General features: G+C 36.6%; 2 protein-coding genes and 1 long non-coding RNA gene across 4 annotated transcripts; 1 reads left to right on the forward strand and 2 right to left on the reverse strand.

The window, feature by feature from the left end:
• Positions 1–14154: 14154 nt before the first annotated feature.
• On the reverse strand, positions 14155–87140 carry insrb (insulin receptor b). Its single transcript, XM_065244542.2, has 21 exons — positions 85955–87140; positions 68478–69026; positions 31238–31559; positions 29118–29257; positions 26399–26543; positions 26037–26251; positions 25828–25954; positions 25428–25678; positions 24822–24983; positions 24553–24751; positions 22644–22909; positions 22386–22534; positions 21395–21551; positions 21225–21318; positions 21069–21136; positions 20659–20888; positions 20462–20572; positions 20221–20380; positions 19905–20034; positions 19562–19696; positions 14155–18713 (listed from the first exon to the last, which is right to left on the reverse strand). Exons 1-21 carry the CDS (start codon positions 86031–86033, stop codon positions 18359–18361), a joined length of 4044 nt encoding a protein of 1347 aa, XP_065100614.1. The 5' UTR covers positions 86034–87140; the 3' UTR covers positions 14155–18358.
• A 7254-nt stretch (positions 87141–94394) lies between these two features.
• On the reverse strand, positions 94395–97891 carry use1 (unconventional SNARE in the ER 1 homolog (S. cerevisiae)). 2 transcript variants are annotated; one of them, XM_065244545.2, is made up of 8 exons: positions 97771–97891; positions 97443–97492; positions 97145–97223; positions 96873–97025; positions 96649–96664; positions 96219–96249; positions 95959–96121; positions 94395–95615 (listed from the first exon to the last, which is right to left on the reverse strand). In XM_065244545.2, exons 1-8 carry the CDS (start codon positions 97870–97872, stop codon positions 95433–95435), a joined length of 777 nt encoding a protein of 258 aa, XP_065100617.1. In that variant the 5' UTR covers positions 97873–97891; the 3' UTR covers positions 94395–95432. The 2 variants fall into 2 exon arrangements, with proteins under 2 accessions (XP_065100617.1, XP_065100615.1); XM_065244543.2 differs by having other exon boundaries at positions 95959–96124.
• A 27766-nt stretch (positions 97892–125657) lies between these two features.
• LOC135721433 (uncharacterized) lies at positions 125658–128079 on the forward strand. Its single transcript, XR_010521488.2, has 3 exons — positions 125658–125769; positions 126790–126837; positions 127219–128079. It is a non-coding gene; the product is annotated as an uncharacterized lncRNA (long non-coding RNA).
• Positions 128080–130339: the final 2260 nt, after the last annotated feature.

Here is a 130339-nt window from a genome sequence, read left to right on the forward strand (position 1 = left end):
ATTAACATACCAGGATTGTGACAGAGCACAACCGATATATGGTTCTGATCTCATGAGTCTAAACCTTCTGACAGTACGCTGGATCATTCACTATCATTATTGCATTTAATTACATCAACACACGGCTGAGGAATGAAGCTGCATTCACTTCCTATCAGCAAGAATCGTAAACAAAAGATGTTCATTAGTTGTATAATGGAAGCAGTGGTTTATAAAAGCAAACCTCTTCAGTTGATCTGTGTTTAAACATGAAGATAAAAATCTCCTTAAATCTAAAACAGCATTAAATGACTACAATTAAACTAACTAAAGAAACTAAGTTGCGTGTTAGTGTAAATATTAGAGATAGAGATGCACCAATGTATCGGTTCCCAATATTTATCGCTCTGCTATTTTTACCAGGTTATCGCAGATATAACAAAACAATAAAAGGCACAACCAACAGTTTGTTGTATGATGACTGTTTCATAATCCATTTTTTGCCGGGTAAAATAATTAGGCTATTACACTAAGTGAAAATAGTGTATTTTCTTAGCGATAGATGCTAATTACATTATTACACTACGTGCAAACAGGATTCAATAATAACATTGAGTGTAAATGATTATATTTATTTAGATGTTTAAATGGATGCTGCATTAATTGGAGAATAAAAGCCCTCTCTACACCGACCCCTAACCCAACCCTATAAATATTTTAATATGAATAATTCTTAATAGGCACTTTATTTCCACTTTTCAAAATTTTCGTCATTTTAATTTAAAATAAATGCCTTTTCAATGTGATATGTTGTAGGAAAAGGGAAAAGAGTGAGGTCGTCAAAAGGCAGATTCGTTGTAGGAAAATGGAGAAGAACGAGGTCGCCAAAAGGCGGATTCGTTGTAGGAAAATGGATAAAAAGGAAGTCTGCAAAAGGCGGATTCTTTGAAGAAAAATGGAGAAGAGCGGGGTCGGCAATAGGCGGATTCGTTGTAGGAAAATGGAGAAGAGAGAGGTTGGCAATAGGCGGATTCGTTGTAGGAAAATGGAGAAGATCGAGGATGGCAATAGGCGGATTCGTTGTAGGAAAATGGAGAAGAGTGAGGTCGTCAAAAGGAAGATTCGTTGTAGGAAAATGGAGAAGAACGAGGTCACCAAAAGGCGGATTCGTTGTAGGAAAATGGAGAAAAAGGTGGTCGGCAAAAGGCAGATTCTTTGTAGAAAAATGGAGAAGAACGGGGTTGGCAATAGGCGGATTCGTTGTAGGAAAATGGAGAAGAGCGCGGTCGGCAAAAGGCGGATTCGTTGTAGGAAAATGGAGAAGAGTGAGGTAGGCAAAAGGCGGATTCGTTGCAGGAAAATTGAGATGAATGAGGTCGGCAAATGGCGAAATTTTTTTTAGGAAAAGGGAGAAGAATGAGGTCGTCAAAACGCGCATTTGTTTTAGGAAAAGAGAGTAGAGCGAGGTCTGCAAAAGGCATATTTGTTGTAGGAAAAGGGAGAAGAGCAAGTCGGCAAAAGGCGGTTCATTGTAGGAAAATGGAGAAGAATAAGGTCGGCAAAAGGTGGATTAATTGTAGGAAAATGTAAAAGAGTGAGGTCGGCAAAAGCCAAATTGGTTGTAGGAAAATGGAGAAGAACAAGGGTCGGCAAAAGGCGGATTTGTTGTAGGAAAAGGGAGAAGAACAAGGGTCGGCAAAAGGCGGATTCGTTGTAGGAAAACGGAGAAGAGCGAGGTAGGCAAAAGGCAGATTCGTTGTAGGACAATGGAGAAGAATAAGGTAGGCAAAAGACGGATTTGTTGTAGGAAAAGGGAGAAGAGCGAGGTCGGCAAAAGGCGGATTCTTTGTAGGAAAATGGAGAAGAGCGAGGTCAGCAAAAGGCGGATTCATTGTAGGAAAATTGAGAAGAAGAAGGGCGGCAAAAGGCAGATTCGTTGTAGGAAAATGGAGAAGAGTGAGGTAGGCAAAAGGCGGATTCGTTGCAGGAAAATTGAGATGAATGAGGTCGGCAAATGGCGAAATTTTTTTTAGGAAAAGGGAGAAGAATGAGGTCGTCAAAACGCGCATTTGTTTTAGGAAAAGAGAGTAGAGCGAGGTCTGCAAAAGGCATATTTGTTGTAGGAAAAGGGAGAAGAGCAAGTCGGCAAAAGGCGGTTCATTGTAGGAAAATGGAGAAGAATAAGGTCGGCAAAAGGTGGATTAATTGTAGGAAAATGTAAAAGAGTGAGGTCGGCAAAAGCCAAATTGGTTGTAGGAAAATGGAGAAGAACAAGGGTCGGCAAAAGGCGGATTTGTTGTAGGAAAAGGGAGAAGAACAAGGGTCGGCAAAAGGCGGATTCGTTGTAGGAAAACGGAGAAGAGCGAGGTAGGCAAAAGGCAGATTCGTTGTAGGACAATGGAGAAGAATAAGGTAGGCAAAAGACGGATTTGTTGTAGGAAAAGGGAGAAGAGCGAGGTCGGCAAAAGGCGGATTCTTTGTAGGAAAATGGAGAAGAACAAGGGTCGGCAAAACGCGGATTCGTTGTAGGAAAAGGGAGAAGAGCGAGGTCAGCAAAAGGCGGATTCATTGTAGGAAAATTGAGAAGAAGAAGGGCGGCAAAAGGCAGATTCGTTGTAGGAAAATGGAGAAGAATAAGGTCGGCAAAAGGTGGATTCGTTGTAGGAAAATGTAGAAGAGCGAGGTCGGCAAAAGGCGGATTCTTTGTAGGAAAATGGAGAAGAACAAGGGTCGGCAAAAGGCGGATTCGTTGTAGGAAAAGGGAGAAGAGCGAGGTCGGCAAAAGGCGGATTCTTTGTAGGAAAATGGAGAAGAACAAGGGTCGGCAAAAGGCGGATTCGTTGTAGGAAAAGGGAGAAGAGCGAGGTCAGCAAAAGGCGGATTCGTTGTAGGAAAATTGAGAAGAAGAAGGGCGGCAAAAGGCAGATTCGTTGTAGGAAAAGGGAGAAGAGCGAGGTCAGCAAAAGGCGGATTCGTTGTAGTACAATGAGGAAGAAAAAGGTCGGCAAAAGACGGATTTGTTGTAGTAAAATGGAGAACGATGTCAGCAAAATGCGGATGCTTGTAGGAACATGGATAAGAGCAAGGTTGACAAAAGGATGATGCATTGTAGGAAAATGGAGAAGAATGAGGTCGGCAGAAGGCGGATTTGTTGTAGGAAGATGGAGAACGAGGTCAGCAAAAGCCTGATCTGTTGTAGGAAAATGGAGAAGAGCAAGGCCGTCAAAAGGCGATTTCGAACCAGTGACATTGTGTCAAAAGTCAGTCCCACAAGCCATACGTTATACAGCCTGCACTATTAAAGCCACTGATCTCAGCACGTTTTTTTTTAAACTTTAGTGCTCCAACTAGACATTGGTGGGCGGAGCTACTGTAATGGAAATGGCGTTTGCCAACAAGTGACACTATTTACACTCAGTGTGATCTGAATAATTAACGAATAAACTAATAAAATATAACCAATAAGAGCCCAGAATAGATTAATAATAAAATTTAATAAAAAACAGTAATTTTTGCAAAATTTAAGCAGTGGCTGACTAGTCTGAAAATGCCAAAATATAATGATTTTTTTTTTGTTTATTTTTCAATTTTTAGATTTTACAATTATTTCGGTTTTCTGATTATTTTTATTTATTTATTTATTTATTTTATCACAATTTACTGTAATTCCCAAAATATATTTCATAGTTTGTTGTTATTATTCTAAAACATGGAAAAAATACACATCAAGTACAGCAAGTGACCTGATGTATGGCATTGCTGCATTTCTGCCCAATTTACAGTTATCTATTACCTATAATGATGATGCTGTGGACTAAAACATTATCCATACACCCTGATCCTTCCTAATCACGTTGCCAGATCTGCCTGTATTGAACTGTACAGTATTTCAGTCATAAATCAAAACAGCACTCGACGGATGACAGTGTCCGAACACATAGCGGTTGTTTGTATCCGCATTAGACGCGTGATATGTAAACTATACCAGCAGCACGACACTCATCATGTTCAAATATCCTTTTATGGCTGCCCCGTCTTACTGTACGCTCTAATGTGAATACTTAAACAATGAGGCCTCGCTGCTTTTCCAGGAGGAGATCTACCTCAGAAAAAAACACTGGTTATCATTATGTTTTCTTTATATAAGACTTCTTTTATCTCCTAGGGAGATCAATCTAGATTTCAGTCTGTGAAAACCCAGCTAAAGTGTTTTTTGTAATTTTACTGTTATCTACATAAAACTGTCCTACATAATGAAAATGTAGCCTTGATATCTTTAATTTTGAAGGAGTAAGATTAAAATCAAACTTTCATGCTCCAAATCTCATCATTAGACAATTTTACAACTTTCAAAGCTTTATCACAACTTTGGCTCAAGATGACAAAGAAATCCCCTGTGATGCATGTACGTACTGTATGCACCATTGGACATTTTAGTAATAAATTAAACTAGTTGAAGGTGTGTTTTTAGGGCAATTTATTCCTGTTTATCACCCAATTTGTCACCGTGCCCAATGTGCTTAAGGTTAAATAAACACCATATTAAAGGTGCAAAGCTTGATTTCGCTTGAATCGCAGTAAAGTGTCTGTTACATGCTCAGCTGTGCCGTGTACGCGAGTAGCTGATCCGCTGGAGACAACCAAACGTTTGCCAACTGTAAATTGTAAAATTATGATGTCATGCGAGTCTTATCCAAGAGGATTAGGAAAGCTGGAGCGATCGTTCTGTGTGATAGTTTTTGAAGTAATGCTGAGATCCGTGAAATTACCCTTAGAAAAAAATGTAAGCAATAGTAGCAGATGTTTTCCCTTAAAAGCTAGTTGGAGTACAAGAACTGCATCACTATTATATTTTTGTGTCTTTACAGTTGGACTTACAGTAGGATTTGTTATATATAAAAATATCTATCTATCTATATATATACAGTATATATACTGTATATTACTAGTCATTTGATTTACATAATGGCCTTCATTTAAAGGGACACTCCACTTTTTTGGCAAATTTGCTCATTTTCCACAACCCTAGAGATAAACATTTGATTTTTACCATTTTGGGATCCATTCAGCCAATCTCCGGGTTTGGCGCTACCACTTTTAGCATAGCTTAGCATAATCAATTGAATCTGTTTAGACCATTAGCATGGCGCTAAATGATATTACGCAGCAGCCGAAATAATCCCATGCTATTGAAAGAAACGTAGGGGACTATTTTCGGCTGCTGCGTAATATCATTGCGCCTCCTGCAGCCATGTTACGGCAGCAAACTCCTTGATTATTACGGCAGAATGAGAGTATAGTTCCTAGCCATATCTGCCTAGAAAATAGCTAATTTTAATTTTCCATCGGTCTTGGTACACGATGTAACTACAAAAGAGTCAAGTTTTAAATAGGAAAAATATGGAAACTCTTTGGTTATTTTTTTAGCACGATGCTAATGGTCTAATCAGATTCAATGGATTATGCTAAGCTATGCTAAAAGTGGTACCGCCAGACCTAAGGATGCAAGCATACAGAATCGGCAAAGGACATTTCGATCGGATTCGAACTCAGGTGCGTCTGCACCATATGCGGGGGGCTGCCCGCTACACCATTTGCTCCAACGGACTTGCAATGTCCTCCCATAAAGCTCTTAGCATTAGCAACAAGCTAGTACACTTAGTACAAATACAGGTTCCTAAAGGTCCTTTTTATGGACAACAGAAGCTTTACAAAGGTTCTTTGTAGTAGAAAAAGATTTCACAGACTATAAAAATATAATAAAATCATATATTTAGTAACCTTTGACTGCCCTACTGAAAAAAAACAGTCTAATCTGGTCTCCCGGCCTGGTTTTAGTTGGGTAAGCCGCTGTAGCAGGCTGGTTTAGAGTGGTTTTGGCCCACCAGCTTGACCAGGCTGGAAGACCAGCTTGACGAGGCTGGAAGACCAGCTTAGACCAACCTGGTCAAGCTGGTTTAAGCTAGTGGTCTTACAGCCTGACCAGCTAAAAAGTGTCCAAAACCCCTCTTAAACCAGCCTGCTACACCAAGCAGACCAACTAAAACCAGCAAACAAGCTTTGGGTGGTTTTTGCTGGTCTTTAAGAGAGAACTCTTTCTAGCACCTTTATTATAAGAGTGTATTTGTGTGCTCTTATGTTTTTGTGGTATGGATTATTCCCAATTCAGTTCCCTTTCTTGAAAATCAGCAATGACATAACCACGCATGTAACGTCAGGTCTCGCATGCAAGCACACGGTCATGAGCGCGGCGCATCACGTATGCAATGTGACCACGTCTCTTGATCGTCCGTCAGCAGCAGAGCCTGTCACACCACAGTGTCAGTACGTACTTAAACCACAAGTGTTTGCTCGGAGACCCAAACACAACACAGTACACCTTCATCTATTTATAGTTCGTGACACAAAAAGCGTCCAACCGCCCATCCTCACTTCTGCAGAATACGTGTGTTATTGTGTAAACAACACCTTCGGTGTCCAAAAATGGCATTTATACAAACAGCTTATCTGAAAGTATCACATAACCATGATGACATTACAAAGTACTTGTTTAGTATGGAAATAGACTAGTAAAATTCAAAGAAGATACAAGATATCAGATCATCTACCTCTTTTAAAGGACCAACGTTTCATCCAGGAGAACGAAGGCCAGGAGTTGTTGAGAGGTGGATCAGCCATGTGGATGGTACGGGACGAGCGAGAGATCAAGACTGCTGGGGCTCCACAGGCAAATAGAGAACCGACGGGGATTAACTAACATATGATTCAAAGTCAAGAGGCTCTGGAGCGGGTTACAGCACGGGGCGGGCGGATAGAAGGGGGGGCAGAAGTAACACTGGATAGGAACGGGGAGGTCTTTTGGATAATATTACACTCTTAAAAAGGTGCCCAAAAGAACTCATTTTTTTGTATTATTTTTAGTTTGTTGAATCTTCTCCCACTACAATGAACTTGAAAATAAATGTTCTGTAGATGTTAAAGTTTCTGTATGCCAAAGAACACTTTAGGAACCCTTTATGTGAAGTGACATTGCGCACACATACCCGGAGCAGTGGACAGTTAGGTGCCTTCCTCACATGAAACTTGTTAACCGAATGTTAACTGATAAGATATTATTATTAAATTGTCAATGAGTAAAAATACAGTTGACGGTTGTCTGTTACTCTGTAAAAACAATACAAACATTTTATTTAATTTGAACGTGCAAACATCACCAACAGAACCAGGATTCATACATTATCAAATTTCACGCAACATTACATTATTATCAAAGGGCACGCGATCAATCCAGAGGATTAGCCTAATATCCAAAAGGGCGAATTGTCTCTTTTTTTATCTACCACAATGCCCAAAAGCAGGACACATTTCAAAAAGTTTTGCTAGTTTCACTGTTTGTGAAAAAAATATGTTTATGGGGGCTAGGGAAGGTCTGTCCCGTCACGCGAGTCTTCGTGCTGCTTCCAAAACATACTCAAGCACGGACACATATGCAGTACAAATGATTTCTCATACAAATGTTTACGTCAGGGCAGCAATAATTCACATTATTTGCCATTCACAATTAAGGGTAAAAGAGCCGAGATGTCTGTATGCACATATTTTTACATACAACAAATATTTTTTCTTTAACTGATAATATTATTTGATCATAAATTTCGAAAGCCGATCGTTAACTGGTCAATAGGCCTATACATAGGCTACCTATAGTAGTGTCCATAAAATAGCATTTAAAATATTTATAGTAATTTATTTTGTAAGTGCTAGAGAGAAAAAAAAAAGATTTGTCTTGTGTCAAATTGAAAAGTGTCAAAAAATGGTCCCTAGCTGTCACCGGGCCGTACCCTTTCAAAAAGTACACATTTGCACCTAAAGAGTGCTCATATATTAGTAACTAATATATACATATTAGTACATCAAAGGTACATACACTCACCTAAAGGATTATTAGAAACACCATACTAATTCTGTGTTTTACCCCCTTTCGCCCTCAGAACTGCCTTAATTCTGTGGCATTGATTCAACAGGTTGCTGAAAGCATTCTTTAGAAATGTTGGCCCATATTGACAGGATAGCATCTTGCAGTTGATGGAGATTTGTGGGATGCACATCCAGGCCATGACACTCCTGTTCCACCACATCCCAAAGATGCTCTAATGGGTTGAGATCTGGTGACTGTGGGGGCCATTTTAGTACAGTGAACTCATTGTCATGAAACCAATTTGAAATGATTTGAGCTTTGTGATATGGTGCAATATCTATTCAACTAATTCTGATGTAAACCAGTTGTTTATGTTGGTTATTTTGGAAATGTTATTCACTTTGTACTGCAAAGTGCAAATTCTCACTGGTGAATGAGACATGAGATGTGACCGTCTGATCTGTGCGTGTTTATGTGTTTTGAAAGAGGCGTGACTTTGGACGGAGATTTGACTTGAGGGTGGGATCATGATTTCATTGCTAGGCGGCTACCGTTAGCATTTTTCAAAATGTGAAACCCTACTTTTAATGAGAAATTGAACAGGTGTTCCTAATAATCCTTTAGGTGAGTGTATTAGTACCAAATGTATGCACTTTCAGAAAAATCTTCAGTTTTGTACCTTTATGGGTATACAACACATTGAAATGTTGTACCTTTTGGGGTACAATATTGTACCCTATATAAGGACCATATGTGTACCCTAAAGGGGCCCTAGCGTGAACCTCTGACTTTTTCTATGTGCTATAATTGGGTCCCCAGTGCTTCTATCAACAAAAAGATCAAACTGGTAACTTAGTTTTGGTGAACCATTCTTTGCAAGCATGTGAACAATTCTGTAATTCAGATTTCGCCTGTTTTGTGACATAGGTAATGAGTCTTATTACAATAATATCGCCCTTTAATCTGCACTATCCAACCACGACACTGCCATATTGTGCGTAGAGATACCATCATTATGGTGATCAGTAAGAAATTTTCCGGTTCCGATTCCATATAATAAAAGAAATATGTTAAATAATGCCCAATTACTTAAACAATTCCATTTGTGTTTATTACGCCACTTTCAAAATATTTTAAATGTAAAGTGAATTAATATTTTCAGTCATTATATCATTTATTCCTGTTAAAGTAGTCCTCTCAAGATCCTACCTTGTGAAGTGTTACCAGCATTAGTTCTTAAACATATGATTTGAGATTTATATGCTGAAGCAAATGTTTTGTCATATTACTTGTACAGCAGCCTTTGCAGGATATAATTTTTGTATGTGATGCATATATGCTTATATATAATGCATACGTTTTGAAATATAAAAATGTAAACGAGGATCAGATATATACTGGCTGATTTTTTTTCCCGCCGGTGGGTGCCCGTCACAACGTCAAGCAATGCTTAGGTTACTTAGCAATGACAGACGCTCTGGAGCGCCCAAACGCTTTGAAGAGGAGGAAAGCGGCACGATCACATTTTCCGCGTGGAAACGTGAAGCAAATGTTAAAGAGTAACTAAACCCTAAACCAACTTTTTTTAGTTAATGATCTGTAAGAATGATGCTTTATTAGTGCTGTTCATTGATTTTACTAAGTTTTTTGACATTTGGATATAAAGTGTTTCAATACTACAATATATGGTGTAAAAACGTCTGAGTGCTGCCCTCTTCAGGTTAAACGGTGGCTACTGCAGTTGAATTTTCCTATTGGATGTTGGGTCCAAAAAATAACTTGTGATGTAAGCAGGTTCAAGCTCACCACGCCCTTTTTACGATCTCGCCACACACTTATGCTGCGTTCCAGGCAGGTTTTTAAACCCGTGACTTACGACTTCAAAACCACGACTCACGACTCACGACTCTATGCGTTCCAGGCAGCCTGTAACTTGTGTTTTTACAACCTTCTACCTGTGAAAGTGCACTGAAACGGCAGTCAAACTCGTGACTTTCCACACGTGAACTCGTACTAGATCGATGTACTCCCAGTTCAGAGTCGTGAGTCGTGCTTTTGAAGTCGTGATTCATGGGTTACAGGTTGCCTGGAACCCAGCATTCGTTCGTCCCCTCCACCTCCGTTGGGGTCTGCCCACTTTTCTTGCATTTTTTTAATTTTGCAGTGGGTGGAGTCAGGCTCTGACCAGGGGTTTAGTTATAGAAATTGGGCATGAGCTTGGCCATTTCAGTGGGTGCTCGAGTCGAGCACCGGAGCACCCACGGGATCCGCACCTATGTGCATGTTTATTGTATTACTTTCATCTGTGAAACAACACAGGGTTCAAGTGAGGAACCTTTTTGGGGTTATAATGTTTCCAGAACGTGCTGTACTGGTAGTGAATATTGATACTTTTCACAACCTTGACCAAGAGAGAACATCTTACCTCATTCATTGTTCGGCCCCCGAGTCAGCGGGGCATCGGGATATCTGTTTATAGCGCACTAATAACAGTGGGCTGTCCGTTTGCGTTCATAAGAACTTGAAGACTCTCGCTGGGCGATCCTGTACTTTATATTTTTCATAGTTTGTGACGTGCACACCCTAAAATCCACACTTTTACAAAGCTTACCTGAGCATCGCGAGTGTTTTCTGTGGTAAGCTGCGTTAATTTGGTTGCGTGACTGACTTTACACACAGTGGCTCAACGTAATTAATATTCATGAGGTAAGACGTGGCTATTTAAAGTGACCGCTTCCAGCGTAATACATTAGAACAGCTTTTATAACCGAAACTTAAGAATTACGTGCGGTTCCGGTTCCTTTTAAAAACAGGTTCCCAACCCTAGCGATAAGTGTTTGCGTTTCATCAGGTCATTTGCATTTAAAAGGACGCACCCAAAAAGGGCACATTTTTGCTCGCAATTAGTCGTAATTATTAAAGTATTTGGTATTTCAGTTAAAACTTCACATACGTACTCTGGGGACACCAACGATTTATTTTACGTCATAATTTTACCACAAAAAATATGTTCACACAAGATGTTTACGGTACAGTACCCAAAAATGACACAGTGCAGAATGTGTTGCCAGCACAATGCTCTAACAAGGTTTGTATGAGCACATGAGTTTTGCTTTACTTTCACTATAGACGGGTTGCACGGCGACGTCACTAACTGGTTGCGCGCGCAACCGAGGGGCAGAAAGAAGAGACGTGCATTGTGTTGTATGCTAGTAGCGGTGTCTGTAAGTCAAAATGCCAAGGAATTTTTGCGTGGAAAATAGTACCAACAGAGTCAGTGCTGGGTGCCTGATGTTAACATACCAGTAGATGCGACTATTACGTTACTAGCATTATAATTATAAAATTATAATTCATACATGTATCACAGTAACACTGCAAAAATAAAGACAGAAAAACAGATACAACTAAAATCAAGTCTTATTTATGTACAAACATTAAAGAACGCTTCAATAATTAAGGTTGTTGCAGTAGCAGATCAGCTCACCAATCGGTCTTTCTGCCCCTTGGTTGCGCGCGCACCCTGCAATGTTTGTAAACTTGCAACCCCTCTATACTATGAAGACACTACATCCTCAAAGACGATCAGTTCTCGAACACTATCACCTCAAAAATTTACATGTTCGACTTTATCAGTTGGAGCAAAGTAACTATGCAACCATGCATGACCTTGTTTACAAGAGTGAAAGTGACAGCACCTGCTATGCACCACAAAAAGGCACAAATAAGCGTCACATTGGTTCCTCTTTAAAAAACAACGGGCTCGTTTCAAAAACAAAACCCCAAACTGCAGGTTTTCTACTTTTTATCATGCAGTTGCAAAACACGTCGCAATACCACAGTATTTCTGCTTACACGGTTCCTTAAATGAAACTGACGAGGAGTAAAGCAATTATAATGGACCATCAACCAACAAAACGACAACAAATAAAGTGCATGCATGAACTGGAGGTAATACATGAAATGTTAAAAAAAAACATTATTGAAAAGATTACATGCTTGATGACAATGCAAGACAAAAACGTTTGAGCCATTCTACACAAACACAATTCTATTAAAACCGGTTTTATGTTAATCAAGTATAAAAAAGATTATATAAAAAACAAACAAAACTCACCTAATACAAAAAGTTGACATGCAAAGGATTGAAAAACATCTTCACTGAGACAAAGACGAAACGCTCTGCTATCTAAAACAGACGAAATGAAGAGAGCGCAGTGTTAACCACAGCTGAAAACTAACCGAAAACTTCCTCTTCAGACTGAAATACACTGCAGACGGACGCACAAGTTAATACAAAAACACAGCACATGTGAAAAACTTACGAAGGTGAGATGCCGGACATTAGAAATGAAAGTGTAGGAAAACCAATCTCGAAACCTCGGAAATGTTTTGCAAGTGTACAAAAGGATCAGATGATGATGTTCACACACGAGCCCTCACAGTTTTGATGGCACAAGACGAGGCGCTAAGCGGAACTCATAAGCTTGTGGTTGACGTGGTGAACGAAAACCCTTCCAAAGTTTGCATCTTAAGCTAGCAGAAGCACAAGTATCTCGGGTTCTAACAGGCTGAAATGAAAAATGAATTTATTGACCCTTATTTTGCTACAAACCCACAACCCCAAATGCTTGGTTATTTTTAAACGTAGATGGGTCAAAATAGGGGCGAACCTAACCCACGCCGTAAAAAAAAAATTCTGCAGAAATTACAGTAATACTAGCAGCTGTTTGCCAGTAACTTACTGTACATTTAAATTGATGTTATTTATTGGCAACAGTTTGCTCAAAAAATAATAAGTCTTTATCTTTACAGAATAAAACTAAAATAACACACTTTAAAAATTGCTTGTTTTTTTGTTGCCATAATGGGTAAATATTAGACTGCATGCTGGGTTAAAAAATAACCACTGTTGGGTTGTTGTTATGCAACCACAGAGTATTATAACCCAGCAGTTTGGTTAAAACAACCCAGCATTTGGTAATTTTTAACCTAGCGCTGTGTTATGTGCAATATTTACTCATTATGGGTCAAAAATATCCCTGCTATTTTTAGGCCGCGCCTTCATTGAAAGCATTCTGGGAACCAAAATCTGAAGGAAAAAAATGAAAAAGGTTGATGAGGATTTCTGGATCCCAGAATGATTTGCGCGAGGCTGTTATTTTAGTTTTATTCTGTAAAGGCAAAGACTTGTTAATGTTTAACGTTCATTTAACTGTTGCCAGTAAATAACATACATTTAAATCTACAGTAAGTTACTGTAAAACTGCATAACTACAGCGACTTTTTACAGTACATTGTTGGGTTAAATATAAAAATGTTGTCCTTTTTGACCACAACCCAGAGTGCATTACTCGCAAAAAGACAATGTACTTGCCTCTCTATTCATAAAATAAGCAAAAATATGAACCAGATCATAATAAATATTTGCTAAAAATACCCCCATCCGTTAGATTTTAAGGAAGATCTCAACTGCAAAATATTTTCTTCTTAACAATTTTTTAATTCGTAAATTTCATATAAACAGGTCATCCTTGAATAATTTACACACAGCAACATTTACTGTAAACGTCACCGAACTGTCAATCGGTACGAGTTTACTATGGCACAGTTTGATCTCGGTAGGACTGTGGTGTTCATACGATCAATGGCACAAATGCGACCAGCGTTTTTATGGGAAGGCGTGGTTTATATGTTTATACCTGCATGAATGATTAAACATAATGTACATCAGTATGTCTATTACAATAAAGATGAAGTACAGGAGATAACAGATTTGGGGATTGCCTATGCGCATAGAGGAAAATTAAAACACAAAAACGTGCAGTAGGGTTCAAACATTTAAAATAAAAAGCTAAATTTTTAATTTCACAGAATATCAACTAATAAAATACGTAGCTTAAACCCAAAGCCACCAAGATTAAGAACCCCTAAAGTTATAGCCAAGGTATAGCCAAGGTAACACTTTATTTCACAGTGTCTTTGTAACATGTTACATATGTAATTGATTTTACTATTAACAGTTTTTTATGCATAATTACATGCAGCTAAACCCAACCCCACCCCTAAACCTAATCCCAACCTTAAACCCAACCCTATAGTAAGTACATGTTGTTATTCATTAATATTTAATACTTTAATTACACTACAAACAAGGACACTGTAAAATAAAATACACCTGACTTTTTAATCAAATCTGTGGCAAATTTAAGATGTAGATTATATTTACGCAAAAAACACCTGTAAGGACACTACAGTGGTTTTCACATTGAAAAACAATTGTTTATTTGAACGGTCACCTTTATGAATTTGCCAATTTTCCGCATTATACAAAGCAAAGACAATTTACAGATACAAAATGCAGACAAATGATATGCAATCATTTCTTGGATGGCAAACAAGTAGTTGTACATGAAAAAAATAAACGAACAAATAAAACAACAATGCAAAAGTTCGTACAAAGAACGTTTGAGGTCAAACGCCGAACGGTTCTCATCCGATAAACTCATTGTCATTTATATCTCTAAATCACAGCGTAACGTCGTGAACAAAAGACATTACACTTTCATTGAAAAGAAAACTATATACATTGATAACGTTAAATCCGTAATGTACATGAATAGTAAAAGTTTACAGTCAAAAAAAGTAATTAAATTTGCCCTCCCTATTTCGACTAAAAAAATAGAAATTAATATCTCTAAGTGTAATACTTTTTCCTTTTAAAAACAATAAAATACATACAATGCCTTGTGCTCAACCTGCCGTTTTCTAGCTCGCTGATTTCGTTTTTACGTCACTTGGGTTTATGCGAAAGCATAACAGTATTTATCAAAATTATATTTTTTATATATTTTTTTTTACATTGGGAGCTGCCAAAATTGTTTTGGATTTGAATCTATCCTAGGCGATTTGTTGAGCGCACACAAGCCGGAGCAAAAAGTAGAGGCAGGTTCAGCTTAATTGAAAATGGAAACAAACAAATGAACAAGAAAATCATTCACATACACCAATACAGTAATAACTGAGCAAAAGATGTGTTAACCTTTAAGGTTTGCTTTATCTGTATCTATATTGAAAAACACATTTGTACAACAGGTTGGTTTATAACTCTGAAAATGGGGAAAGTTTGTTGGCTTGGAGGATACTAAGGTTTGTGCAAGGCACTATGGATCAAAGCCATAGACACGCATTGGTTGTCCACCAGGGGGCATTCGATCTATTCCCCGAAAAGAAAGATTCAACATGCTTTAAAACGCACAGCTTGCATCCAAATGTGTTTCAGCAGTTTCTGTTTGGTTTTGTAGACGCTAGCGGTGGAAATTGATGTTCCTCCAAAAAAAAAATTAAACCCTAAACTTTACCCCCCTGAGGAAATAACTTTCTTCTATGGCACATTGGATTGTCCAGAAATCTATGAAGAAGATGCATTTGAAAGACGAGGCAGATAAAGTCTGTGTGTACTATAACTATGGCATTGATAGAAAAATTCACAGTAGAAACACAGATGCACATGGGAAATAAAAGACACAACATTGACAAAAATCACATTTGGAACAAACAAACAAACACAAAGGAACAGTGAATAGATTTTCTGCAGTTGAGCCTTGAACTTGGGGCAACAGAGATCAGACCTTTTTCCTGTAAGATATCCACAAAGCAAATCAGAAAAAAATGTTTAACGTCCACTACGGCTATATAGCCGATAAAAGGAGGTTTTGTGGGAGCTTTCGAGTCATAAACTGATTCAGTGGCGATTTAAAACATTCGTTTCCCAACAATACAAAAATTTGTTTCGGCATAAATGAGAAAACATCAAGGACGTGAGTGTTACCGACAACAGTGGCTTTAATAAAGATAAATTTTATAATTTAAATAAGTGCTTTTGTAAAGTCGAGGAAATAATACCTCATAATACCTGATCAGTGAGCACATCCTATGCAATAAATATTGGCATATTTAGAAATACTACGGGATAATCTTAAAATTATATTTAAACAAATAACCTGGCTCTGACTCGAAAAAGGACCTGTCAAAGTGAATCTTTGGGTTCAAAGCTTCCCAAAGCAAAGGGAAAATTAAAATAATAAAAATATTCGTCATTTTTTGAAATCGTGAGAATTTTAAACTAGTGGACGAATTGGGAATTGCAGGTGTGTTTTTTTCGCTGTTCAGCTTGCCCCGAAACGAACCAAATCGGTCCGAGAAACTGTAATAACTACAAAGAGATGCAACACGGCTCTTATACATTTCTAACATATTGAGGTAGACTGTGTCCAAAAACCAACAGAAAGATATTAGCACTAATAAACATGCCGCATGTTCGACCTATCCAGCTGTCTCAAAGAATAAACACCTAAAATGACGAACGTTTTACCCGCCTTAAAGTATTGTAATAAAAGCTAGCTGGGATTTACATAATTACGAGGATCATAAAATAAATAAAATATCAATATCTGCCTTTTTGAACGTTACGTAGGAAAAACTGTAAAGATGTCTGTTAAATGCTACAGCAAAATAAAAAACCCACTTGGTAGTGGTGTACTGTACGTAGTACTAGTTTTATAATCTTTCTGATATGTACACACCCAAAGCAAATCTGGTAAGACAGAGAAAAGGAACATTTTTACCATGTTACCGCAATAACGTCTTGAGAGCATTTCAAGTCGAGAAACAAAAAGTGAAAATGGCGAAAACGTCCAAAATCCGAAAAGCAGAGATTTTATCCTTGTTTCGTCTCGTTTCCCTCGCAACCACCACAAATAAATATACATACATACCTACATACATGAACACAAACACGCACATACATGAAATGTGCACATTTTTGGATGACGATCAAGAGAGTCCAGTAAAAACGTAATCCATATTTTGCCATCAGAGAAGGCACGAAGTGGATAAATTAGAAATCAGCTGTGAAGATTAACAGTGCTTCCTCCGTTTAGTGAAGGGGATTTAGAGGAAAAGTTGAAAATATAGTTTACGTCCTGGTCTTCTTTTATGATTTCCCTTATTCAGAACTAAAGCATAGTAAGGCCATTTGCAATAGAGGCGAAAATAACCGACAATAAACAATGCAAACTACACTTAACAAGTACTCGAGACTAGATGTTTAAGCTATTGAGTGATTTGTTTAAAATGTCATCCAATATTTAAAAGTAAACGCACATTCCATTTGTTTTCTCCGTTATAGGTGCAACTAAAGAATGCGAATTTACTTTCTGTTAACAACTAACAAATTAGCATTCCTCAGAGGCGAACTTTAATTTTTACGCCTAAAAATCCAGGTTAACCGCCAAATGGGGCCAAGATTAACTTTTTTGTCCCACTAACTTCATTCCCAAAACTTTCGCTACTACACCAGACAGAATTCTAAGGATAAAATTCCGGGCTAACCTGAATTTTAATCGGAAAAAACTAATTAGCGTAAATTTTATATTTATTTTTGTTAAATTTCAAATTTTGAATTTAAACGTTCCCACCAAAACCAAACCAAAAATGCTCCCCCTATGTATGTCGGAATATCGCCGCAAGTCGACTTGCGCGATAATGCACTTTTCTTTTTGGTTAGACATAAAAAAACAACGCATTTTCAAAAAAGAGACACAATTTGCAAAAAATATCATATAATCAAAGCCTCTGATGAAAAACATTAGAAAAAGACAATAGAATTATGTACAAAAGTTCAGATGTCGTGAACGTTTAAAATACTGATAATACCAATCAATATTTTATATAGATATATATATATATAAATTTGTGTGTGTATATATTTAATACCCACTATATATGCAGCAGCAGCAGCTATTGGTCAGTCTGAAGAAATCCCGTCCGATTCGTAACTGTTAAATATCCTTCAGCCGGCATAAAGGACACAGGAGTAAAAAGCTCAAAGAAAAGTTAAAATCAAACATAACGCAAATAAATTAAACCTCTTTCACCAGTACGCAAATAACATCCGGGTGAAGTCAGGACAAAATAATTCCCCAATGAAAACAAATGTTTGTTCTAAAAGAATATATGCCATCGTACAGTTCCACAATGAAGTCATTGTTCTTGTGAAATGATCACGCATTAATAGACTCCTTTATGTGTTCATAGGCCACGTAACAAAAGGCCACTATTTTAAAAGATTTCCATCAAAAAAACAGGAACAGGAAATAAGCATCCAAGGGAAAAGGAAGTTGATTGAGGTGATGTAGCCGAAGCAGCTTTCTGGTTGATTTAGTCACGTTCACAGTTTCAATTTCCCCCCACACCAAGCCGTCTTGGAAACTTGGCGTAAAAGTGTTAAGTCGGAAAGCGTTTCTGACGGGGGAAAAGTCTGCATCCTCGTAACCATGCAAGTGTACTGACGAGAAGGTAACGACAACAAAAAAGACCTGAGATTCGTATCGTTTATTTCTTTGAGGGCCTCTGCAAAAATAAATCGTCCTTTTTAAAAACGAAAGAAAAGGCTAAACGTTAGGACGGACTCGATCGGGGCAAAGACAATATTCGCCCGTTTTTTCCACCGTTCATATGCGTATAGGGCACATGCTCCTCGTAATTGCCCCGTAGGCCCACGGATGGCCCGTTGTCTCTACTGCTAAGGCTTTCCTCTCTTTGGGAGCACGATGAAGGGTCCAGTGGAATGCTCTCCATGTTCTCGAAGTCCATGTCGAAATCCTCGCTCTCCGGCGGTTTGTTCTCCTCGCTGTAGAAGAAGGAGACCTCTTGGAAGCTCGGATGCAGGTCGTCCTTCATCATCTCGATGATTTCTTGGAAGGTGGGCCGCATCTTGGGGTTGTACTGCCAACACATCTGCATGAGGTTGTGCCTGGAGAGAGAAAACAAACCAGACAAACCATCAACAAAGGCTGCGTCCGAAATCGCAGATGAAGTACCTGCTAAGCGACCGTTAAAACACTAGGTACGATACAGTGTTAATATGGATAGTATGAATTTGGACGTACTACATCCGCCATGTTGGACACATCACGGGACATACATCGTCTTAACAACAAGTTAGTCGTTAACTGGACTTTTGGTCATTTTTAAATAAAACAAAGCCTCTCTTTCCTCTTCGGATAACTCCTCTCCCGGGGGCTTATGGGATAGTAAAGGGTCATTCGAATGAACACTTCGGGATCTTGCCGGAAGTAGTAGGTCATCCGGGTATTGGGTATTCGGACACACTACTCGCCTACTGCTTTTTGCCTACTATATACTAGTGTAGGCGGTTTCGGATGCAGCCAAAGTCTTTTTGGATAGTGCATAGTGTTTTGGATGGTGGACCATGGCATAGGATCTACTGTCCTCTTTAGGATTCTTAACTAGCTAATCCAGGACTTAACCAACCTACACATAGAGTTGCAAACCATGTTTAAGTTTCTTGTTATAGGCAACTCCCATCTATTACCATATATTCCCATTAATTTCCATATATTCCTGTTAATTCCATATATATTCCCGTTTATTCCCATTAATTCCCATATACCCCCAGTTTATTCCCATTAATTCCCGTTTATTCCCATATATTCCTGTTAATTCCCATATATTCCCGTTAATTCCCATATATTCCCGTTAATTCCCATGGAAAGTTTCCAGCCTTGAAAATTCCCAGAATTTTGAAACCCTACCTTCACCTACTTGGAAGTTCATGACAAGAAATTCTCTCATACTTACATCCTCTCTGGGCAGTTGTCCGGCCTGTCCAAGTATCCTCCGTCCATGACGAATTTAAGGACCTGCTCGTTGGACAGTCCCTGGTAAGGCTGCTCGGCAAGCGTGTTGATTTCCCATAATACCACTCCAAAAGACCTGAAGTCAACACATGAAGGGAATATTACAGTATTGACAGATGGACTGAACGTTTAATGAATCCTGGGAGATGCATTCAGTCTTTTGGTTTCTTCAAATATTTCTGGCTTTTTAGCAATGCACACTTCTGCTAGTTTCTCTCCCGTGAAGAAACCTGGTTAGAAAGAAATATTGCAGATATAATAGTAAACAAGAGTCTAATACACACCAGCAGTCTGAGTGTGCGGTGAAAACGCCGTCTTTAAGCGACTCTGGCGCCATCCATCTGACGGGTAGAAGCCCCTTGCCACCCTTACGATAGTAATCGGTCTCGTAGATGTCTCGGGTCATACCAAAATCTGCAATGAGCCAACATTAGAGGGTGTTACCATCTTTTAAAATGTAGTTTATAGCTCATGCAATCTTTTTTGACACGTGAGCCATGTCCCAATATTCATCAGTCACTTTTATTTTCGTTCCATCACGCTTGGTTCTTCAACTTAAAACATCACAGGTCCAAAAACTAGAAATGTATTTTTCTATACCTCCTATTTTCACCGTGTAATCTTCGGCCACCATGCAGTTTCTGGCTGCCAGGTCTCTGTGCACAAACTTTTTAGCGTTGAGGTAAGCCATGCCATCTGCTATCTCCGCTGACATCTGAAACATCTCCTTCAAGGTAGGTGGTGGACGACCTGGGTTATTCTTATGAAAAAAACAAAACAAATTAATGACTGCATATAATTTAATAGACACATATGTAAGATAAGTGGATGGACAACTTACCTCAGCATCAGGTCTGAGGTTGCGCAAGTAGCTCTTCAGATCTCCGTGGGTCATCAGTTCCATCACAACCAATGTCGGCTGTCCTTTAGAAACCACGCCTAACAAACGAACCTAGATGAAGATAAAACAAGCAATTTTAGCGTCTAAAATGCTAACGAACATTTACAGTCGTGATGGTTGGCGTATGAAGTGCTCACCACATGATGACAACTAAAAGCTTTCATGACAGACGCTTCGTTGAGGAACTCGATCCTCTCGCGCAGGCTCGCCGACTCGTTGACGGTTTTCACGGCCACTCGCGTCTCGGATTCGCCCTTTATGATGTCCTTGGCGATGCCTTCGTAAACCATCCCGAAAGATCCTTGACCGAGTTCTCGAAGAACGTTGATCATCTCCCGGGGCACCTCCCATTCGTCTGGAATATAAACTGAGCACAGAGAAAAACTTAATACTACGTTTCAGTCAAGTGCTGCCACTTACAACAACTAAGTCAACAATTAATGGTAATGTTTTTAATAAAACTAATTATGTGACCAAATTTTACTGCCAGCGTTTAAAACTAAACCTAATATCAAGTGTTGACGTAGCCTACATAATTTTGACTTACCATCATTTGCACTTAAGTACTCTGGATTCGAGGATGCAATCAAAGGTCCAGTCGGTCCTTCAGTTTGCCTGAAGAAAAAGACATGAATATTTCAGACCATTATCTCTGCTAAATAGCGGCATTAAATCACATGCAATAAGATATGTTTCTACATACTTCTTCCTAAGAACAAAGACGACTGTTAAGGCCAGAATCAGCAGTACGAGGATACAGATGACAGGACCGATGATGATTTTCATGTTCATTTCCCCTGCAAAACGCATATCGAATTAGAGACTGAAATGTAACAAGCACAAAAGATGAAACAGTGAAACGGTCAAGCTTACTGTCTGGAATGAAGAAGTATGTTGGTTCGGTCCAGGAGCCGTTGCCGGCCAGCGAGGTAGCGCGGATTCTTACACTATAATTCCCAGGATACCCCACTCTTAATCGACATCCCTGGTGCTTCTCATAATTGATTCTCGACACGCATATTTGATCCTCCTAGGACATTGAAAATAAGTAGGAAAAGTCAACAATAAATAATACTTGACGATAAGTAGGGCTTCCTACTAAAAGACTTGCACACATAGGATCAGCTACTTCATTGATGTCTTTCTAGTTTCTAGTATAAGTTCATGCTGTTGCCATAGCAACAAAAGTCCTACTACCATTCATTCTGGTTCCTAAAACACATCTTTGCCAAAAGTGTAGACCACCCAAAGAATCATAAGTAGAACATTTTAAAGCAACACTAAGTAGTTTTTTTACCTTTAAATAATGTCTCTAAAATTATTTCAGTGATAGAACAACTTTTAACTGGACAAATTGTACTGTTGCTGCAACCTGAGCAGCCTCCTAGCTGCTACAAGCACACTCTGAAAGTGGAGGTGGAGGGTAGGAAACACAGCCCCGCCCCTCCCCCTGCCTGCAGAAGAGTGTCTGATACCAGGCACTGTTGCGCTTTTCAACCACATGGGGGAGCTGTAAGTCATTTTTACATGGAAACTACATAGTGTTGCTTTAATAAAACAAAAAATGTATTAAAATATTCAAAGAACTCGTACAAAACAAATGAAACAAATAAAAACGAATTTGGCGAATAGCATTATTGTTAATAATTTGAAAATTTAATAGATATTATAATAGTATCGCTATCAATAACCTCTTGGGCAAGATAAGGGTGTAGTGAAAATTTTATATTCTGACCTTGACACAATTATCAATTCCAGTACTTGATCACAGCATAACCAATCAGAATCAAGAATTCTAGAGCAACCCGTAATACCAAGTTTCCACTGTTGCGTTAATTTCAGACGAACAATAAAAAACACCTACGTAGTTATCGGACATCCTGAGATACTTGACTTCGTACAGTATGATCATTCCATTGGGCGCTTTCGGTTCCTGCCATTTGATATGCACAAACTCCGGTTCATCTGGAAGCATTTCGTGTGTCACCGGTTCAACGATGTCATCTGCTTTTGCTAGGGACACAATTGATAAAAAGAAGCTGACTCACAAGAACATGAATTCAAATCTTTGCTACACAGCACCTTTAAATCGTGTTAATGGTAACCGTTTAGTATATACTACCTTCAGGCAAAGTGTGAGCGCTGACGTATGTAGCCGAGCTACAGCGGCTCTGATCCGTGGGATGGTTGCAAGCTTGGATCTCAATGTTGTAGTTGGTAAAGTGAAGCAGGTTGGAGATGACGGTGGCCTCTTTGGCACTGACCAACCTCCTGATTTTGCCTCCCGTGGTCGGAGTAGGGGTAATGTCGAAAAGGCTGGTAGGCGTTATCTGAAAGTTCGGTACGGTGGCATTGGCCACGCCCACCGAGCGACGTCGCCGGCTGGGTCTGTGGGTTGAGGTAAAAGAAAATGTGAGTATCAGAGCAGAGGGAATCGATTTCTGGAGATACCTCGAAAATCAATGCTAAATGATTTTAAGGTCATGACTTGGCGCACCATACAAAAAATGACCAGATAATAACGAAGCTGGTTGTCTGGTTTAACTGGTCTCCCAGCCTGGTTTTAGCTGGTGTAGTGGGTGAACATTTTTAGCTGGTCAGGCAGGGACACCAGCTGACCCACCAGCTTGACCAGGCTGGAAGCTTGTTTTAGCTGGTTTAAGATGGAAGTAGCTGGATTAAGCTGGTTCTCACAGCCTGGCAAAGCTGGACTTCCAGCCTGGTCAAGCTAGCGGGTCAGTTGGTCTCCAAGCCTGACCAGCTTAAAACTAGCTTGCTATACCAGCTTTACCAGCTAAAACCAGGATGGGAGCTTTTCAGTAGAGCAAAGAACAATAGTTAGCAAACTACCCTACTGAAAAATCCAGCTAAGACCAGCATAAGCTGGTTTTAGTTGGTCTCCCAGCTTGGTTTTAGATGGTATTGCTGGTGTAGCAACCTGGTCTAGCCGTGTTTTGGTCACTTTTTAAGCTGGTCTAGCTGGACTTAGCTGGTCAGGCTGGAAGACAAGCGGACCCACCAGCTTGACCAGCTTTGCCAGGCTGGGAGGACCAGCTTAGACCAGCTAATGGAACCTTAAACCAGCTACCAGCTTATGCTGGTCTTTGCTGGATTTTTCAGTAGGGTATGATCTTAAAAAACATGCTTTGAAATCTCAGAAAGCCAGTTCACTGTTTAAAACAAATACACTTAAAAAACAGTAGATGGAGCCATAGATCTTTGAGAGGCTCAGTATCGCAATAGGGCACATTTGATACTACACCATTCTCTTCGTTCAACCCAAAACAAAATGAAACCAAGGGAGAAACGTTACTGAGGAGATATTAGCCCACATGGCTGCGCTCCAGACCAGCACATCTGATGATAATATCGGGACTGGACTGTTTCTATGATGGGTTTCACAGGAGGAAACCATTAAACCAAACTGCATGCTTCAAAAAGGAAATGCACAAGGTGTACCACATCCAGCGGCTTGCAAACAGAAAAAAAAACATGTTGGGGTCAAAAACATCTGTGACTTTGCTTAGTAAAGCCACCGTGAAAATGAGGGACTTGTTGGGACTTCTTGGTGGACATCATGTGGCTGCAATTTCTTGAAAATACACATCTACTCTTTTCCTTAACCCTGGAGAACCCACTGGCCAAATTTGGCTAATGTTGAATTGAGTTGCTATGATGAAGGGTTCTTGGGTTCTCCAGGGTTAAACACCATGGTTGGAAGTGCTAAAAAAGTTTTAAAGTTTTGAAGAAGAAGAAAAATGCTAGGCTGGACTTCTATCTATTGTAAACTTATTGAATAGTGATCTTTGAAGGCCTGCAAACATAAAGAACACAAGACAGCAATTATCCGAATCAATGAGATCGTGTTTCTGGACATAGGGGTTTCATGTCACCCAGATAAGGGAATTTTTGAAATGCCCCGGAATTCAATATTCCTATGGGAATTCTAAGCAACGACTTCACAACATAACACATGATTTTGACCAGGTCCCAACATATGACAAAACAGGAGCAATTGTATTGCATCATACTTGGGTTCAAAGACTTCATTGTGGAGGTAGTTCTCGAACGTCTTGCGAAATTCTGACTCCTCAGCTTCTTTCTTCAGCTGGGTCTCCGTTTTGGGGCAGGTACAGCATGGACCAGTCTGGCCGGGCATGTCGGTTTTATTCCACTTTTCTTCCTCCTCACTGCCGTAGCGGGTTGGCGTGCGGGATGGAACTTTCATCCCTGTACAAAGATAGAGGACACTTGACATCAAAGTCTCAAGGAGCTCATCTTTAAAAATTTGCAGACGTACCTTTTTGGCAGTAGTCCAGGAGCTCGGTGTTTTCTTCCTTTTTCTGGCAGGAGACCAGGTAGTGGGAGATGTTTCCGTTGGGATCGGAGGGCGGCTTCCACTTGAGAATGATCTGCGTGGAGGAGTTGGAGAAGGAGTTGGGGTCCAGAGGTATCGAGGGTTCTGTTACAGTGGAAACAGAGCGGGACAACGTCAAGCCATGCGGGAAAACTAGCGTTCTCGGATGACAAGCTTTCACGAGTCATTGAATTCCCACAACGCACCAAACCCCCCAAATAAAATGCTAATCAACGGTGAGAAAAGCAAGCGAACACCTCTTGGCCACAAAAGCATCAAGGATGTCAGCATTTATTACAGGACCAATCCTTTGCTTAGGTCAGCGTTTCCCAATCCTGGTCCTCACTTACCCCCTCCCAGAAAGTTGTAGATGTCTGCTTATCTAACACACCTGATTTAATTCATCAGCTTGTTAGGGAGACATGTGAACCATTATGGAAGAAGGCTGATGAGTTGAATCAGGTGTTTTAAAAAAGGAGACATCCTGGGAGGGGTACTCGAGGACCAGAATTGGAAAACACTCGCTTAGGTCATGGTTATGAATCTTACTGGTTGCATTGGTGCGGACGTAGATGATGTTGCTCTTGGCCCCGCGGACCTGGTGGTCGTCGGAGGCGGCGAGCTGCGTTTTGACCATGATGGCATACTGGGTCCAGGGTTTGAGGGGCATGATGAGATAGGCCGGCTCTCTCATGCCGTTGCTCTCAGCGCCGCGTAGAGGAGGCTCCACATCGGCAATTGCCCAGCTGTTAGATCCACAAGCATCCTGTCCGTCATATTCGGTCACGTTCCTAAAAGGCCTGAAAGGAAGAGAAATATAAAACTTTATTATTAACTAGTAAGTGACCTAATGGTTGATATAGTGGTCAGTAAACCTAATATATCATTGGCGACCCGAAAAATTTATAAGGAACAGCTAAAGTTCAATTCTGTTGCTGTAAACACTTACGCTTCCTTATAAAAGACCATGAATCCCAGCAGATCTCTGAAATCTGGTGGCCAGAATGCCTCCCACCTTATGTAGATCATGTTGTGAGTTGTGCGGATCTGACTAAACCGGAGGACTTGATTTTCACCTGTAAAAGACGATCGGTATTATGTTTGGTTTGACATGAAGGTCGTACTGCAAAATGATATGATAGATAACGTGAGCCTTACAAAATGCCTGGTCTCCATTAGTAGGGATGTTGATATCGTTTTTGGGTCTCCTGTCCTTGGTCCCGGTGACCTCTTCCATTCTGAGGATCTCAGATTTGCAGAGCTTAGAGTTGTGGAGGAAAAACATCCGGCCATGAGTGATGGTCAGGTTGTGTTTGGACCAGTCCCAAAGTTGTCTCAGGTTCGGGTTGTCCAGGGCGTAGAAGGAAAAGTTCCTGTAAGAACATATAATGCACTTATAAATCAAGACCAAAATATCATCTGGATTGATAAATCATTTGATATCCGTTTACTCGATTAACGAAAGTGTGCCGTATCGTCTCATGTCAATAGATAATAAATACGATTTCTACTGGTCTTACCCAAGTTCCAGGGTTTCGCCGCGAATAACGCGAAGCTTGCGGAGAAAGGAAAGCGAGACGAGGGCATGCGCCCTGCGGATACTCAGGTAGCCCGTGATCTCCTCCAGTTGACCCAAACTGGACTCCAGCTCGGAAGCAATATTATCTGAGGAACAGAACAAAAACGTTCAACCCAATAGGCATGTACCCAATGCTTATTCAAAGTAAAATATATGTATTAAAGTGCCCATCTTATGACTGCTTTTCCCCAAGTTATATCGGTGTATGAGTTCCATCAAGCATGTTTCAAAAGTTGTTTGCTCGAAAAAGCTTGTAGGAAAAGATTGTTACCCATCTCTAGTAGCCTCTTTTTCAGGGCAGTTTAGATTGTGCCGTTTTGAGCTAGTCTTACATATTTATGAGCTACTGCTCCTTTGATCACGCCCCACTACTAACGTCATGTGATCGTGCGCATGCTCAGTGGTATCGTGAGCAGTACAGACCATACTGTGTTATTATTTTATATATTATTATTATTAACGGTTTATGTTGCCAACAGACAAATCATGCAGAAAAGTATCACTAATAAGTACACTACAGGAGAAGAAACTCATGACACACAATGATTCCAGAGTAAATTGTGATGTTACGTTAGCAGTCACAACAATAAACTCGTTTTCCCTGGACAATGCTAACATATTCCCATTATAAAACATTTTCAAACGCATTATTTTCGCAAATTACAGAAATTAAGACCCGGCGGGGGATGTATACTGCTTGTGGACCGCGTGCTAATTGCTAGAAGCTAGCGGGAGGTCCGGACCGTGTAAATATCTATGCGGACCTTAAAGTTATTAGAGGCTCGCCTCGTCAGAAAAGCCGGGGCGTACGGTCTCGGTTAGTTTGGCAAAAAGCTTTTAGCTCTAGCATCATAAATGTAGTATTTTGTGACAGAAGATGACAACATGCAAAATACAACGTGACTTCTTACCTTTTTTTGTTGATATACAAAGATCGCGAATCGAATCCAGTCTGTTTCAGATGTGCGAATGATCCATGAAAGTCCAATCAAATACATCCAATTACCAATTTTGTCCACAAATGCTTATACTCCGTGAAATATAGATACATAGTCTGTTGTTTACATCAGATTTCGCATGAAGGTCTTATCGCCTACAATCTGAGGACTGTTTGCGTCGTAACACACTGTATATAAGATTACTCCGGGTTCCAATAACCACGAGTTAAAACTTTGTTTTTAAAAGTAGGCGGGAGTATAATCCATAATATCCAAATAGCGCTGTTATTTCCGTGAGACATGATAACAGCACAGAGGGTCTCATTCAAGTGACTGCTCTATGCTCTCTAGCTACCTGGTGGGTGGAGACCTGCGAGTGGGGTGGTGGGCGGGAAAATTCAAACTGAATGTGACGAAACTTTTTGTTACGTCACAACGGAGCTGAGTTTGAACTCCCGCAATCTGAGACTCAAGGCAGAGGACATTCAGAAACCTGTATCTCACTCAAAACAGCATGGATGGATTTTTTTCCAAGTTTGTATGCGTGTGGGAGCATCAGAGACACAAAATAACACCCCAAGACCCAGAAAAAGTGAGTTTTTCATAATATGGGCACTTTAAACAAGGACTGTCAAAAGATTAATCGTGATTAATCATAAACAAAATAAAAGTTTGTGTTTGCGTAATATGTGTTTGTGCTTTGTGTATATAATATGTATATATAAATACACACATGCATGTATAAATTTAGGAAAAAATTTATTTTGGTATATTTTTATTTATATTTATATTATAAAATATATCAAAATATATATAAATATTAGTGCTGGGCATAGATTAATCTAGATTAAACTCATACAAAATAAAAGTATTTTTTTGCATAACATTATGTTTGTGCTGTGTGGAATTATTATGTATAAAAAATATGCACACATTCATGTATGTATTTAAGAAACATTTATATATATATTTGTTTATATTTTTATATATTCTATATAAATAGAAAACAATATATAAATAAAACATTTCTTAAATTTATATGTGTGTGTGTGTGTGTTTAAATAATTCATGTGTTTATACAATTCAATAAATAAACAAATAAATATATTTAAAAAATGTAATTTTTTTTTTTATTAAATATATATTAAATATAAAAACTAAATAAAAATATAAAAACTAAATAAAAATTTATATTTATATATATATATATATATATATATATATATATATATATATATATATATATATATATATATATATATATATATATATATATATATAATTTTTTTTTTATATTTTCTATTTAAATTTTTATATATATATAAATAAAATTACACAGTGTGCACACATAAATTATGCAAAAAACTTTTATTTTGTATGCGATTAATCAATTAATAATTAACAATTAATCTTTTGAGAGCCCTATATTAAACATATGCAATTAAAATGTATAAAAGGCTTATAATTTGTCACACATATTTTTTAAAAACGTTTCTAACGTTTGTTGGGAACTATAGTACTATAGTATAGTATTTTAATACAAGTATTAAAATGTCTGCACAACTTAATAAAATTTGTTAGGCTTAACAATTTGGGTTAAAAGTTGAACTGGACATGAGTCCGTAACAGGGAAAATCTGTGTAAAATCTGAAATATGATATATTTGCAATAAATGTCATGAGGGAGTTTTGAAGAATATAAATGGACAACATCGATACTCACTTCCTCCACGGATTTTGATGATCAGACTCCCATTGAGCACCGTGCACCCACGCAGAGCTTGCGCAGCGGTGACTGAGTCCACCGTCTTCAATCCTGTGCACAGTTTGGGACAGCGTCCTGCACACGGCCTACAATTCAGCCTAAAAAAATCCAAGACAGCAGTGTTTATATGAACAAAAACAAAGCTTACAATGTTAAATAAGTAAACATGCCTCACTGGTGCACTCCATATATGCATTTATTGTAATCTCATAACACATCAGTTTTGCAATTTCTTGTGATTGCCTCTAGGCAAACACATTGTTGCCCGCATACCAAATTATGTCACCTGCAAGGTTATTTCCATGTTTGTAACAACCTCCCCAATATGGCGCAACTTGTTGCATTTACGTTTACGCGTGTACGTTTTTGAACAACAGAGCAACAATTGTAAAAGTCACACAGACGATCCGTAGGGGTCATCAAGGACAAAGACGAAAACACAATTCCACTGAGACAAAACAAAATACCAAGGATAGTTGTGTTGGCATAAACTCAGAAGAATGCATTGCCTTCAGTGGTTGAATATTCAGGCACCTTTCCAGATACGGAATTTTACAGGAGCGCCTTGCAGTACGCAACCGCCATGCTGTGGCAAACAACCAACTTGGTTTTTCAGCGTTTTGCGTAGTGGAGCCAAGTGACGAGACGAGCGGGCCAAAACAAGGCCGTCTGACGCAACTTTAACGGTTTCGTTCCAAACTGCATGGAATGAAACAAGATACGGTGGAAAGTCAACATAAGTAGTCCCTGTGGCGTAGAGGATTTGTATAATTCTGTTGCTTAATTTGATCTTTTTTTTTTTAAGAAAAGGTTTTTGAGTGCACAACTAAAGCCCAAGATAATAACGTTATGTAATCTCGCTCAAATGTTGCTAAAATGCAGCAAGGGTTGCAGGTGAATCAACCGCTGTTTTTCCAAATTTATTTTGCCCTACAACACACTTTTAAAAATCCCAAACTGGGAATTCATCTACCACCACAATATTCTCTTCGTTATATCTGACTTTTCTCAATTAAAGAAGAAATTGAAATGCTCAGGAAAGGGGCAATACGTCATTACGAATCTGAATTGATTCTTTCTTTCCAACATAATTCCGCATTTTAATTCCACTTCCAGTTTTGGAAATACACACCACCCACATTAAGGTGATCCAAATCGACTGTACATTCCCAATTTTACATCTCAACCCAAGTGCCACTGAATGTTTCCCAGCTGTGCCATCTTTTTGGAAAACAATGGGGAGGAAAACAGTGGGAGCAGTATGAAAGGATGGGGCACGCTGTCACAGACCGACACTTAATACAACATGACTGCCGTTCAGAGGGACGAAAGGTGGCCGGACGGAAAAATCAAGTGAGTTACGTCATTCAAAACAAAATTCCTGGAAAAGCGTCATCCTAAACCGTGATCCCTAAAACGCAGAGACAAAGGAATTCCCAAAACGGCCACCTTCACAAAGCAGCCCGAGACCCGGTTGCAAGCAAACAAAGGCCGCTATTGTTGCCGCGAGGCTGCAGTTTACCAGCGCAGGCCTCAGTTTGCAGCGCTAATTCTCTGTTTATTCGTCCGTTAGTAACAGCCACACATGAAGCTGGACATGCAAGCCGACATGAGCTCAAGCTTTTGGAATAAAAAAGGGCTTCTGACACGCAAGTTTGTTTTGTAAATCGCCTCTCTTGTCCAAAGTGGCTCATTACGATTCTGCTCGGCGCAGACGAAATAATCAGGGTGGCATTTTATGCCGCTCTTAACCTGACACAAGTCATTATAATCTGCTTATGTTCATTTGCCATGACTGTCAAGATGAAAAGCTGTTGCATTTATACTTTGTCAGGTTGAGCGTAGCGGCTGGTTTGCTAATTCGCAAGACAATCAAAACGAATAACAGCTCAAGCTAGAAATAATTTGTGCCTACTGAGCAAGATTCACAAAGACTGAACATCACAAAGACTGGTAAAGAAATTTAAACCCTTAAAAACAAAAGAAGTTTCATCATTTACGAAGCTGAACAAGAAAAGCATTTAGAAAGTAATCGAGTTTCATGCTAAATTTATTAAAATCACAATACTAGTACATACGTGGTAGAATTCATGGTGGTGTATCCAGACGGGCATTCTGGCAAACAGGCTCCGTTGTGAATGACATACTCATGGCAATCGCCACTCTTGGCCTTGCACTGATTGTGAAGGTCCTGGCAGAATTTAAAGGACACGCAGCGCCATCCCTTGAAGGTGTAGTAGCCTAGCGGACAGTGCTCAACGCAAGTGTCTCCCAACAGGAATTTTCGACAGGCCACGCATTTGGTTGCGTTCCCTGGAGCGGAGCAGCCGCCCAAACACTGTTCGTGACAGCACTCCTTGTGGGGTGTACAGGCGCCGTGCTTGCATTCGGAAGGGCACACTGTGAGAAAAACAAAAAACGGACGTTACAAACACAACCATTACATTCGTTCAGTGATTTAGAGATTCATAGAGGCCTTTAAGTAATACAGAATAACTCAATACAAAAAAAGTGACATATTATATATCATAGGGGTCTCCAAACGTGATTCTCAATTGTGATATTTATTTATTACATTATTTATATTAGCTTGGCTTGGTTTATGTATGTTAACATTTTAAACAATACTAAAACATATCAACAAGTCAAATAAAATAAAATCAAGGAAAACAAAAAAGTTTTGAGTAGACTATATCAAAAAGTAGCCCTCCCGATTGTTTTATCCATTGTGGTAGCCCTTGCTCACAAAAAGGTTGGTGATCCGTACAGCACATATAACATTTTTAAGCAAAACTTTAAAATTTAAACGTCTTTTAAAAGGGAAAAAGAGTTCTTGGATGAGCTTTTACAGATTCCACATCCTTTTTGCTTATAACAAACTAAGTGGCTCTAAAAAAAACTCATATTTTAAATTTGATAAATGATCATAATACAAATTGTACACAAAACAAACAGACAAAAAAATCCCCCAAAATTACATGGAAAACATTCATAACTTAAATTATAATATTTTTACAATTTAAAAAATGACTAGAAATATTTTGTACAACAAATGCTATTATAAAATGTTCGGAATTTTTTTATGATAAAATAGACTGGGCAATGTATTGAATATTATTGCGATATTTGTGCCGAAGATGAAATAAATTACAGTTAATGTCAAAACGCGCATAGATTTTGTGGCTGGATAACGATTAATCGCAACTAATCGTTTGCAGAATTAAAGTTTTTGTTTACATCATATATGTGTTTATGTGTGTTTAATAATTTAATTTTAAAAATGTAATATGTAAATAAAAATACAAATATATGAATACACACAGATACATGTATATTATTAAGAAAAAAACTATATGTATATTTTAAGTATTCATATTTACATATAATATAAATTATTTATAAATATAAAATATATATACATATATTACGCACATAATTTTTATACACAATGAACAGAAACAATAAACAAATAAACAAAAACTTTTATTCTGCAAACGATTAGTTGCGATTAATCGTTATGCAGCTCTAATACAAGTATTCATTTAATAAAAAGTGTCGTCACTAGGCCTTATTTTTTGTTCTGTATAAATCGTGTGTTTTTTAAAAATGTGGCAAAATAAAGTCACCTTTCAATCAATCAAGAGGTGGAAATTATATTTAGATATATCGTTACTTGGAAAATTTTCATTCCTAAAATGGCATCATTGGTTTCGGGCCGAACCCCCCCACACACCGCCGAAAATGCAAGCTAAAAAATATCTCCCCGCCCTTTTATCCCGTCACATCCAAGTGAGGATGCGTACACCCCCTTACTTTCTCAAATATTTCACAAAATTATACAGGATCTCGTGTTCTTTCCAGCCAAAAAGCTGAGAACGTTTGGCCTTATAGATAAAATATAGTTATGTAATATAGCACTGCCTAACATAGTTATATAATATAGCACTGCCTAACGATTAGTCGCGACTAATCGTTTGCAGAATAAAAGTTTTTGTTTACATATTAAATGTTTGTGTAATGTGTATAATAATTATGTATATATAAATGCACACACATGCATGTATATTAGGGCTGGAACGACGCGTCGACGTAGTCGATTACGTCGATTACGTAATTACGTCGATTTGCCGGAAATGCGTCGATGCGTCGCACTGTTTACATTTTGAAATGAAGGCGGCTTCAGCTCTGACCGGGTGATACAAGTGTTATACCAAACAGACAGAACGCGATCAAAAGTGTGGGAATACTTTAAGCAGAGACCAAATAAAACACATACTGTGTAAAACTGAAATGGCATACCACAGCAGCGCAACACCTGTGTATGATCATCTTAAAAGAAGAAAACCTGGGGCTCTCCGACCTCAAAATGACGAGACGTCAGCGTAAGAATTTGAACTATTACAGTATGTTTTTATACAACAATAGAATCAATACATATTGTGCTTAATACAGCTGCGTTTACATCTTCGTTTAATACGAGCTGCGAGACGCCTGACAGACGCGACATTGCATCGCTTCTGGGCAGTATGTTGAAACAGTAAATAAAGAGCAGGACTGTTTTTATATTAAGAAGTTATGAAATAATAAGTTACTGTCACATTGAGAACTGATAGGCATGTGCCCGCGTGCACTGAAAGCCAGCTGGCAGTGCGGAGTTCCCAATGAACGTCTTTTTTGCGAATATGTGCGCAGATATTACAGAAGCTCGTCTTGTAAGGTATTCCTGACATGCGTTTATTTAAAGTAACAGCGGCGTAAACGCTGTTTATAAAATATTAGAAGATCATACTAACTGAACTTGTTTTTTACCCGGAACTTAAGAAAAGTTAAATGTTAAAGTTAAATGAGAATGCAGTACTACTAATAGTAATAATATTAACAGTAATAATATAACCATTACATTTTATATAAGGGTTCATGAATCACAATGAACTTATTTTTACTTCAGTCTGAACTAATGCTGAGTTAATGCATGTACTAATAATAAACTAATGTTTAAAATATTAATATATGCCTATTTTATTGTTTAAAGTGAATAATGCCTCTTTTAAAGTGGCACTGCCACTTTATTTTTCATGTTGAAAATTTTGGTTTGTGTGTTTGTTTAATTAAGAAAATGCTTAAATAAAACGTTGGCGTTAATGGCAGATGTTACATTTATTATTTGTTGGGGAATTATATGTATAAAAAAATCATTAGACTATTCGATTAATCGAAAAAATAATCGATAGATTAATCGGTTGAAAAAATAGTCGATAGTTGCAGCTCTAATGTATATATTAAAAAGAAAATATTTGCATGTGTATAAACATTTTTATATTTACATATAACTTATATCATATATAAATTTAACTATTTATTGAATCAATTTATTTTTTCCTTAAAATTATACATACATGTGTTTGTATTTATATATACATAATATTTGGTGATGTACTGTGTATAATAATTATGTAAACAAAACTTTTATTCTGCAAACGAATAGTCGTGACTAATCATTAGGCAGCCCTAATAATATATATTTATTTATTATACAAATATACAGAAAACTGTTCAAAAATATTAAGTTTTTAAAAATAAACCATTTTCGTGCATCATTATTTTTCGTTTTCGGTCCAAATGCATCACTAGGCTAAACCTTCACAGTAAATGAGAATTCGGATAACTATCGTTGTAATAATGGCACAGTGCAACAAAACCACACGATGATCTGCAAATGAACGTCATCATTAAAATCAGCACGTTTGATAAAAGCCAGGATGAGCTGCACGGAGAGGCAATGTGAGGTCATCATCATCACTGGCAGTTCTTTGCCTTTCATCATTGCAGAAAGGAACTGATTCAGAGTTTTGCTTGGCCGCAGGGCCATCTGGAAGTGAAGCTTGTGCTTCGTAGGGTGTGAAAATAAATGAATACAGCCGGCTGTAAGTCATCTTCCCTTTCAAACAGCAAACACTCACACAAGCTGCCTGATAGACCACACCAAAGACTCGACACTGGGGCAAACCACAGCGTTCCAGAAACATGTTTGGAATAGCGTACTACTGTTTTTTTCAGTATGCATTGTCAACTTCACGCAATCCAGATTTTCAGTCCAGATGACCTGGTACCTTTGGCAAATGTACTGAAGCACACTGCACGAGACACCGTATCCCACCATGCAATGCACTCGAATTGACCTTTCATTGTTAAATATAACTAGCAATCACAAATTTCATTAACTTTCTCATAACTCAGAAAACAAAAGTTTAGATTTAAAACATAATAAAAAAAAAAAAAAGAAACAACAAACATAGTTTTTGTATTATAATTTTGCCCATAACTGAGCAGCCCTAATGCAGGTACAGAGTATAGGAAAAATTAAGAATAACCGCAGTTAAATTATTTTTTATTTATTTTTTATAAAAATGCATAACATGAGGAATTCAATAGTAGGCCAGCCTCTACTCATCAGCAACAATGCTATCAAAAACAGACTCCCGATCCGGTCCGGATTTTCGCTCCAGCCTCAGACCCACCCTCACCCTTAACCAATGTTTTTGCTGTCCGTGGAAGGCAGCCATTCAATGGCCTCTTCCAACAGACTGAAAGATCCGCCCCTGGTTAACCCCCGACGCGCCGGCAGACGGATGCAGAGCAACACGCTGGAATAATACACAAGGGCAGGCAGGAGCGAGCATGCACGCAGACGGGCGCAGTCTCTTAGCATTCCACGCATACACAAACGCAGTCGCTGCGTCGTCTCCCCGAGGATGAGCCCTGTGTAAACACACACATCTTCTCTCTACGGCTTACGAGCTCCCTCCTAGTTTTCATTCATAAGCATTGTTTGTGTTTTATGGAGGGGGGAGGTATTGGAGGTCCTATTTCTGCTTTTTAACAGGTAGTGATGTATAGATATTTGTGATAAGTTGCTTCACTATAAAAATTAATTGTTCAAATTAGACGTCGACGATATGGTTTTTTTATGGCTGAGGCCAATATTAAGAAAGCTGTAAATAATAGACGAACAGAAAATTGTTGAAATTAAAAAATAAAAAACATTAGATATGCATAACATCTATAAATACACCATTGTAAAGTACATATTTACAAGACATACTTAATGTGAATCTTATGGTACTGTTTAAATAAGTGTGTTGAACTAGTGTGGTGTTGTGTCATGTAAAAAAGTGAATAATGATAATTTTACTGTCTGTCAGACTTTGGCTTTACATTAAATGACACTGAGTGTCTTTTTTATTATAAACATCAAATTTAAATAATAGCGTTGGCCGAATAGAAAAATGTATCGGACGATGGCAAAAAAAATAATATAAATATTGGCCGATATATCGGCATCGGCAATATATTGTCCCATCACTAGTTAAAATAACTTAAGCTATTATTTTTTATAATTTATAGCACTCGTCACTAGTCAAGAAAGTTGAAATGAAATGTAAATTCAAATTAATTAAGTTAATACAATTTTTACAGTGTAGCTATAGACCGATTCATGAGACACACGTGCGCTGACACGATACACGCACTGTAAAAAATACTTTGCTGCCTTAAAATTCTTTGTTGAATCAACTCCGATTTACAAGTCATTTCAACTTACTATTATTTATCTTAATTACAGGTGAGTTGTTATAACTTAAAAATTTAAGTTGACTCTCAACTATATTTTATAAGTTGTGACAACTAATTTCTGTTGACATGACTTGTAAATCTGAGTTGATTTAACAAAAAAAAGTTTTTTACATTCTGGATCCGAACTTTACTTCTGGTTTTGTTTTTTTTAATGGTCTGACTAGTTGCTAAACTGATCTCTTGAACAAATGCTTCGTCGTTGATGTTTTGGTTTCCTTTGTAATCTATGTGTTGTTGTTTTTTTTGCTTGTTATATAAAAAAAGTATGTTTAAAGAACTTTGTTGTTATTTATTAATATAGCAGAGTTTGGGGGGACCATGACAGCCGTTTGTTTATGTTGTTCCTGATGAAACTGTCTATATAAAACAAAGCGACATTGGGAAGGTCATTTTTGTGTGTCCATTATGTTTTCCGAAAAAAGAGAAGTACACAGGTGCAGGATAAAAACAAATCAAGTATAAATATACATAGGGGAAAACCGCATACTGTTTATCTACTTCCCTTTATTTTGTAAAAAAAAAATGCAAGGGTGAAAAAGACCTTTATGTTGCTTTTTTTAAAGAAAGTAAAGTGAACTATTATACAACTATTGTGTATTATTTTTACATATTAAGAAAACAATTTAGTTTTCTTACAATGAACTTTTATTGTATTTAAAACAAATATAAACAAACAGGCATCGTAAACATGCAGCTACGAGAGCGGAGGCAGAACAAGGAAGTTGGATGAGGGAAGGCGTAAAAATGTAAACAAAACAAACCCATAAATACCAAAAGAAACAGAGTCACGTGGCTAAAAAAAACGAAAAAAAAAAATCTTGTTGCGTAGCTTGAAGTGTGAATGTTACTCACTGAGTGGATGACAGACATAAACGTGACCCATCAGTTTAAAATGATGAATGTCATCCTCTTTATGAATTGGTGGTACATGCTTGCGAGAGTTCTTTTAGTTTAAGATTAATACAACCAAGGTGTTGTAAGGACTGTTATAGGAGGTATTTTTCACCAGCTGACATTAGATTTTAATAAACAAATGATATACAAGATGATTGTTGTAGAAATCTGATTGTATTTTGGTAAAAAAAATTTAACTTATACTTCATGCTCGAAACTGAAGGCCATTGCGGACAAACAAAAATATTTTGTATTTCTTATACTATTTATTATTGTGTGTGGTGAGCTTGCTGTGGCATGTGAATTTCCCTTCGGGGATTAATAAAGTTAATCAAATCAAAATCAAAAACAAGCTTAAGGCGTCAACCTGGACGGAAGGCAAAATTCCACAAATGTGTGACCCTGTCTGTGAAATCCAGGCTGAATTCTTATCAAGGTTTAACTTCAATCTTTGACGCAGTCAGTTTTGAAGATATCAAGGTTACATTGTCAGTTTTTTACATTGCGTACGATAATTTTATAAAGAAAAAATATATTTATTGTGGACGTCTGTTACACGAAGGTTAATGACTGTCAAACAAGAACATTTACGAATATAATATCGCCTCTGGTTATCGTAAAAATTTGCCTATTGACCAAACACATAACAAATCTTCGATCTCTCATAAACAGGAATTCTAACGGTTACCTTGACATTGAACGTTATTATTATGACGTATTAGTACAGGTACGAACGTATGCGAGTTTTACGATGGCAGGTCTTTGTTTTTCGTGCATTGCGGGGTGTACGTGTGTGCACACCTTGCCTCGGGAGCGAGCGATGGACCTGCTTGGACAAGTTGTGGAGCTTGTGTCATCAAACACACACACATCATTCAAACGCACACAACCAGACCTCAAATCTCTTTAGTGGCCTTCAAAACCTAAATATTTGATCGGACAATGGATGGCTCACCCTCTTCGTCCAGCACTATACCTTATGTTACAAACCCTCTAGATCCTAAAATGTTTGGTTGATCGAAGCACTGTGATTAAAACGTACACTTGCTGAGGTAAATTGATCAAAAACTGAGTCACACCCTTGGTACAAGGAAGTGGAAGAAAAACACTTTTCCAGGAATTACAATTGGGTTTCCCCACTATATTTGGAATAATAAAACGCCAACGGGTTAACTGACTGTATCCAAATGAGTAAGGATAAACTTAATTAACGCATAAGCAGGAAGTCGGATCCAGAATGCATGTATATATCTCTACCCAACAGGTTATCTGTACCCAACCAAAGTGATGAAATTAGTTGGTAATGGCGAGGTTGTTTCCCGGCAAATCAAAAACCAGACTGAAGGCAAATCGACACCTGCCCTACACTATCGATGGTTATTCTTCAATCTAAGCTTCCGGTCAATGACAAAACTCAATTATTGGAACATAAGCAGGGGACAAACAGACCATCAAGGCCGTCCAGAATGTTCCTTGACCCAGACGGTGATTCAATAAAGGCCTCCTGCAAAAGAACACCGAGTCACCTGTTATCTAGATGGTTCTTCAATGAGCGCATCTGTCTGAAAGAGTTACTCATAGCAGCTGTTCTGACGATCTACGCCTCTGCCTGCCCTTCTAGATGTACTTTTTTAGGTAGTTTGCACCTGCATAGCACCACTAATCTATCCAAATTACATTTCGGAAATAAGGGGTTATAAAAGTGCAGCTTTGTGGTAAAACCGGATAAACTGAGCATTATTGCATTTGCCTTTTTCATTAAGAAGTCTGAGAAAACATTCAAATCTCGACGAGAACGGCCTCCAGTCGAGCTCCAAAAGATATTCAACACAACGTAGCAAAATTTTTTTGATTTTATATAAAGTTGTATATAAAGACTAGAAAGTTAGCAAGTCAGCCTTCGAAAAATCTGCAAAGACATACGAAAGTCAAACTCGACATTTTACTCGAAATTATAGGCAAGAAACAAGCGGCTTTGGTCAAACAAACGCAAATTCCAGTTAACTTCGCAAATAATGAATAACAACAATTTTGATAAGCAAAATAAACAAACTTAGTTCAAATCATAGCTAAAGCGAATCGAAAACTACACCGAGTTAACGTTACTGTATGAAATGTATACTAGAGATGCACAACGATCAATCGCGATTAATCTATCTCAGAATAAAAGTTTTTGTTTACATCATATATGTGTGTGTAAACTGTGTATAATAATTATGTATTTATAAATATGCACACATGCGTGTATAATTTTAAGAAAAAAAAAATTTTTATATATTAAGTATTTATATTTCTATATTATATAAATTATACATAAATATGCAAATGTATATACACATCTAAACATTTCTTAAATATATACATGCATGTGTGTGTATTTATCTATAGAAAGATATTATAGACGGTTTCAGCAGTAACAACATAAACAAGCGGCTGTCGTGGTCTGCACGTAACTTCCGGTAAACTCAAACAAAATAACAACCAAGTTCTTTAAACTTAAGTTTATTTATATAACACGCAAAAAAAACAACACATAGATTACATAGGAAACCAAAACAATTGTTATTTTCGAGAGGCATTTGTTCAAGAGATCAGTTTAGCAACTACCCAGACAATTAAAAAACGAAACCGGAAGTAAAGTTCGGATCCAGACGTGTATCGTGTCAGCGCACGTGCATCCGATGAAACCGTCTATACACAGTTTACACACATATATGATGTAAACAAAAACTTTTATTCTGCTATAGATTAATTGTGATTAATCGTTATGCATACGTGTGCATGCTAATGTATACTATATTAGGGCTGTAACGATTTATGGTGCAAATGCGCGTTTTCTAAATTAATGAATTACGGTGATATCCCGGCAGATCCCAAAGCCAGGGGGCGCTCTCGTGTAGAAACTCCCTTTGTGCCACAGAAGTAGCAGCATTACAAACGCTATTCCGGGAAATGTCTACAGGAATATTTATATTGCTGTTCTTCAGATTGTTTCAGGTATTTTCATGATAATAAAGAATATTTTGAATTATTTTATTTAACGAGTGTTGCTTTTTTAAATGCACTTTATAAATGACTCCGACTCATAATGATTTTAGATTGATAAAGACTTCTTACTGACCAAAACGCTATAGTACACGCACAAGCTGCGCATAAAACACAGAATCGCAGCCTTGCGATGCAGAATCCATTTTAGACAGGTCTTTTTCATGGGACATGCGATATATCGTTACAACCCTATACTATATAATGTTTACAATGTTAACTACAAACTTTTATTCACATAGTGGTTATCCATGATCGCCATCTCCCCTCGTCTTTAGAAAAAACAACATTTGTTATTTTCAACAAGGTATTTGTTCAGTTTAGCTACTAGCCAGACCCTTAAATAAACAGAGATCGGAAGTTACGTTCCGTCCAGACGCGTAAACGCGTGTGCATCTGATGAAACAGTCTATTGAAGACATTTCTTTGACAAAAACCAATGGCTGTAGCCGAGGTGGGCACAAAATCAATGTCCATCAGGACTGATGCTCGCCTTCGTCACCAATGATCAAAACCCGTTCACCACTTCTCCCTTAGGTCCAGAACGAAGCAGACAAGTGTGTTGACTGGACACTTTGGTGACAGCTAGAGCCGGCATGCAAATAACTTTTAGGGCGTTTAGCTGAAGGGAAGGTGGAGAATGATTACAATTAAACCTGCATGGAAAGGTCACAGCACGTTTGCGATATTGTGAACGTTATAACAGATGGAAAAGCAAGAATCCGAGTCTTTTCCGAAACAATAACTGTTGTCAAGTTCAAGAACTGTGCAGTTCAATCAGTTCAGGTTGAAAAAGCTGTAAGGACCTTGATGTTGTGGACACTGCTAGCTTAGCTTCTGCCATAATACCGTATAAACTGGACTTTGGTGAAAAAAGTATTTGCTTAATCCATGTAACTAGATCACCTCGGTTTAAAAGAGCTCGGGCATATTTTTCAGCCTTAAAGCTAAATGAATAGGCCACTATCTTTTAACTCAAGCAACGTCTGATTCAGGGTGGCCCTCTTTGCAGGTGGAATTGTTGCGTTTCAAGACATTGTGCCGAATGAGGACAGCAAGGAAAAACATGAGCTTTCGTCTGACCAGGTCTCGTGGACGTTACGAAGTGGTCGGATGTACATGCGAGGACTCGGGCTGGGCCGAACGTGCTCTAGAAACCTGCGGCGTCATTGAAACGGGTGCAGTGCAGACTGCTTCATATTCATGACGCAGCATGGTGATCTCTCAGTCTGGGCTTACTCGCCTTTCTCTCATACAGCCGATACATAACTGCTTGCACCGTCTGACTCACAGTAAAAGAGAGCTAGATTGTTTCCCGGGTTACAGCGATATCCGAATAACTTTCCGTAATCTGGTTCTCCCGTCAGAGGACTCAGGGTGAGCTGGGGATTGAGCTGGGGATTTGATAGCACAGGTGCCCATATATTCAGACTAATGTAGAAATATAACACAGAGGAGAGCATTGCATTTTTCCTCTAAGATATTATTTTCACTGATTAACTTTTAAAACAACCATAAATACAACAAGATAAGTCACGTGTAATGCATTAGCAAAATGAAAAACACTATTAATACATTAAAGGGGACATTTCACAAGACTTAAAAAAAAAAAAAAGTAAAATAAATCATGGGTGTCCACAGAGTACGTATGTAGAGCTTAAGCTCAACATACAATATAATTTTTTTAATAAGATGTTAAAATTTAAAAACCCAAATTGTAGGTATGAGCAAAAATTTGTTACTCGAATTAAATATTTTCAACTTGCGCGAAGATGCGTTTGAGGCGAATAACGCGCATTTTAACCCAATTTGCGTCATTCGCATTGCCCTGCGTGAGTATGCGTTTTTTTTACATCTTAACATTTGTATGTAATTTGTATCTACTCACGCAAATCATTGAATTCGCGTTTGGTGTGTACGCCCCATTACTATTAGACCTAACCCATAATCATAACAGCATAACGAGAAATACTGATGCTATTTTATCAATGTAAAAATAACAAGTAATTATTTGGATTAGCAAATCTTATTAAAGGATTAGTCAATTTTCTATAAAAAAAATCCAGATAATTTACTCACCCCCATCTCATCCAAAATGTTGATGTCTTTTTTGTTCGGTCGAGAAGAAATTATGTTTTTTGAGGAAAACATTTCAGGATTTTTCTCATTTTAATGGACTTTCATGGACCCCAACACTTAACAGTTTTAATGCAGTTTAATATTGCAGTTTCAAAGGACTCTAAACGATTTGAAACGAGGCATAAGGGTCTTATCTAGCGAAACGATTTACATTTTTGGCAAGAAAAATAAAAAATATGCACTTTTAAACCACAACTTCTCGTCTTCCTCTGGCTGTGTGACGAGCCAGCGCAACCTTACGTATTTGCATGATGACGTCGAAAGGTTACGTGTTACACATGAAACGCACATTTGCGAACCATTTTAAACAATAAACTGACACAAAGACTTTAATTAGTATCATTCAACATACAACAACGTTGGAACGGTCCTCTTTCTCCACAATTGTAAACACTGGGGCGTAGTTTCGATACATCATCCGTGACCTCTTGCGCGTCACAGGACCGGGGGAAAATGAGAAGTTGTGGTTTAAAAGTGCTTATTTTTCTTGCCAAAAATGACAATCGTTTCGCTAGATAAGACCCTTATGCCTCATTTGAGATCATTTAGAGTCCTTTGAAACTGTAATTTTAAACTGCATTAAAACTGTTATGTATTGGGGTCCATTAAAGTCCATTAAAATGAGAAAAATCCAGGAATGTTTTCCTCAAAAAACATAATTTCTTCTCGACTGAACAAAAAAAGACATCAACATTTTGGATGACATGGTGGTGAGTAAATTATTTGGATTTTTTAAGAAAGTGGACTAATCCTTTAACATACTAACAGAAAGAGCCATGTCAATATTCAGCAAAACACATTAATGACTTCTCCCACAACATCCTACATTTAAAACACTTTATCCTTTAATGTGACTGTACAATTATTGAAATATTTATTAATGAGATCTTCTTCAATATTGGCAAATAAGGAAAGTATCTCAATTCAAATTAAGACTCAATTCAAACAATAGGAAGGCAAATACAGGGAGACAATAACAAACACTTAAGATTCCAGTTCAAGGAGGATAAAGGCGGGGCTTTTCCACTTTTTCCCAGAAGTACCTGCTTTTTATCATTTTGTTGTCTGGATTTTTCTGTATCGTGGAAAATAGTATTGGGGAATATTCAGTTCTCAGAAAAGCGTCTCAGTACTCGTTCCTGTGAATTAGGACCAGCACTAAGTGGTCTGAAAGCAACTAAAGTGGAAAATAAACAACGTCCTTGTAAATTCTTGAACTTTCCATTTTTCAAAGCATGACTATCTGTGGCAAAGTCAACTTAAGATCAAGACAACTGTATATATTATGTAGTATAGGCCTACTTACGGCTTATAAAACAGGTGCTGAATAAAAAATAGCTCAAGTAGGAAATAACAAACAGATTTTATGGGCCATACACACACTGTGCATTCCCAAACAGATGGAATTCTGGGAAATGAAACACTTCTTAAAGGGGAAATGGTCATAACAAAATACCATGACATGCAACAAAGGCCACAGACAGCAACAGTATTGAAAAATAGCATTATTCCCAAAGCCGTGTCCCAGTCAAATATTCCATAATAAAAACAATATCCATAGAGTCTGGCTGTATGGACCATTAGGCTGTAAGACGCTAGACACTTTTTGGTCTCGCGCAGGTAGGGCACAGCTGGTTAAAATGATGAGAAAATAACAAACAGCGTTGTCTGCGCTCCTTTCAGACGTGTCGCTCATAAAATGGTCATTTTAGGGTGAATGCAAAATACAGGCAGGTCATTTCACCTCAAAATCAAAAGACAGATTTATGAAATCAAATCTTGTGTTTTAGCATGATTAAAATTGATTTTCATAATCCAAAATCCGACGATTTATCACCCCCATTTTTTCTACTCGTATTTCAGTCAAATGATTAATGCCATGCGAAATAAACACGGATATATTCATGCATTGCCTTGCAAAAATATTCAACCCCCTGGCCAATTCACTAAAAAAAACTTAAAATTATTAATTTTCAGCTTCAATATGTTCAAATAAAATATCAATCAGAATGAAATTTCAGTGTGCAATTTTTATTTGGTTTTCTGAGTGAATTAGCCAGGGGTTTGAATACTTTTGCAAGGCACTTTAAATTAGATAGTATTTGTTGTACTTCGTAAGATGTATGCAAATTTTAATGCAAAAAATTTATAATGTGTACAGTTTTTTTTGTTTTGAGAATTTTCATTTTGGTGTTAATGACGTAACAAAATAATTTGCATTTATGTGATGTCATTGCGTTGTGATAGCATTTAATCTAATGTTGGCACACGAATAGTGCATTTTAACACAACTGAATGCTTTTTTTATTTATATTATTTGTTCCTGGCAATATTGTTTAAACGCCGTTCCTTTAATTGTTGTAAAATCATAATTTATAATTTTATGTTTATGTTTGAAACATAGAACTGCAGGTAACGTCACATACGCACCTTTAGGCAGAAATCAAATGATGTCAAACATGGATGATGACAACTTTACCACAAATCATCCCCAACAGCTCAAATTATAATTATTACAAGTTTATCATTGTGAATAAAAAATAAAATAAAATAAAATATAATATAATAATATAATAATATAATAATAATAATAATAATAATATAATAATAATAATATAATAATATAATAATAATAATAATAATATAATAATAAATATATATATATATATATATATATATATATATATATATATATATATATATATTTATATTATTATTATTATTATTATTGTTATTATTATAATTATTATTATTTAGGTTTTGAGGTGAAATGCACTCATGCAACATGTTTTTGTAAAACTTACTCAGTAAAAGTCGCTCTAGCCGGAAAAACAAAAGATTGCTAATCACCTGAACGAAACGTTAAATTCGGTCTGGGGGCGACGTCTGCCCGTTGGTCAACATTTAGACAGAGGGCAGCACTGAATGTTAAAGATTAACAGCCGCCCTGGCGACCTACAGCACAGTGATAAACAAGAGCTCAATTCGGTCAGCTGACTCGCCCCGGCCCTGCCCTTCCTTAGAAAGAGGGCGAATGTGGGTGTGGGGGGGAGTTTGTGTCACAATGCAAGCTCAAAAGAGGCCAGGAACGGGGGGTGTTTGTACGCAGAAGACTACAGCATGGTAGGCGTGATAAAGCTATAAACAGCCGTACCGTTGGGGAGGAAAAAAGAGACGAGATCAAAACGAGAACGACGAGAGCACGTGGCATCCGACAATGTGTTTAATAAACACCAAACTTATAAAAAAAACAAAAACAAGAAATGACTCCCAAATGTTCAGCATTCAAACTGTGTGTCAACAACTAACCTTGATATCAAAACGACTTCCTCCAAAACACTGTAGTAAAATTATTTTGGTCAAGTCTGTGCCTGGCGATAACAGCCGGTAGTTCCTGCCATGCTTGGCATTGCTTGATCCCTACTTAGAGCAATTAGTCGACTGGCAGGACAGCTTATTGTGTCACCCTGGCAGGACTTTAATGAAAACACACTATTTTCCAATTAAGAAATGCCCGTGTTTTATTTCTGGGACCGGATGAAGCAGGTCATTGCGGGGCAAAGCAAACCATCTTCCTTAAATGCTGAAAAATAGAATTTTTTTATATGGCCGGTCAGAACGGTTCACGCCTGGGGTGTTCAAGATACTTAGGATGGTGTAACCACATCGACATTGGTTATTATTTCAATAAACTCTAATATATTGCGCAACATGCAATGGAGGCTAAACGAACGTAATGTGTGCCACACCAAATTCCTCTTGAGTTTACAATCAGAGCAGATAGTCTAAACAAAGGATGAAACTCTCTTGGCAAAGTCTCCACCGTGGCCATGGAAAAATAATGCTGGTCTGAAATTTATTGATTTCTTTTTCTCCTGCCAGATTTGCGCAAGATTACCAATGCCTACATCAGACCCACCGTACAGCGGATTTTCTTTTGCAAGAAATGGGTCGAATATAACCTTAGCATATATCACAATTCATACTGCTAAATTTCAAAACAATTTAGAAACAAGAATGCCATAAAGATTGACCTTAAAAACTGGTCACGGCTGAAATCTGCTGAACGTCCAGCTTGAATCAGACACACTGAATCAATGCAGTTTTTCGCACACTTGATAAACCCCAAATCATAATTGTTTTACATTAAAAACAAACTCTGAGTTAACATTAAAGGGGGGGGGGTTGCACACCGGACGCGCAGCGCCGTTCTAAAAAAACAGAACACATTGTTTTCTAAGAGTGTGTACACGCCTGGAGGCGTCTGTCCGCTGTGACTCAGGACACTTCTCTAATCCCTGTTGTGCCACAGAGCGCCACTCGCATAGTTTAAAGGAACAGTATGTAAGAAATTTATATCAATGAATCATAAAATGGTCCTGATATGTCACTAGACATTAAGAAATCATGTTCATTTCAAATACTTATATCACTAACAACAGTGGTCTGGCCAGGATATTGTCATTTAAAAAGTGGAGTTGCAGCCCTCGACTGATGTTTATGTTGTCATTTTGTGTATTGGCCACCAGTTGTGTGATTGCAGTACCAGTTTTAGCCACAAGTTTTGTGATTGCAGTACCAGTTTTGGCCACAATCCTACATACTGTTCCTTTAACATTAAATAACATCATATTTGTCCAAATTATTGGCGATTAACATTTGCGGCCAACGTTTATTTTGCATTTTGAAGTAGATGCTATCTGACTAAGCTTGCGCTATTTAATGTGCACTTCAGGTGTACGATACCTCCGAGTTGTCCTAGACGTGACTCGACGCGGTGCGTCCGGTGTGCGATCCCCTTAACGCTTCTTATTTACTTTGAATGGGTGACGTCATGTGTTGCCGAACTGAATTGTTGAACCGTCTGCGTCACGTCGCTGCCATTGCTCGCGGTAGAAGTTGAACATTTCTTAACTTTTAAGCGTCAACGCGTGTGTCAGCCAATCAGATTGTCTTATCAGGGTTTCCCGCAGCACTTTTCAGTTCGGGCGGCCCACCTAAGCTGGGATACCCTACCACCTTAACTATGTCGTCCAAAAAAAAATTCCACCAAATGCCACATGGCCGAAATGAGAGAAAGTCATGGTCCGTCACTGTCTGGAGGATAACTAGCCTGTTGATAAAACATTTAATTCATTACTAATCTAGTATGTGTTTATTTTCTGTCATAGTTTCTTCAAAATTGAGTTTTATTTGAGTTTTTTAATTAAAATATTTTCATCATGACGTGTATGCCCCGCCTCATTGATTGCCACGCCCCCGGCCCGCCCACCTGCACAACCCTACCACCTTAACTAACAAATTTTCTGCGGGAAAACCTGCTTATGCAAATAACCAAGTGCAGAGCAAGCCAATTACGTTTATGCAAGTGTTCGGCCACTGTGATTGGCTGTTGGCCGCGCTTCAGACACGCCTTTCGTAAAACGTTAACGCTGGCACCCCGTGTGAATGTACCGTTATGGTTTACTTACAATAGTTTCATTGAAAAGTGATTGGTCACATGATAAATCGTTAGACTATTCAAGCCTCATCCAAGAGAATTTGTACATATTTTACAAGTTGGGTAATTCGTATAGATTCAAAGTTAATCATGCAAAAACATATGATTGTCATAAAAACAATTACGAAACCCCATACCTAAAGGGCTTGTTATAGTTGTGCGTAGGTCCTACGGCGTACCCGCGACGGCGTAGGTTCCGCGTCGACGTTCAAACACACGCGCAGACCGCTGGTAGGCAGTATCCACGCGTGTAACCACAGTAGCAGGGTGACCGTCAAAGAAGAAGAAGCTTGGCAAGTTAACCCACAAACGAAGAAGAAACAGCAACTTGTGTATGATTGCAGAAGGCCAGCAATGATGGAAGTAAATAAACAGCGACTTTTGTTGTAGTTTGAGAAATCACTCCTCAACTTGGCTCTTCTTTGTTTTCACCGTCGCAAACGGAAATACCTATGACATAGGTTTTTTTTACCTGATGGGAGGGTTCTGTTGGACCAATCACAGCGCTTGCGGTCCGTGTAGAACTGACGCGCTGTTAAAAATATTACGAGGTGCACGTCAGGCTACGCAGAGCTACGCACAGGCTACGAATGCGTAGCTACGGCGTAGAGTTTATGCACGACTATAAATCAGGCGTAACCCTAACATCACAGGGGTCAAGGCAAATTGTACGAAAATGTCTAAATGTGATCGTACTAATTAATACAAATTAGCCACCACGTAAAATACGTAGGAATTGCCATAACAAAGCATTGATGATTCCTATTCTTGTGAAAAAAAAATATTTATTTAAAATATAATTACTAAAAACAAAACCATAATCATTAAAAATAAAACCAAGAAAAAGTGAAATATATAATTGTACAAAAAAATGTGTTGTTGTAGTTGTTGTTAACTTTTTAGAAACCATTTATTCAGTGTCAATTTTTTATTTTTATACTACTAATAATAGTTAGTATTAATAATTAGTAATAAATTAGTAATAAATAAAGTACAATACTATTTTCTACTTTTTTATTATTTTATTACTACTAATAATAATTTAAAATTAATTATTAATCATGTAATATTAGCACAGTTGTTTGTTAGCAATTAGCAAGCACCCTACTTACATTTGCCAATTCTAAGAATGGTAGAACACTTCAAAAAAGAGAAAGAAATGTACAAATAAAGTCCATTTGGGAGCAAACCACCAAACAAAGAAATTGTTCCTAAAACTACAAGTTCAATCTGACAGCTTGTTTAGCACAAAAGCTGATGGCACACGATGCTCCAACGCGTCTCATTTACATAAACTTCATTAACACCACGTTAAGGGAATCCTATGCTACGCGCACCACATGGCGCCGGTAATCATAGTCGAAGTGTTAATTTTTTTAATGAGACATGATAACCCAAAAATACTCCGCTGTGAACCGCATGGCCCTCGTTTCGAGCGAGCTAAAAATACGTTCCCTACGAGCCTCGCCAAGCGTTTCTGTACTTCTCCCCCGCCTATAGTGCGAACGATCGGGTTGTTTACATGTTTTCTTGGAAGCACTGTGAACTGGCAGGGTTCTGGAAGCTTAAATTGGATCAGGGGAGCGTGTTTTTTTGGGTCTGACTCCGAGTATGGCGTGGTGACAGAATCCAGAGCTTTGCTTTTCCAAACTTGGCTGATTTAAAAGGGAATTCCCCCAAACTTACTGCGAGGTAATGCACGGCTGTACACACACCGGGCTAAGCTCACGTATGGACCGGGTCTTCAAGCCTGGCGTACTGAAGAAAAACTCAACACGTTCATATGGGAAATTTGCATAAGACGTACTTGCATGCAAAAACAGCTAGACGGAACGCAATGCATGCTTTTGTTTTTACAACGCAACACAGCATGAGACATAACGCAACGAGCAAAACTTTCCTCCACATGTGTTTGGCTACAGAATCTGTTTTTTAAGGAGATGATTTAAGGACGCAACTTTGTAGTTTTGTTTCTGAAAAACGTCAACTACGAACAGCTGAAGTAGACAATTATGATAGAATTAAAGCATTAAAAATATAAAATCTGGGCAAATAGTCGACAATCATGACCTATTAATAATTACATATAATGTATCTACATATATGCAAAGCTCATATTTGATGCATTACCCAAACTATCCAATCATTGAAAACAAAGCAACATCTTGATAAGCTAAAAATTACGACTGTCATTTTATGGGATGCCGAACATTGGAAAGTATGTGGCGGGGCGGGTTAGGATGCGACTCTGAGTCACTGCTCCGTATGGGGGAGTCCACAGCTGGTTCCTGCTCCGAAGAAAACCTCACGCTTTGATCAAAGCCCGTAATCAAAAACTGCCCATCATCTGTGTCCCAACATCTCATTAGACACAATGCGAAGTACGAACGGACGAGCGATTGAAGAAGCTAGAGGTCCTCCCTTTCGTCACTCACCAGCTGTGGGGTTTTACAGCCGAGGCACCGGGCGCCCAGATGTACTGCGAAATGAAGACGAATGCAACAGCTTGAGAAAAACAAGCTGGAGAGGAATATCAGTGATGTGTTGTATTTATTTAATATGGCCTAATTACGTGCGGACGGCAATATATTCACTCTGGCAAGCAAACATATCAGTTCACGTGGTGGAGCCACGGAGTTGGTAAATAAGAAAACGCCCTTGTATATCAAGGTTAAAGGACAGGTATGTTTTGACAAATCACGTGACTTTCTGTTGGATTGCACGGGCTGTCAATAAAACTTGGGTCATGACATCAACACAGTTTGCAACGGGCTGCGTCATTTACTTTAAAGAAACGTTTCGGACTCATTAGTTAAACTGAGACCAAAGTGTGGTGGCAACAAAAGGAAGTGTATCAGACAAAACCCATTTGTTAACCGCCACCTGTTAACTTGACATAGAAGTACAGTGCAGGTGCAACGGTGTGTCTGATGGAAACACAGAGAAGAAGGGCAACTGCGGTTATGTGACACATCCATGACTTGAAAACAATCCTCTACCATTACCCGCAAGGAGGGAGGGCTTGTTTTGCTCACAAACAAGTTATGCAATGCCTTCTGCACTACTTAATTCATTAAATTTGTCCCTTTGGAAAGCTCAAAGATATGCGTCATGCTGTTTGTTATTTATATGTTAACTCTCGCTCATTAGTAATTAGCGATGCCTTGATACGCTCAATAAATTTCTTATTTTCAGCTAATGGATGATTGATATGGTTTCTTTAATAGTCGTTATCTAGAGAGCAGAGTCGCCTAGGACAAATATAACGCTGATATAAACATAATAAAATTTAGACAGAGCAAGTAAGATGCACAAAATGGCAAAAAATTGCAAAAAAAAAAAAAAAAAAATGCAAAAAACGTAAAATTTTATGGAATAAAAAAACTTCACTAAATGAGTAAAAACATGTTCAAAAAAGCTCAGTACATTGTTAAAAGTTACTTGGTCAAAAAATATTGTTTATTTATTTGTAAGTTTAATAATAACAAAGACCATAAAAATCTCTTGAATTCTGCAAAAAAAAAAAAGGTTTTGCGTCACAAAATATAATATAATAAACGGAACATACCAGCGCTACACTTTTATTTGTAGATAAAAAATTATGAACGAACTAGCAAATATATTTAAATTAACTATTTCCTCGCCATTAACAAATTAGCTCGTCACTTAAGAGAAAACATTTTCCTGCCAATGACGCTTTCATGACGAGTTTTTACAGTAATCCCGCTATTATTCTCTAGATGGCGCTCTTACCCAATGTATAAAAAACTGAAGCAAAAATGAATTTTATTCATTTTAAACTCTTGTGTATGTTTTGATAATCGTTTTGATTCTGATCTCTAACAAAATTCCTTTTTGCTCAAAATTTGGTATTTTTAAAAGAAACCTACCCATATTTAAGATGTTCTAAAAAGAGAACAAATGAAGATAGAAAAGTTTTTCCCAGTCTTGTTTGTTTGTTTGAAAGCAGAGGGTATGTTCTTTAACTTGATATATTTGTATGTTTATATTAGGGCTGGGTATCGATTCAGATGTTCCAGATTGATTCAATTTCCAGTCACAAGCTATCAAATCGATTTGATTTCGATTCTCGGTTCGATTTTCGATTCCGATTCTCGGGAAGGTTTTTATCTAAAATGAAATCTAAAATGCTTCCATACCTCTGACTTTTTATGTGAAGGTGGCATCAACGTCGACTAAGCACCTGAAACCGGCATTTTAAGCACTCAATGAATGAATGACAGGCTTGCCTCTCGCTCCTTGGTAATATTGTGCAATGCAAAAAAAAGACGGTGACATCTAGTGGAGAGGACTAGTAATTAGATTAACGTTAATCTTACGTTCAATGTTTGCGAAAATAAATATGAAAAAAAAAAAACGATTAATCAAAAATAAAAATAAATGCCCAGCCCTAGTTTATATATTTATAAAAGAAAATTTTCCTCGAAGGCATTTTGTGAAACTTGTGAAAATCACAAAAATGATGGCAGGCAACTTTTTTAAAAAAGGCTGGCGGGGAAGGAGTTAATGAACTTAAAGTACTGAAAATAATGCATTTGTTTCTACAAAACGGACTAAATCTAAACCTTTCTCAACTTCTAATCAAAGTTATTCACTTTTAGGGCTCCCATGAGACCTCTGATATCTGTAAAAAGGGGAAGAGCTGCACAAAGACAGGAAATAAAGTATTATCTGTGAAATTCAGAAAGATGCAAGAATCCTTGTCAGTGTGGACTTGGATGGTTTTCCATCACGCAAACTTCAGACAGACACCCATCTGAACAAACAACAAATCTCACAAGCTATTCATCACAACAACTACTTTACTGTTGCCCAGCAACCCGAAAACAGGAGTAAGCCCACGTGTCATCAACCCCTCCTCAGATATTAATTCAGTGATGGGAGCTGATGTCCAGAGCTTCACTAGTTTTGTACAAGCGAGCGAATCGATGCATTCGAGAGGAATCTTGGATTCACTTGATGCTATTCAACTTTCTCACATTCTCAGATGTTTACAGAAACTTTTAATATTTGAGTGAATTGTTAAACATAAATTTGTATATAATTATAATATAAAATGATTTGTTTGGGTTTAACGTTAAGTTCAGGCTATGCACCTGGTATGGCACAGGGAGAATAAAATAAGTGAATATTTTTATATTTGGGTGAACTATTTCTTTAACACACAACTTTTTATAGTTATTATTACTTATTTACACTGCAAAAAATATTTTAGAGATATTTTTACTGGAAAAGACGATAAAAATATTAGGAGTCCTTAAATTGAAATACATTTATCTAATGAAGCAAAGTGGCATAAGATTTTAAGTCTTGTTTACTGAAATAAATTATGAAATTTCAGAGGTTAAGGCTTAAAACAAGTAACAATATCTGACTGCCAGTGGGGTAAGAAAAATAAACTTAAATTGAGTTTATTGAATTAAGTTGAAACTGGAATTAAACTGATTTTTCTTACCCCACTGGCAGATATTTTTACTTGTTTTAAATATAAACATTGATTTCAATAAACAAGATTTAAAATCTTAAGCCACATAGGGGCGGTTTCCCGGACCAGGATTAGCTTAATCCAGGACTAGGCCTTAGTTTAATTAGGAAATATAACTAGTTTTAACAAACATGCCTTACTAAAAACATTACCTGTGTGCATTTTGAGGTAAAACAAAGGGCATTGATGTATTTTAAGATATGTCAGTGCAAGTTATTTTCAGTTTGGAGAGCTCTTAAAAGTGTTTAAGTCTAGGACTAGTCTAATCCCTGTCCGGGAAACCGCCCCTTAATGTATAATGGTAATTTATCTCAATTGAAGAATTTTCAGATAGTTATAACAAGACAAAAATACTATGTAAGACATTCATTGTTTGCAGTTAAGACAAATTTTCAAAAAGTTCAAAAATCTTTCGGTATATTATAAATATAACACAAAACATATAAAACGCGCATATTAATACACTGAACTGATATTCATACAAAAAGGAAGAGACTAATATTCAACCGTTTCAATTACTTTCTGATTTAAAACTCTTCCATTACAAACATTCTTATCAGTGAAACAATTTATAAAATAAATTTAAAGAAGCGATTGCATTGACGTCATATCTTGTGACCTTGTTTACAAAGAAGCTAACCTGGTAAAAGTCATACATTTGCCTAAATTTGATTATTACAGCACAGAATCGTAAACATTTCTTGTTTCTCTTGAAAGCCCTAAACCTTTCTTTTTTTTTAGGTCTAAATAAAATGAAAACTTAACTATTATTATATAAATGCAATAGCATTTAAATACATTTCCTAACATTTAAGCCATCTTGGCTTTTTTAGTCATTTTAATTAAAACAAACCAAAAGCAACACCTGCACTGCAAAAAAATGACTTACTTTCTTTGTATTTTGGCTTGTTTTCAGTACAGATATCTAATAATTCTTAAATTAAGATGACCTAAGAAAATAAGTCTAGTTTTTAGGCAAAAAAGATACAATTTACGTGAATTTGTGATTTAAAAAAGCAAATATAATGTCACTGGGGAATGAAAATTGTTCTTGAATTAAGTGTTTATACGGCAAAAAATGACTTTCATAGTTAGTATTTTTGTCTTGTTTTAAGCACAAATATCTAAAAATGATCAAGTCTAGTTTTAAGACCAAAAATATCAAATTTTTTAGACATAATCTCCTAAATAATCTGCCAATGGGTTAAGCAAATTTTTCTTGAATTAAGTGTTTAAGAAAAACGTTCAAGATTTTTTTGCTTACCCTATTGGCAGATTTTCTTGCTTGTTTAATCCACAAATTAACTTAAATTTGATATTTTTGGTCTTAAAACTAGACTTATTTTCTTGGGTCGTTTTGCTCATAAAAAAAGCATCTTAATTTAAGAAATTCATTGCAAAAAATTAATTTCTTACTTAGTATTTTTGTCTTGTTTTCAGTAGAAATATCAAAAAATTGATAATTGACTTAATAATTTTTAGATACTTAAAACAAGACAAAAATACTAACTATGAAAGTGATTTTTTGCAGTGTAAACACTTAATTCAAGAACAATTTTCTTTCCCCAGTGACATTTTATTAGCTTTTTTAAATCACAAATTCACTTAAATTGTATATTATTTTGTCTAAAACCTAGACTTATTTTTTTAGGTCATTTTACTCATCAAGAAAATACATCTTAATATAAATATTTTTAGATATTAGTACTGAAAACAAGACAAAAATACTAAGTAAGAAAGTAATTTTTGCAGTGCTATACCCAATAACGTCTAATCATAATCTAATCTTAACTACACTAGCCAATACGAAACAAAAACAAAGCTACAACTACGTCTCCAGAAACGCATTTCACACTAGTGATGATTCATTTGTTCACATTTAACAGTCCACAGCCGCATGCAAATGTTTTCCTCTGTTTACACCCTTGTGTTTACATGCATGATATTTGTAAACTGCCTCCTTTCCCCTTTCCAAGGACACAGAACAGCTGAAGGAATGAACGAGAGCCAGGTTTGTCGAAGCAGCGTGTCAGTAATGCGATGCAAATGCAGGGCGTAAAAACGCTGCCATTGATAAGGTGGAAGAGAGAGCTCACTTTATCTCCCTCAGGGCTTCCTGTTTAGTCAATGAATGGAGGTTGGCGTAGTCGTGTGCAGCCACACACACACACTCACACACACACATACACACAGAAGGAAGTACAGCTGCTAAAACTATTCCTCCGAAACGGCTAATCCAATACAATCTGCGCTTCCTATTCCAAACACGAGCCACCGGAAAACGTAACGTGAAATGTACGCGTTCTGCTTTGAACAAAACACATGGCAGTCATTCACAAAAACGGCACGTGGACGACAATCTCGGCCCAAACAGATGGCACACGCTGCCGTTTGGTGCTACTGATACGCATTTCAGGAATTGACGTGTTGACTAATAAATACAAACATGACTAATGAATAATTCGGTTGGTTTATCTGACCCTGATTGGACACATTTTGTAAATGATATTTATGTCCAGTAGGACATTCAAAAATAGCTTTTTTATAAACTAAAAAGCAACAAAAAGAAAAATCCATGGATTATCTTTTCTTCTTTGGCCATTTCAAGGTGATGTCCAATTAAACTACACTGTAAAAAGGATGCCTTAGTAGCTTTAACAAAAGAAAATAAGTAACCTCTATTAAAAAAGAAAAAAATGTACCAAAATTGAAATTAAAAACAGCAAAATGTGAGTAATTTAAGTAATTTTATTGAAAAAATTATTGAGTAAATTCAACTTAATTTTATCATGTATAATCCACTTCAATTTGTAAGAACAAAATAATAATTTTGTTTTGAAACTAAAATTATTTTGATAGACATGTGACTGCATTTGGAGAGTAAACTTTGTAATTAAATGCAATTTTATGTGTTTTAACTAAAAGAAAGACTTGTTAGTGTTTAATGTTTATATATCTTTCAGATTTAGAAGTATTTCCGTTTCTTCTTTTAACTTTAATTTTTTTGAGAATTAATTACCATTTATAAAACCATGGGTTACTATAGAAAAACCATTGTAATCATGGATTATTATTAATAGTAACCATGTTTTAAAATCACGATTAAACCTTTTTTGCGCATTTCTACCCCATGCAGCACAACACGTTGCTTCTCTATCTGTAAAAATCAATTGCGGGCAGCTGCCAGGGTGCCTCACACTTCCTGTGCGGACACATCATTCCCCCACAACATACATACGTTTACGTTGAGACATACACGTTTAGAAATGACACATCTACCAATAACATTCACTTCTCTTTTTCTTAAATGTTCAACGGTTTTGTGTGAATGGTCGCATGAAATGCACTTTGCTCCGTTGGTGCAGACGGTGCCGAACAAAGCAATACAGGCTGTGTCAGACAGTATGTGTGTCAGAGTTCAAGCAGTGGGGTAACTGAAAACCTCTCGCTCACGTAAAAAAGCGATCTTTGACGAAATACTTTGAGATGCTATAAGCGGTGGGCTCATGAAACGCCTCCTCTGATCCTCAATCAAGAGAGCTTTGTGTAAGAATCACAGAGTTTTCCCGCATAAGCTTTCGTAAGACAGAACATCTAAAAGGGAAGTTTAAATGGCAAAAACTAGGGCTGTCAATAGATTAATCGAGATTAATCGCATACAAAATTAAGTTTGTTTTTGCATAATATATGTGTGTGCACTGTGTGTAATTATTTTGTATATATATAATAGGGCTGTCAAAAGTTTAATCGCGATTAATCGCATACAAAATAAAAGTTTGTATATATAATATAAAATATATCAAAATCTAAATAAATAAAAATACACATGTAAATGTTTCTTAAATACATGGATGCGTGTGTATTTACATATACATAATTACACACAGTGCACACACATATATTATGCAAAAACAAACTTTTATTTTGTATGAGATTAATCGCGATTAATCTTGACAGCCCTAATATATAAATACACACGCATGTATTTATTTATTTAGATTGAGATATATTTATATATAGATATAAAATATTTCTTAAATGTATACATTGCACACAACAATGCATGCAATATCATACAAACTTTATTTTGTATCCGATTAATCGCGATTAATCTTTTGACAGCCCTATCAAAAATATATAACTAATATTAATAAAACATTAATAATATATTCTATGCTATATGTGTGTGTACCCAGATGAAAAAAAGTGTGGTATACTTCAGGATTTACTTCAATAAACTGTAAATTGCAGTATATTACAGTATATTAGAGTTAATACTACACTATTTTGTAGTTTTACTTATAATAAGTTGATAAAGTGTAGAAAATACTTAAAAGGTATACGTACCACAGGTAGAAATTTTACTATAGGTTAATATAATAAAAACTGTAGTATACTGTACTACAATTCTCAATCCTATATTTTTTATTAAATGCGTTGTTGTGTGTTGTATAAAAATACATCTTTTAAGAAATAAGCGCAGTCATAATTATTATTTTACCATAAAACAAAACAAAACAATTGCTTGACTGAGTGTTCACTTTAAAGGGGACATATCATGAAAATTTGACTTTTTCCATTTTTAACTTCCATAATGGGGCCCCCAGTGCTTCTATTAACCTTAAAAATGTGAAAAAGATCAACCTAGTAGCTTAGTTTTGATAAACCATTCTCTGCAAGCATATGGAAAAAATAGGTAATAGAAATTTGGCCCCCCTTGTGATGTCAGAAGGGGATAACACCACCCCTTAATCTGCACTATCCAACCACGGCACTGCCATTTAGTGCAGATATCAGCTTATTTGCATTTAAAAGAACACACCCAAAAACACCAAACCTACAAAGTGGCAATTTTAACGTGCTATAATAAATTATCTATATGATATTTTGAGCTTAAACATCACATACGTACTCTGGAGACACCAAAGATTTGTTTGACTTCTTAAAAAGTCTTGTGAAATGTCCTCTTTAATGACTTTGATAATACAAACCTGAAAAAAACTGCCATTCCCAAAGCAGATATCACTCTGTCTGTTAAGAGAGGGACCTTTTTACGCGCCCCTTTCTTTTTTCCAAAATTCTGAGAAACGCTACAAAAGAGAAAGCCGTTTGTTGCTCAAGCGGTGCAGACGAACCTCCAGCTGTTTCGCTGTGAAATGAGCGTCTGGGCAAAAGAGCAGCGAAGTGGTGAAGAAAGAACACTCGTGGAGTGCTTATCTGTCACGCTGAGGGTCTCTTTACTCTGTGGTGGGAACTGAACGACCTGCTCCGAGGGTTTGGAAAAGCACACTTAGCCTCTGATGTTTCCGAGGTGCTGATACTTGAAAAGCCAATAGCAGAGGCCTCCACCTGCCTGTAGATATCACACAACACTGTAAAGTTGCCCTTCATGCTTTTTCCTCATTCTGTCATCGCAGTTATGAATTCGGGTGATCTTGAAACGATTAAATGTTGTCGAAAGTCATTGTGAAAATCTTTAAAACATAAGATGTGCTCATATCTACACCAGATAGCCTTAGATTTGAAATTGGTTATGATGGAGCTAAAATGTGTAGCCGCTAATATGAAGCTAAACCAAACGTGCATGTGCCGACCCGGAAACGACACTCAATATCATCATTAATTCCATCCATGTATCCTGACACCATTTCCATAGCAATGCTACGGCACTCCGACAGCCAATGTTGGGATTTATGAGAGATGCCACTGTCATGGGCATACACGAATAAACACCCCTACATACTGTACATAAGAGATTTTACAACCGACACGCTACACCTTTTACATATTATATCTCTCAGACTACAACCCTAGCACACTACGGCCTACATACCAATCCATCCAGCCTACGTACTAATCCATGCTGCCTAGCCTATATAGTAATCCATGCATCTTACATACTGATCCATGCCCTCTATATACTAATCAATGCACACTACAACTAATCCATGCACACTACAGACTGATCCATGCACACTACAGACTGATCCATGCACACTAAAGACTGATCCATGCACACTACAACTAATCCATGCACACTACAACTAATCCATGCACACTACAACTAATCCATGCACACTACAGACTGATCCATGCACACTACAGACTGATCCATGCACACTACAGACTGATCCATGCACACTACAGACTGATCCATGCACACTAAAGACTGATCCATGCACACTAAAGACTGATCCATGCACACTAAAGACTGATCCATGCATACTACAACTAATCCATGCACACTACAGACTGATCCATGCACACTAAAGACTGATCCATGCACACTAAAGACTGATCCATGCACACTACAACTAATCCATGCACACTACAGACTGATCCATGCATCCTATATACAAATCAGTTCACCCTATAGACTGATCAGTGCACACTACAACTAATCCATGCATCCTATTATGCAGACTACAACTAATCCATGCACACTACAGACTGATCCATGCATCCTATATACAAATCAGTTCACCCTATAGACTGATCAGTGCACACTACAACTAATCCATGCATCCTATTATGCACACTACAACTAATCCATGCACACTACAACTAATCCATGCACACTACAAACTGATCCATGCATCCTATATACTAATCAGTTCACCCTACAAACTGATCAATACACACTACAACTAATCCATGCATCCTATTATGCACACTGCAGCCTAATCCATGCACACTACAACTACTATGTGCATCCTATATACTGATTCATGCACTCTATATATCAATCAATGCACACTACAGACTGATCTATTCACACTACAACTAACCCATGCATTTTATATACTGATCCATGCACCCTATATACTAATCAATGCAAACTACAGTACAGACTTATCCATGCGCACTACAACTAATCCATGCCCCACATATATACTGATCTATGGACTATACTGATCCATACACTCCATATACTTTTCAATGCACACTACATTTAATCCATGCATCTTATATACTGATCCATGCACTCTATATACTAATCAATGCACACTACAGACTGATCCATGCACAATACAACTAATCCATGCATCCTATATACTGATTTATGCACTCTACATAACAAACAATGCACATTACAGACTGATCCATTAACACTACAACTAATACATGCATTCTATATACTGATCTATACACCCTATACACTAACCCATGCATCCTTTAACTAATCTATGCATCCTATATATTAATTCATGCACTCTATATATACAGACTGATCCATGCACAATTCAACTAATCCATGCATCCTACATACTGATCCATGCACACTACAACTAACTCATGCATTCTATATAATAATCCATGTACCCTATACACTAATCCATGCATCCTATATATTAATTCATGCAATCAATGCACATTGCAAACTGATCCATGTACACTACAGACTGATCCATGCGCACTATATACTAATCAATGCACAATACAGACTGATCCATCCATGCAAACTACAACTAACTCATGCATTCTATATAATAATCCATGCACCCTATACACTAATCCATGCATCCTACAACTAATCCATGCATCCTGTATATTAATTCATGCACTCTATATACTAATCAATGCACACTACAGACTGATCCATGCGCACTATATACTAATCAAAGCACACTACAGACTGATCCATGCACACTATATACTAATCAAAGCACACTACAGACTGATCCATGCAAACTACAACTAACTCATGCATTCTATATTATAATCCATGCACCCTATACACTAATCCATGCATCCTGTATATTAATTAATGCACTCTATTTACTAATCAATGCACACTACAGACTGATCCATGCGCACTATATACTAATCAAAGCACACTACAGACTGATCCATGCACACTATAGACTAATCAAAGCACATTACAGACTGATCCATGCAAACTACAACTAACTCATTCATTCTATATTATAATCCATGCACCCTATACACTAATCCATGCATCCTACAACTAATCCATGCATCCTGTATATTAATTAATGCACTCTATTTACTAATCAATGCACACTACAGACTGATCCATGCGCACTATATACTAATCAAAGCACACTACAGACTGATCCATGCACACTATATACTAATCAAAGCACACTACAGACTGATCCATGCAAACTACAACTAACTCATGCATTCTATATTATAATCCATGCACCCTATACACTAATCCATGCATCCTGTATATTAATTAATGCACTCTATATACTAATCAATGCACACTACAGACTGATCCATGCGCACTATATACTAATCAAAGCACACTACAGACTGATCCATGCACACTATAGACTAATCAAAGCACATTACAGACTGATCCATGCAAACTACAACTAACTCATTCATTCTATATTATAATCCATGCACCCTATACACTAATCCATGCATCCTACAACTAATCCATGCATCCTGTATATTAATTCATGCACTCTATATACTAATCAATGCACACTACAGACTGATCCATACACACTATATACTTATCAAAGCACACTACAGACTGATCCATGCGCACTGTATACTAATCGATGCACACTACAGACTGATCCATGCGCACTATATACTAATCGATGAACACTATAGACTGATCCATGCACACTACAGACTGATCCATGTGCACTATATACTAATCAATGCACACTACAGACTGATCCATGTGCACTATATACTAATCAATGCACACTACAGACTGATCCATGCACTCTATATACTAATCAATGCACACTACAGGATGATCCATGCAGTCTATATACTAACCAATGCACACTAGACTGATCCATTTATGCTTTCTACATATGGAACCATGCAGCCTACAACTAATCCATGTGCTATATACTGACATTTACCAACCACTAAACCCTAAACACACTTTACCAAACATTTTATATATTATTTTTTGAAGTTGTTTTATCTGTGAACTAACTGTCGGCTTTTGAACGCAATGCTTAGTAAAACCCAACCAAAGTTGTGTTACATAAAGAACGCAGAGCTCCATCAACTACTGGCACCTATTTTTGACCCTCAAAAAGGCAAAGCAGTCCTTCAAATATGTAGCTTTTACTCTGAGAGACGCTGAATGTGATGCATGAGACAAAACAAACAACAAGTACACAAACAGACCACCGTCCTTCCATAAAGGTTAGATTTCTGCAGTTACACTGAGCCAGTCTTATCTGTAAGTGAAGGACAGCATGAACATCAGGGAAACATCAGGCGCTTTCCAGAGACTTCTAGTCGAACCATGACAACAGGACAATCAGCTTCCGGAAACTCAATGAACCCATGCTATCATCACCGCAGAGAGGCCGTGAAGATTTATTACTGGATGTCTGGCCTTGCACAGCTACACATTTCCCTGCATCTCTCCTGCTTTAATCCAGAGCTAGCAGAACAACTCCAGCTCATTTCTAGCTCATTACTATGGAAATATATTTCATTGGTTTTGTTAAATTACACATTGTAATGCATATAATCCCAGTAAACGCAACCCTTAAACAGCAAAATCGAGTTCAGGTGACCCAAATCAAAATGAATCCTTTGCTACCGAACCAAAAAGACATTTATCTTTCTTACGCTTGCTCAGGTTAAAGTCAGGTTAAATCACTGTGATTGATCCAGAGAAAAGCCGACCTAAAGTTCACCATGTGCAATGACATCATTTGAAGGGGGAAAAATGCTATGATGACAAAAAAACACAAACACGCCACTGAACTTTGACCTAAAAATCTCTAGGTTGCGCAAGAGCCGCTGTCGACGAAAGGGATCAACACAATAACAGAACACGGTGTGCCAGAGGAAGAGACGTCACTTATCTAAAGAACTGATCTGATGTTTGTACTCGCCGCCTTTTAGCCAGGCCCCCGTCTACCTTTGTTTAAGCGCACATTTCTATAGAAAAAGCAGCTATTGTAGGGGCGTTGCTATACCTTTAAACGTCACAATGATTGTTTATGTGATAATTAATGACACGGTTTTCATCATGTCATAATTTTAACACGCTTTATTCATTAAGAGGAAAAATATAACAAAATTTTAACAAATCTGAAAATTGTTTACTAAAAAATACAAATTTGTACATCTGGGGCACCACTGACTTCCATTGTAGGAAAAAAATAATACTATAGAAGGGAATGGTGCCCCTGATCTGTATGGTTGCAAACATTTAGATTCTGCAGAATACAAAGGAAGATATTTTAAAGAATGTTTGTAACACAGCAGATTTGGGGCACCAGTGACTTCCATAGTAGGAAAAATAATACTATGGAAGTGAATGGTGCCTCTGATCTGTTTGGTTGCAAACATTGTTCTGCAGAATACAAAAAAAGATATTTTAAAGAATGTTTGTAACAAAGCAGATCTGGGGCACCATTGACTTCCATAGTATAAAAAATTATACTATGTAAGTAAATGGTACCCCTGATCTGTTAGGTTGCAAACATTGTTCTGCAGAATACAAAGAAAGATATTTTAAATAATGTTTGTAAAAAAGCAGATCTGGGGCACCATTGACTTTCATAGTAGGACAAAATGATACTATGAAAGTGAATGGTGCCCCTGATCTGTTTGGTGGCAAACATTGTTTTGCAGAATACAAAGGAAGATATTTAAAAAAAAATTCTAACAAATCAGATCTGGGGCACCATTGACTTCTATAGTAGGACAAAATAATACTATGGAAGTGAATAGTGCCCCTGATTTTGCAAACAAAGCAGAAAACATGTGGATTCTGCAGAATACAAAAGAAGATATTTTAAAGCACGTTTGTAACAAAGCAGATCTGGGGCACCATTGACTTCAATTTTAGGAAAAACATAATACTATGGAAGTGAATGATGCCCCTGGATCTGTTAGGTTGCAAACATTGTTCTGCAGAATAAAAAGGAAGATATTTTAAAGAATGTTTGTAACAAAGCAGATCTGGGGCACCATTGACTTCCATACAAGGACAAAATAATACTGTGGAAGTGAATGGTGCCCCTGATCTGTTAGGTTGCAAACATTGTTCTGCAGAATACAAAGGAAGATATTTTAAAGAATGTTTGTAACACAGTAGATCTGGGACACCATTGACTTCCATAGTAGGAAAAAATAATAGTATGGAAGAGAATGGTGCCCCTCATTTATTTACTTGCAAACATTTGGATTCTGCAGAATACAAAAGGAAGATATATTAAATAATGTTTGTAACAAAGCAGATCTGGGGCACCATTGACTTCCATACTAGGACAAAATAATACCATAGAAGAGAATGGTGCCCCTGATTTGTTTACTTGCAAACATTTGGATTCTGCAGAATACAAAAGGAAGATATATTTAATAATTTTTGTAACAAAGCAGACCTGGGGCACCATTGACTTTCATAGTAGGACAAAATAATACTGTGGAAGTGAATGGTGCCCCTGATCTGTTAGGCTGCAAACATTGATCTTCAAAATAAAAAGGAAGATATTTTAAAGAATGTTTGTAACAAAGCAGATCTGGGGCACCATAGCCCTTTAAAAATGCATATTTAGCTTCAAAATCATTCTAGACCAGGGTTTCTCAAAGTCCGGACTCCGGTCCGGATCCGGACCCGACGGGAACTTGATCCGGACCCGCGTCCACTTCATATTACAAGTGCATTAATTTCTATGTGATTAATTAAATGTGTGCATTTGCTACTTTACAGATGCACATTAAACTTGTAAACTATTCGTTTAGTTTTTTATTCTTTTTAGATTTAAGAGTATTCCTGGTCCGAAAATAAAACGAATTATTTAAAATTTTTCTGTGTGACGCTGTAGCCATCACACCCAGATATTATGCACAGCTACTTCATGTACTACGGCTTTTGATCAGTAAGTCCTTATCAATCTGAAATCACTGTTGGTTTGAGTCGTTTAAAACATGCATTTGAAAAAGCAACACTCGTCAAACATAATCTTTATACATATTCTTTATTATCATGAAAATACCTGAAAAGGTTTGAAGAACAGGAATATAAATATATCCTTAAGACATTTCCTGGAGCTGCGTGTGTCTAGTTCTTCGTCTGCAGTGCATATTAAGTTTCTGCCCGAGAGCGCCCCCTGGCTTTTGGATGTAGCGGCATTTCACAGTAATTCATTGAGAAGCATAGCAAGAATCATAAGCCAATTTATAGGCGCACCCCTAATTTTGGTCAGTGTCTCTGCCTACCAACCACAATTTTTTTGCCGTGGTTTATGCATCTGATGGAGAACAAACTGTGCCATTTCTCTAATTAGGTTGCTCTGTATTTTGCACCTGGTTACTTTTGGCATATTTCTTGTGTTTATGTTAAATTTTTTTTACTTTAAATGCAAAATACACTTATTTTTTCCCAAACTATTTGTGTTGATTTGTTATATAAACAAATGATTTACATAAAGTTTTTCCGGACCTATGAAAATTATGAGAATTCAGATTTGGACCTTTGAATGTAAACTTTGAGAACCCCTGTTCTAGACCAACATTAATCACCCATAAATGTTACGCAGGCAATAGGACGTTAAAGGAGAGACGCTTTGTTTGTTGTTTCGCCATCAACTTTAGAAATTAGAGTCGGCACATAACACCAATTCAAGCGAACACCTGCAGCTCTGCTTCAAGCAGTGTTTATTGTTTAGCTAAGAATGGAAAACGACGCTCACAAAAGCACCTGCACAGATTTTATCTTCCCACGTCTGCGTTTCACCATCTAAACTTGAAACGGTTACTATAATGACACTGAATGCCTGCCTGCACAGAATACTGTTTATTATGTTTGTGAATGGATCAAGGATTTGCATCCTCAAAAATTAAATCCTTGTTATTCACATGATGGATGCAGAAATAGTGCATACAGAAGTTAAGATAACCCAAGGGTTGGTCTAGCACAAGCAGCTTGTGTTAGTCTGGCAGAAGAGCGTGAGTTTCTTTTGGGCTATGGAAAGTCCATGTAGCGCTACACACTCTCACCCTCAGCTCCTGCCCATATTAAGCAACATTGCATCATGGTACAAGAACGGGGTCTGCTTTGACATTACGCCCGACTAAACTTTCACCTATCACATGACAAAAAACGGCTCGAGTCAAGCATGCCCGCTGCCCTTTGAAGACCAGGGGACACCTCGTGGTCGCCAGCGCGTACCTTTATTTGGGATGAAGCGAAATTGTCACCACGCCGGTGGCCTTAGTGAAGAACGTGACCTCATCAGCACGGATTCGGCAGGGTTGATATCACTACACAAACATGTCGATTGGGAATATACATGTGATGTCACTATGAAATGTTTTGAAATCGACAGTCTGTGGATTTTGTCAACAACTTCTCTACTATTCATCTCAAAGAAGCCCTGAACTTTTTGAGGGTCCTGCTCACCCGATTAGATGCATTTCTTGTATTCTTGAGATCAAAACGAGTTGGATTGCACAACAGAATGGAAAACAACAGATGCATACTAACACGGAGTACGCTAAAGAAAAGAGCAACGCAACCAAAAACAAGCAAATTCCTTTAAGACAAATATCAAACTCGGGTCATCGTGAGCACAATGACTAACCACAGGGCTATCGGCGCAGACAACTAACATCATTAACAACCAGTGTTGGGAAAAGTTACTTTTAAAAGTAATGCATTACAATATTAAGTTACTCCCAATAAAGTAACTAATTGCGTTACTTAGGTTACATTTCATGGAAAGTAATACTTACATTTTACTTAAAAGTTACTTGTGTGTTACTTTTACTTACTTAGTTACTTTTCATTGAAAGTAATACATGCATTACTTTTACTTTTTCTTACTTGGCTGAGGCTTGATCTCTTTCAGGCCTCGCAGGTGTTTTTTATGACTGAGAAGTTCTGCATTCAGTAACTGTACTAAAGTTCACAATATTGAGAAAAATCCTGGAATGTTTTTGTAAAAAAAAACTTTATTTCTTCTCCATTGAACAAAGAAAGACAAACATCTTGGATAACATATGGGTGAGAGTAAATTATTAAATTTTTAAATGAAATTGAAGTAATCCTTTATCTCGTAATTGATTATCAATTCACTATCAAGTGTTTAAGTCCAGACAGACATATCAAGCTCGTCTATCGCTTTGAAACAAATAATGCGAGAGGTGAAAGTATAGAACGTGCTTGAGCGGATTCAGGATGTTAGGTGTGATGTGAATGCAAAACTTGTGAGGAACACGCTGAACCCACGACCATCAGGACCACACGAGAGGATCAGTATAGTATTAGTATAGGCACAGTGCGTCCAGTGCTATCAAAGCAGCTTCATCCAGCCAAACCTTTAACTCTCATACGCACGAATCAAGGACCTCAGCTATTGAAAGAAGTTTTGACTTGCAAATCAGTCAGGACATCTGTTTACTATGCAGCTCGCAGCAAGGTCATGTTGCTATTAGGACTCCGACATGTGTTAATATATTGCAAATAAATTGCAAAATGCATAATTTTTAAATATTTCAGCTGCCTTGAATTTTGAAGTCTAATCAAACTGGCTGTGCAAGTCGTTTCAACTTATTATTTTACATTTTGTTGTAATAACTTAAACACAACATAGACGCGAAAAACAAATCAATAAAATAAATATCAACTCACTTTTCTGGCAATAATCCTGGTTCCAGCAGCGATCGCCGAAATTCCCGTTAATGGTGGTCTGCATACAGGTTGTCATGCCGGTGACGGTACCAGGACAAACATCTCCGCACTCGCGATCGTCCTTGTTGGCCACGATGTAGTTGTCCTCCACCGAGTCCAAAATTTTCGACCAGTCGAGGGTGGCAAGGTAACAGAGGTCCGGGTTCTTCTCGATGCGCACGGCCCCCCGCGTGATGTTGGTCAGGCTGTGAAGGCCGATCTCTTTCAGCTGGAGCATTTCGAACATGACGAGGCCGTAGTTAAAGAAGAGGTTGTTGCCGCGGATGACGGTGAGGTTGGGGAAGAGGTCGGAGAGACTTTCCAGGCCATAGACGCGGAATAGGAGCAGGTAGTCCGTGATCATGACGAGTTTCGGGAAGCTCAGGCCACGGAAGTCCTCCAGTCTGGTCTTGAACATGAGCAGGATTTTCAGGTGGCCCTCGATAACCGTGCAGTTCTCGAGAACACGCAGGTTGCTTGCGCTGTTGCGGATGTCCGTGCTGGGGCAAACTGCAACCAGAAAGATGTAAACAATCAGCATTTAATGATGGTAAATATTCGCAAGCTTTAACATACAAATATATTCTACTAAATTATAGTAGAATTAAAATTTTTATTTCAAACAATAACAAAAACAAGATTGAGGTAAAACAATTATTGTGCAAATAAAATATAAATTGCTTTGGGCTGAAAAATTGGTGTTTTTCAAAAATCATGCACCCCACCTTTAATAAAAAAGTTAAATAAATGCATGTTTCCAAAGTCACTGAGTGAGTAATCGTGTTAAATAATCGCGATTATGAGTTAAAAAAATAAATAAATAATAATAATAATGAATATGATTTCGCCCGTTATCAAGCAGCCCTACTAAATTATATTAAGTATTATATTTAATTCTAATAAGTATTAATAAATTAGAATATTATGTAATAATTATAGAACTATAATTATGTGCATTATAGACACATATACAGTAATATTTAAAAAAATAAAAATAATATTACAATACACAAATTGTGTTTTACAAAAAACAGTGTAAATGAAAAACAATCAAGACTTAAGTAAATAAAAAATAGGAAATACTGTAAACACTTAGGGATGCATAACGATTAATCGTGATATAGCAGAATTAAAGTTTTTTTTAAATCATATATTTGTGAGAACTGTGTATAATAATTATGTATATATAAATGTGCACAAATGCATTTATAATTTTAAGAAAAAATATACATTTATATATTAAGTATTTATATTTATATATAATATAAATTATACATAAATATACAAATTATGTTTCTTAAATATATACATGTATGCGTGTGCATTTATCTATACAAGATTATTATTCACAGTTCACACACACACATATGTAAACAAAATCTTTTTTCTGCTATAGATTAATTGCGATTAATTGTTATGCATCCCTATAACAAATATTAATCAGTACACTAAACAAAACCAAAAACGTTTATTCTGACAAAACAGAACAAAAACTTTTGACAAAAACTTTTTCTGCTAAAGATTAATCGCGAATAATCGTTATGCATCCCTATAACAACTATTAATCATTACACTAAACAAAACAAAAAACTTTTATTCTGACAAAACAGAACCAAAACTTGTGACAGAAACTTTTTTCTGCTATAGATTAATCGCGAATAATCGTTATGCATTCCTATAACAACTATTAATCAGTACACTAAACAAAACCAAAAACGTTTATTCTGACAAAACAGAACCAAAACTTGTGACAGAAACTTTTTTCTGCTATAGATTAATCGCGAATAATCGTTATGCATCCCTATAACAACTATTAATCAGTACACTAAACAAAACCAAAAACTTTTATTCTGACAAAACAGAACCAAAACTTGTGACAAAAACTTTTTCTGCTATAGATTAATCGCGAATAATCGTTATGCATCCCTATAACAACTATTAATCAGTACACTAAACAAAACCAAAAACTTTTATTCTGACAAAACAGAACCAAAACTTGTGACAAAAACTTTTTTCTGCTACAGATTAATCGCGAACAATCGTTATGCATCCCTATAACAATTATTAATCAGTACACTAAACAAAACCAAAAACTTTTATTCTGACAAAACAGAACCAAAACTTGTGACAAAAACTTTTTTCTGCTATAGATTAATCGCGAATAATCGTTATGCATCCCTATAACAACTATTAATCAGTACACTAAACAAAACAAAAAACTTTTATTCTGACAAAACAGAACAAAAACTTATGACAAAAACTTTTTTCTGCTATAGATTAATCGCGAATAATTCTTATGCATCCCTATAACAACTATTAATCAGTACACTAAACAAAACCAAAAACTTTTATGCTGACAAAACAGAACCAAAACTTGTGACAAAAACTTTTTTCTGCTATAGATTAATCGCGAATAATCGTTATGCATCCCTATAATAACTATTAATCAGTACACTAAACGAAACAAAAAACTTTTATTCTGACAAAACAGAACAAAACTTGTGACAAAAACTTTTTTTCTGCTATAGATTAATTGCAAATAATCGTTATGCATCCCTATAACAACTATTAATCAGTACACTAAACAAAACCAAAAACTTTTATTCTGACAAAATAGAACCAAAACTTGTGACAAAAACTTTTTCTGCTATAGATTAATCGCATCCCAATAACAACTATTAATCAGTACACTAATATATATCTAATATACATATAATTATTTATAATATAAATGACAATTGTTTTAGATTTTTTATGTTTTTTTTGGCCTCAAAACTAGAAAAAATTATCTTGCGTACATAAACGTAGTACCATAGTAAAAGTGAAGTAACCATGGTCTTACTACAACACCTATGGTTAAACTATAGTAACTGAAGCAAAACCATGTGGTAACTGTTAGCTTAACTACATTTTATTTGTAGTAAAACCATGGATAATTTTCGTAAGGGAAGGAAGAGGAATCAGGAACTCAGGTTTACCCAAAGCGATATTACACAAAACGTCAACGTGTAGCCTCATTGACAACTTGATATAAATAAAAACTATTTGTATGACAATCAACTTTCCAATTAACACCCAAAACAGTGAAATCATATCTAAACAACACACAAAATCACAACTGAACGACATCCAAACAGAAATACGAGAGATTTTCAGGGCAGAGCGATACTTAAAGCGTGTGTCTGTTTCTCTCACTTCATTCATAATCCAACCGTTCACACTGAGAATTCATTAGCAAAGCGACAAGACAGCAGATGCTAATAGATAACACCATGCACAGCTCCATTCAGAGCCTCTCCATTCATTCAAATTCAAAAGAACACTCACAGGGCTTTCTCGAGGTGCGAGGGGGTTTCACTGTATTTCATTGCGAAAATCAGTTTAAAAAAAAAATCACAGCAGCCTATTTTGTGGTAAGTCGCACTACAAGCGCCCATTATAAATCAAGTGTGATAAATAAGTGTGAATCAAGCAATTTAGCGACAGAATCACAATTGAAAGGGCACGCCTGGAAAACAAAGAAAGCAGCGTGTTTCTTGTAAAGACAAACGGCATATGTGGTCTGCAGGTGCGAGGGTTTTTCGGACCTGCAGAACAAAACAAATTGAGTTTTTGTGATGTTCGGTTATTGGGGTGAATTGCTTTCCTATCGCAGCCTGAAATGTCAGTTTTACCACAAAAAAAAAAGGTAAACCCACAAACTGGTAGAGGTAGAAAAATGAGATTCACAGTAAAATAAAAGTTGGATGTGCGCAGGTGCATCCATCACATTGAGATATAAACAAGTACTTTGCAGCTGTTTGGGTTGTGCATAACTAAACTGTAAAAAAAACTATGCAGCATTTGTGTCAAATCAACATATATCTTTATGTTACTTTAAACAATTTCAACTTAATTTTATAAGTTATGTCAACTTTTCACAAGCCAAAACATAAAATAGTAGGTTGAATTGGCTTGCAAAACCAAGTTGTTTAAACTTCATGCTGCATTTAATGTATATATTTATTGTATGTAAACATGGGTATTGTCTGTGTAATGTTATGCTAGTGTTGACCTGTCTGCGGGACTGTTGAAAATTAGCCTTTGGCTAAATCCGGTACAAAACATGGAATGGAATTTTATGTTAAAAATTGTGCATGGTCCCATTATAAATAAATAAAACAACACAACAATTTATTTCCAGTGTACATACTCAAAATCGATAATTCGCTGGGTCGTCTAAACAATTGAACCATCTTACGCAGTAACCGTGTATAAACCCACTGATAGTGATTGGACGAGTTTCTGCTAAACATCTTTAAAAAAAAAAAAAAAAAACGTAAAATGGGTTTGATAAGGAATGACGAAACTAGTAACAGGACAGAAAGCAAAAACGTAATATTACCGGATCAAGAAACATGAGAAATGGTTACATCATCAGGTACCAAAGATAATTAAAAGTTATACAACGACAAAATGTCCTAGCATGCACAAACACGGGCAGTCTGCTCACCTCGCAGAAAACAAAAACAGAAGTATAAATATAAATAAAAACACAGGGTTTCACAAACATTTCACAGCGCTTCGACTGCCAACAAATGCAACTTGACCGTTTTACACCTCGAATTTAGAAAAGTTCCCAAACCTGCTGACAAATGAAAACCTGCCACCTTTTGATTAGATGAGTAATTTGCAGCCATTAACTGTGGGTGCACAACAGCCGCATTTGAGGCGTCAAATTCACGTCTACAGCGTCTAGTTTGCCGCTTGAACATTTTGAGTTTACTCGCTTCATTCACACGTGAAAGCCGCGCGTGAAATTCTTGTCAGAGACATTCTGCGACTCTGTTCGCTTCCTTTAAGTACGTCACTACTAGAGCAAGCTCCTGATTGGTTAATGCGGCGTGTTTTGTCGGCAAAGTTTATTTTTCAACTCGTGCGTTTGCTGCGGCAACGCTCAATTCGCATGAACTAGACGCGCGAATGAGGCAGAATCGCGTCTACCATGCCACGCTAAACACATCATTTGTGCGGCGATTCCTCCAGACGCCCCTCAACGCATCTTTACGTTGACTTAACATTGAAATCACTTGCGCTTCACGCCTCTAAACTCTTAGAACGAATGTGTTAAAAACAACACATTAGTGTTGATTGTGGGACAACAAACTAAATGCGTTGTCCCAGAATTCCCATCACTGTGTTATTATTGACACAACACATTTTGTGTTATATTTTAACACAAAATCAACACAAAATGACACACAATGTTTTAAAATTACACATAATGTGTTAAAATTTTAACGCACAAAGATGTATAAAAAATTTACACATCCTTTCTAAGAGTGTACCGCAGCTGGTCTGAATGCAGAATAAAACTATAGCGTTATTTTCTAAATGACGGCATTTCCATTCACCGATATGCGACTGAAACGTAGTTTTTCGTCTCGCAATAAGTCATCCCAAACATCACGTCGACTGATATTGGTAGATTTACGAATATCACATCTACCGCACTAGGCATTATCTTTAACCGAAGAGGACATACGAGTATAAGTGAAAGGAAAGCCCCTTAAAGGAGCGGCAACGTATAAGTGTTTCTTAGAAGTAATCGTACATTATTTTAAATAAAAAAAGATGTAGGAGTGTTATCCAAACATAATTGACAAGGAAAGCCTCTTTTACTTGGGAGCAGACACGTATTGAGGTGTTTCTGGGAGGTTTTAGTATATTCCGCGCCATTTTTAAATAATGATTATGTCACTTACTTATATCAAGTGACCTGAATATGCGAATACAGTGTTTTAATTGCCGTTTTGGAAAATACACCTTTTCTGAATTGCAAAAAAAAACACCTTAAGCGACCGTTAATAAATTTTTGCTCTATATTGACGCATTTCCATGATCATATTTTTAATTCCCAATGTCAATTTGCGCAATTTGAATGGTAATGGAAACGCAGCTAACGGAGGTATTTTCAAACTGCGCATAATTTAAGACTGGGCGGTATATCGATTTTCGGTAACACGTGGGTATTTTTTCCAGCATATGACCCTCTGATATGGTTTCAAAATCCAATTTAATTTCCAGCTTTATTTAAACAACATAAACTAACAACAATAAATATACAAAGCAACAAGACGCAACAAAACAACAAACAAGAAGCTGAATTATTTCTAGGGCACTATTCAAATGTAAGCAAATTCGTGACATACCATGTTAACTCCTTCACAGTTTGGTAACTCTTACCAAAGAGTTAATTTTACTATGGTAACCATAGCTTTTCGGTAGGACAATAGTAACCACAAATTTACTGTGGTTACACTAAAATAACCATAGTTTAACTGTGATGCATGTAGATAAACTATAATGAAAAATTTTTTTTCATTCAATTTACTCAATTTTGTTAAGGTAAGTGGTCGCGCAATCAATTTATTTAAGCTACATTTAAATAAAAACATTTGAAAAACAAAACAAAAAACTTTTGTTTAAATGTAGCTTAAATAAATTGATTGCAACCACTTACCTTAAAAAAATTAATGAATCATTTTTTCAGTGTATAGTAATACAAATGATAATGCTTCTCTTGAAAGAATGGGACATACCAAGCACATTTTTGACTTGCCACCAAAATATTTATTACTTATAAACTCATTATGATCTTAATACGACCAAGTGACCCGGCACATCAACCTTTGTAGGTCAGGACATCTTGGTTTTATTGTACCGGTCAACATTTCCAAAGTCAGGCGCAAACAGATCTGAGACCTGTGCACTCGTCTGATATCAAACTTGATAAATGTGCACTGAACTGCTCGGCTGGTCCGTAAGGGGGGCGGGGGGCGACCTGAATGAAAGTGGACACCGGGCTGCTTTACAGGTGATTTATGGGTGTCACTAGGGTGACGTCAGGTTTTAAGTTGCTGCTTGTTTACGCCACTCTCTGGAAACCGATGGGTAGGGGGCATACATGCCGCAGCTGGTCGAGTAATGCATAATGATGAGTAAAGTGCAACAAAAAAAAATGTAGCATGGTGAACGGTTTGCTAATTGTAAAGTCGCATGAGATCGGATCGAAACGTCCCGTTAGCCACATGTTCTGTATCAACTTTGAAAAGGCACGCACTTGAGGATGAATGGTAGGACCACAATCTCCATATGAGGTCAAAATGATGCTTTAAAAGTTGTACAAACAAGCAACAAGTAGTGCATGAAGATCTAAAAAGATCTGGAGATAAAGACGAGAGTGAGTATGGATGCGTGCGAGACGCTGAGCTGACACATCCCTGTTGCTTATCATGCAAACCCATCAATAAGAGCACAGATGAGTGTGAAAGTTACAGTTTTGCAAACCGAATGCCATGGCATCTGCAGTTATGAGGGTCAACTTTCGTTTCCGAAATGCAGAGAAAACAAACTGATGTATAGTTAGAAATTAAGTAGGTATTACCCAGGACACTTAAGCTGTAACATTAGCTTTCCTTCCCGTGACGTGAAGCAAGCGCATGTTAACACGTGCCTATGGCAACTTATGTGAACATATACATACACTTAACACAATTGCACTGAATGTTTGACTTTCATAACAAGGCTAAGTTACTGCAATGTGATCGTGAGACTTCGAGGATTCGATTTCAAGCAAAACATGAACCTTTACACTTGACAATAAACCTCACAAATCACTTATCACACAACATTATTAATAAACGGGTGATAAGAAAAGCCCTTGACGTCTCAAGCAGTGTTTACATTATGACAGCCTTCCTTATTTTTAACTTCGCATTCTCCATGGATAATTTAATACGCTACTAGCAATAGTAACTAGCGCTTGGAAATTGGAGTGCGGTGGCTCTCGGACCACATGTCAGGAACATCAAGGCCGCTCGGAGAGGCGCTTGCTTGAGCTAAACGTCCCTCGTGCAATAAATGTATATTAATATTACATGCATCCTTAATATTAGGCTAATATTAAAGGCTAGTGTGTGGTCTGCTAGTCGTTCTTTGATGGCAGCATGGCTTCAACAACCCAGATTTTTATTTCTATCAAGTAAAAAGTTACAAAAAAACTTATATTAAATGGTACATCTAGCATTTATATTTAAGCATTTGAAACATGAAACATTTTGATAAAAAGTTAATGCAAAGTATAGTATCAAAATAAGAAGCATACAGTTACAAACATCTCTTCATGTACTATTTTGCACATGATTTCAAATGACATCATACAAACCAATTTTGTTGTTTGTTCCACATTTAAGGGGAAAATTTTCATTACCGCAATGTGTCCATGACTGGATTTGGGTTCTGGATTTGGAAATATTTATAATTAAAAAATCTAAAAAATAAAATGCTTCAGTACATGTAATATAATAAACATTTACAGTAAAGAAATATGTGGTATTTGGTGATCATTGGTAAATGTAGAGACAATAATAAGGAATATAAATGTGTCCAAGACCAATTTTCTCATCCTCCGCAACAATTTTCAATCATTGTTTAATTCCTCAAGAAACTAACATTTTCAAAAAATGACATATTTGACTGCGACACTCAAGATGGCTACCAGGTAAACAGTTCTTATTTTTTCTCTCCAGATAAAAGTTAAAATTTTGTTTGTCATAGTACCTAGACAACTTTTTAGTTCTCATTACCGAAACATGAGTTTGTAAATGCATATATTTAATATAATATCATGTTGCGGTAATGATAATTTTTGATAATGATCATCTAAAATTTTTTAAATAATTCTATAGGAAATATTTTGTAAATCCTCTAAATATAATGGTTATAGTAAGTTCAAACATTAATCTTACATGTGCAAAAAAAAATTGTCTTCAAGGGCTTTTTAAAAATTCGGATGCTGGTCACTTCTAAATCCGGATTTCGTGAGAATCACCCATATGTGACCCTGGACCACAAAACCAGTCATAAGAAGCATGTGTATATTTGTAGCAATATCCAACAATGCATTGTATGGGGCAAAATTGCCAAAAATTGCCAAAAATTGCCAAAAAAAAAAATCTGTATTTTAAGTAAAGATCATGTTTTTCCTACCATAAATATCAAAAATGTATCATAAATAATATGTGTCGCCAAGGACTTTATTTTTACAACTTTAAAGGCGATTTTCTCAATATTTCGATTTTTTGGTACTGTCAGCTTCCAGATTTCCAAATAATTGTATTCTCTGCCAAATTTCGGTCAATCTTTACAAACCATACATCAATGTAAACCTTAATTATTCAGCTTTCTTTAATAAATCGACCATCATGATGTTTTTGTGGTCCAGGGTCACATATAGTGGACAGGTTCTTTCTGCAACTTCACAATTTTGGAACAAATTGAACTCCGTGTCCTCTATTTATCATCTGGACAACAGAAAAACGCTTTTAGCCTAAACAGTCTAGATCTACAAAGCCAAGAATTCATTTATCAGGAAGTCTTAACAAACAGAAGACTGTTCTCAGGCCTGCCGAGTACGAAACCAAAAGCAAACCGTGGCAGTTTTGCATTGATGCGCTTCAAGCGATGAAATGTACAGTGAAAGCATCAAATATCAAAAGCCGTGCGGTAATTACGCTCTCGCTGCAAGACTTCTGCCCCATTACTGCTGAAGAGACACTGGAACGCATTTCCTAGTGCTGCTAAAAGCGGCCACGCGCCCCTCGGGTCAACGGGGACGCGGTTGCCGACAGCAGAGGTATGCTGCTCCAAAACCAGATGGGAACTGGCATCTTCACTATTTGGCTATTTCTCTCGAATCCGCAGCCCGGTCGGAGGCGGCGGCGGCCACGTATGGAGTCTTGGATGATGACCAGAATCGGACTAGAGACGCCTTTTTCTGATTAAAAATGATCAGGGATGGTTAATAATCGGTAATTAATCGGTCAATTAGTATAGGTTAATATTTTAATCGGATTATTATTCATAACAATGGTATTATATATTATTAATGTTAAATAATATAACTCTACGACTTTGTTTATACTCTCATTTACAATCCTCCAACCCTAACAGCATGTGTCTTGAAAGCGACGGGTTGCCGAGCGGAAATATAGCTGGAAGTAGCAAAGACGACAAAAACCAATACTGATCAATTTCTCATTTAGACTGCAGGCCAGACAGCAGATGAATACGGCCATTGCAGCGTGGCTCTCTCTCCTGTCGCCTCTGGACTCGATCCACAGAGTTACCGCGGAGAGAGGAACGGCTGCTCCTCCACGGGGGCAGACAGGTCACTTTAATGGGTTGTTTGTCTGTTCTGGAGACCACCGGCTCAGACCGCCTGCTGCTGGGTAAGCCTGCATCTACCATAAACACTCTGCACGCTCTGTCAGACTCTAATGGGCAGACTCGGTGAACTCGAACGAAAGGTGATCAAACAAAACAGGACTGGATGGCGAATGATATAAATGCATGGAATTAAATAAAATATGATCAAACTTATGAACTTTGAATAAAACAAAAAGCAAGCATATCTTTGTTTAAGCTAACCTGAGGAGTTATTCGTTTTCTCTGCACAATCCTAAAATAACAAACCTCACTGACGTGAATTATTTCAGCTCTCCATAAACAAGGTTATTCATGCATTTCTGAATATTTTGCGAGCATGTACATGCAACATTAGACAGCAATGAAATATCAATTCATTACACCGAGCTCTAACTAATATTTCCACTATTTGTTTTTCCGTTCGACTCTCCTGGACGCTAAACAGTTCCTAAAAAAAATCTGAATGTTGATTTTTCCATTCTGGATATCCTTATCCCAAGGTGAGACATGCACATACAAACCCCTCCATAATGCATGTCACCTAAACTCAATAGGAACGTCTTGTATATCAGGACTGCAAAGATTGCCTGCATCAGAACCATAACCTTTCTGTTACTAAATACTTTTTAATATATTAAATAAATTGTGCATTGTGGCACACGCAGTGCTGTGTAAATATCATACACAAAAGGATTGCATTCAAAACAATACCTCACTTTATTTCGAATCGCTTGTGAGCTGTAAAATGTACAGTTGACATTTGATGCACAACTCAAAACAGGTTGATTTTACATCGCAAAAGCGACGGACGGATAAATAATAGGGCTGGGAATCGATTCAGATTTTCCAGATCGATTCGATTTCGATCCACAAGCTATCAAAACGATTCGATTACGATTCTCGATTCGATTCCGGTTCTCGAGACGGTTTTTATACTCGATTCTCGATTCAACTCAATGAATATAGATTTAATACAAATACTAATCTTGCTCCTTGGTAACACTGCGCAAGGCAAAAAAATGGGTGAAATCTAGTGAAGAAGACTAGTAGTTCGATTAACGTTAATCTTTCGTTCAATGTTTGCGGAAATAAATTTGAAAGAAAAAATCGATTCTACTCTTTAAGAATCAATTCTGAATCGACCACGTTTTAAAAAACGATTATTTGCCCAGACCTAATAAATAAACTAAATAAATAAAGCTTAACAAGGTAACTTTTATAATTAACAATAGATGTACTGTTTCTAGTAATAAGCCAATATAATGCAGAGGTCGATATAGACTGCTTCAGCAGTAACAACATAAACAAGCGGCTTTCGTGGTCCTCACGCAACTTCCGGTAATATCCGGACAACAAAGTACTTTAAACATAGTTTATTTATATAACAAGCAAAATAAACAACATGTAGATTATATAGGAAACCAAAACATTTGTTATTTTCGACGAGGTATTTGTTCAAGAGTTCAGTTTAGCAACTAGTCAGACCATTAAAAAACTGAAACCGGAAGTAAAGTTCGGACTAGACGCGTATCGCGTCACCGCACATGCGTCCGATGAAACCGTCTATATCGGCCGATATTTGGATTTTTTATTATCTGCATTTTTTATTTATTTTCAATCAGACAGTAAATTTATCTTTTACTTAAAAGTCTGACAGAAAGTAAAATGACTAATCATTATTGACTTTAACATGACGTTATGTTGTATCAAACACAACGCCGCACTAGTTCAACACACTTATTCAAACAATAAAATGTCAGGTACACATTAATTATGTCTTGTAAATATGTTTTAAGTACTTTAAAAGGGTATATGTATAAATGTTATGCATAACAAATGTTTATTTAGTTTCATAATTTTCTGGCGTCTCTTAATTACTTTAATAACATTTGTGTTATTTCGGACTCAGATCGGCGAATACACTTCCTTAATATCGGCATCGACCATAAAAAAAAAAACATATCGGTGGACCACTAACTGTTTCTTTCACACTATAGTAAATCATGGCTTATTTCTCGCCCTGGTTGGCTGCCAAGTCCATTATGAACCGTCTCTGCAGCACTTGGCTTGCTTTCATACTGTATTAGGACACTTTTCTGAAGTTTTCCTCTCAACAAATATTTTTCAAAACAGGTTTTAAAGTAGTTTTAATATTACACACAAAAAAATGTTAAATTAAAATTGACTTGCGAATGCAATTTCACATTGAATTTAAAGAGCACCTATTGTCCGATTCACGTTTAAAAAATTTCCTTTGGTGTGTAAGTATGTATTAGTACATGTTAACGATATGCAAAAGGTACAAACCCCAAAGTAAACAATGACGCGAGTTATCGTTTTCAACGTAAATCTCTTTTCTTGGATTACAACAAACACACGGATTGTAGGCAACAGTTTACTTCCTGGGATTGGTGATATAGACAAGACGACATTATCATAATTCCTCCCGCTTTGTCTCACAGATGGTAAGTTAACTCCTGTTAGCATTGCATTGTGCGCGAATCTTTCAAACATGGTAAGGAGTGTCACTTTTCACATTGACGTCGGAGGTATTCAGGCCAATCACAACGTAAAGATTAGCTGGCCAATCAGGCATCCATGCGTTTCAGGAAGAGAGTATAATCTGGAGCTACAAAAATGTACGGTATGTGGAAAATAACGTGTTTTTTAACCATAAACCACGCAAACACATTGTATTATACCAAATACACAAAACAACGTTGTTTTTAGCAATGAGATAGGTGCTCTTTAAACATACTGCTTTTGGCCCTAATAAATGAAAGTAGGTCAAACTAACTTGTGTACGACCAAAACTCTGAATTGCATACAGGAAAAAGTAAAAAAACCTGGAAAAACACGTTCGAGCTTGGCCCCTTCTCAAAGTCTACCGACCCCGATTATTTATGCATAACTGCACTTGACGAAAACAAGCAGGCAATAAAGGTGACTGAGTTTGCCGTTCACACTCACAAAACCTCTGATAAACAGCCGATTGATTGTGCGTATGGGGCGGATTATCGTGGCCGCTCGTACGTGCCGCCCAGGCTGGACGTATCGAATACGTGCCGTGTGAGAGGAAAACAAAAAAAGTGACCAACAGTGAACTCTTTCACCTCCGGCTAAAGAAAGCCCAGGGCAACACAAACCCACAAAGGTGTTTTTAGGGAAAGCAGCCTGGCGATTTCTCACATGAGATTTCTTTACGTGAGAACAACAAAAACGTAAATGGTCAACGCAGTGCAATGAGATTTAAAGCATGGAGCAACATTTTAAGTAAACTCTTGATATTAAAACTAATTCTGAAATACTTAAAACCCCTTTTCTCCCATAAATCTGATGTATCGTTAAAGTTGAAACGTAAACGTAAACGTAAAATATATATTTTTGTAGCTGTTAGGAGAAAACCACAAACCAAGCCATTTTTATCAACTTATATGCAATATACTTTGACAGTCAAAGAAGTGCAAATATGTGCCGATTAAAATTTCTTCATTCATTGTCCTTTTTCTTTCCTAAACTATCCGACAGTGTTTATTTGAAAGGAGAGGGGCGGCAAAAAATCCAAACTGAATTCACCCGCAAAGTAAAACAAATTAATGTCGCTTCTTAACCTTGTTGAAAGGTTTATTGGCAGAATAAAGATGAGTATCGCACACATTAAAGACTCTGTAATTGAGAGAGGAGACACATGTGTTCCTGCCACACATGCTGATCCAAACCCCAGTGAGATATTAAGTGCGGCGAGCATAAAGGGGCTTGTCATCACCCATTAAATTATTTTTATACAAATATTTCCTCTTAAATCAACACTGGGTCACACCACTAAAAAAAAAAAAACACACACTTCTCTGGCTCAGTTTGGTAAACCAATTTTAGTTTCAAAATATTGAATGTGATTTCCACTGAACTGATTTAATTGGATTTGTTTTCAATTAAACACAACCTAACATGGTCATATGAGAGTTCTCGAAACACATTTAACCCAAAATGTTCACGACAAGCTTTCTTCCCACCCCTCTCATACGTGCTAAAGGTCCCAGGATCAACACGCGCTGACCACCGCATTACAAGCATGGTTTAACAGAGACATTACTGCATGAGATCACCGACGGATAAAGTCGCATGGATACAAACAGCAACGGATCATCTGATCGGATTGTTTAAGCATGTCGTAATACGCATCCACCTCTTTTGTGGGTCACGATCTTACACTGAGTTTTTATAAAAGATTACCGTGAATCTTTAATTAACAAATGTCAGAAAGTTTAGAGGTTAGCAGAAACCAACAATGTGGAAATTATAACCTCTGCGATGGGGATTAAGGGCAGGTCATGTTGTTCACGCCTGAAAAAACACGGTGCGCTATTAAGTGTTCGTACAAACACGACAACAAACGGGAAAAACATCCGACTGGGACAGGGTGTACTTTAATTGTCCTTTTTATTGTACTTAATTGTAAAATTAAAGGATTAGTCCATTTTCTTAAAAAAAATCAAAATAATTTGCTCACCACCATGTCATCCAAAATGTTGATGTCTGTCTTTGTTCAGTCGAGAAGAAATTATGTTTTTTGAGGTAAACATTCCAGGATTTTTCTCATTTTAATGGACTTTAATGGACCCCAACACTTAACAGTTTTAATGCAGTTTAAAATTGCAGTTTTAAAGGACTCTAAATGATCCCAAACGAGGCATAAGGGTCTTATCTAGCGAAAAACTAAAAGCTCAAATAAAATATGCACTTTTAAACCACAACTTCTCGTCTTCCTCTGTCTGTGTGACAAGCCAGCGCGACCTCGCGTAATTGCGTAATGACGTCGAAAGGTCACGTGTTACATATATGAAACACACATTTGCGGATCATTTTAAACAATTAACTAACACAAAGACATTAATTAGTATCATTCGACATACAACAATGTCGGAACGGTCCTCTTTCTCCACATTTGTAAATACTGGGGCGTAGTTTCGATACATCATCCGTGACCTCTTGACGTCGTGATGACGTATAACGAGAGGTCGCGCTGGCGCGTCATAGGACCGGAGGTTGTGGTTTAAAAGTTGTGGTTTAAAGGTGCTTTTTTTTTGGCCAAAAATTACAATCGTTTCACTAGATAAGACCCTTATGCCTCGGTTGAGTCCTTTGAAACTGCAATTTTAAACTGCATTAAACTGTTAAGTGTTGGGGTCCATTGAAGTTCATTAAAATTAGAAAAATCCTGGATTTTTTCCCAAAAAAACAATTTCTTCTCGACTGAACAAAGAAAGACATCAACATTTTGGAGGACATGGTGGTGAGTAAACTATCTAGATTTTTTTAATAATCCTTTAATAGTAATTACAATTGCTTTACAATGTTTTATATTTAACTGTAATTAAAATTATTTAATATAAAAAAAATTCTTAATGTAACATGAGACTTGAGCACCTTCAAGAAAATGCCCACACATCAATGAACAGAAGCCAGCGAAATTGCTCGAATTTCCTGGGAAAAGCCCACCCTGGAGATTCGGAGAGCTCAACATAGAGCTCACATGCTACTGGCAAATGTTCGGATACATGACCTGGAAGACAAGAGGTCAACGGGCAGCAGACAATCAACCGAGTCGCAAAACTTTCAACGGCGAGAGCACCTACAGGGTGGGCCACTTCAAAGACATTCCACACGCTTGGAATTCTGGGAGACATACCAAGGCAAACTGAAGAGTGTCAGGTGATCCCAAACAGGACTATGGGATCGAATAAGCTGATAGTAACGTTAAACAGCTCTATTTCAACCTGTCGCCAAAATGGAGCGTACAACAAAGAGGTGCTGTAAATTAGTCACAATGTTAGTTCACTTCAAAACACAACATGGATCCGGCAAAAACTGAAGAAACCAGACAGAGCCGCTGGGAACGGTTTCGTTAAATAGAGCAAAGATATAGATGAATAAAGAAATGCTGCAATACGAATCTTTTTAGTAACACACACCAAGTAGATGATAGGTGCAGCATGATCTTGAAATACTGACACTTCCGATACAAGATGTTCCGATATAAGCAAACTAGCTTAAAACACTTCCGTGTTTTTCCCAGTCTTTCATTTCAAGGAACACTTTGGATGCTTCAGTAATTTATAACAAGATTCAATTATTTCCAGATCAGTTCCTCCATCCAGTATTGGCTGAAAACAAAAGCTCCAAAAAAACAACAACAGGTGACCATTGTAAGTCTGCCAATTAGTTTAATGGTTTACAGTACAAATTACATTATGAACGACTAGCCACACCATTAAAACCATTATAAAATTCCTTCAAGTTGTGCATTTTGAGACTTATTCCAGTAGGATTTAATGGTGTTGTTGTACTGGGTCCCATCCCATCATTATAATATACAACACATTACTGGTAAACACCCACAGAGGCTATTGGTTCCCATTAAAACCAATACTACTCCCATTACAAAGCAGATAGATAGATAGATAAGATAGATAGATAGATAAGATAGATAGATAGATAAGATAGATAGATAGATAGATAGATAGATAGATAGATAGATAGATAGATAGATAGATAGATAGATAGATAGATAGATAGATAGATAGATAGATAGATATTAATGTCACATATAACAAAAGCACGCATTTTAGAGAAAATACAGAATGCAAATGTACCTAATCCTACGTATCTTGTTAGTGCTTCAACTTGTTTACAAGCTTCCAAACACTACGTGAAGAACGTGCGTATGCTTGCGTGCACGCCCCCGGGAGTGGAATTCTAGCGGGCGCGTTCGCGCGAATCCCGCCGAGTCCAGTCACGAGCGCTAATCTGGCCTTCGGGCTGACGCACAGAACGCCAGGCCTCAGGAGCGACCCATTTTGTGAGGATGAAGGGGGGAAACGCCTGATAAAAACAAGCGTTTCGCTACAAACATGACGGATTATGGCTTATTGTTCAAATTAAGCTTTCACTTTTTAATCATATTTGCTTTGTATTAAACAAATGAGAAGTGGATATATCCGCGTGAAAACACAATGAAAACGGCCACATGTGAGAAACACCCCTTGTTAACACATTAGAAGCCCTCCGCAGTCTGCATGGAGTAAATTCCACAAGTCCCGTGTTGTAAACTGTGTTAATAAAATCACATAGCTGAATAAATATATCGGTTTTATGGGTATGAAGTTGTGTTAGAGTGTGTTAATACTCACTTTCTCCATTTAATGATCCGCAGTGGCACGCAACGTAGATGAACGTGACCAAAACAACCACACTGGCGTCCAGCCGCATTATGCCTCGCGACACGTTTTAGTTTCCCTGGGAAATCAGATCCACCTCTGGTGTGTTCAAAATCGTTGTAGAGCAGATAAACTAGTAAATATAACTCCCAAAACCGTCTCAGTCTGAGGAACAACTTAAATGAGACCCCCTAAGAAGGGACTCGGGGGTCCAGCGTGCTTCAGTTCAAGATAATGTCCAGTCGTACTAGTAGTGCGTACTACACAGCATGGGTGAATTCACTATTAAATAACATGATCTTGAACCCGGGTGAAAAATAAACGAATAGGAATCATGTTGAACGATTGTTGCGATGCATCATCCTTTAACGTTCAGTAGATGAAACATAAAAAAATTGAAGAAATGGTACAGCACCTGATTTTTTTCATACCTCAGATTTGAAGAGGTACCAGTCTGGAAATAATTGTGGAAAAAGAAATACCAATATGAACTCCCAGTGTGGGTATCCTGGAAAAAACTAAAAATAAATAATAATAAATATTCCCACTGCTCACAGAAAAGCGCAACGTGTTTCCCAATAGACAAAAACTTCACAAATGTGTCAAATTCGTAATGCCCCCCCGGAACAGGTGCAAATAAACAAGCCTTATTCCACAGGTCGTTTCACGCGCTGCCAAATGTGTCTATCTTGGAGACAGCTCAGCCTTCAAGACGCGTCGTAAAATGGACATCTCCATAAACACATGCGCGCATCAAAATCCGATATCTGGGTTTCGGCATTCACACGACACGCAAAATTAAATATCCACACACTTTCGTGTATTTTCAAAGTCTCCAACGCAAAAAAAGAGATATTGATATTCCCCAAAAGCCTCTGCTCCCAGCACAATGCTCCCAAAGTGTGCGAGCGTACGCGCGTCTCGGCCGCGTTGCGTTAATCTTCCACGTTAATCAACAGACTTGCGTGCAGCGCGCGTCTGGACTGTCCGTAAAAGCCGTCAGTTCAGTCCACAAGGGCTCGATGTGCGGTTTAGCTGTGGGAATTGGCGTGGAAATGCGCGGAAAGTGGGAAAACTTCAGTCGTGTTGTCGTCGGTATGGTTTTCCCCCTCTCGTCTTTCCCTGTGTACCTCCACCAGTAAACAAGTACTGCCAGTCAGCTGGGGTAGAGCTGCGACGTGACACAAAACACGGAGCGGATCAGCGCGGATTACGGACACGCTGACATGGAGTCTGTTTCTGTTACACCCACACCCCATATTGTATTGTGTTGGGCTGTCACAATAGACAGATACAGTCAATATCTGTGATATTAAATGCACGGTTATCGCCATTGTGCTGTGTTAATACTTCACATATTATAAATAAATACTGTATATATAATATAAATACTGTAAATAATCTAGCAGCCATTTCACATTTTACCCAAAGCAAATATTATTAATGCAAACGACCACATTCCTACGTTTTTGTGCGAATTGCTTTCGCACCTGTGACGTCGGGGTTAGGGGCGGGGTTTCATTAATGTTTTCTATAATAATTGCACATTTTTGTATAATTTGCTTTGTACGAATTCATACGAATTAGTCAACTTGTAAAATACGTACGTCATTTCTTAATAACCACAAACTAGGTTATAAACTCTCTTTCTGCCTCCCTCCTCTTGTCTTTTAAGTATAATTCGTCGGATTTATACAAGATAAAACAAAATAAACAATACTAAACATGAATTTGACTGACAGCATTATTTATTTATTTAAAAAAAAACGCATTTAAACAAGCTCTATTTCGTTATCACAAGTTCTTTTAGCCATGATAATAAAAGTTTGATATTGAGACACAGTTGTGTTTGTATAATAATTATTTATAATTATTTATAATTGTTTATAATTATTTATAATTAATTTATAATTATTTATAATCTCAGGGTTGTTAAAATAATTAAGAGTTCATGTTTACACATTTTTGTTAGGGTGATTATATTGAAAATGCCACAATATATATAGTTCGGTTTAGTTTAAAATTTCTTTAGTCAAAACATAATTCCCAAAATTACATATGTGTTTTTATAAATTTCCTTAGTCTAAAATGTAGAAAAGAATATAAAAATATATTTTTTATAAATAATGATATATTTACATACTAGTGCTGTCAAAAGATTAAACGCGATTAATCGCATACAAAATAAAAGTTTGCGTTTGCATAATATATTTGTGTGTTTATTGTGTTTAATTATTAGTATTATTTAAGAAAAATGTTGTTTATGTATAATTTGTAAAATGTATATATAATCTTTAATATAAGAATATATATATATATATATATATAAACATATGTGTGTAAATGTTTCTTAAGTACATACATGCATGTGTTTGTATTTATATATGCAAAATTATTTTTCACACAGTGCACATATATTATGCAAAAACAAACTTTCATTTTGTATGCGATTAATCGCGATTAATCTTTTGACAGCCCTAATAAATACATACACACACACACACACACACACACACACACACACACACACACACACACACACACACACACACACACACACACACACACACACACACACACACACACACACACACACACACACACACACACACACACACACACACACACACACACACACACATATACACATATAAATACACATACATATACAATTTTTATATTATTTTCTACATTTTAGATTTAGTAAATTCATAATAACACAGTTGTAATTTGTAATATCTCATAAGATAGCATGAAATATAAGATATGTAAGCTATAATAATTATACAAGAAATTTTTTATTGATGTTACATTGTAGGATGCTATGATACTGTCACGTTAATCACCCTTTAAAATTGTACCTTTGTCTCTATATAATTAATTAAATTAAACAGTCTTTGAATTTATCCATTTGTCAATATTTGCTATCTTGTGCCATGCTAAAAGGACTTCTCTTTCTGGTGAACAATTCCTTTAATGGTTTTCCCTGCTGGCCTTATTCATTCATGGGAATGATTTCACTGAAATACCTGCTACCTATAACACAAATGTAAATGGATATGACAGAACAAGAAACAGTTAATGGATTAATAATTGTGCAATAGTCATTAAAGGGAACCATTAATGTGATTTGTGCTCCTGAGAGCAACAAGTCATTCTGGCATTAAGACGCCAGCCTGCTTGAAATATAATTGTAATTTAATTAGACAGTTTAATCTGTGAAAGCACGCAGGCACAGAACATCTTGGTTGCTGTGATTAATCTATCCGTTATATAAGAACTCATATACTCAACTGACACAAGTAATCCAAAATCATTTTTGTGATTATATTACCGCCCCTCCGCTTACCCACCTGACTGCAGATGGTCAAAGAAGCACATTTTGTTCATGTTCGTGCACGCTCACCATTAATTCTTCACTGAATTAATGAATTCTTCCATATATATATTCAAGCACTTTCATGTACGTATATTTTCAACAACTTCCCAGGGCCTTGAATTATTTCCCCCAGATTTACAAACTTTAAAGGATTTCAAGGACCCGTGGGAACCCTGCTCATCTTTAGGAAACCAAAACATTTGTTATTTTCGACGAGGTTTTCACCCCAGGGTTCAGTTGAGCCACCAGCCAGACCCCTAAACAAACAGAGACCGGAAGTTAAGTTCCGTCCACATGATTATATAACATCTTATTATAGATCTGGCCACACCTTGCAATGATTGACATAGGAACATAGGATGTACTTCATTAAATACAAGAACAAATGTCAAATGCGTATAAACAAATATTGATCGAGCAAATATTGATCTGATGTTCCAATACTTACACCCCTATGTCAATAACAAGAGATTTTGCCACGTGGCAATTTATCTACAGGATATCTATCTATCTATCTATCTATCTATCTATCTATCTATCTATCTATCTATCTATCTATCTATCTATCTATCTATCTATCTATCTATCTATCTATCTATCTATCTATCTATCTGCTTTTACAGGAGAGCAGATTCCTCCCAAACATCCCATCATGAAGGACCGGTGGCATAATTACACCGGTTCCTTCTGAGAGGAGATGCCGAGGATCAAAGCGGAAGAACGTTCCCACACTCTTTTTCCTGCTGAGGCATGCCGCAACAACTCTGTTTCAAATGAACTCTCTGCCCTCCACACACCACCAATGTATTATGTCTATTAAAACCAAAGTAAAAAAAACTGAAAATAACAAACAATTGTCAAAGTTGTAGATTTCATCAAGCTGACTTGTCAAATATTTGATATCTTATTGATAAAAATATAAAATAACATCATACATTGAAGCTAAATTGCATGATGGTATGAAAAATGTAATAGTTTCTAAATAATAAAGATCCTTGTTGTTAGACACAAATGTCCTTCACATTCCAAATTCTTATCAAAGTACCTTGAAAAGACACAACATGCCGCTTTCCAGGATTGAAACTTCAGGTTTGGCAGATTTGGTACAAACATTCACTAAACACAAAAGTTTGCCAGAGAGGGCGGGTTCATTGTGTCTAAACCTGGTTTCCAGGAACTCTCAGCACCTGCTGGGTTCTCCTGGGGTAAAGCGGAGGCCCGCGGGCCACTGGAGGTGTCGCTTCAATCCCTTTACCCCAGCTAACCCGCCACCTTCAACCCACGCCTGCATCAGAGCTTTCACCGTCAGAGGTAAAGACGCCAGGAACTGCGAAATTAAAACTCACAGGCGCTTCATCTACTCACTAAACTTCAAAGGTGGATCAACCTGGTTTGGAAAATTACACTTTTGGATCCACAGGAGTCGCGTCAGAGTAACAATGATTTATGATGTATTAGGGGACATAATGCTTAACTATTGGGGGTCATAAGGGATATGGATGTAAGCCTATAAAATTCCACACGTCAGCAGTTTACTCACAAATGTATATTAAAGGAAACCTTGTTTAGCACTTTTCATATTAATGCCTGACCAAAATGAACCACATGTGGTTTTCTCGCATTTTTAAGTTGCTTTGGATAAAAACATCTGATTACTGCTTCTATTAATCTATCTGTCCGTCTGTCTATCCCTCTGTCAGACTTTTGTCCATCTATCTGTCTGAGCATCCATCCCTCCATCAATCCATCATCCATTTATCCATCCTTCTATTCGTCTATAAGTCTATTTGTCTATCTATCCATCTGTCTGTCCCTCTATCTATCCATCCATTTATTTGTCCATCCATCTATCTGTCCATCTGTTTTTCTATCAATCTATCTACCAGTCTATCAGTCTATTTAACTATCTGTCTGTCCATCTGTGCGTATATCCATTCATATCTTTCTATCTATCCATCTCTTTCTATCTATTCCATCCCTCCATCATCCGTCCATCTATCTATCAATCAATCCTTAGTTCTATTTGTCTATTTGTTTATCTATTCATCTGTCTGTCCATCCATTCATCTGTCCATCCATCTATCAATCTATTTGTCCATCTATTGATCTGTCCGTCCATACATTCACCCATCAATCTATCCATCTGTATTTCCATCTATCAGTCTATTTGTCTATCTATCCATTTGTCTGTACCACTATCTATCTATCCATCTATCTGTCTATCTGTTTTTCTATCAATCTATCAATCTATCTACCAGTCTATCAATCTGTTAGTCTACAGTATCTGTCCATCCGTCTATCAGTCTATTTGACTGTCTATCAATCTGTCTGCCCATCTGTGCGTATATCCATCCATCTATCTATCCATCTATCCATCTATTTATCTGACTGTCTATCCATCTGTCTGCCCATCTGTGCGTATATACATCCATCCGTCCGTCCGTCCGTCCGTCTGTCTGTCCATCCATCCATCCATCTGCCTGTCCATTTATCTATCTGCACATCTGTGCGTCTATCCATCTATCAGTCTATTCATCTATCTCTCTATCTGTCTACCATCCATCCATCCATCCATCCATCTATCTGTCTACTAGTCTATCTATCTATCCGTCCATCAGTCTATCTATCTATCCGTCCATCAGTCTATCTATCCATCTATCTCTCCACCCATTCATCCATCTATCAGTTTGTTTGTCTGTTTATCGGTCCATCTATCAGTCTATTTGACTATCCATCTGTCTGTCCATTTATTTATGTGGCCATCTGTGCGTCTATCCATCTATCAGTATATATTCTATCTCTCTATCTGTCTAGCCATCCATTTATCTATCAGTCGATCTATCCATCTGTCAACCCATTCATCCATCTATCAGTCTATTTGTCTATTTATCCATCTGTCTGTTCCTCTATCTATCCATCCATTTATTTGTCCATCCATCTATCTATCCATCTATTCATCTGTCCATCCATCTATCAATCAATCTATTTGTCCATCTATCAATCTGTCTGTCCATCTATCCATCTGTCTGTCCCTCTATCTATTCATCCATTTATTTGTCCATCCATCTATCTGTCCATCTGTTTTTCTATCAATCTATCTACCAGTCTATTTAACTATCTGTCTGTCCATCTGTGCGTATATCCATCCATATATCTTTCTATCTATCCATCTCTCCATCAATCCATCATCCATCCATCTATCTATCAATCAATCCTTAGTTCTATTTGTCTATTTGTTTATCTATTCATCTGTCTGTCCATCCATCTATCCATCCATTCATCTATCAATCTATTTGTCCATCTATTGATCTGTTTGTCCATCCACCCATCAATCTATCCATCTGTATGCCCATCTATCAGTCTATTTGTCTATCTATCCATCTGTCTGTACCACTATCTATCTATCCATCTATCTGTCCATCTGTTTTTCTATCAATCTATCTACCAGTCTATCAATCTGTTAGTCTACACAGTATCTGTCCATCCGTCTATCAGTCTATTTGACTGTCTATCAATCTGTCTGCCCATCTGTGCGTATATCTATCTATCTATCTATCTATCTATCTATCTATCTATCTATCTATCTATCTATCTATCTATCTATCTATCTATCTATCTATCTATCTATCTATCTATCTATCTATTTGACTGGCTATCCATCTGTCTGCCCATCTGTGCGTATATCCATCCATCCATCTCTCTGTCTGTCTGTCTGTCCGTCCGTCCATCCATCCATCCGCCTGTCCATTTATCTATCTGCACATCTGTGCGTCTATCCATCTATCAGTCTATTCATCTATCTCTCTATCTGTCTACCATCCATCCATCCATCCATCTATCTGTCTACCAGTCTATCTATCTATCCGTCCATCAGTCTATCTATCCATCTATCTCTCCACCCATTCATCCATCTATCAGTTTGTTTGTCTGTTTATCGGTCCATCTATCAGTCTATTTGACTATCCATCTGTTTGTCCATTTATTTATGTGGCCATCTGTGCGTCTATCCATCTATCAGTATATATTCTATCTCTCTATCTGTCTAGCCATCCATTTATCTATCAGTCGATCTATCCATCTGTCCACCCATTCATCCATCTATCAGTCTATTTGTCTATCTATCCATCTGTCTGTTCCTCTATCTATCCATCCATTTATTTGTCCATCCATCTATCTATCTGTCCATCTGTTTTTCTATCAATCTATCTACCAGTCTATCAGTCTATTTGTCTATCTGTTTGTCTGTCCATCTATCAGTCTATTTGACTATCTGTCTGTCCATCTGTGCGTATATCCATCCATCTATCTTTCTATCTAACTACCTATCCATCTATCTGTCCGAGTTTCCATCCCTCCATCAATCCATCATCCGTCCATCTATCTATCAATCAATCTTTAGTTCAATTTGTCTATTTGTTTATCTATCCATCTGTCTGTCCGTCCGTCTATCCATCCATTTATCTGTCCATCCATCTATCAATCTATTTGTCTATCTCTCTATCTGTCTAGCCATCCATCTATCTGTCTATCAGTCGATCTATCCATCTGTCCACCCATTCATCCATCTATCAGTTTATTTGTCTATCAGTCCATCTATTAGTCTATTTGTCTATCCATCTGTTCATTTATTTATGTGTCCATCTGTGCATCTATCTATCTGTCTGTCTAGAAATCCATCCAACTATCAGTTTATTTGTCAATCAGTCCAAATATCAATCTTTTTATTCGTATTTCCATCTTTCAGTCTGTCTGTCCATCAATCAACAATCTATCAATCAGCCTATCTCTGTCAATCAATCCATCTCGATCCATCCATCATCTATCTATCCATCTACACAATGGTTTGAATAGTTCTTCTTATGAAGATCTTTCTTTCTGTTTGTTGATCAAGATTTAGTAAAAAACTTTCAAGATTAAATTAACTTTCACCTATATTATGGAAAGTATTATTAGGTCTTCCGACTAAGTTTCAACATAAAAATCTTACTTTTAAACAATATTAAAAATGTAAAAATCATACAGTCGCCAAGCAAGTGGATTGCAAATTATTTTATTAAAATAACAGACGCTGCATGTTTGCTTCCAAATACCTTTCTGTTATCACTTCACAGTGAACCCATTAGATACAAAACCATCAATACAACTGTTCTGTGGTCAGGTTGATGAATCAAAGTCAACACAAGCAACAGATATAATCAATGACAGTCCACAAAAAAAAAGACATTTACACCCATCAACAGACCAAACAGCAAACCGCAAAAACAAACAAACGCACACAGACGTTAACCAATGACACACATGATAACCATATCTGAGCAATACTGAATACTCCATCCATCTGCAAGACTTTGTGCTATAAAGGGAACAGCGGGCACAAATAGATCTTTAAGTAAGGGGGCAGCTAAATAAGGGGCATTTATTTTCCGGCCATGTTCCCTGAGGTTGTCGTATCCGCTTTTCCTATCTGAGCCATGTGTGCTTCCATCCAATGAGCAAAAATACTTCCCGCTGTTTGCCAGAAATCTTCCTGTCTGAACAGGTCTGCATGTATCAGAATAGAGCCACGGTCCGTTTGCACGCCCATCGTACATAAGAAACTTTAATTGCAACTTTTTTAATGCAAAACTGAAGTTGTACCACTTTTGTCTTGTATTAAATATATTAAAGGGTAAACAGGAAGCTTCGGAAATATTGCAAAAAAGTTTTCGGCTATCTCTCATCCCACTGTACTGATGGAAAAACTCTGTCCATGTCTTTAAAAAGACGCCGTAGTTGGATATGAAATCATAAACTGACTAATCTGGTTAAAGCTACCTAATACTTAGTGTTACCATGTGGGGGATCAAATACAGAGACACTCAATTGTTAGTAAGCATCAACTGTAGACACAAAGATATTCAGTGAGCATCACAACATGGCATGCAGGTAACAATGTGAATTTTGGGAGCAGCCCTATAAAGATTATTGCTGTCAGCTGAATGTGATCTTATTAAATAGCTAAATTTAAAGCTACAGTCGGTCCAAAAAAGCTGCTATAGATAAAATAAATCCAGTCTATTCTAATGTCGTACATCATCTGAGTTTTGGGAACAGTCTTATAAATAGGATCATGCTGATAAAGGTGAAGGAGACGATTATAAGCATCAGCCACAGGAACCAGTTGACGGATTTTTTGGCGTGCTGCTCCAGGCGATCCGACTCCGTCTTGAGCTTTTCGAAGTTCACGTCGGCCTGTCGCATGGACTGAGTCAGCACCTAAAGATGAGAAGAACATTTACATTTGCATTATATCCAAAGTGACTATTCATTTTTATCAATCCTGGGTTCGAACCCATGACCTTTTGTGCTGCTTGTGAGCTATATAAAATAATTTACTCAAGAACCAAAGAATAGATTTGCTTGATGATTTAGTAATAGGAAATTTAGTTTTAAATCAAACAAGTGAATAAGTAGATGTAATACTAGTATGATGGCGCCCTCTAGTGGACACACATCACATTGTTATTGCCAAAAAGGATTTATAGACTACATGCATGCAAAATTTAATAAATTAAAGTCATAAATATAATTTTCTATATGTTAACAAGCAATCAGAGACCTGGTTGTCTTGTTTAATGATGTTTTGAGCAGCGAGCGAGTTATTCTTCAGGTTGCGTGCGAGGTGCAACATATCTTCTGCTAGCTTCTCCTGCAGGTTGTGATGTTGTTGAAGAATCGCGTCCAGCTCCGCAGCAGACTGTCGCTCATCCACGGGGATACTCCTGCTGAAACATGCGGGAAAAGAGAGAAAATGTATCTATGGTCTTATAGAAAAGCAGAAAAGCAATGAGGGTAGCAGAAATGTGGCATGTAATCTACCTTCTATGTCTCAGGTCTGAATCAAATGAACCTGATGATGGAGGACAAAGAAACAGACAATGTAAAAATGTCATAATTTAATATAATGCAATGTTAAGCCGGACTTTATTAGGAAACTTCTATGGTTCGCATTGACATATAATCAAATTTAATAATAAAGCATGGTGTCCGACGGGAGGGGTCTGAAACCAGAATACTGGGTTAGATACAGCTTTAAAGTGAGACTATGGGGTGGAAGAGTGATGCTGCAAAAACTTGGGACAGAGGTGAGGATTGGCTATATATACAGACTTTGCACTGATTGGTTGGATTACATGGCCATGGTTTACTTTATGAAAAGACAATGGGTGATCTTTACTTGATTTAAAAATCTTAATTGGAGATTTTATTGATGTAATATTATTAGTAAGGATTTAGTTATAATACTTACCAGAATTTGAACCTCCCTGTTAGGATAGACAAGACAAAAAAGTAAAGACACATACATTTTGTTTAATCAAATTTCTGTACATCTTAACTTCTCGAGATCTAAGCAGAAAATTTTATTGAGCTATATCTAACCTAGTTTTTTCATAGACTGAATTTATTCAGCCAGTTCAATTTATAAGCATGCTGTATTGTTGTATAATTTTTAATAACACATGACAATCGTACTGTGCTCATGAGTTCCTTCTTCATTTCTTCAGTACATCTTGCTTTACTCTGTATGTGAACGGTTTTGCTGGTGGGCGTCCTCTCGCTTGATATGGTGGGTGTGCGCCCAGGAGCCAAAAACTGATTGGCTAATGATTTCTCGGCTGGAGACGGCTATAAATGACGAAAGAAACACAAAACAGTTCAATTTTCTAACAATATGAATGCATTAGCTTATCACATGTTATCATAAATGTATTTTAGGTCACCATGCATGTCTTTTAATAACTAACCATTCTTTCCGCCTCCAGGAGACCCTTGAGAAAGTCCACTTTACGGGTATAATCTGTCATTATTTCTGGTGTTGGTTTGCTGAGGGAATCAGTTAAAGAAATATGAATCTTTATCTATACATTCATGTGTTTTTATCATATAGACATCTCTCAAAGTTAATGAATATTGTCATGTTTTGTGTTAAGATAAAGCACAAAGTCATCAAATACGAATTAGAGAGACAGCTATTTATGTTAACATGTAAACAATGAATATGGGTTTCGTGTTGTATTGCACTATAAATCCTATTTAAGATACCTGGGATTCTTTTTTAAAGCCACAAGCATTTCCTCCAGAGCCCCAACATACTATAAAAGGAAAAGATTTATATTAATTATGATGTTTATAATCAAACAATGCATTTATATTAGATTTCATGTAATCTGATAGAAGAGAATAATAAAATATACTAACAAAATGATGAATGACACAGATAAAGGCCGAAACAAGTTATAAAATATATTTTTCATATTTAATACCTAAACGATGTTGATATGAATCGCTTTGTTGTTATGCACAACATTCAATAGTTTGAAATATTAGCATTTATCGCAAACATAAAATATTTGATGTAAATATGTTGTACCTTTTCTAGTCTCCATTCCGTTTCGCCTCTTTTTTCTGAAGCCAGAGATTCACAGCGGGATAATAATCTGATAAAATTGATCTCCAGTCTAGACGTGGCCATATTAACACTGACAGCGGAAGTCGCGCGAGTTTACGGATATCAATGCGGAAAAGAAAATAGCAACAAAATAAGAGTCCCTTATTTGAACGTATTAAATTAAATAATAAATAGGAAATTATGTTTATCATACCTTTAATTATGTTACGAGAGAGAGAGAGAGAGAGAGAGAGAGAGAGAGAGAGAGAGAGAGAGAGAGAGAGAGAGAGAGAGAGAGAGAGAGAGAGAGATTTATTGTTTATTTGATATAATAAACAATAAGTTTATTATAAAAAATCTATGTATTTATTATTTTTCATTAATGTTTTAAATGGTAAAGTTTGAATTTGAAGTTAGATTAATGTACAGCACACTTTGCTTAAAAATAAAACATATTTTTATGTCCTGGGCACAGATATGGCATTTATTTAGCCTTTATATGACATCTGCCATTATGTGTCCAAATGAGAATAAAGATTCAAATGTTATGCATAAAGGGTTTGACTTTTTACTAGAATATTTGACAATGTCTAAAAAGACTCTTAAAGCTGTTGGATCAATTTTAGGATATTCATCTCCTTAGCCAAGAGAGCTATATCCTAATACGGTCTATAGTGTCTTAGTAAACATTTGCTGGACAAATATAGGATGGACACTTGAAACAGATTTTAGATTTAAGATTTTTTTTAATCCACATACTTATAATTGATCACAAGTCATTATAAGTACTTTACATTTGAGCTAATGTTTGTTTCCCTTAATTAGGAATGGTGGAGATTGTTTAAAATATTAATAAGTAATATAATTCATTATTAAGTATTATAATGAGACTACAATGTTCGAAAGCAATTGTTCTAACCCCCTTTAAAATCACTTTGGATGATGTCTTTTAAATGTATACTACAACTACCCATAACATTTTTACAATAATGGAAAATGTTACTATTAAAACAAGAAAATAATTCAGTAATAGTCTACAGTTTCTTGCCATTTCTCAATTTAAATTTGTAATCAAAATCCTTGTAGGATGTGTTTTTCAGTGAGAGGCATCTAAAATATAAATGAATGACTCTTGTGTTAAATCCCCAGTGTGCATCTCATCTGGACAAATGTTGCAGATGAATTAAGACATGACTTAGAATACCCAATACCAATTTATTAAAAGTGATATGATTGTCAAATATGGTTGCCCATACTCGAAATCTAACCTCTGCATTTAACCCATCCCAGTGTGTATGAACACATACAGTGCATCCATTAATTTGTATTCATTGTTTTACATTTGCAAATCTAACAGAGACAAAACAGATTCAAATGTTTCAAACATAAAAAATATCAAACAAAATGTTTATATAGTTAACATAGTTTCAGTTATTTTTAAATATGCAAAACTACATTGAGAACATAACTTTGTGCACTAATCCTTTACATCATCTGATCATTTCATTTTCCAGATATTTTAAGAAAACCTGCACAGCTCAAATTTCATCGTCTTAATTATTACTGCATATACACAAGCATTTGTTAAACCATCACAATATCCCAAATAAATTTTACAGGAGCATATAATAATAAAGCTCTTCAATTACAGGTAGATATATATACATATTTACAGCAAAACACTTAACCTTTGTGTTTCAATTCTTCATTGTGCATTCAATCTTGGCAAATTAACTTTTCTCAAAAGCCATTTCAGCAGTTTTTGAAAACGTACTGATGCAAAGTATGGTAAAAAAAATTCAAGTACTGCTTCCACTGTTTTATTTTCAAGAAGCTTTGCATTTTTCTCTCTGTGTATAACAGGCTGAACTTGATTTTTCTCTTTTTGTTTCTGCTCCTCATCCTGTTTCTTTGCCTGCACCTCCTGCAGTATTTCATTTGTGTAACAGCCTCCTCTATTTCTCATCACCATATCCTCTATACTCCTGATTATATTCTCAATCTGAACTGTGTTGTTCCTGTAGCTGTCCTGACTCTGTATCCAATATTTATTATCAATAACATGACAGCCACCTCCACATTTACTAACAAAACTACTCAGATAGGATTAAACAAGACAACCAGGTCTCTGATTGCTTCTTAACATATAGAAAATTATATTTAAGACTTTAATTTATTACATTTTGCATGCATAGTCTGTAAAATCAATATTTCCTCGAACATAATCATTAATGATTTCATAGGGCTCAAGCTCATCACCTCGATTAAACACAATCACTGAATATCTTAGAGCTTCTTCTCCAAACAAATCATTAAGTTTATTTACAACTTCTTTGTTCCTGTTCTGAATCTGGCAACTTTGAAAACAATCATGAAGGCGTGAGGTCCTGGAGAACAAAGGATCATGCATCTATATAAAAAACCAGGTGTGTCAAAAACAGTGATTTTGGAGTCATTTCTGTCTCTGATTACTAATTTAAATTCAGATGTTTCTGAAGAGAATGCACACAAGGAGGCAGTGAAAACATATTCACCAAGTATAATATCACTTGTGTTTGCCCCTCCTTCATTACACAGATGAGTACAAAGTGTACCTATGTGAGTACTATCATTGCCATCTATGATCTGAGAAGTCAGCTGATACATGTGAGTGAAACATTCAGTCATTTGTCTTCTAAAATATGTAAGTAAAAAAACTACAACAGAAAATGTGTCATGTTTAAGTGTTTAGTGTACATAACATTTATAGAATTACACTGGAAAGCAAAATAAACTAAAGAACTGTTTTATTGTTATTTATGGAGTCTTCCTAGTGAGATATTAACCCCTGAGTGTTCAAGACTTTTGCAGCTGTCTGGACAGGTACGTTTCTTTTGTTTGCCTCCTGTCTCTTGTGATATAGTTTACTTTATTTAAAAATGTAAGATATAATTTCTTAAAACAGCTTTTCATGTATGAAATGTATCTAATATAATACAAATTGCATTTTAATACAATTGCATTTCATGCAACCCGTAAATGAGGTAATATTTCACTAAAAAAACACAAGACAATACAAATATTAGGACGGGTTAATTGTTATAATCTGTTTGTATGTCTGTGTATTAAAAAAACCTGTATCATTTACAGGACCTTGATACAGCTGGTGTATAACAACTTTCAAGGACCTATAAAGATGGCAGGAATTGCAGGTACTAAAATTTAAGTCTGTTATTTAAAGTTTTAAAAATGTAAATAAAATGACATATTTTATATAAGAATAAAATTAAAGCTCACATTAAGTTTCAAAAAAGAATAAAACAGGATCTTTGATATATTAACTTTTAAGTAGGGATGCACCAATACCACTTTTTAAGGATCAGGTACGAGTACTGATATTTTTTCCCTGGTACTCGCCGATACCAATGCCTGTTGTATTGTTTTTTGTTGTTTTGTTTTTAATGTGGCAATTTTCTAAGGACAACACATTGAGAATAATGAACATATCAGCATCTTTAGGCTATATTTAAAAACTTCAACTCATATTATGAAAAAAATAATCATTCTTATGTGCATATCATCACAAATTTTCAAAGCCCAAATTTCACAGTGATCTGTTGTACAAGTTAAATAGATTGTACACAGTAAAATAAAGTTGTGACAAAACAAACAAGAAATGTGTTGCCTCTTTTCTTTATATGTTAATATGATACAAGATCATCTCTCTGTTAACTCAGTATTTAAGTTTAAAATAAAAATAAAAATTTTATGGCATTTGGGTTTATTTGGTTCTTGCTGAAAACAACTGATATTTTTCACATGGTACACTCTCAGAAAATAAATTGCAAAACTTGTCACTGAGGTGGTACCCTTTCAAAAGGCTATACCGTTGTACCTAAAGAGTTTCTGTTAATACCTCAAAGGTACATGTCTGTGTATCTATTAAGACCTTTTTTAAAGGGTAATGTCTTAGTGACCACTTTTGTACCTTTTCTTCTACAGTGTATAACTGCCTTTAACAATCATACATTTTTAATGAATGAATATCAATATAGGAGAGAGGGAGATGTGTGATATTACTTTCATCAAAATATCAGTTTATGCTGCTTATGTCAACCTTTATACTGAGTTATAAAATATATTGTCAAATGCTGTATAAGTCAGTATTTTTAGTTTAAAGTTTTAATCTTCATATTCTTCAGTAGAAACACAGAAGAAAGAATTAAGGATTGTGCTTTTGGGGAGAACCGGAGATGGGAAAAGCAGCACAGGGAACACAATACTTGGTGAAGATGTTTTCACTGTCTCTCATGGATACTCTTCAGAAACATATGAATGTAAATCAGTAACCAGAGACAGAAATCACAGCAGAATGACTGTTATTGACACACCTGAATTTTTTGACACCAGAATGAGTGAGGAAACATTGAAAAAACAATTCCTGAGATGCATGATAATGTCTGCTCCAGGACCTCACGCATTCATGATTGTTTTTAGACTTTGCATATTCACTAAACGACAAGAAGAAATTGTAGATTATCTAAAGGGTTTGTTTGGAGAAGAAGCTCTTAAATATTCAGTGGTTGTGTTTAATCGAGGTGATGACCTTGAGCCCTATGAAACAATTGATGATTTTGTTCAAGGAAATACTGAACTGAGGAGTTTTGTTGATAAGTGTGGAGGTGGCTGTCATGTCATTGATAATAAATACTGGAATCAGAGTCAGGACAGCTACAGAAACAACACAGTTCAGATTGACAATATATTCAAGAGTATAGAGGATATGGTGATGAGAAATGGAGGCGGCTGTTATACAAATGAAATACTACAGATGATGCAGGCAAAGATAGAGGAGGAAGAGCAGAAACGCAAAAAAGAGGGAAATGAAGTCCAATCTGATAAAGAAAGAAGAGAAAACATACTAACAGAAGTTGCTCAATATTTTTGGTCATCTTTATCAGCAGTGGGCTCGTGGCTACTAAGGAAATTGTTTTGAGTCATATAGTTTGAATACACACTTACACAATATACACACTCTTAGAACGAATGTGTTAAAAACAACACATTAGTGTTGATTCTGGGACAACACATAAATGCGTTGTCCCAGAATTCACCCATTGCGTTTTTATTGAAACAACACATTTTGTGTTACTTTTAACACAACATGTGTTATATTTTAACACAAAATCAACAAAAAATGACACATCATGTGTTAAAATGACACATAATGTGTTAAAAGCTTGCCAAGCTTAACACATCCTTTCTAAGAGTGCACAAAGGATCAGTTATGGTCTATTTGTAGATTTGTTATTAAAAATAAATCACTGAAACATTTAAATTTCTTTAATATTTAAATACTTGTGTTTTTAAACTTTTTACCGTATTGTGAAGTTAAAATTAGTTACTCATAAAACTTATGACCCGATTATAGCACTTAAACATGGAAAAAGTCTGATTTTCATGGAATGTCCCCTTTAAAGTTTAACAAGCATGAAGACCACACCACTTCTATTCTGTAAGTTAATCTTACTGTCATTATCTTGAGGTCTGGTAAAATTTTAAGAGGTTTAGTGTAAATCACAGTGTTAAACATTCATATATAATGTGGATGATGTTTGTGTTGTTCTCTTAACAGATCTGCTGTGTTGTCAACCTACAAAGAGTTTAACTAATAAATAAGTGATTTTAGGAAAAATGTGACTTTAGTCTGTGATATTGATGTTAAAGACATTTATTGGTTTTACATGAAACCATCAGAATTTCTGGTGGTGATATTTCGTACTTTTACATTAGACTCTACATCAGCTATGTTTACTGATCAAAGACTCAGATACAAATATTAATCACAATTTTACAGTCATTTGTTTATTAGTAATATAACAATAGATGAATTAGGAATATATTATTGTGCAAAAGCTGTCGTCTCTCTAATGCTCAGCCATGGAACAGAACTTTATACTACTAGTAAGTTTTCATAAAATTATCAAGAAAATTATGTAGGCCTTCAAGCCATAAGTATACCATATGTGCATTGCATTTCCTTTGTGTCAGAGAACCATAGATATGTAGACTAGATGTCGCCTTGGCTACAGCAGTTCATGGACTGAATGCGTCAACTAGAGCCGCCATCTTGAAACAGGGGAACCCTACATCAGCGTCATTGTAGGCAATGGTGTAACGGAAAAAAATCACCATAAATCGTCATGAATGTGATTTTCTTGGTGTTCTTTTGGTTCGTTTCAACAGTCAGACATGTATTTAGCATTGAGTTCAGAAAAAAGTAAAGTTTTGATATTTTGAAAATCTACTTTTTCTAACTATAATGCATAGTGCTAGTAGGCCTAACACCCATACGCAGCACAAAAGTCCGGCATTGTCCATGAATTCAAAGTACAGGCAGATATAGCAGCTTTACCTACCTCCTTCCTATGACAAGACCCCTGTTCTAAGATGGCGGGGGTTTTGACGCATGCTTAGAACCCCAAGGTGACATCTAGTGTATATATCTATGTCAGAGAACCATCAAATCTATATTTATATAGATCAAGCCATTAGAATAGCATACATGCTTTGAATTGTCTTTGGTTGTATCAGAGAACCATCAAATCTATATATCCCTAAAGCTGCAGCTGTCCATGTTCACTGCCAATTACATCTACAAAACCTGCTCAGAAGTGACAGAAATCATGAGGAACATGCTTCCTGAGGTATGTGGGTCATTCTATGAAAATGGTGGCTTTCCTGTCCCAGCCCAACCACCAGGAAAAACACTTAAAATAGTCAGATAAGGACACAAAATATATGTTTTTTGTTTTAATTGAAGTGTTTTATTTAAAAAAAAACGACAGCTATATTGCAAATTTTTTTATATATATTGTAGAACACTGTCAGTATCATGAAATTGACTTGTCCCTCGGGTCAGGAGTCGTGCTTTAGTGACATATTTTGAGTTAAAAAATATATTATTCTCCCCCTTCAAATGTCATAATACAAAGGGAAGTAATACAGTTATTTAGTGGACTACTTAAAAAACTAAAATATCAACTAAATATTATAAATAATTTACAGAGAATACCTGTCCCTCAATTTCATGTCTTGTGTTACAATTTATAAAAACCACCACTTTGAAAAAAAGCAACATCCTTGCTAACTTCTTCCTGAGTCAAACATTTATTGTAGGCATGGCTGTTTTGAAAAGCACACGGTGAGGGTGCACTCTCTCCTCATCTTTTAGCAATTTGATAAATAATTTGATAATTTCATGCGAGGACTTAAGATGTGTCACTGGTTTTTTACAGTTTATAGTAAGGGGAAAGTAAATTTTAGTAATATAATTTTTCAAATTGCATGATTAAGTGATTTATTTATAAGAAGTGTGGTTTGAGCTACTGTGGCCGCAATCTTAGATATGCCATTGTGTCTGCAGATTTGTCACTGTTATCGTCACTGGTGTTACTGTTGTTGCTGGTAACACCAGTGACATGACGATAATACCAGTGACAATCAATAACACCACTAACTTTTTATCAACATAAGGTTTCATAAAGCCTCAAAAATTATATAAAGACTTCTTAGCATTTCATTACTGTTTTAATATTGTAAACACACAATATTGCTTTCCTTTTGTCATTGGTTTCACTTTGAGTCACTGGTGTTACCACATGGCATATTGGTTTTCTGGCATCAGAGTTGCCCAGTTACATAGAATATGGTTTTTGTATCTACCTGACAAAAAAGCAGCACAAGCATTTTTTTATGTAATGTAGTAAAAATATAAAAATACATTAAGCTGTCATTTAAGTTGATTTATAATGTTAAGAGGTTAACTATTATCTGACTATTAGTTTTGGTATAAAAAAGAATTACATTTTTAAAAAGTTGTCTGTTCAAAAAGCCACCATTTTCATAGAATGAACCATGTGGTCTCTTCAGTCAAGTTGAGGCACTTCTGCGTTGTCGCTCGTTGTTCCTGCCTCATCTGGTGAAGCAGAGAGAAGCTTTAGCGCCTTGAGACGCCTGAAGACCTGGCTGCACTCTTCAATGTCACAAACCCGACTCAACAATGTGGCTGTTTGTCATGTTCACAGAGAGAGAATGTATAACTTGGACAAGAAGAAACTGCGTCACGAATGTGTTCAAGTTAGTGATCGGCGCATGCATGTTTTTGGGTCATTTTAGAATCAGTTATTGTTTATTTTGTTTAAATTTTTTTGGACAATGTACATTGTTTCTTTCTGTATTTACTCTGTATTTACATGCATTGCATTGATTCACTGTTGAATCAACGTCAAGGACAAGGTTGAATCAAAGTTGAATTACCATTTGATTTTGTAAATTTATTGAACGTTGAACAACAACTAACTAGCCTAGAAATCTAGACGCACCCTAGCGGCCGCAAAATATATTTGCTGCCAGGGTTTAGTCTAGGCACTCACAATACACTTAACAGCTCCAAAAACCAAAATTTGGTCAGGCCAATCACATCGTGTGTAGCGTCTGTGGGGCGGGCTTAACATGATGACGACAGAGCTGCGACGGTTCCTACTTGAAAACTTCGTTCTTCGTTGCTCTGATTGGTCATAGCGCTATCCTATTGCGTGCAGAGGCATTTTGAGGGACAACCTTATATCCCGCCCCTTGCATTGAGCCGTTTGTGTGAAGAGTTGCCAGACCTTACATCTTGATGGCTAACCAGGCTAACAACTAACATTACTTCAATCAAATTTAAACGTGGATTTTTAAAGCAACACTATGTAGTTTTTTTACCTTTAAATAATGTCTCTAAAATTATTTCAGTGATAGAACAACTTTTAACTGGACAAACTGTACTGTTGATGCAACCTGAGCAGCCTCATAGCTGCTACAAGCACACTCTGAAAGTGGCGGTGGAGGGTAGAAAACACAGCCCCGCCCCTCCCCTGGATATAACATTATTTGTAGGAGTTTTGTAAATTTAAAGGTACAACCCTGAACAATAATGGCCAACAAATGAGGGACGACTCTTCAGAGAACAAATAATATTTTTTTTCTTTGAATTTTTAAAATGTGCATTTATGAGGAAGAAATATAGTGTTATATATACATGACATTTCTCTGTGATGTAACAATTCTGAAATCTACATTTGTATGTAAAATCGAAGTATGGAAAATACAAAAATAAAACTTTAACAGAGACATTGTACTGTATGGGTATTTAAACTACAAAATATGGTTGTAACACAGTCTCACCCCATGGCGTCAATATTTGACGACACTTGACCATGCGTCAATATGTTGAGGGTATACCTTTCGCGTCATTTTTTGACGAACTGGGGACTTCAATACTATTACGTCCGTTGCATTCTCTTTCCTATTTTCTTACCATTTTCGCGTCGGTTTAGGGTTAGATTACGCAAAATTAAACAGTGTACGCGAAATTAAACAGTTGTCACCTGGCGTTGGGGTTAGAGTTAGGTTTGGGTAGGGATGTCATTATGTAAATCTAACCCTAAACCGACGCGAAAATGGTAAGAAAATAGGAAAGAGAATGCAACGGACTTAATAGTATTGAAGTCCCCAGTTCGTCAAAAAATGACGCGAAAGGTATACCCTCCGCGTCAACATATTGACGCATGGTCAAGTGTCGTCAAATATTGACGCCATGGGGTGAGACTGGGTTGGCTTTGCAACCAAATTTTCAATTAAGCTTTAGCTTACCTAAAACTAGGGAAATGTTGTTGACTTTAAGATCTTTTAAATAAAAATAATTACACTTCGTATTTCATGTTGATGTGCAGTCATTTTATTGTAATTTTACACTGTAAAAAAATTCCGTAGAAATTGCAGCTGGGTTGCCGGTAATTTACCGTAGATTTACATTTATGTTATTTACTGGCAAGAGTTTGTTCAAAGTTAAATTAACATTAAACATTTACAAGTCTTTGTCTTTATAGAGTAAAACTAAAAAAACAGCATCAAGCAAAACATTCTGGGAAACAAAATCTGAAGCAAAAAACAGAAAAGGTTGATGATGATTTCTGGTTCCCAGAATGCTTTGCATGAGGCTGTTATTGTATAGTTTTATTCTGTAAAGATAAAGAGTTATTAATATTTACAATTTATTTAACTTTGAACAAACTCTTGCCAGTAAATAACATAAATGTAAATCTACGGTAAATTACCGGCAACCCAGCTGCAATGACATTGTAATTTCTAAGGAATTTTTTTACAGTGTAGATTTCAGCCTTTTATTATTTACAGGGAACCACAGGGGGCTTTTTTGACCACAGAGGGCTGGTGGTCTATGAAATTTCCCGGTAGATTTTTGGGTCCCACTCTGCCTCTTAATGATGATACTCACATTTGTACACTTTGTACATAAATGTGCTATATCTGTGTGATCAAGGAGGGGCAAACAAAACTTTCCATCCCTGGGCATTACTTCCTTGAATTATATAAGTTTCTGCTGCATTTCCAAAACAACAAGATGACAGAAACTGTGTAAAGAAGAGCAACATACATTTTTATTCTCACATGTTTGTTTCATCATTGATTTAATCAAAACCTCTCAGGTAAGCTAAAATTAAAACCTTTCTGGTGTTTTGTGAAAGCAAAATAAAATAAAGAAATGGTTTGTTGTTACTTAAGGAGCTCTTCTTAGTGAGATATTTAACTCTCTTCAAAGTGTTAAGACTTTGAAGAGGTTTCACCTTCAACTTCATACTTGTCTGGACAGGTATGTTTCTGTTGTTTGCCTTCCATGCTTGTTATATAGTTTGACATACTTTCTTAAAACAGCTTTTTCCTATGTATAAATTGTGTCTACTAATTGCATTGCATTGCATTGCAAACATTGCATTTTGATACAATAATTTCAACCAGTACATTAAGTAAAATTTCACTATAAAGATGCAACAGAATACAATTATGATGAGGTATACTTGTATTAATCTGTCGTCTGTGTATTTTAATAAAATTGAAACATCCAAATCATTTTCAGGACCTTCATACATCTGCTGTTTAACATCTTTCAAGGACCTAAGAAGATGGCAGGAATTGCAGGTACTACAATATAAGTCTGTTATTCGAGGTTTTGGTAAATAAAAATGACATATATAAGAATAAAATAAAAGCTCACATTAAGTTTTAAAAATTACCAAATAGGATCTTTTGGCATTAACATCTCAGTCATGTGTGATTACACCGGCGTAGCTTCATTGTAGAATGAGCATGACACTTGCTACCAGGATTTAGTTAGCTTTAAACTAGCTATTTTTTATCATACATGTTTGATTTAGTTATTATTTAACACAAATATATTTTTTATTTAAAAATGTAATTGCCTAAAATGTTGTCAAAAGATACTGAAGGTTTCACCCAGCTAGAAGAAAAAAGAACATTCCCTGAAAGTTCCCAAGGTTCCCAAAAACATTCTGCCAACGTTAAAAGTGTCCAGTTTTCTTCTAAGAACGTTTCTGTGTTGTCTGAACGTTAAGAGGAATGTTACATTTTACAATTTTTAAACGTTATGACAATGTCATGTTTTAATGTTCACACAATGTTTAAAACAACCGCTGTTTATTATATTGACTTGCTTAATTGTTATGTTAATGATAGAGAAGCAATTTATTATTTTATAAAACATTATTTCTGAATGTTCTGTAAATATATTGCTGTAGAAAACACAATTCACTTATTAGGCTTAGATGTTGATGTTTTGTTTCATTTTAAGTCACCATTATTGTGATTAGTGTTTGTTTTAGTTGGACTCTTGACACTTGACTTTTTGCTTGCTAGTTTTTTCCCTGGTTGTGTTAACTTTGTGTTAATACATCACATTTGTTATGAACGTGTAAAGTTAATAGTGTAATTATGTGGTTGTTGGTACATAATGGTAAATATCATCACCTAATTAATTTACTAATCAAAAGTGTATTTTCTGTCAATAATGTAAATGAGATCCAGCACTTTCACAGCAGTTTGTCATTAAGGAGTTTAAGAAACTGTGTACAAAAATATCTGCTGTATAATTGGGACGCACAAACATCAAGAATCATTTATGAATCTCAATCATGGTGACAATTAAATGAAAAACTTCATGCTGCAATGCATGCTGGGTATTAACAAATTACAAATCTCATTCAGGACTCCCAGCATGCACTGCAGCATGGATAAATAAGGATTTTTTTAACAATTTTATTTGTCACCATGGTTGAGATTCATACTCTGATTCTTGAGGTTTGTGTGTCCCAATTATACAGCAGATATTTTTTGTGTTTAGTTTCTAAAACTCCTTAATGACAAACTGCTGTGAAAGAGCTGGATCTCATTTACATTTTTGACAGAAAATAAACTTTTTATTAGTAAATTAATTAGGTGATGATCTTTACCATTATGTACCAACCACCACAGAATTACACTATTAACTTTACATGTTCATAACAAATGTGGTGTATTAAAGCAACACTATAGCTGTGTCCCAATTCAGGGGCTGCGACCTTCTAAGGACGTATTTTAAGACCGATTGCGTCACAGCAGCGCGACTTCAGGCTGGTAAGGCCGTCCCAATTCGAAGGATGCTTAGAATGAAGCCTCAAAATGCGTCCTCATTTCTCCGCGCTGTTAAGGATAGAACGAATGGATCCTTAACAGCCGAGGATATCCCAAGATTCATTGCGCGTCTGCAACGGCAGCTGGATATTCTAAAATAAACAATTAAAACCTTCATTAAATAAAAGTGTGTATTTATCAAAAAAAGTTTGTCACTGTTTTAGTATTATAAGTTATGTTTTGTGTTAATATTATTATTTTTATGATGCATATATTTCTAAGGTTGATTAATTTAATTTAATATACTGTTGAATAGTTTAATCTACATCAACGTGTCATATTTTCTAAACTAAATTAATATTTTTCTGATTTCATATTTATTTTAATAAGTCAGAAACGTTTCCGCTATGTCCTGCTGACAGGCGCAGCAGGTGACGCCAATTATGGGTCGTCCGAAGGTTAGACCGTCTCATTTCAGTTCTCTTCGCGGATTTCTGAGGCTGCCACCTTGAAAGACCGAGTGCTCATATTTAAGGTTGCATGCTTAGAAGGTCGCAGCCCCTGAATTGGGACACAGCTTATGTAGTTTTCATGTAAAAATGACTTACAGCTCCCCCATGTGGTTGAAAAGCGTAACAGCGCCTGGTATCAGACACTCTTCTGCAGGCAGGGGGAGGGGCGGAGCTATGTTTCCTACCCTCCACCGCCACTTTCAGAGTGTGCTTGTAGCAGCTAGGAGGCTGCTCAGGTTGCATCAACAGTACAATTTGTCCAGTTAAAAGTTGTTCTATCACTGAAATAATTTTAGAGACAATATTTAAAGGTAAAAAAACTACATAGTGTTGCTTTAACACAAAGTTAACACAACCAGGGAAAAAACTAGCAAGCAAAAAGTCAAGTTGTCGGAGCCAATGGTGTAGTGGACAGTGCTCCGACATATGGTGCAGACGCACTTCCGGCGACCCGAGTTCGAATCCCGGCTCGAGGTCCTTTGCCGATCCCATACCCCTCTCTCCACCCTGTACTTTCCTGTCACCTCGTAATTACTGTCTATCAAATTAAGGCAAAATGGGCCAAAAAAATATATATATATAAAAAGTCAAGTGTCAAGAGTCCAACTAAAACAAACACTAATCGCAATAAGGGTGACTTAAAATGAAACAAAACATCAACATCTAAGCCTAATAAGTGAATTGTGTTTTCTACAGCAATATATTTACTGAACATTCAGAAATAATGTTTTTTAAAATAATAAAATGCAATGTTTCTCTATAATTTACATAACAATTAAGTCAATAATTGTCAATATAATAAACAGTTGTTGTTTTAAACATTGTGTGAACATTAAAACATGACATTGTCATAACGTTTAAAAATGGTAAAATGTTATGCAAAAAAAACCTCACTTTTATTTTGTATGCGATGAATTATGAGTTTACACTTGTCAGAAATAAATAAACACTTAGTTACATGTTTAACACTAGGCCAGTGTTTCTTCGACGTGTTAAAGGGGTCATATTATGAGATTTTTTTAAGATGTAAAATAAGTATTTGCTGTCCCCAGAGTACATATGTGAAGTTTTAGCTCAAAACACCCCACAGATAATTTATTACAGCAGGTGAAAATTGCCACTTGTGCGAGCACAAATTTGAAGTGTTTCAGCATCTTTTGAACTTAAATGATGTTTGACTTAAATAGCAAGCGAAGTTTGTTTATCAGATATTTGATGAGGGCAAGCCTATTCTGTTGAAGCTCATACACTCAGAGACGCTTGTATTCATAATCCTGTGTTCATACACAAAGAACAATGGGAAGCTACAGTATAATCACAAATAATATGTTTTCAATTCCTTTTTGGTGACTACATTTTGGTTGAAATTCAAATATTTTTTCTTTGTAGAAACACAGTTTAGGATTGTGCTTTTGGGGAGAACTGGAGATGGGAAAAGCCAAACAGGGAACACAATACTTGGTGAAAATGTTTTCACTGCCTCTAATGGAGCCTCTTCAGAAACATCTGAATGTAAATTAGTAACCAGAGACAGAAATCACAGCAGAATCACTGTTATTGATACACCTGGATTTTTTGACACCAATTTGAGTGAGGAAACATTGAAAAGAGAAATCCTGAAATGCATGGTCATGTCTGCTCCAGGACCTCACGCATTCATCATTGTTTTAAGACTTTGCAGATTCACTAAACAAGAACGAGAAGTTGTAAAATACCTGGATGATTTGTTTGGAGAAGAAGCTCTAAGATATACAGTGGTTGTGTTTAATCGAGGGGATGAGCTTGAGCCCAATCAAACACTTCATGATTTTGTTCAAGGAAATATTGAACTGGAGAGTTTTGTAAATAAGTGTGGAGGTGGCTGTCATGTCATTGATAATAAATACTGGAATCAGAGTCAGGACAGATACAGAAACAACACAGTTCAGATTGACAATATATTCAGGAGTATAGAGGATATGGTGATGACAAATGGAGGCTGTTACACAAATCAAATACTGCAGATGGTGCAGGCAAGAAAACAGGAAGAAGAGCAGGCACAAAGAAGAGAGCAAATTCAAGTTCAGCCTGTTATTCAAAGAGAAAATATGATACAGGAAGCAGTAGTTCAATATTTTTTTGATTTCTTTGCACCAGTACCTTTTCGAGAACTGCTGAGATGGCTTTTCGGTAACATGTATTGGCCATTTGGTTTGAATCCACAATAAAGAAGTAAAACACAAACCATTCATTTCTATTTTATGTGCCAACTGGCTTCTATGTTAGGTATTTTGCAGTAGAAATGACGATATCTATCTGTAATTGAAAAGCTTTTTTAGTATTTGCTCATGTAAAATGTATTTGGGATTTTGTGATGTGTTTTATAAATACTTTTGTGAATGCAATAATAATAAAGGTGATGAAATCTGAGCTGTGCAGGGTGTCTTTAAATATCTGTAGAAATATAAATGATCTATTGATTTAAGGATTAGTTAAGTTTTTGTTGTAGATTTGGGCAATGCCAGGCAAATTTCAACCTTATCATCAAAAGCTATTTTTTTAACCATACTGTTATCTCATATGTCAATATTCAACCCAGTCTCACCCCATGGCGTCAATATTTGACGACACTTGACCATGCAAAGCAGTTGCTTATAAAATTATTAAGCCTGTTTGGAGAGAGATGTTTAATGTGACATAATGTCAGTCATCGTGTGATAACGAAAATATAACAAGACTTAGACTAACTTGCATGTTCTGAGCAGGTGTTATCCTACCGTGAACAGGCTGTAAAACTGTTGGCTAAGTTACATACACTCATGAAAAACTGATGCTGATTTTTTTGGGGAACATTCTCTAACAGAAGTCAAGTTGTCATTGTTTGTGTCAAAGTTGTGCTTTTGTTGTAACATTAAAACAGGAGATCAGACTTTGTGCTGCTCAAAGTAATGTTCGGAGCTCAATTCCTTTGTGGGTGTGCGAGGCTATGCTTTTTTGGTTGTTGCGTTAAATCTTACCCAGATACAACAGTGCTATTTTCTGATTGGCTATTGTGTAGCCTCTTTCTTTATTTTTGATTGGCTGATAAGTGGCATGTTCGACTAGAACAGGACAGGCTTGATAGAGAGAGCGCTGCAGCATATTAAATATATGATAAATAGGTTTTAGTGTGGCGGGAGTGCATGACTAAAGATTGAAAGCACGGCTATTATCAGACCGGCCCTTGCGGTCTCAAAACACTACCGGCCCACAGGGAAAAGTCCCGACTCTCCGGTTTGCCACTCCGCCACATCATTTGTCTATGAAATCATCTGAGAAGTCAACTGATAAGGGTGAGTGAAACATTTTTCTATTAAAATATGTACATAAGAAACACTAGACATTCTGTCACAATATGACTTCAGTTTATGGTTAGATTAAGTCATATGACATAAATTGTAAATGTTAATGCAGAAAGACTGATCTTAACTGGGATTAATAGCCTATAAAAAACAAAGTATTTAAGAAGTGTAGTATGTTCTAAGTCTCTATGACAGAAACTGTGTAAAGAGCAACATTACATTTTTATTCTCTGCTGTGTTTGTTGCATCATTGGTTTAATCAAAACCTCTCAGAATTAAAACCTTTCTGGTGTTTTGTGGCAAGTTTTAGTGTTTAAAGTTCATGGAATTAAACTGGATAGCAAAATAAAATAAAGAAATGTTTTATTATTTAAGGAGCTCTTCTTAGCGAGATGTTCTTGCTTTTGACTTTTGAAGAGGTTTCACCTTCAGCTTGCAGCTGTCTGGACAGGTATTTTTCTGTTGTTTGCCTTCCATTGCTTGTGATATAGTTTGACATTGACAATTTCTAAAAAAAAAGGAAAGGCTTTTTCCTATCTATGAATTGTGTCTAATAATATAAAGTGCATTTTGATACAATAATTTCAATCAGTAAATTAGGTAAAATGTCACTAAAAATATGCAAGAAATCACAATTATTATGATGGTGTATAATTGTATTAATCTGTTTGTATGTCTGTGTATTTTAATAGAATTAAAGGACCTTCATATATCTGCTGTATAACATCTTACAAGGACCTAAGAAGATGGCAGGAATTGCAGGTACTACAATATAAGTAGAGTGAAAAGAAAAATGACATATATAAGAATAAAATGAAAGCTTACATTTAGTTTCAAATAAGAATAAAATAAGATATTTGGTATTAACTTCCCACTTCCCAGTCATGTGTGGTTACACTGTTGTAGCTTTATTGTAGGACGAACATGACACTTGGTGCCAAGGTTTAGTTAGATTTAAACTATAGTTCTTTGTATAATACAGGTATGATTTAATAACAAATATTAAAAATGTAATTGACTAAAATACTGCTGTCAAAAGGTACTGAAGGTTTCAGTTGCAACAAACAGCAATTATACAAGTTAAGAGTTAAGGCAACTATGCAGGAAAACAGCATTTCAGTTCAATTCTCTTCTGACTCAAGAGATAAGAGAGACAAAGACCTTTTATTTGTTTTGATAAAGGTGGGCTTATTCACTAATCTATATGTTCACCTGTTGCATTGCATTAACAGTGCAAAAGCCTTTCAAGATACTATGTTCAAACTTTTATTATTACACATTCATTTCCACCTTTCCAAATATGATAGCATGAACACAGAATAACAGAAAATTGATAACGCACAAAGACATCAAAAAATGATGTATTTTGACATGCCTTTCATGTCACCAATATACTATTAAAGGTAAAGGTACGCCTGCAAATAATCAAATAATAATATACTTTAACTAAAACAATAAACAGGAATGACAGGATAAGCAGGAGTAACTCCTAACACAAACCTACATAGGGGAGATCAGATAAACACTGGCACACAGATAAGGGATTAATTACACAAGAATAACTGAACTAAACAGGGCACAGGTAATAATGATAAAGAACTAACAAGGACTGCTGTGTCTTTCTGGGTATAGATGTCCATCAATTGTGACGTGTGTTACTGTGCAAACGGATGGCTTATGATGTGCTTATGAACGTGGGCTGTTTAACCTGAGTGATTTCTAAAGTTATTTACGCCTGCTGGCTGTTTACGAACATTGCTTTGTTCCGCTGTTTTGTATGGAAGTCTATGGGAAGTCTAGTTTGTTTTCCCCCAAAAGTGTGCGTGAACCTGTTCAGAGTCGTCTGTCCCGAATATATGTCCCAAATTTTTTGGGACGTCTGGTCACCCAACTGGTCACTAGCCTCACTCTATATGAACGTGACCAAAACTAATAAAAACTAAAATGACACCTTGACAAAAAGACTAGACTAAAACTAAAACAGGCTGCCATAGACAACACTACGAGGAACAGGTGATGACTATGAAACATGAGGAGAAAACCAACACAAGGGAAGACTCTGACACTGAAGAGTTTCATCTTTGAAGTTTGTTTTCAGAAGACTGTTTTCAGTTTTTCTACACGCTCAAAAAAATTGGTGCTAAATTGCACTAAAAGCTTATAATCATATGGGAATGATTTTACCAACCCCTAATAGCACCATTATGTTTGTACGGAGCACAGTATGGTTCTACACAGGTGCTATATGGCAGTTAAAATGGTTCCCCTTTAATTAAGTGCCAGTGAACCACCACAGTGTAGCACTGTTTTTGTGTAAATGTTTTTTAAAAGTATATGTTTAGTAAAATGGTAATTTTTGTTTTATTCTGTCAACTACTAAAAACATTTCTGCTTAATATTGGCATGTATTTTGGGAACAATTCATAAGTGAATATTTGGTTAAATAACCCTGATTTTCAATCACATCTTTATGTGTCTTGGCGCATACAGTAACCAAATGTAATGGTAAAATAATGCACAGATCCTGTTTATTACAGCTCTTACGTTATACTGATTTAAAAAATATATTGTATTGTAATATATTATTATATACACGTTTTTTATTAGTCAGCGGTTGAAGTTATAATCTTTATACTCTTTCCGTAGGAACACAGAAGAAAGAATTAAAGATTGTGTTATTGGGAAGAACTGGATTTGGAAGAAGCAGCACAGGGAACACAATTCTTGGTGAAATAGTTTTCACTGCCTCTCATGCATCCTCTTCAGAAACATATGAATGTAAATCAGTAACCAGAGAAAGGTTTAACCACAGAATCACTGTTATTGACACACCTGGATTTTTTGACACCAGAATGAGTGAGGAAACATTGAAAAGAGAAATCCTGAGATGCATCAACATGTGTGCTCCAGGACCTCATGCATTCATCATTGTTTTTAGAGTTGGCAGATTCACAGAACGAGAACGATATGTTTTAAAATACATGATTGATTTGTTTGGAGAAATAGCTCTAAAATATTCAGTGATTGTGTTTACTCGAGGGAATGAGCTTGAGCCCTATGAAACAATTGATAATATTCTTGATCATAATGAAGAACTGAGGAGTTTTGTTGATAGGTGTGGAGGTGGCTGTCATGTCATTGATAATAAATACTGGAATCAAAGTCAGGACAGCTACAGAAACAACACAGTTCAGGTTCAGAATATAATCAGGAGTATAGAGGATATGGTGATGAGAAATAGAGGAGGCTATTACACCAGTTGGATACAGAAAGTAGTGCGGAAACTCAAAAAAGTTACAAAAAGTAAATATTTTTGCATAGGATTGCTGTTTTTTGGGGTTTTAATGGGTTTTGTATCACTGAAATTACAGTTTTTTTGAATTGCTAAAACACTAAACCCAAACTCTGAATCAAATTCATAGTGGCCTAAACACATTTGTCAAATCATGCACTCTTTTTGCAATACTCTAAACACAAACTTCTCACTAAAACTCATATTTTACCCTGCAATGCACTTGTTTTATAAATGCCAAACACAGGCAGGCAAAAGTTAAACACAACTACAACACAGTTGTCATCAAGCAAACACACCTCAAAATTGTAAACACTTTTGTCTAATGGTATTTTTTTTACCAATGGTGTGGACTGGAAAAACTCTGAGAGGCAGGGGTGTAACGGTTCTCGGTAAAGAATCGAATCGCGCACTGTATGTTGATACATGTAGTATAATAATGCAAGTGCTCTTACAGTTTTTTCAGTCCCTAACAAGCGTTTTTCCAACCAGTTGTCACATTTACGAAACTCTAAACACAATTAGCAAAGCATCCATCTTTTGTGGCCATACAATTCACACATTTCATGTCGTTTTCACACAATATGCAGTCACTAAACACATTTCCACAATGCTTACATTTTCTTAACAGACAAGCTATACTTCCCAATAAAATTATGGATTGTTTTCGTAGTATTTACAGTTTTTACCAATTGCTTCCACACATTTTCAAAACTAAGTCTCCTTTTTTCAAAACTCTACACACAATTCTCAAAACTGCACACACAAAATGCAAAGTAGCTCACATCGCCATCAAAATGCAACACTGCATTCAAAATGTCATAAACACATGTCAGAATGAAGCATTTGCATCAAATGGCAAATACTTCTTTCATAATAATACATTTTGGATATACCATCTAAACACTGCTGTTCTAAATCTAAAGCTCTTTGGTCTTTCATGGGTTATATCTACATTTCAATACAATGTTCTACAATGAAAGTAATCTGCCGAGAGGGGTAAAAAGTACACCGGAGACGCCAATGCAATGTAGAAACAGAAAATATTTATTAGTCCAAATATAACTGTTGTATACATTAGCATACAACAAAACTATAAACATGTAAACCAAAAGTATATTCTTTACAGTAGAATACAGTAAATTGTGTGTGGGGTCCTGTTCCAGGAATTGGCAGGGGGGGTGCAGATTGACAAAACAGTGACCTTTGACCTATTTATAGGCATATCTATTCTACTGTAAAGTAAAGCAGTGATTGGTTAGTGATCAGTAAAGCATTTAGTGTTTGCACATGTGAGGAGTGTGTCTGTGTGACCTGGTGAGTAAGTGTAGCATTTTGATTGGTTGTGTTTGGAAAAGGAAAGCAAGTGACTTCCTCATAGATCTTTGTGTTTTAGGTAGAGAATTGTGTGTAGTGTTTTGAAAAAAGTGTTTTATGCAATTGAAAACTGAGTCAAACGCTGAGAAATAGCTTATGGTTTTGAAGATTTGGCATGTAGTTTTACACTTTGAGTGAGAGGTTTTGAAAATCGTGTGACATGAAAAGATTTTTTGTGTAACCAATCGTAAAAAACTGTAAGCAATTAGTGCTTGCACATGTGAGGAGTGTGTGAGAGGAGGAGGGCCAGGGAGAAGAGCAGACCCAAGTAGAGGGCAATGTAGAGGTGTAAGAATGTGTGGTGGTGGCATTCCAAGGGCTGCAAGAACATAGTTCTTCACTGATTTCACTAAAACCTCATTCACACAGACCTCTGGTCCCAGAAAATACCCGTAAAATTGCCAGACAAGCGTCTGTGTGAACAAAAACTCGTTCCGTTAATCTTCTGGGATCGTTGCCGGAAAGAGGACCTAGTAAGATACGCGGGTAACCCTCTGTGTGAACAAGAATGCCATAAAGGGCGTGTCGAAGTGAGGACGCGCGCGTCATCATCACAACACAAGTTATGGTTCAGCTCCTTACAACGAGAGATAACATGTATATAAACATTCACCACGAGAAATGTTGCAAACTAGATTGAAGCAGTTATCAGGAAATGATATATGAGACGCATAAACAATGACGCACGTGCCGTAGTGAGGACGCGCGTGTCATGGCAACATGAAGTTGGTTCAACTCTTTGAAATCAGGGATTTACAACATTCACTACGAGAAATGTCAGCATACTAGACTGAAGCGGATATCAGGTAAGTTAGCTCGTTACTTACTGCGTTGAAACGGAGATCATTCAGCAGCATAAAAGAATATCGCGTCACGTGCTCATTTGAGCTATAATAAATGAAAATACCCGCATGTCATCCCAATGAGATATATTGTTCAGCTCCTCAAAATGCGGGTTTTAAATGCATATAAACAATCACAATGAGAAATGTCTGAAAACTGTATCAAAGCAGAAATCAGGGAGCTTGTCAAATATCCACTCTGAAGCTGAGATCATTCACCAGAATAGAACTGTGCATTCACGCGCTCCTTTGTAGTCTTATCATAAACAAAAATGCACGCGAGTTGTTTCTGGAGAGAGAAATAATAAATAATATGCAAACTTCAGACGCTGCGTAGAAGAGAGGGCGGGACTTTCAACATGTCACGTGTCTTTCCGGGACCATCAGATGCCGTGTAAACTTGGCAGTGTGAATGAATAAAATATCAAGCGGTCCCGTAAAATTCCAGGATGCCTGTCCCGTGTATCTTATGGAATATCTGTGTGAAAAGGGCTTTAAGCGAGGCTAGTGAAAGAGTGCAGCCCAATTTGAGGCGGTCAACGGTTGCCTCCATTATATGCATCTTTCATCAAACCAACTGGTAAGTGTTGCATTTTACATGGATTGTTTCTATTCTCACATGACATGTAAATAAGGTCATACAGTAATGCATATGTATTTGGGACCCACTGGGGGAAGAGGAAAGCTTCTCAATAATGATCAAGATCAATACTGTAAAACTTTTTCTGTTCTATCATACCGTACCTCCTGTAGTCAACAGTAAAGGGAAAAAACTGATTTGCTTTTAAAGGCCACAATGAATTTGGTTCAGAGATTGGGGTTTAGTGTTTTAGCAATTCAGAAAAACTTTAACTTAACAATTACTACTTTAAAAAATGCGTGCCAGGGAGCGGGTCGGGTACAATATGTATTTTAAATTTTTTTGGGGTCCGAGTTGTGGGCAGGTTAGTTAAAAAGTGTGTCGGGTGCGGGTTGTTTATTCATTGACCTAAATTTTGTTTGAAAATTTTGATTTGTGTTTAAGGTTTTGAGAAAATGAGTGATGGTTTAAAAAAAAATTTTTAGCAAGTCAGAAAAACTGTAACTATTTTAAACAATTACTACTTTAACAAAATGCGGGCCAGGGAGTGGGTCGTGTACAATATTTATTTTACATTTTTTGCGGTGTGAGTAGCGGGCTGGTAAGTTAAAAACGCCAGTCGGTGCGGGTTGTTTATTCATTGACCTGAATTTTGTTTGAAAATTTTGATTTGTGTTTAAGGTTTTGAGAAAATAAATGATGGTTTCAAAAAAATTTGTTTTAGCAATTCAGAAAAATAGTAAAATGTTCAAACATGTAAAATGTAATAGGCCTATTTTAACTAATTTCTCAGTTTTAATAATATTTTTTCAAAAGTTGATGGATATTGAACATTTTCGTGAATGTTTTTTTGAATATTTGTAATATGAAATATTTACTGCCCAGAACCACTCAACACTAGTTTTCAGTTTAAGTTTTACAGTGATTGTTGAACATGAAAATTCAAGAAATGAGGTAAAATATTATGGTAAATGACAGTCTCAGTTTCCTTTTACTGTATAAAAAAACAAGCAATGTTTTAAAGAAACTGTTGCACATGTTTAAATGGATTGCACAGAGTAAAATAAAGTTTGGACAAAGCATTCAAGACATGTGTTGCCTGTTCTTTTTAAAGGAATAGTCTACTCATTTTCAATATTAAAATATGTTATTACCTTAACTAAGAAGAGTTGATACATCCCTCTATCATCTGTGTGCGTGCACGTATGCGCTGGAGCGCGCTGCGACACTTCGATAGCATTTAGCTTAGCCCCATTCATTTAATGGTACCACTCAGAGATAAAGTTAGAAGTGACCAAACACATCAACGTTTTTCCTATTTAAGACGAGTAGTTACACGACCAAGTTTGGTGGTACAAAATAAAACGTAGCGCTTTTCTAAGCGGATTTAAAAGAGTAACTATATTTTATGGCGTAATAGCACTTTTGGGAGTACTTCAACTCGGCGCTGTAACACCCTCCCTCTCCCATTATGAGAAGGAGAAGGGGAGCGGATTTTTCAGGCGAGTTGAAGAACTCCCAAAAGTGCTATTACGCCATACAATATAGTTCCTCTTTTAAATCCGCTTAGAAAAGCGCTACGCTTTATTTTGTACGACCAAATTGGCTCGTATAACTACTCGTCTTAAATAGGAAAAACGTTGATGTGTTTGGGCTTTTGGAATTTAGCAATTGGAAAAAACTGTAATAACATTAAAGCTGCAAGCAGCGATGGAAGGGCCCTCGCACGCATGTGCACCGCCACCCAATGGCCTTAAGAAAAACAGTGAACAGTGGGGATAGGAATTTAAGTGTGTAAATATATGTTGATATTGTTAAAAGCAGCTTCTCAAAAGCACTGTACATTGAATCACAATACACCGGAAAATACAAGTAAAAATTAATAAAACAAAAGCAATAACATTAATAAAAATAACTATAAAACGATCACATGCAAGTTAAAAAAATGTTTAACAATTCTGAGAGTCTGTGCTTCCCTGAGTTTAAGAGAGAGAGAGTTCCAAAGTGTATGAGCATGAACAGACAAACCCTGTCACCCTAGATTTTAGGTGTGTTTGTGGAACAGTTAACAGATTAAACTGTGAGGAGCGCAGGCTGCGATTTGGAGAATAAGTAGTTAATAGACCAGATACGTAATGCCGAGCTAGGCCATGCAATGCCTTAACATCATGACCTTAAAATCAACATGGAACCTGACCGAGAGCAAGTGTAAAGATTTCAAAACTGGAGTAATATGATCGAATTTAGTTCCCGTCAGGATCCGGGCAGCAGAATTCTGAACATATTTTAAAAACTCCAGCTAAAACTGCATTTCAGTAGTCCAGGCATGAGACCACAAATGAATTAAAAAGTGAAGCTGGTGTCAAAAAGTACACCAGGGTTCCTCATTTTACTTTGAACAGAGCCATCAATAAACAAAGTCAGTGGAGACACTTTGCGAATTCAATGACAGGAACTAATGAGCACAACCTCAGTTTTCTCGCCATTTAAGCAAAGAAAGTTATTATTTATCCATATTTTAATCTCAGAAATACAGCTAGAAAAATAAAAAGCATCAATCTCTTCTCCAGCTTTAGAATGGATGTAAATTTGGGTATCGTCTGTCAGGATCCTGCCAAAGAGTCTTGTTTTGTATTTATATCTAGTCATGAATGCCGGGTTCTGGCAGTCCAATGCTCTATGTGGAGGCTCATTACCTTGCTTATCGAATCATGTGTGTCACATGGACTAGTGTTACTTCTCAGAAAACTAAATGAAGTGACCCCTGTCAGGTATGAATGTTGAAAAACAGAAACTACAGATAATCAACATTTTAATCTTTGTCTGTTAAGGCTTTATTTATTATCAGTTGTTTGTTGGCGTCTAAAGAAAACTGAAACTATGCAGTTTTGCTTTATCTTTGTCCTTCAGATTTTGTGATTTTTTTCCTGGTTTCCTTGTTAAAGTCATATAGTTATTAGTTTATAATAAAGCTATAGTTAATACATTCAGTACCTTCACCAGTTCGAAGTTACATTTAAAATAACATCATTGGACAGATGCTTTAATCAATGGCGACTTAAGAGTGCGTCTATACGTTTTTTAAGTATGTGTTACCTGGGAATATCCTGACAGCATGTCCCTGGGATTTGAAGTACTTCAATAAAAAAAGAACCTGATAACAGAAATTACTTAAAACAATGTTTAGAATAAAAATAATAATAATAATATTAAAGCTGAAAGCAGCAATGGAAGGGCCCTTGCACGCATGTGGGTAATATCAGGCATGAAAACGGGTCAGGGGTGAAAGAGGTGAGAAGGGTGCTCGAGGGGCGATGTGGCCTCTGATGGAGCAGGAAGGTGGGGGGACTCCTCCAGAATAAATATTATGGCCTCATTAGGGGACATGCTGTAACTTAACTTTTTTATTCTTCAGGCATGTGATTGGCCAAGGACTAAAAAAAAGAAAGGAACCCAACATCCCCCGACACCCCCACACGTGCGCAGAAACATTTGACTAGTAATCGAAACCATGTTTAATTAAATGGGTTGATAAATTTGAAGGGCTGTAGTAGCATTCCCTTACTATTTTACATCCGCAATCATTTTATTTTGCCATAATCTGACCATCAGTCACAAGGTCATAGATTTTAACTGAGTTGGCCTTGGAATAGGGTGGACCTGAAGGCCTACATGTTATTTAAAATTACTTCATTTTACAATATAGTACTGGTTAAATCAATTACATTATGGTTTTTGAGTCATGGGTTGAATAATTTTCACATCAGCAAAAAAGTGATGTTGGAAAATAAAATAAGAACAAATCAAGAAATTACAAGCATATAAAATAGAAAAGAACAAAGTTACAAATAAAGTAAGATCTAACAGTATTGATTAGGTAAAGAAGCAGTATCAAATTAACATAACACTGTTTTCATTCTATAAATTAAATATAATTGATCTTTTTAAAGCTATAAAGGTGATTTTCCCTTTGTCTTCTGTAGTTTGATTAACATAATGACTCAAACATAAGCATTTCTTATAAAAGGAACTGTCCCTTTAACACCGGTGGAGAAGCGCTGATCTATACACGGACACATACTGTATGATCAACTGCTCGCTTATAATAAACAACTGTTTTTATGAGAATACTTGCAGAGACTGTGGTATTACAAGATAGTGTGTGCGTATATCTCCTATCAAGCCCAAAGAAATTATGTGTTTGCGTGATTTTTGAAACGCGCATTTCAGTGTGTGGGTTTTTGAGTTTGTTCACGTATGCGCTCCGATAACAGTTCACTTAGCGTCTTTGTCGCTCAAACAGTCTAGAAACGCTTAAATGTGACTGTAAATGATAAACTTTCTTATTAACTGTATTAGTAACAGTATGTTCTTATTACAGCACTTCATGCAATATTTAGCAGTTTTACATTTATGTATTTACAGCAGTAGGCTAGTAGACCGTGACTTACAAGCGAGGAGTAGCCTATGTCCATTATTTGTTCAAATCCATTCCAAAATAAAATCTCTCAGGTCACTTTGCAATGTCAGTCTATGTATATATATTGTTTTAATTGATATCATTAACGCCTCAGAATTCTACAGTTATAGTTTTACAGCGTTTTGTGTCTGTCTTGACTTTAAGTCCCGAAGGCAGTCGCTCTATGCATCTTCAACAAGCGTGTATGACGAAGAACACAGAAAAAGCGCATGGCATCACACACTTATCAACCATGTGAAGCTTGGGTCAGATTATTACAATATAACAATAGGTACATGTATAGTTATAAAATACTTACAGTAAAATAATATGTTATTTTCCATTTCTCACCCCTTTAATACCCCAAACTTAGCTTATTAATCACTTATACCTATGACTGTAGAGGTACTAGGCCTATGTAAATTCTGTTCATGCTGTAAATAGGTAGACCAACCTGATGCCAGCAAACCTTCATGAATATGCTGAATATACAACAGACAAAAGGCTTTTCTGAGCCATTTCAATGAATTGATTTTGTTTTTAGTCAAGTATTGTCACATGGACTAGTGTTATTTCTCAGAAAACTAAATGAAGTGACCCCTGTCAGGTATGAATGTTGAAAAACAGAAACTACAGATAATCAACATTTTAATCTTTGTCTGTTAAGGCTTTAGTTATTATCAGTTGTTTGTTGGAGTCTGAAGAGAACTGAAACTATGCAGTTTTGCCTTATCTTTGTCCTTCAGATTCTTCCTGGTTTCCTTGTTAAAGTCATATACACTCTTAGAAATGAGGCATGCGTGTAGTTAAATTTAAATACTGGTTTTATGTTAAAATTACTAAAAGTATTATGTTTATACAGTAAAAATAAGCAAGTTTCATTGCATTAAATTAAAAGTATAAAATTTTAAGTCTAAAAAATGTAACAGATTAAAACCAATGTAACCAGATCACTTTAAACCTACAAACGGTTGAAGATTGTCCTAAATCGCTTTCCGTAGAAATTGCACATGCAGAGAAGACGAGACATGGATGGTATTTTCCAACTGTCAACGTACAACTTTGAATCTGTTGTCATCCATAAACGATTTGGTAAGTATAACTTTTTTTTAGTAATATATTTTACGATTGTACACTTGTTACAAGAGATAATGGTTTTTTTTGCGCGTAGCCGTCAGTGATGGGGTATAACGGAGTTATAAAAAAACACGATCGATAGAACAGGTTGTTTAACCATCCAAATGATTTCTAGACAGTTTTGTTAAGTTAAAGTTACCAAGATCTCATTTAAAAAAACTATCGCAACGCAATGGCTGATACACTGGGCTGAGCCGTGTTGTAATGTGAGTAACGTTAGCTTGTTAAATACGTGTTAGCGAAAAAACTATAAATAACTTCACTGCCATCCGTGATTAATGCGTCATAAATTGAATGGAATAAATAGCAGAATAAAAATATATAAGACGTGAGATGTTCATTGAGACATGTGCTTTCCTTTGTGCATGTTGCAAAGTCATACAAAAGAACCGTGTGTACACACACACACACACACACACTTAGCGCGTGCACACACTCTCAACTCACACACACTCACTTACGTTGCGCGCGCGCGCACACACACACAGTTGCGTGCACTCACTGTCACACACACACACACACACTCTCTTCGCAGACTTACTGTCGCTCGCTCGTGCGCGCGCACGCACTTGCTCACTCGTGCACATTTGCTGTTGCTAACTCACTCGTACACACACTTGTTCACTTGCACACAAACTGTCACTCACTCAATCTTGACAGAACCCGTTGTGGAGGACAGAAAAAAATTAAACCTAGTCTTTTGCCTGCATCTGAAGCATCACAGATGCGACGTAGGTTGTCGCCTTCTATGACACACTAGAGTATACGAGATGAAACGATCGAATCTTGCGTCCTGACACCGGTCTCTGCAAGACCCTACATCTAACAGATCGAGCAAAATCATGTAATCTGAACCAGGCATTAAGGCACCCATGCACTGTGAACCAGCCATGAGATGAGCCAGTGGCTCAAAATATAATTGTTGTAGATTTGGAAGGGACTCTGTATCATTAACACTTTTATGCTTTTTTTTAGGCTCTGAATGTGGAGGTGTAAACAGTGTTCTGAAAGTGAATCTACAAGGTACCAATTACTAAAACACTATAAATGAACCATGGCCATTATGGCCAGGGACACTCCAGATATCCATGCACATACTATGAATGCCCATGCTCATTCAACACTTGGAAAGCACTTAAAACTATTAATTATTATTATTATTATTATTAATTATTATTCCGGTAAATCATCAAAATACATAATGGCAAACAATTTTTACATTATAACATTTTGTAAAGTTAAGTCAAATAAACAATCTGCCTTATTCAAACAGACAGGCAAAATAATAAGCAAACATACTTCTTGGGAATGAGTATTGTGTTCTCTAATTGTAGACTTAACATATTTTGGGTTTGTTACTAGTAATGATGCGTAATTAATAATGGGTCTTTTTCTTTGTCATAGGCTATCGAGGATATTATTGATGGAATGACAGAAATGGAGAGAGTGGCTTTGGGTGTCTACATTGTTCGACATGATGGAGCAGATGCTACAGATCCACCTGAGGATGTTGGCGTTGGCATTGAAGAATGCACAGTACTGCAAGATCTAAGAGAGATTGCAACTGGATGTGCAGTCCTGTTTGGCTTGATGTACTGTTTAAACTTGAGTTATCCCAAGGATACACTTTCGAATTTTTTCAGAAAGTGTTAATGGAATTGGATGGGAACAAGCTCTCCACTAGGTCCTCAAAAACAAACTGCATGAGTAAACTCACCTGTACCAGATAAGACTGGAAAAGACTTTTGTTGACCATTACTTTATTTTTGGACTGCTGCTATACAAAATAAAGCTGCGATCAATGACTGTTTGTAATAATTGCCATTACATGTGATAAGATCACCTAAAGCAGACAAGACTGTAGTTGGTCATCGACTTGCTTGGGGAGGCTCAGTTCTTTTGTATTTTGGACTGCTGCTAGACAAAACATCCAGTAATCTAAAGACATTATGTTTGTTGCAGTAATTGGCATTTGTTTGGTGATTTCTAATTGGATCAATATATATTAAATTGTACGCCATGCACTGGTTTGTTTTTTAATGTAGAAATCTTAAATAATTCAAGGTGGGGGTTTTTGTTACATAAACATTATACATACATTGAACATTGTCAGATGGTAAAAGCTTCACATACAAGTTTTATACTTTTGAATTTTTATTTATATTGGTCTAATTGAATTTTATAAGTGGGTTTATGTTAGTGTCTTAAATTTTATTTGTACCTTTTGTATTTGTATGTAAATTTTGCTTTGGCAAAACATTTAGTCAGTCATGATGTCTATTCAATGTTGAATAAAGTTAATTAAAGTGACTTAAGTAGTTTTTATTTGACCTTATTTCAGTTTAATAAATTGAACTTAATCAGGTCATGTTAGTTCAAGCTATCGTCATTAAATTCAAGACAATAATTTACATTTATTCAAAATAAGTGTATGATGTACCATTTAATTAACACAGTTATAAGCGATTTACGTAAAACATTATGTTACAATGAATTGTATATAACCTTTAACATTTAAGCAACTAAGTTTTGTGGGACCGGTTGACATAACTTACTTAATTAAATACAACATTTCATTTCTAAGAGTGTATGTATATTAGTTATTAATTTATAATAAAGCTATAGTTAATACATTCAGTACCTTCACCAGGTCTAAGTTACATTTAACATAATATCTATGCATTTGGCAGATGCTTTAATCAATGGCGACGTAAGAGTGCATCTATACGTTTTATTAGTATGTGTTCCCTGGGAATATCCTGACACTATTTAAAGTACTTAAATTAAAAAATAGAATCAGATAACAGAAATTGCCTTTTAGCGACATATAAGTTTAGCATTGGGCATAATCTAGCTATATTTCTGAGATGGAAAAGGATGCCTTCACAGTACACTGGACAAAAGGATAAAAAGTGAGGCTGGTTTCAAAAAGTACATCAGAATTCCTCATTTTACTTTGAGTCTCATTTTACTTACAGAGGCATCAATAAACAATGTGGAGCCGCTTTGTGAATTCGATGATGGGAACCTATGAGCATAACCTTAGTTTTCCCCACCATTCAAGCAAAGAAAGTTATTATTCATCCATATTTTAATCCAAAATACATTTAAGACTGGAAGTAGTATCACTATATATGCATATGCCAGTCTGACTCCTTGTACTGTGTGCCCAGTAATGTTGCATGTTTGGCATTATACATCACATCTACTGCTGCCTACAATGTAGAAGGATGTGTCCTGCTGTGATTCGAGGAAATAGACAAATAAAACAAACATGTAATTAATTAAAAAGACATATTATAACAATAGGGTACACTGACTATAAATCGTTTGACTATTCATTAAAAGGTTCATGTATTACATATTACATGCTCCAACATTAGCAACACACATGATGTGTTTACTTTGATTCAAAATCTAAGAAAGTAAATACAACAGTAAAATACATAAAAACAAATAATCTGTACTTAGAGTTTCAGAGTTTCTTGACTTGGATCATGAGAACAAACTTTACAGAGTAAATGTGAGTAAATATGGTACGTGGTTTATGAAATACAATCTTACAACACAAAAAAATTTGCTTGCAAGCTTAGCTCTACACGCACATAACGTTAAGCTCCGGTAACGTAAAAGATAAACCAAAAAATGGATACTTACAGCCTGTGATCCAGAAGTGCACGGTGATCTAACTTTCAGGAGGTTGCACAAATCCAGCTTCAAATTCGTTACAGTTCATGAAACAGTCATTGTAAAAATGCTGTGAACCTATAAACAACTTCTGACAGGATTGTGCCGGAACTGTATTAAACATAAATTCTAACCACTGTTTCCTGATGTCCTCTGTGGAAGGCCATGAAGTGCTATTTTGCCCTCGCATCTAATAAGAAACAGCATCTACTCAACATATTTAATCGCTTAAACGCCCAACAAGAGTTTACAAACGCACTCGAAACAGCAGGACTGGTCCTTCCAAGTCACTTCTTTCAGAAGCTAGGCGAGGCTCCTCTTTAGCATTCGGAGAACACGTAAATGGAACAGGCTAGCAAGTGCACGTCATTGCGTCAGTAAAAAGGTGTGCTTTCAGCGCTTCGCGCATAGGATTGTGGGTGATTTCAGAGCGTTCATTAGAACTATGATAATGTCGTCTTGTCTACGTCACCAATCCCAGGAAGTAAACTGTTGCCTACAATCTAGGGTTGTTGCGGTGACAGAATTTTCCAACCGGTTAATCAGCGCGTGACAAACCCGGTGTTACCGGTTTCAGAAGTGGACAGAAGTGGATAAATGGACAGAAGTGTGCATTTTACTTTCACTTTTGAATTAGATGCAACTTTTGTTTAAATCCAGCCCTTGCGTACGCTGCGTTAAATCGCGTATGAATTTGCGTGTAAATACGAGTGCAACAGCCGGTTTAGGTGCTTGAGTCAATGTGCACAGATACTTCTGACAGAAACCCGCCAGTCCCAAGCAGAGCAACCGGCTATTCCTCCATAAAGTGCTGCTTGAATGATGGGTTTATTATTAT

Source organism: Paramisgurnus dabryanus, chromosome 24 (genome assembly GCF_030506205.2).
Source record: "Paramisgurnus dabryanus chromosome 24, PD_genome_1.1, whole genome shotgun sequence".
Lineage (NCBI taxonomy): Eukaryota > Metazoa > Chordata > Actinopteri > Cypriniformes > Cobitidae > Paramisgurnus > Paramisgurnus dabryanus.

What these genes read in the sequence shown, in the direction of transcription:
- insrb (XM_065244542.2), bottom strand. Translation starts at nt 86,033, where the DNA reads ATGCGGCTGGACGCCAGTGTGGTTGTTTTGGTCACGTTCATCTACGTT. An exon ending in ATGGTCTTTTATAAGGAAGC is followed by an intron (nt 25,679 to 25,827) that starts GTAAGTGTTTAC and finishes TCTTCCTTTCAG; the next exon opens with GCCTTTTAGGAACGTGACCG. An exon ending in ATACTTCTTCATTCCAGACA is followed by an intron (nt 21,319 to 21,394) that starts GTAAGCTTGACC and finishes TGCGTTTTGCAG; the next exon opens with GGGAAATGAACATGAAAATC.
- use1 (XM_065244543.2), bottom strand. Translation starts at nt 97,872, where the DNA reads ATGGCCACGTCTAGACTGGAGATCAATTTTATCAGATTATTATCCCGC. An exon ending in TCCTGGAGGCGGAAAGAATG is followed by an intron (nt 97,026 to 97,144) that starts GTTAGTTATTAA and finishes CGTCATTTATAG; the next exon opens with CCGTCTCCAGCCGAGAAATC. An exon ending in TCATTAAACAAGACAACCAG is followed by an intron (nt 95,616 to 95,958) that starts GTCTCTGATTGC and finishes TCTCATCTTTAG; the next exon opens with GTGCTGACTCAGTCCATGCG.